Source organism: Pinus tabuliformis, chromosome 1_2, assembly GCF_031772625.1.
Source record: "Pinus tabuliformis cultivar Carrire ecotype Pingquan chromosome 1_2, CPIR1, whole genome shotgun sequence".
Classification (NCBI taxonomy): domain Eukaryota; kingdom Viridiplantae; phylum Streptophyta; class Pinopsida; order Pinales; family Pinaceae; genus Pinus; species Pinus tabuliformis.
Genome location: NC_142298.1, coordinates 717,513,135 through 717,657,313, shown reverse-complemented (window position 1 = coordinate 717,657,313; position 144,179 = coordinate 717,513,135). Strand labels below are relative to the sequence as shown.

Below are 144,179 nucleotides of genomic sequence, written 5' to 3'. Positions count from 1 at the left end.
TGTTGGCTTCTTCTTCTTCTCCTTCCCTTTCTTCTTCCTCTTAGTTACTTGGTTTTTAGTGTTACCAGTTTCACCAAGCAAAGAGGAAGAAGGAGAGGGAGAAACAAACGAATTGGAATGTGGGAGAACAACTCCAGTATTATCTGGTTGTTGATTTGATTGCTCAGGAATTACGGTGTTTTGAACGATAGAGGTCGAGAATATCCATACTGGCAGGCAAATTGTAAGTCGTGTAAGAGACAATGTAGCCATATCCAGAGCACCAACATCTCCCCAAGAAGAGAAAGGACTAGGATTCGCCCCAAGGGGAAATCCTTTATTGGTGGACTCCATTTTCTCAACCTAAGAACAACGAGGGAATAGTGATTTTATTCTGATTAAAATAAATTTTATGACGCTTTGACACAACTTGCTTTTTCAATTTTTAAGAGTCAATAAAAAATCTAAATATGACTCTAGTTGCCTTTGATTTTTAATGAGCCTGAAGTGACAAGTGCTTAGATGGACCTTTTCTCTTAAGGAGTCTGAAGAGTAACGAAAGTGACTACTCTGGAAATCTAGACAGAGGTATTACCAAACCAATCACAAAACTGTGATATACTTTTATGTACAGTAGTAAATCTTCCTGAATGTTGTGTTTAGTGCATTGCTATCGATAGGGTGGCAGACACGGCTTCCTAAGGATAAAGGATATAGCCTATTGTCGTCTCCCAATATATACTCGATGGTAAGTGGGAGCACAAGTCCATACTGGCACTTGTCGTATCAAAGAGGAGGAATCACCCAACCTATGATGAAAATGATAGTTACCAGGCTTTACAATGTCCGAATACATCTCTAGCTTAGACTTCTAGATGTTGTGCGTTAGGTTCCAAAGCGTTTTTATGTTCATTGAGGCTTATTTTACAGTTGATATTTCTTAAGACGTTTTCCTTTAAGGTTCAGCATGTGATGTAGATATACAATTCCTAAGTATGCAATCTAAGATGATAAACAGTCATTTACTTTCTTTTAGCAATGAAAATCCTAGCTGTTAAGGAAAGAAGAGTAAAATTCTTTCAACATAGAGTAGAGAGCACACACTAGATGCACTTTTCCTAAATCAATTTCCACATGCAGTCTAAATGCAAATGCACATGCATGTATTTGTTTTTCAGTTTCCTTAATGTGAGAATGACAAAAAGAAAACTAAGTACATATCTTAACTATCTTTCCTCAAAATGACACTTTAGCAATTTCTGTTCAAAAACGAAAGGAAGACTAAGATGAAACTTTCAATTTCGACTTGAAAACTACTTTCGAAACTTCAATGAATTGATGATTCAAATCAAATACAATAACAAAAGTGTAATCGAATATATAAAAGAGGAATACTTTACGACACTCTTTTTTTTTTACTGAAAACGACAGTTGCGACACTTTCAAATCAAAAGACGACAGTTCGATTAAGCTACTTTTTGAAAAGGAGAACTGTAAATGATAAAAAATACATAAAAACATTCGAAATTCTTTATCAATGGAGGTTGAATAATGTAAAGGAAGAAGGTTTCAACAGTGATATACTGATCATAGACAACAAAACTACTGAATAGAGCTGAAAATAATGAAGAAAAACCAAAATCTAGAGGCAGAAACAGTCTCACTCAATCATCGCACCTGTCCTTAAGGGAAACATGGATGCATCTCACCTACAGCACATGGAAGGTGCGACGCATCCATACTGCCAATGAGAGACAGTTTGATGGTCCAGGGATGAGATTGAGCTTGGTTTTCACTCACAGTTTGCAGCTAAGTTCAGGGATTTAAGTTGAGCTTATGATAGGTAGTAAACAAAAAGTATAGGGGTTGATCTATGATGTAATTTGAGCTACCACCAGAGCACTTAGGATGTTTGCAAGTCAGATGTTCAGTTCATAAACAAACCCAAAGATTAACTGAAGTAGCGTTGATCTACCTTGCACTTTCATAGCAAGTGCAGTTTGAAGGCTAGTTGGCTTAACTTCAGGCTCCGTCTGTAGTTTATAAAGCAAACAACAGTAACTAACAATCAAACTATTCGCTCCCCAGCGGAGTTGCCATTTTGTTTATGGGAAAACTAGTGTCCAATAAGAGCTGCTAGTCCCACTAAGATGGGTAGCTATCTTAGAAACAAATAGACCAAAGTTACTTTTGTTTTCCTTTATGAGAGATAGATGAGAGAGCAGCAAAGAGTACCAACCTCAGTCTTTCGCTTGGCTCCTTGCTTGTATCCTCCCTCCTTTGATAGTGCTTCACCAGTCCTTCCTCACTTGTCCTGCTTCAAAGCACACCTGTAGAGTCAAGGCAGCATAATACCATCAAAGCATAGAGATCTATAACCATAAACAATATAGGATCAAATGTACATTAACCATACAAATGCATACACCAATACAAGATTCCGAAATATACAAGTATATGGAGGAAAACTCAGATAGCTTTATTGATAGAAGTAGTAGAAGAGAGGATTACAACCCAGTGGTCTAATCTGGTGCCATCCTCCAAGCATGAAAGCCCTCTTCACCTCATGAAAAACTAGATCACCCAACACTACAATGTTTCACAGAGAAACCAATAGCACTTCCTTGCAAAATACAAAATTCCAGCCTCTGGATCTCTAGGACGAGGGATCCATATATAGATATTTGCAGGTGGGTGGGTTAGCTTCTAAGATTTTGATTAGTGTCATTTCACTGATAGTTCTTGGTTCCACTTGGAGATTTCATGATCTCTTACTCATCCCTAGGTGAATTCAGAGAGGCAAGTGTCAAATGAGTAGTTTCTAGAAGATTCTCTGGGTTTCCACCTAGAAAACTGCCTCTGCCATTTGCCTGCTCTCACTCATCACACCCTATAGAAGGGATTTTCAGTATGCATCACACCCCCCGTGTGCAATAGGTGAGATGAATTCCACCCTGACCATGGAGTAGGTGAGAAGGTCTAGTTTTGACCAATTCTGAGCAGTTTTTCAAGGAGAACTTCTGGGAAATGATGTAATCAGTTGACCTTGTTCCTTTAGGGTATGAAACAACACTTTTAGGGGTTTAGAAGCCCTTGGTTTATGGACATATGTGATTAGGGTTGTAGTGCCCAAATATGTCTATAACACCAGGTATGGGCATTATGAGTTAGTAGTGGTTCCTTTTGGTCTTACTAATGCTACAACTATTTTGATGTGTTTGATGAATAGTGTGTTGCATCCTTAGATGGATAAGTTTGTGATAGTGTTCATTAATGAAATATTGATATATTATAAGAATAAGGAAGAGCATGGAGAGCACCTGGTAGAAATGATAAGATTATTGAGAGAGAATTAGTTCTATGCCAAGCTTAGCAAGTGTAGTTTCTTTCATATATAAGTTCATTAATTAGGACATTTTGTTTCCAAGAAAGGTATACCAGTGAACCCAGAAAATATTAAAGATATCAAGGAGCATCCAACTCCTAGAAATGTGGATGATTTTAGATCATTCATGGGTTTATAAGGTTATTACAGAGGGTTCATCAGGAACTTCTAATGGATTACCTATCCTATTACATCCTTGGAGAGAAAAGGGAATAAGTTTGAATGGAATGAGGAGTGTGCTACTAGTTTTCAAGAGTTAAATAATTTTCTTACAAATTCTCCCGTCTTGAATATTGCAGATCCAAATAAAGAGATTTTGGTATGTACAATTGCTTGCAAGAGAAGACTTGGTGGATTACTCATGTAGGAAAGAAATGCGGTATGCTAAGTCAAGGAAGTTGAATGAGCATGAGAATAATTATTTGACTCGCGATCTTGAGATGGAAACTAACATTCATGCCTTGAAGATGTGGAGGCATTATCTTCTTGATAAGAGTTTCACCTTGATGAGTGATCATAGTGGGATGAGGTACTAGTTTGAATAACCCAATATGAATGCTAAGCAAGCTAGATGGTTGGATACCCTCAGTGAGTTTGACTTTGAGATCAGGTAGACTAAGGGAAATTAGAATAAGGTTGCAAATGATCTTAGTAGGAGAGTGAAGGTGAATCAGATTTTAGCTGTGAGTTCTTATGAGACAAACATGCAGGAGAAGATCTTGTATGAAGGAAAACATTATGGCAGGTATCAACAGTTGAGGCACAAGTTACAAAAACAAGGTGAAGATGATAGGGATGAGGAGTATCACCTAAGGAAATATGGTTTAGTTAGATTCAGGAATAAGATTTATGAACCAAATGACTGTTAGTGCCTAAATCTACCTCAGGCTGAGAAAGATAGGATCTAGGGTAACATCAAACCACGCTTAACCTGGTAGCTAGCCCTACCAAATCGGGAGAGGTCTCTCTCCTTGTCAATCTCAGCAAATTATGATCAATGAGGCTTGAGATGACTGACTGAAAGATTGATTTTAGGCTAGGTATGTGTTCATAAGAGTTTGATTGAATTTGATGATATTTTGTTGGCTCAAATGTGAAAGGCAGATTTTGGGTCCGTGGAATGGGCTCAGTTTTGCAGAGATCTCTATGGGGCGAGGTAGGCAAATGATTTGGTACTTCAAATTGTGTGAGATGGAGAGATTTTAGACTTGTGAGGAGTTGAAGAGGGCATGAAAGTCTCAGGGATCCTCTTCAATCAGCTAAAACCATAAATAACTAAAGAAACCCTAGGTAGAGCACTGCAAATCAATGAATTCTACCTTGATACTTGTTTGATTTAGTTAAGATGAAGCAAAGAGAGATGATGGCATACATGAAAAACATGTAAACTTACAATTACAGAAGGAAACACAATACCAAATCAAGATGCCACAAGAATCCCATAAAGTGTTGCAAACCCTAGTCTATTCCTTAGCCAAATTGTTGAAATGAGTATACAATGAAGCTCCAAGCTTTTTGAAAAGTCCAACCTTGCGAATGACTGAAAAATTACAAGATATAGGCAACCAACAACTCATACTAGCCTCTAGGGGTCGAGCTCATAAGTTTAGGAGTTGTTCCAACAAATTCTAAATTGAGAACTAAAAAGTAGGCAGTGGAACATCTTGCCTCTAAAAACTAGGGAACTGATTCATTCAGTTGCAAACTACCTTTTCATCGATGAATCTACCTCTATGAGTGAAAATTTAGCATAATTAAATCAAAATCCATCAATTCACATCAAATTACATCATGAGTTTGACTATTAGAAAGAGAAAAGTCAAACTATGAAGAAACTAGGTGAAAAACAAAGTTTTTTTTGGCCAAAATGAGCAAATTTCCTCCTATGCGTCGCACTGATTTCCCTATGTGTAGTGCATTTTTGCAGCTGATTTTGGAGGCCTTCCTGTGCACCAAATTTTCTCCAAGTGGGCGTGTTAGAAAGGTCTACCTATCCACTTGCCATAACAGGTAGAATTTATTAATTTAGCCTCCATTTACCCCTCCAAAACTGAGTTCTTCCAACACTGCTTCATGTGTGTCCAAAAGGGGCAGAAAGGTCATTTTTGAGGTGTTTTTGACCTTTTTGGAAGCTCAGAATCTATAAAAATTTCTTGGCCATTTGTGGGAATTCATATTTTTCCATTAAACATCCAAAACTATTGAGTTTTCCTCAAAAGGAGGTCCCCAGCAAAAGCGCGCCCCAGGTGGCACAGCGCATCAGGTAGAAAAACCTGTTTTTTAGGCCAAAAATTTCAAAATTGCAAAAAGTGTCCCAAATTTCTTGAAATTTGGGCTGAGTGTCCTTCATTAATTTCTTTGTTGGGCCAAGGAAGCCTTAGCCAAGATCTGGAGTCTATATTTCTCTCTTTGCTTCCTTGATGCTTTCTTCAACTTAGCCTTCAAAATCCTGATTCTTGCTTTGCACACCTTGTTTCACGCCAAGTAGTGGTAGGCCATGTGCCTCAACATCTTTTTCTCCCTATTGTCCTTCTCTAACATCTTTTCCAAGTGCACATTTTCCCTCTCAAGCCAAGATTCACGATCAGCATCAATTTCTTATTCAAGTGGTGTTAGTTTGATTTTCCTCCTCTTGGCAGCTTGCCGGTTTTCTCGTATGTTTTGTAACTCCATAATGGTTTTCTGATCCTCTAGCTCTTTGTTTCTTTGCTCCAGATATTTGATTATCCACTTGGCTTTTTCTAGTTTGAGAGACAAATCATGAATGTCCTCTTGCTGCTCTCGAATGATCTCTTTAAGCTTTGAGCTTTGTGAGCCAAAATCGGTGTCATCATCCTGAATAAGAATGAAATCTGTCTCTTGTCCTCCTGAAGGCCCCTCATCATGCAATGGCTACTTTCCCTTGTCTTGTACCTTCTCTACTAATGGAGGAAATGAGACCCCTTCCACCCCGAGTTGAGATAGTACTCGTTTTGTCGCTACAAACAACCTTCTAGTGCCCTTTTGGTAGGTGACAAACACTGGCACACTAGTGGTTTGTGTCTCATGAATTTCCTATTGATGTGAAGGCCCTCCTGTCTCATGAAAAACTGTTGGGGTTACTTTAGGACCTGTAAATACCTCATGTGAAATGAAATCCTCCCATGAGATAATCTATAAACCAAGCTGACACAAGACCACAATTTTGATTAGTACAAAATGGTATATGTTGTTATACTGCTACTGAGGAGGCTTCCTATGCACTAAGGTGGTCATCTTCTCAATGTTCCGGAAAATAAAATAGGCGAGATTCATCATTATCACCCTAGTGAAGTGCATCAACAATCTGATGTGATAGCCATATAGGCAAGAAAATCAGCCCTTGTAGTTGAAATATTTAATTATGAGTTTCATCAAGGTAGAATATGTGTCCTTCAGATACCAGAAGGGAAAAACTCTATTGACATGTCTCTAATAACCGGCCTTGATTTAAGGCTCATAATGCTCTCTATCAATCATCTGCCTTTTATTCCACTGCTCACCGACATTTGGAATACCAATTTCTTGAGAAATAGTCCCAGGTGTCAAGGTGAATGTCACACCTGCCAAAGTGACTTGACCATTATGAAGATGGAGCACAAACAATCTGGTTAGCTCATGGTGGTACCTGACTCTCTCTACCATCTCACAGAACTGATAACAAGATTGGTGTTGAAAGCATGTGACAGAAAGAGGACAGGCCAACAACTTGGCAAGTGAAGTAGGTTCCTCTCGTATGTTTTTACCACCCTTGTGAGGTCTCCTTGGTGCATGCATTTCTATAGAAGAATCACTGAGTGTCTCCTCATATGTGTCATAGGAAGAATCTGACTCCATGTTTGCCAATGTTTGAGCTTTCTTAGATGAGTATGAAGAGATTATACGGTGTCTTTAGGTTTTTGCTGCCAAAGATAAGAATGTATGAGGGACTTTGGAGGGAATATGTATGAGGGGTTTTGGGAATATTGTTGTTAGGTTTTTGGGGAATAGAAGGGTTTAGGGAATAGTATTTATGCTTTGGGACAACAATTAGGTTTTGGGAATATTTAACTAGGGTTTTGGATAGTGGGATTTAGGGATATGGGGATTAGGGAATGGGTTGATGAGAATGTAAAGAGAGGGAGAAAATGAATGAGGGAATGAAGGAGTAAGGTAGTGATAAATGGCTAGGAGTGGAATTAGCAGCAAAAAAAATACAATTTGTAAACCTTATGCAATTGCTTTTGACAAAAATGCAAGGAGGTAGGGTTTCAAGTTTTTCCCATTAAATCACCATAAGCACCAAGATAAACTCACTCATTGATCATGGAGGAATGTTAAACTTACTTGAACCAGTGAGGATTTAGCAAATTTTGCATTTTTGGGAGAGTTTGTGATTGAAATAGGCCTCCAAACCTTATGTGTCACGCCTCAAACCCAGTGCGCCATGCCCTTTCAATGTGTCACGCCCGTGTAAAATTTACACTGCAGAGTGTGGCCCAATGTGCCGCGCTTCAAACCCAATGTGCCACGCCACTGAAAATGCCAAAGTTGTTGTGATTTTTTCTCTTTGGCTTCAACACGAACTTTATATTACTCACTCTTTCTCCCTTGGATACAAATTAACTCTTTACACATGAAAAATGGTTTATGTACATATAGTTTTGATTTTTCATTTACAAAACCCATTCTTCTAATGTTTTCCTTTGACTTGCTTTTTAAAACTTCGTTTTTGGGTAGTTTTCTTTATCTTTTTGCCTTTGATGAACTAAATGCTTTGAATTTTTGTTTGCTTCGCAGGTGATGGAGTTGCAAAAGCTTGGCAAGGTTACCATGGTTTCCTCTGAAGTTATTACATATGGAAAAAATGAAATTACATCAAATTTGTACAAGAAAACATAAAAAACTCAGTTTTTCCTCAAAATAGGGTTTTGGGGAAAAATCAATCACTGAGCAAGTGATTATGGAAATTATTGTTGCTGAAACTTTATTTGACCTCCTCACATGCCTGCTGACCGTTATTGAGCATTTTGAAAACCTTATTGATGAAACCCTAGACCTAATGAGACCTAAAACCCTAAAAATGACTTTTGCAAATATAAAGACAAAAAATTACTACAGATGATCTAGATGAATGAAAATGGGCCAGCAGGTAAAGAACATGAGGAAAAATGCATAATGAGCCACTACCATCAGATGATCCATGACCCTAATGGAATGCAGCTAACCAAGTGTGACACTAACATGCAATACAACAAGAGAATTTGATCACTAATGGAGGGATAAAGATACCGATATTAACAACTGGTATTGAATTAGTTATTAGTAGGTCGACCCCCCTTGCTCACAATACTTCCTGCTCAACACTACTTGGCAGGTCGACTGCCTTGGCCCACACTAGCACTACTTCCTCCTCTTATCCGGTCACCCAAACTCTCATTCTCATCCTCTACCACTGCGAAATGTTTCTCTACAACTTCTCGAGTTTTCTAGTGTTTTTTGGTTTCTCTTTGCGGTTTATCAGGTAAGTGAATTTATGGTTTTTGTGTAACCTAGTGTAGATGCTTTTTTATTTTTCATATCCAAATTTTTGATATATGTGGATCAGAACATATTTTGACTCTATGCAGGCTCTGTTGTTCGAGATATGTTCTAAATACTTGATCAGTTCTTGCATGATGAAGGTTTTTGATTGCATAACTGTTTTGGAACTTTGGTTGCATAAAACCTAATGAAAGGCTCTCTTTGAGTCAGTGGAGAAATGGAAGTAGATTTGGGGTTGTATGGCTTAGATTCTTTGTTTTTGACTGCCACATTGAATCCAATTTCTAATATCTATATAGAATCAAAATGCGATGAATACATATTTCCTTTCCATGTGGGTTGTAAGCAGTGCATCTGGAAATTCCTGCAAAATATGTCTTTGGCCAATTCAAGACATTTGACACTGCAGTAGGGGAGGAATAATAATAGTAATACTACTACATTACATGCCTATTGAAAGAAATCAAGCTCAACATTTAGTTGTAATAACTTTTCAAGCCTAGCTAACAAATATTTCCATCTTATGGTAGAGTAATGAGATTATCCCTTGTTACGCAATTGAGAGAGATTAGCTCACAGTTATGGATCCTGGCTGCAATAATTTTCAAGTTTTTCTGCATATCTCCATTTCATGGTAGTGCTCAAACAAGATTGACACTAATTTGTCTCCTAGAGGCACAGGAAAAACATAAACAACTCGGAAGAGTTCAGTGAGAGATGGAAGAGGTCGGCCTTCAAGGGGATTTGGTTTCCTCCTTTGCATAGCACAAGATCTTGGAACCACTTACAGTTGTGTGGGTGTTTGGGATGGTTATCATGACAGATTGGATATCATTCCCAATGATCATGGAAATTGGGTTACTCCTTCCATGGTTGCCTTCACAGAAACTGCCACTGTATTTTCATGGAATTTTCATTGATAAGCCTCCATGGCCATGGATATGATACACTTTCCATCGTTACTTCTTCCACTGCATTGTATTTATGTTCTTACAATTGTAAATTTTTATTATTTGATGTATGAAGAGGATGGATTGGCTTGCATTATTGTTCTTTAGTATCCAATAATAGATAACATTTATTTCAAAGACCAATTTTTTTGGTCCATGGAATCACCATTTTTATGTCTATCCTTCATTATCTAAGCATAAATGGAAAATTTTTTAACTTTACACCATGAATTCACAATTGTTGTCACTGCTCAACACATTTAGTTCAGTATTTAATATCTTCTCTTATTTTTCAAACTTTGTAACTCTCAGGATGTTAAACTCAATTTGTTTTGATGTCTTAGTTGTTGCTATAGGGCAGCCATGAAAACACTTCAAGTGAGAATGGTTTTCCTGATCATCAAAGGAAATTAATACATGTCCCACGAATTGTGTTCATCCATTTAATGATTTTCTTACTAACTTGATAAATATTCAATCATTAAAAAGAAAAATCTTTTCTGACAAATTGTCCTCAATAAAATCCTAAGATTTTGCTTTTCTTATTACTACATTCGTGGAAGCAGATGAAATGAGTTGGTTTTTCATGCACATCGAGAAAGCATATAAATATATGAAAGATGTTCAGTAGTTTTTCAACATAGTAAAGTCCCAATTAATCCCTTCTTCTATTGACTTGGGTTCACCAACTATTAAGCAGATAGCACAGATAAAGGGTTTTGCATCAAGAGTTACAACTTTTGGTTTTGTCATTAAACACTTTTTTCCAAGCAGGGACAAACTTACAATTGTTTGCTTAATGTATTGAGTTATGATATGTTCATTTTTTTTTGTTCTTCCAAGAAGCTCCACGTATCACTACAATTAACTTTCCTAGATATAATGAAACTCTAGTGTCTCTTCTTAGAAATAGTTGTAATATTTTTATGAAAATACCAAGTGGTCACATGAAACATTATGTTGTCAAACTTAGCAAGTGGTAACATGAAACATTATGTTGTCAACAATCCAATGCAACTAGATGGACTTCATTTGAGCAAATAAATACACTTATAGCCTTAATCAATGTGAAAATCAGATAAGACGATAATATTGGTATAAAATCTATAAATCAATTCCAAAGACTAGGAGATGCCTCTGAAAATAAAAGGATATTGTGTAATTTTTGGCAGGATTTATGTTGCTGGAGTCTCTCTGAGGAGAGATGCTTGTAGGGAATCCATTGCTCATGCAAAGGAATATGTTCTTGAACTTGATTTATGGAGACCCATTGAAAATATGCCTAGAAAGAGATATGGATACCTGGGTACTGTTGTGGATGGGATTTTTTATGTATCCGGAGGGCTTAAGTTTGGTAAAAAGAATGGTTTCTCATTACAACCTTATGCTTATGCAGGCTCTATGGATTCCTATGACTCCAAGAATAATACTTGGCTTAAGACCAAGGCCCTGCCAATGGGGGATTGTGTGATAAAGAGCCCCCAAAGATCTCTTTGGCAAGGCTCTCTGGTTTCTAAGCCTTGCCCATAACCTATACCCTGTTGCTTAATCTAGCAAGTCTCTCTAGTTTTTAGTCCTGATCCAGGACATGTACCTTATCGATTAAACTGATTGTTTAGCATGAAATACCAATCAAAAGAGAAAAAATATAGACATTCAAAATAACCATTCCTTGATAAGAAGAACATGATTTCCTTGACAATGCTTTCTGGTTCTAAGTTGATCCATAATCTCTATCTTGTTTTGATTAAATTTGTTGGTTTGCATGAAACACTAGGACTGAGGAAAAAGAGAGCACTCCCAATACACTATATTTTTGGAAGCTCTTTATCATCAAAACTAGATATGATTCATGAACTAGTTAATGAGACAAGCTATTTGCCTAAGATGTTTTGCAGTTGGGATACTAAAATGTCCTATTATACAATATACTTACTAGATAAGGGAATGCAAATATCGAAGGATTGTCTCTAATCCATTGTTTATTTTGAAAGTTATGCTACATCATAACATCTCCTATTAGTGTAGATATGGAGACTCTCAGATTCTGGTCCTGCGGTGAGTTGTTACTAAATTGGACTGATATCTTGATGTATTTGTTGAAGACCTGGTGGTCCTATTCTTTGTATGAACCTAAATGATTCTATGCAAGGAACTCATGAAATGCTTCCATTGAGGTAGACACGTTTCTGGTTTGAACAAACCAATAGAATTAGTTATATCTCGTACAACTATACTACTCAAATGCTCCTCCAGTCTAGGGAGGGAAAGAGCATCGCTGACCAATACTTCTAATATTGGTGATATAATAAAGACAATGGTCACATGTCTAAAGCTAAATCATTGCCTTAGAAAGGATATATGCTGTTGTGTGCAGAAGAGAAATCATATGTAGAGTTGGATGTAAAAGCACTAGGATTCCTCTTGAGATGGGGAGACAAAGTGGCAGCTACCGCCTTCCTAGTTTCTTCATCTGGGCTGCAGAGAAGCATCATTTCCACAACTTCCCTCATGAAAGGCCTATTTATGGGCAGAGTGCTAGTGCATAGCAGAGCCACCCTTAACATCAACATCATTTCTTCTCTATGTGAGTTTGCTATGCGTGAATCCAGGACTCTGTTAATGTCAATGTTAATCTGATTCCAAACCCATCTAACAATACCCAAGTCATCTCCAAATTCGACATCATTGAGTTTTTTGCCAATCACAAGCTCTGGCAAGCCCATACCAAAGTTGTATATGTCACTCTTCTCATTCAATTTGAGGGTGTAAGCATACTCTGCACACATATCAATCAATTGAATCAATTCACTACAATTGTGTTTTTTCTATTGACACATTTGATTAATACAAACATATATGTCATAGCATTATCCGTTTAACTGGAAAGTCTTACCTAGGCAAATATAGCCATATGAGCCTGCAACTACTGACATGACATTCTCCTGACTCAGCTTCTCCACCATTTTAGCCAAACCAAAATCCCATTCAGAATCCAGAAATATATTATATGATTTAACATCCCTATGTACTATTAGAGGGGAACAATCATGATGCAAGTAGGACAGACCCTGAGCAGCACCAATAGCAATGTTATAACGAGTAGGCCAATCTAGGGTTTCCCCTTCATAATTATGAAGCCGTTCATTCAAGCAACCATTTGGCATGTATTCATACACTAACAGATTAGAATCTGAACTAGAGATGCAACAAAGCAACTTGACAATGTTGGCATGCCTAATCTTCCCTAAAGTGTCCACCTCTGCTTGAAATTCCTTGTCTTGGCCCAACAAAAGTTTCCTATTGTTCCAGATCTATTTCACAGCAATAATAGTGCCATCTCCCAGTGTCACCTTGTACACTTTTCCTGCACCTCCACTTCTGATAACATTATTTTCTGTCAATCTCTTCAAAATGTCTGATTCGTCGAATTCCAGCCTGTGAAAGGGTGTGAGTTTCCAAGAGAGTGTCTTTGATTTAGCTTGAGAAAAATTATTGTATGTCTTATACAGGATACCTATAAGAATCAAGCAGAGTATGACCACCACAGCAATAACCGCAATCAATACCCTGTATTGATGATTCTCAGATCCCTTTTTCTGTTGGAAGCATGAAGGAAGCTTTAATGGCCCACCTCCACACAGGCCAGGATTGCGAAGAAAACTTTCATCATATGCCAGATTATTGTAACCAATAGGGATAGAGCCAGACAAGAGGTTTCCAGACACATTAAGAAAACTCAACTTGAGATTGTCTAATTCAAGGGGTATTTCCCGTGAAAGAAAATTGTTTGAGAGGTCTAGATTGTTAATAACTAGCAGTAACCCAAGAGATGTAGGAATTGAAATTGTGAGGCTGTTGTTTGCAAGGTTAAGCTGAGAAAGCTCTTTCCATGATATTATTGTGATAGGGAGTACCCATTTGACATATTGTGGTCAAGTGAAAGATGTTGTAGTGACAATAATTTAATAGTTCCCCTAGAATAATACCTAATATACTATTGTGACTAGCTAAAAAGCTGCTGAGATTCCACAACTATGAAATGCTAGAGGGAATATTTCCACTGGCTTGATTTTATGATATCTCCAAAGCCCACATGTTGGCTTATTTTATGATTTGGGTAGGAATTTGGCCCTGGAAGGTATTGTTTGTCAACGATAATTGTCCAAGGAGTGGAGAACTCCATAGTCCCAGATGAACCTCATCACTTAGTTGGTCATTCTCTACTCGAACAAAGGTTAGGTTAGGATAATTTCCTAGAGACTGAGTCAGTCTTCCATCAAACTTATTAACATAACAATAGAAGCTACCAGTACTCCACCTGCACAGACATTCTGCAGAAGAGGACTTGACATCTCATTTGTTGGTACATCAAACTCAATAGGATTAGAAACCATCCCAATTCCTGGGGGCACTAGTCCTGTGAGGTTGTTGGTAAAAATATTGAGGTGGACTAAATTAGTAAGCTTATCAAGCCTAGAGGGCATAGATCCAGAGAGATGGTTGTTTTTTAATTGCAATGTCTCTAGTTTTCTCAAATCTCTAATCCCGATGGGGATGTTTCCATTGAGCTCATTGATAGACAAATCCAAATTCACAAGCCTCTTAATATTGTCGATATTGTCTAGAATTGGTCCAGATAAATTGTTATAATATAGAATCATATCTATCATGTTTGAAAGGGCCATCAATTTTCTTGGTATCCTACTAGTCAAATGATTCTCTGAGAGGTCAAAATGCACCATATTTGTTATATTTTCTATTGACTATGGAATCTCTCCTACTAGTTTACAATATTTCATCCACAACTGTCGCAGCCTTGACAAGTTCCCATGTTGAGGTGGGATTGCTCCTTCAGACAGAGGGTTATAGGTCAGTGTCAAGTCTTTTAACGAAGCGAGAACTCCAAGTTTTTTTAACTAGTTAATGATGTGTCTAGGATGCACTTTTTCTCTATTTTTCTTACATAGACAAAATGATATCTAATTTTACTACTTAGGGATGCTAAGAAATGAACTTGAGAGAAAATTATTTGTCTTTGTTAATTTTTTTTCCATATTCACAAATTGGATTATCACTCTGTGATCTACATGAACTAATTAGCGACCAATTTCTAGGTGTATGTGCTTGATATTGAACATCTTAGGAAAGATGTGAAGTGTCTCACAATGTATATTTTGTAATTGGACTTGAAATTTGTAGTTTACCTATGCAGGAGCAATGGAAGAGTATCAGTGGTGTAAGATGAATTTTCATGAGGAAAAGGCTTCGGTTTTACTCTTTTTTGCAAGCAATTACTTTTTGCCATCATTTTTTAGTAAAATGAGAAAATTGAAAGTCCTCATAGTATTCAATTACAGGTCCAAGAGAGCCACAGTGAAGGGTCTACCAATTCTATAATCACTCACTCAGCTCAAGACTATTTGTTTGGAGAGGTTGATTATGCTCCCACTTCAAGAGCACAGTAAAGTCTTATAGAACTTAGAGAAGTTATCTTTGAGCTTATGTGAAGGGTTTGGAAATATGTCTAGGTTCAATGGCATTGAGTCGAATCTAAAGCTTCCCATAATGCTAGATTTTAACATGGATCATTGCTGTGATTTGAAGGATTTTCCCCTTGGCATTTGTGACATGTCTTCAGTTCAAAAGTGGCCTATCTCTAACTGTTCCCTTCTTTGAAATTTACCTGATGATTTGGGGAGGCTTAGTTCTTTAAGAATGTTAATAATATCTGCATGTCTATGTCTGAAAGAGCTTCCAACATCTATTGGAAAAATTGGGAAGCTGGAATATATAGACATTTCTCTATGTGAGTGCTTGAAAGAACTTCCCGAGGAAATAAGGCAGCTAAAGAAACTCGAGGAGCTTGACATGAGAGAGTGTTATCGGTTGATGAAGCTACCAAAAATAGTTGGAGGGCTTAAATCTCTATAGCATGTTATATGTGATGAGAATATTGGGCAACAATGGAATCGTCTGAAGAGTTGTTCTGCTACCATGGATCTTAGAGTTGAAATTGTAGAAGCACACTTCAACTTGGATTGGCTAAATGGTTAAGATCTCTCTTAAACATGATGGAAAGTGAAAATATACTGGTAAGGTATCAAGATATAAACTTCAAGTTTCCTATTGATAAAGTTTCCTTTTTTAACATTTGATTCTCATATGGGTGTCTATTCAACGTTAGAAGATCCTCATATGGGTGACTCTTCAATGTTAGCAGTTCATATTTTTTTACATCGAAGTCTATCTTTTAATAAAGTTTCCTTTTAATAATGTTTGATTCTCATATGGGTGTATGTTCAATGTTATCAGATCCTCATATGGGTGACTCTTCAATGTTAGTAGTGCATATTTGTTTACATCGAATTGAATTTTTTTAACAAATTTTCAGTTTATGATTTGCGGTCATCATGGAAAGGTTTTTGTTGTGTAGGATCAAGACGAGTGCACACTGCAAACATGTTATCCATGTTCCACTGGCATTATTTTCCCTTAAGAAATTAGTTATCCAAAGTTCACGTGTAGTGTGTCTAGTCCTGTAGGTATATCTAAATAAATATTCGTAAAGAATATAATTGTGTATGTAGAGTCCTCATCGTGGTAAAAGTAGGGTGTCTAGTTGCGATTGTAACATTAAGGACCTTTCAAATAATGTATCAAGAGTAAATAACCTTAAATATTTTGTTTTGAAACTCTAAATATTTTGTTTTAAGATTAAAAGTTCACTTCAACTTGTGTACATAAGTGAGTAAGGACAAATTTTTAATGGAATGGTGATGTGTGTAAAAAAATTCAAAATTTGGTTTGTAGTTTTGATGTGTTATGATAATGTTCTATTTATATTAGATTAGAAGTTTTCTTTTAATGGGACTCTAGTTATCATCATGATCATTAGACCACCATCAATGCTATGTATTCATTTTTTTCCCTGTTTTTGTGAATAGAAAAACATTTTGAGATTTGTGAACATTATGATTTTTATAATTGTGATTTGAAAAATCATTCACTGCAAAGTATACATTACATTCATCTTCCATCAACCAAACATTGTGATTGCACTTTAAAGCATATTAGTTCATGCTTCAACAAAAAAATATGTATTTTATTGGTTTTTCTACCTAGAGAAGTTGCACTTATGGTTATAGTTGAATACATGATAGTACAAACATAATGTAAAGGTATGCCACTTGCTCTGAAGGTGACAGGAAGCTCTTTGCATGGTGAGCCTTGTCTGATGTGGGGGAGTGCTAAGAAGAAACTATTAAATGGTGAATCAATATCATATTATCACAAAGAAGGGCTTTTCAAAAGCCTAGAGGTTAGTATTGATGTCCTGGATGAGAAGGGCTTTTCAAATGCCTAGAAGTCAGTATTGATGTCCTGTATGAGGAAGCACGAGAGTGCTTCATAGACCTATGCTCATTTCCACATGATAGAAAAATCTTCATGGATGAATTATTGTATATTTGGGTTTATGTGTAAAAGATGGACTGGCATGATACTTTTGTCATCTTGCTAGCACTTGCAAGTATAAATATGTTATATTTAACAAGTAATCTCAGGTAAGTTTATTTTTTTCTTGTTGTTGTGTTCAAGCTCTTTGACATCTGCCTCCTCTATTTTATACACTGTTGTTTTGATAATTGGTCCTATAGGAGTTAATCAATCAATTATGGAAGTGCCTTTGTGTTGTACTTTTCCTAGCACGATGTCATGCAAACCTTGGCTATAGATATGGCATCTTGAGATAGGATAGTTTGCAAGAAAAGGTTGTGTATGCCTTAAAAGGAGGAGATTTTACCAAGGAAATGGGAGATGTTCAAGGATCAATTTCTTGATGCTAAAATAGCTTCCATTCACACAGGTGGGTGATGTTAGCAATTTGATTGGAGTGTGATTTGAAAAAGCCATTAATGCCAAGTTTGTTGAAGGTTAGAGGTTTTACTGGACAGTGTTTGAAGTCATTTGGAGGTGGTGTAGTTATGTAGAAACTTATAAATCCAGGTCACCAATTTTAATGCAAAGTTTGCGTAAGTGGGCTATTCGACTTTTGTGCATTAGCTAAATTCTGCTACGCTGCTAGGATATGAATGAATTGGATACAATAACTCATGAAATCTTTGCAAATACACGCTCTTTTATCATTCTATCTGTTTCTTTGTAGATCCCCACATGTTGTAGAATTGTAAGGTCCTTGATGCCTGAGAGGAAAGTAGACATATATGTAGATGCCATCTTAAGTGTTTGAATGTAGTGAGTTTCTAGTTTTTGTGTAAAATATATATAATTCAAATCATAATCCACATAATGTAATAAAGACAACCAAAAAAAATTGTATTTTGTTATTATATCTTATATCATCTAGAAACATGTAAATATCCTAATATCAACATCATGATCATTTGACAACCTAAATAGCTCAGATGCTTTATTAGCAAGGTCGAATATATTCATCATGTCAAAATAGTGGCAGCATCAACCGTATGAGGAAACACAAAAAATGTTAACCATACCTGCATCTTAGTTATACTTTCTCGTTACCATGTCACCATTGTCCTCAATTTATGTCTAATGATGTTTCCTTTGCAACATCTAGTGCAAATTCTACTTTATTCCCCACTCGTAAAAATATGTAGAAACATCTTTGTTCATCCTAATTTTCTTTATCCCTCTATATTATAAAATTATTTCTAAAATAAAATTATTTATTACGAGTAAAAATTTATGACTATTATATAGATATTTCCTAATTATCGAAAAGAAATGAAGAAGAAATCAACTCAAACATAATATATGTAACTAACGTAAATATCAAAATTAGATATTGATAAAAAAAAACATTAAATTATTAGGGTCCTTGAGTTATATGAGATAAAGAATATGGTTTTCCTATTTTTATATAGTATATATTTTTGATTATGTATATGTAAAAAAAAAATGTAATTTGCAAAAAAAAATTAGAATAGAAAGGGTTATAATGATTTTATATTTTTTATTAAAAAATAATTTTTAATTCATTATTTATGCTAAGGTGGATGATGATTTGTTGATTTTTTAAAATTTATTTAATTGAAGGTTTGGAGTGATTCTCAAGGGAATATGTTCAATATATGCTTAGTCTTAATTCTTATTAATGGTTGTAGTGTATTAAATAGTTTATTAGGTTGCATTGACTTTTAATAAATTAACAAAAACTAGATGTGTTCCACCACCAATTTCCTAGGGATTTGAGATTATTCCAATTTTAATAAGTTCCTCCATGATAAGTTCATCATTATTATCTATCACATTCATTTATAGTTCTTTTTTTTCTTAAGTTAAAGTTGACCCATAACTTTTTTATACATGGTTAATCAGGTTAATGTGTGCATTAGTAAGATATTCTTAATGTTTTAACAATTTTTTTAGTTATATTTATGAAGTCTTCGACTATATCAACCACATTAATATTTTTAATGTAGTTGTACTAATAAAAATAATATTTCAAACTAACCAAAAATAAAATGTTTGAATATTTACCTTACTTGAAATAATTCTATAATTATTTTATAAAAATAAAAATAGATTCTAAAAATTAATTTAAAGTCTCAAGGAAACTATCATTCCACAAGGATAATTATATATTTGTCTTATATGATAATAATGATAAGAAAATAGGCGAGTTAAAGACAATTTCACACTTATTGAATAAGTGGATAGTGATAAAGATAAAGATATAATGTACAACACTAAAAGATAAAAAAAGTCAGTAGATAACATTATCTACAACTAGACTCTAAAAATTACAATAAAGTTTTCCAAACTTAAGGATAATTCTATACTTCTGTAAAAGGAAAATAGTGGAAAGGATAAAGCATACGAGGCTAATTTCCAGAGATCGGAGAAACGGAAATGGATAAGAATAATATTAAAGAATATAATGCCATTTGGATAATCATAGGACATATTTTATTCTATAATCTATGGATATGGTTTCAATATTCATGCATGATGTTTAGATATTTGCGTAGTGATTTTTTAATTCAAAGATAAAATCTTTGAAACAGGTTAATTTTCAGCATAATTTAAACTAGTCTTTGCAAAAAAAAGGATAGAAATAAGATGTACATATGCATACTTATGAGGAGTCACTTCTCACCATTCTTTATGTTTTCTTCGTCACTTCTATAGGAGTAAACTTTTAAATGTGTAGACTTATTAGTGGTTACTATCCACCAAACTTTATGTAAGTCATTGTGCTTAAAGGACCAATTAATTTATGCACTTCACATATCAATTTATTAGCTATGGTAAATTAGATCTTAATTTATAGCTACAATTTGTATTTTACTTTTTAATGTTATGTGTATATTATTATTTTTGGTTATCTAAAATATTGTTCATAATTTTATTATTAAATCAAAATTACAATATAACAAATTTTATTATTTTGATTATTTTAAATGTTTATTATTAATTGAGCCGAAATGCTTACACATTTTATTAATAAAAACAAAATTACAATATAAAAAATTTTATTATTTTAATTATTTTAACTTTTTATTATTAATTGAGCCAACATTGAAATATTTGCACTCATTTGTGAACTCTAAAATATCTCTCATAAGCTTTATATTACTTCTAACTTTTTTATTTTAATTAAGTCAACCCTTAAATGTTAAATGTTTACAAACATTTACACTATTGCATCATCATCGCCATCATAGGTTGGTAAATTCATACTATAGCACTATGATTCCCTATCACTATCACATGTTATCCACATGGAACCACACTAGAAATAAACTTGCTAAAGATGCAGCACCATCATAGGTTGGTAAATTCATACTATAGTACTATGATTCCCTATCACTATCACATGTTATCCACATGGAATCACACTAGAAATAAACTTGCTAAAAACAAACATGTCGTAGATAGACTCAAAAACTGCATGGAACTCTAATTTCTAGAAATACAACTAAATTCTAAGATATGCATCTAGAATCTAAAAATTAACAACTAGCTACTTAAGAATAATTACATAGTTGTTTGAAAGAATTATAGTGATAATAACAAGGATACTGAATAAGTTGATTAGATACAACCAATAGATAAAGCCATTGTAATGTCCTATAATGCCATATTACTTCTCTATGTCATCAAAATGGGAGTGATTTTTAAAAATACACTCTAAAAATGCATGGAACTCTAGTTTCTATTAATACAACCACACTCTAAGAAATTGATTAATGTTCTATGGAGATCAGGTTTCAAAGAAAAAAACTAACTACTTAAAGAAAATTTCATGCTTGTGTTAAAAGAGGATAACTAAAAAAATAAAAATTCTTATAGATAATTATTGGTAGCATGGTGTTAGTATTGATGTCAACAAATCATTTAAGTTGCGATGAGAATCGATGTCAAATAGGATGTGAAAGCTTGTACTTGTGATGAGAATTGATGTCAAATAGGATGTGAAAGCTTGTACGTGATGGAGATGATTGACTCGTGCGTTCTACTATTGAAATGGTTAGCATGATGTTACGATTGTAATGAAGCAAGTGATGAACATATTTGTAGATATTGGTGAAGATATTTTAGTTTTCCCCCAATCAGGAGAGACACAGTTTAAGTATAGCCATTCTGGATTTGCAGCATTGGAAAACCAGAGTCTGCAACAGAGTGTAAAACGAGAGTCTGCAACCACGTCGACATACACGCACTCGGTAAATAAAAAGCATGGGCTTTCCCATGTAAAAAGAGAGTCTGCAACCACGTCGACATACTCGCACTCGGCAAATAAAAAGCATGGGCTTTCAAATAATTAGAGATTATTTGAATTAGTCATGCTTATCTATGCTTGATTTGGTAAAAAACAGTACACCAAGTGTAATGTAATTATGGTGCATTGATGGGGTTCGATTTATTGTTGGGCATACTAGTTTTTAAATTGCTATGACATGTATTGATCTTAGGTTAGAGCATATGTATACTCCTGTGGTGGCTTGCAAGCAAGATTAGATACTACCGTTGAGCATTAGAATGAAAGAGTGTTAGAAGGCCAAGGTAAGTATCTGACCTCACACCTATATATGGAGTGACTATGGAAAATGATCCAATGCATGTCCAAGGTGCATTATGAGCTTGAATATATCATCCTATAGTGTAATATCAATTGGTGTGGATTTCTATCTATGGTGTAAAACCTTTGATCAAGTTACCTGTGTAATTGATAGTGCGATGGTATCTTGATGTCATGAGATATTTGGTAGTGGGTGTGATCTGGTCTACGGTAGGATGAATTCCCTAGTGTAGCCTATGTACGGTGAGAATGCAGTAACAACACAAGAAAAAGGATGTTGGTGCTTATGGATTAGAAACATATGCATCTGAAGGGCGTAATAAGAATGACGTGTGCATATATATAAGTATTGTTGTAGCTGTGGATTTACTCCAAAGTGTTGTGATCAGATTTTGTATGCCATTGTTATTTTGTGTGCCTACCTACGTATAGGAAAAAGAGTGTAAGATGCTCACCTGATTGCATGTATGTTGGGTATTTTTTGGAAGTAATTGTAACACCAGTATGGGTAGAGATAATATATAGGGTAATAATAGAGGAATATCATTGTAGCTCCCTTTATATCAGTTTCTAGGGTATGGTTGAGTTTGTTGTAGAGATTTTATATAGTTACCATGCATTTTCATAAGCCTTGTAATGTCCATGATTAGCTGATGTATTGTCATAGTTGTAGTGTTGATATTTGAGTGGATGTTTTTTCTAGAATGTTGACTTACTTGTCATGTATTTAGGAATGTTGAATTTGATAGTAATGTATGGTTGAGCGAGATGGGATTTATATGTTTTTGCTACATATTGAATGGCGTGAGAGTATTGCTTCTATGGTTGAGGGTATGGATGTATAATCCTTGTTACATATTGTATATTGGTGAGAGTATTATTTATATGTTGAGGGTATGGATGTATAAGCCTTGTTGAGTCTAGTATGTTGCTAGGGTTTTACAACTTGATGATAATTTTCTAACTAGTGTTAGTGTTTGAGATAGAATTTGCATTGGAAAATTGGCTTTGATGTTTTTTTGTTGAAGGCATGGATATAGTATGAAAATGTATGAAATGAGATTCATAAAGGTTTGAAGGTTGGTTCCTTTAAGGAAAGTGATGGCTTGTTAATGATGGAGTAGTTGTTTCTTTCATGTGGTGGCTTGAGAAACTACTTTAGGGTTGGTGTTTATAGCAAATTGGTTACCCCCTTCCATAAAATCACTCACCTTCCAAGTTCCCCGACATCCCCTAACCTCAAAAATCCATCCCTTGTCAAGGCTTCCTCACATCGGAAGGTCAAAAACTAAGGCATATACCTACCTCAAAACCATCATATCGGTCGTAACATGCTCATGGAAATCAATGAACAAACTTGGGTACCAGTGTCACACAATGCTCGTGCTCCTAAAGTGCTTTACTATCATATTTCTACATGTTCCAATTTCTTTCAGCCCATATAATGCTCTCTTGAGTCAACACACATGCGACTCATGGTTGAAGGTCTCAAAACCTTCAGGTTGCTTTATGTACACCTCTTCCTAAATCATGGCACTAAGGAAGGTTGTCTTTACATCCACCTCATGTATCTTCCAACCCATCAATGCTGATAGTGCCAATACGGATTTGATCGATGATTACCTTGAAATAAGAGGAAAGTTTTCATCATAGTCAATCCCTTCAACTTGTGAAAATCCACGGGCCGCAAACTTGGCCTTATGCTTGTACACACTAGCATTTGAAACTTTCTTTACCTTGTAATGCCATTAGGAGCTCACCACTGAATTGTCTTCCAGTCTCAGGACCACATCCCAAACATTCTTACGAACTATGGAATCATACTCCTTCACCATGGAATCAACCCAAACTGGTTGTTGCACTGCCTCCTGAAAGGTAGATGGCTCCATCTCAACACATCCACTCATAAGAGCCATGTTTCCAGTGTACCTCTCAGGTGACCTCCTTTTCTTGTGCTAAGATGTGGGTGCTCCCACATTCTCTCGTACATTATGTAATAACCTGTCAACCTCTTTGGTGTGCTTTCTCCCATATCTGGAAGACTCTACTTGAGTGGATGTATACATTCCCAGATCCTCTGCATGTGGTTGTTCCACATCAATTTGAGGCTTCTCAACCTTAGGAGCTAAAAGATCCTAAACCACATGTATCTAACTCTCCCTCTATAGGGAACACTACATGGCCTTCTCCTCATCGAATCTGACATCCTTGTGAATCACTATAATAATGTCAGTCAGAAAGTACACCTAGTAGTTGTGAGGCGTATCAACGTAACCCATAAATATCCCCAACTCTATTGTCAGCTCAAGCTTCTTCTGTGCATCTTTGGTCACATGGCACTCTACCATCACCCAAAAATCCTAAAGTGACCAACATCTAGTCTCTTACTAGAGAAAGCCTCCTCTAGTGTATTCACCCCAAGTATCTAATGCAGGCTTTCATTATGTAAATAAACAACAGTGTTGGATGCCTTAGCCAACAAGTGTTGTGGTAGGCTTTGATCATTCAACATTGCCCATGCTACCCCTACAATGCTTCTCTTCTTCCTTTCGGCCACCCCATTTTGTTGTGGTTTATGGGGTGCCATCAACTCCCATTTAATCCCTTCTACCACAAAGAAGTTTTGAAACTCATTTGAGACATACTCATTGTCATTATCACTCATCAAAGCTTTAACCTTCTTACTAGACTCTTTCTCTACCAATGCTTTAAATTCACAAAACTTTGTGAAAGTTTGATCCTTCCTTTGCATGAAAAAGATCCAACATTTACGAGAAGAATTGTTAACAAATATAACATAATACCTATCTTTGCGTGGATGTTTTTGAGAATGGTCCATACACATCTAAACGGAATCGCTCTAGAATCACCTCTGCCCAACTGTCTCTATCGTGAAAGGAAGCCTTGGTGTATTTTCCCAAAGTACACCCCTGCATGTATCAACTTCCTCTATCATACCCTTGGGAAGATGAGTAGAAATGTACTGCATGGTTTTCAAAGCTTCGTGATGCAAGTGACCCAATCACCTATGCCACAACTCACCAACGTCTCGGCTCTGCACTGTTAGGGTCAGTAAGTCTATATTTGTTGAGTGTCTACAAACTAATTTAAATGGTTAGTTTAAATAAATTCGAACTTAATGTCATAGATGTTGTCATAAGTTCGAGTGTCACTATCCATAATATCGCCATGGGTGTGGTCAAAGTCTGAGATAACCAAGTCATGAGTGTAAATAGTGGGTTTGTCATAAGATTTACATGAGATAGTTGAAAATATCACTATTCCAAAGCAAGATAGTTGTTGAACTTCCACCTCCCATTTCTCCCTTATGTTGGGTAAGTTTTGAAGGTAATTGTAACACCAAAATGGGTAGAGATAATATGTAGGGGATAATGTTTTCAACCTGTATCATTATATTGTAGAAGGATAGAGATTGAAAGGTTGGTCTAAGGCATATCGGGATGAATTTTTATTGAGAGTAGAGTTGATGGCTTTGATTGTATAATAATAGAGGAATATCATTGCAAACTTGTTTGAAAGGGGGATAGTGATTTCTTGAAATACAACTAGACTCTAAAAATTAGCTTGTACTTTCAAGGAGATTGGATGTCGAAAAATAAGATTGACTATGCGAGAATAATTGGAAACTTGTCTAAAATGGGGATGGTGAGAAGGATAAGGGTAATGGATAAGGATAATAGATAAGACTAGAGTAATGGATCGGGATGATAGATAAGACTAGCTTTAGCGTGTGCAAATAATAGATAGGATTAGCTTTATAGTGTGCTATGTGATGAGGATAGAGAGTGTGAATATATGTCAAAAATAAGTATTACTTGTTTTTGATTAAATTTACTTTAAAAAAATGTTATAAAATCAAATTATTTTGATTTTGAAATGAGTTATGGTTTTTGGGCATCTATTGACAAGTCATGGTATTAGCCTATGGTATATCCAAGGTTAATGGTGTTATTATATTGTAAGTATTACTTTTTTACGTGCTTATTAATTAAATTTAAATATTGTTACAAAATCATTATTATTATTTGCTTCAGCAATCCACTTACCCATTGGTCATTATTAGTTTAGCATTGACCAATGCAACTTGAAGACCTTATTGTAGGTTTATTGTGGCTTTGATTGTGTAATAATAGAAGAATATCATTGCAAACTTTTTTGAAAGGGGGATAGTGATTTCTTGAAATACAACTAGACTCTAAAAATTAGCTTCTAGTTTCAAGGAGATTGGATGTCGAAAAGTAGGACTTACTATGCCAAGATAATTGGAAATTTGTCTAAAAGGGGGATAGTGGTAAGGATAAGGGTAATGGATAAGGATAATAGATAAGACCATAGTAATGGATAAGGATAGTAGATAAAACCAGATTTCGAGTGTGCAAATAATAGATAAGCTAGCTTTATAGTGTGTTATGTGATGAGGATAGAGAGTGTAAATATATCTCAAAATTAATTATTATTTGTTTTAGATTAAATTTACTTTAAAAAAGTGTTATAAAATCAAATTATTTTAATTTTGAAATGAGTTATGGTTTTTGGGCATATATTGATAAGTCATGATATTGGCGTATGGTATACCCAAAGTTAATGGTGTTATTATATTGTAAGTATTACTTTTTTACGTTATTATTAATTAAATTTAAATATTGTTACAAAATCGTTATTGGTATTTGCTTCAACAATCCACTTACCCATTGGTCATTAGTAGTTTAGCATTGACCAATGCAACTTGAAGACCTTATTGTAGGTTTCACATAATATAATGTCATGTGGATAACAATATGACATATTTTATTCCATAATTTATGGACATGGTTCCAATAGTCATGCATGTTGTTTAGATATTTGTGTAGTGATGTTTTAATCCAAAACTAAAATCTTTGAAAATAGGTTAATTTTGAGTCTTTGCATAAAAAAAGGATAGAGATAAGATGTACATAAACATACTTATGAGGAGTCACTTCTCACCATTCTTTATGTTTTCCTCCGCACTTCTATAGGAGAAATTGTAAATGTGTAGACCTACTAGTGGTTACTATCCACCAAACTTTATGCAAGTAATTGTGCTTCAAGGACCAATTAATTTATGCACTTCGCATATCAATTTATTAGATATGGTAAAACAGATCTTAATTTATAGCTAAAATTTTTATGCTATAGTTTTTAATGTTATATGTATATTATGATTTTCGTTTATCTAAAATATTGTTCATAATTTTATTAATAAAATTAAAATTACAATATAACAAATTTTATTACTTTGATTATTTTAACCTTTTATTATTAATTGAGCTGAAATGTTTACACATTTTATTAATAAAAACAAAATTACAATATACCAAATTTTATTATTTACAAACACTGTAATATCTCTCATAAGCTCTATATTACTTTTAACCTTTTTCTTTTAATTAAGTCAACATGTAAATGCTAAATGTTTACAAACATTTACAGTACTACATTTACACAAGCTAGATACCATGATTACTGGCTAATGGGTTAATAAAGCAATAAGACTATATGTTTCTAGTTAGTAACAAGTTAAACACCAAGTTCATATAGTTCAAACCTCAAGCTGTTGATGCCACAGTTCAAACTTCTAGCTGTTGAGTTGATGTTGTTCAAACTGCATTTCAGGCTCTAAAGCCCTCAGCTTCAACTTCAACCTTCAGTCAATCAACATACAGATTTCCTGAACTCCAGCCTGATAGGTGCAAAAAAAAGTTGGATATTGTTTTCTATCATGTTGTATCTCGAGTTTGGCTTGCACGCAGGAAACTAATGGGGATTTTGAAAGCCCAAAAATTTCATGAATACTAGTGAAAATCCAGTTGTTTCTATTCTAATCCATACAAAAATATGGTTCAAGGAATAACAAGGAGAATTTGTAGCTAGTCTATCCCTTTAGACAATAATCCCCAACTTTTTAAAAACTTTTAGAAGAAACAAAACAAAAACTGTGTCACAATTTGTTCAATCTATTCAAAACTAAAGATGTATACGTTCAAAAAATATAGCTTAAATAAAACCAGCAAATTTATTGAGCTAGAATGCAAAAAAATTTCCAAAAACATAAACCTCAAGTTTGCAAAAGCATATTGCAAGAGAACTGTAATCTAGCTACAAATGACCCATTTTTATATTCAGAATTAATTTGGCAAATTGTAAACTTTTTCTAAATGGAAAAAGTATAAGGAAGAAAAGCTTTTCTATTAAAAAAAAATATAAACAAGTCAAGTTGCAACCAATGAAGTTTGAGTGTTAAGAGTCACTCTTAAATGGAATACAAGGCATACACAAGCTGAGAAGGATACACAGGTTGGTTTTCTTTGCTCCAGTAGAAACATTTTTGGAATTTATTGTAAATATTTTCAATATGATTGTAATGCTTAAAACATCTTCAGAAATAAGTTATATGAGATTGATTGGTTATATGCTTGTGCTTTCATTGTGCATTGGAGAAATATTTAAGATAAGAGTAAGGGTTTCTCGGCCCCCCTTAGTGCCTTCAGATAAAATTCAATTAAAAATGGGTATTGAAGAATGCTTTGTGCATTGGAAGACTACTCTGTGTTGTGGCTTATCAAGAAATCCTTGTGTATGGAAAATATATTTCCTTTCATCAAAGTTGCTTGAACAATTATATCCTAAGGGCTGCCCCACAAAGAGTAGACTTCCTTCTGCCTATGTGCTAGGTCTGAGGGATATCTATTCTGCCAACATAGACTTGGACTTGCAACAGATCTCATCCCTTTGAAACTCATGCCATGTTGCAGGAATGGGAGTTTGGTGGGAAGCTTGACACTCCATTGACTTCGCCAGCTAACCAAACCCCCATTGTTATAAAAGAAAAATAGATTCTTAACACTCGCTCCTGAATGCCCTAAAAATAAGTTTTGAACATGAATATTTTAAACTGAGTTCTTGCTTTGTCAAACTTAAATGGAATTGTTGCTAGTGAAGGTGTGATTGATATTAATAAATACCCAATTTTCCAATGTTTTTACTTTCTAATGGCCTATGTGTCTAGTTTGGTGTATTATAATTAACTGTAACTTTAAACTATTTATATTGATTATAGGAACTCACACATCATAGAACTCAGACACCAAGAGTGTTTTTGTGTCAAATGTAGAACATATCTTGATGTTTCTATCTGATATATCTCATACAAACTTTCAGTAAAAATTGCATGTGCCACCTCCAAGGCTCACAAATTTGTCAGCTTTCAAGGATTCAAATACCTGTTAGGATATTCCGACACATAGGATATAGTTAAGTTCAACTTGGTCTAGTATAGAGTTAGGTTAGAGTTAGGTAAAGTGTGTTTATTTACCGTTGTACATTTTGTAACTTACAATCCGACGGTCACGATATGTAGTGATCCGACGGTTCACTCTCACCTCAGTATTACCGACACTTGATCCGTGGCTTGACACCCGATTGGTCCATGAGTTCTATTTAAAGCGCATGGAGGGTCATTGTTCGGGTAATCCGTGCATGAGAGAAGCTTATGTAAATTTTCATTCTTTGATTAATAAATTGCCTGTAGTACCCACGTTGGGACAGGCCGTGGACTATTTCCCTCCTTGCACTTTGAGGGTTTTAACCACGTCAAAAATACTGGAGTATTGATTTGAGATCTGGTTGTGAGCGGTGTCCTTTTGGTATTCTTTCTGTGGAACTTACCCTGTAAATTCCTACATGGTATCAGAGCTATTTGAGGGCCGCGTCCGTTGGTGATCCAAATCTGAAGCCGGTAGAACTGCATGCGGCTGTCGTTTCCTAGATCTACTATTTCTGACTGCTTTCGGGCTGAGAGGACTGCTCTGTTGCGTTCGGAGCATCTGTTCCAGTGAGGAACCCCTTTCGTTTCACGCGAAAAGGTTTCCGGTAGCCCTAGCTGCGTCATTTTTCAGATCGGGAGGTATACAGTGTTTTTTTTGCAGTTTACTGTTATTTTCTCTCTGCTTATTTCGGTCTCAGTTTATTTAGCCTTTTTTTTTAACCGGATCTATACCTTTCATTTCTGCGTATGCTCTTTGCCCTGCGACTCTGTGCAATCTGGGCAAATCAGAAACAGAAAGGAAGGATTTTTCTCATGCGTATGCTCTTTTCCCTGCACCTTAGTGTGATTTCGGAAAATCAGAAACATTGAGAAAAATATTTAGTTTTTCGGCTAAAGCTAACTTTGAGTTTTTTTTTTTAAATTTCTAGTTTTTTGGCTAAAGCTAACTTCGAGCCGCAAGGTTCATTTTTCTTTGCATATTCGTGTTGGGTTTTGTGTTTTGTGTTTTGTAGGGAAAAAGAGTTTTCTCAAGGCAAGCACGCAAACCAAGCCCCCCCCCCCCCTCCCTCCCTCCCTCCCTCCCTCCCTCCCTCTCTCTCTCTCTCTCTCTCTCTCTCTCTCTCTCTCAAATTTTTTGTATAGATCAATTGGTTCAAAGCTATTTTAAGAGAGTAGAGGTCTTGGGTTCAAGTCTCCATTTTGTGGGGGCGGATTTTTTTCATTTCCGCACATTCGCGCACTTTGCCGGCAACGTCAACAAGTTTTTTTAAAAAGCCATAACTTCTTCATCCGGAAGCCTTTTTCAGAGCCGTTTTTTTTTAAACCGCCTATTGTTTCGAGATCTATCCATTGGAACACTTACTTTCAGCATCTTCAGCTTCAGTGTTTTTTTAAAAATGGAAAGTCGATGCCAAGTCATTCTTGACAGCACTAACTACTTCCAATGGGTAGCCTACATGGAAGATTTACTTAGAAGTAAAGGTCTCTTCAGAATAGCCACAGACCAAGAGAAGAAACCAAAAGATGAAGACAAGGTGGCAAAATGGGAAAATAGACAAGATCAAGCACGTGGTTTGATAGGGATGTCTATTTCTCCTGATCTTAGATTCCACATTGCAGGACTTGAGACTCCTCATGAAGCATTAGAAAAACTTGCTAAAGTTTTTGGGATTAAAAATGAAATTAGAGCCCATCAACTTGAAAATGAGCTGCTTACTTTGGATCCTAATAATTTTTCTTGCATTGAAGATTTCTTGTCCAAATTCAAGACCCTTAGATATCTCTTGGAAGGTGTTAAAGTTAAGAAAGAAGATGGTAACCTTATTTATTCCATCCTTACTAAGTTGGGACCAGCCTACTCTGTATTTTTTTCCACTTTCCATTCTACAAGGAAAGCTTTCATTTGTCAAGGACAAGACTACAAGGCCCCTTCCTTTGACTCCTTTTGTGATTCCTTAATAAGAGAACAAGAAAAACTCTTACACCTTGGTCTTCTTAATCTTGGAAACTCTTCCACGAAAGCGTTAGCCGCCCAGCAGCAACCAAATTCAAAGAATCCTAAGAAGTCATATCCTCAAAAGAATGGTCCTAAACCATCTCAGCCTCAAAATGAAAGATCATTTCAGAAAAATGATAAGACCAATAAAAACAAATGGAAGAAGACTGATAGACATTGTAACTTTTGTAATCGAGATGGCCACTTAGAATCTAAATGCTTTAAGAAGATGGAAGCCTTGGAAGCCGCAATGAAGAAACATAACATCCATGTGGAGCCTACTTCAACTTCAACTTCCGGAATGGCACTTTCTGCATGTCATTGTCAATCATCTCAGTCTGGTTATGCATTAAATGTATCTTCTTCTTCTTCTCATTCTCATGAGTGGCTCATTGATTCTGGAGCCTCTTGTCACATGGCCAAAAACCAAGCCATGTTTTCTTCTTTAAATGATTGTAACACCAAAAATATATATATTGGTGATGATAGATCTCTTAATGTTGTAGGGACTGGAACTGTTCATCTAGACAATGGTCAGTTTAATAATGTATTATGTGTTCCAACCTTATCCTGCAACCTTCTATCTGTCTATCATATAACTCATTCAGGTGAAGGTAAAATTGTTGAATTTTCACCTCATGATGTTGTAATCAAGGATCTAAAAGATCCTAAACAGATTCTAGCTACTGGTCTTGCTGATGATTCCAAAAGGTTGTATAAGTTTCACAACTTTGGGTCATCAAATCTTCCCTCAGTATTTGTTGCTCATAATGATGAAGTGAGCAAACTTTGGCATGAGCGATTTGGTCACTTAAACTATCTCTCCCTTCAGCATCTATGTAAAGAAAATATGGTGACAGGTCTTCCTATGGTATCTTGCAGAGATGGTGTTTGTTCCGGATGTGTACTCAGAAAACATCATCGAGACAGTTTTGACAAACGTGCCTCTTGGCACGCCTCAGCCCATTTACAGCTTGTGCACAGTGATTTATGTGGTCCTCTTCCTGTTGCTTCATTCTCTGGCTGCAAGTACTTCTTAACTTTCATTGATGATTTCTCCAGACGCACTTGGGTATACTTCTTAAAACTCAAGAGCGAAGTATTTAACACTTTTTTGGCCTTCAAAGCCTTTGTTGAAAAACAATCTGGACATCAAATTCTTAAGCTAAGAACTGATAATGGTGGAGAATATGTTAAAAACACATTCATCAACTTTTGCACCGAAAATGGAATTCAAATGCAACATACTGTTCCATACACTCCACAACAAAATGGTGTAGCTGAAAGGAAAAATCGCACCTTAAAGGAAATGGCTAATTGTATGCTGCAATCTAAAGGACTCAGTCTTAGTTTTTGGGCCGAAGCAATTAATTGTGAAAATTATATAATCAATCGCACTCCTACTAAGGTTCTAGAGAATATCACTCCAGAAGAAGCTTGGAGTTCCATTAAACCAGATGTAAGTCACTTTCATGTGTTTGGAAGTGAAGCATGGGCCCATATTCCAGATGAAAAGCATAAAGCTTTAGAACCTAAGAGTGAGAAATGTACTTTTGTTGGATATTCTGAAGATGTAAAAGTTTATAGAGTTATTTCATTTAAGTCCAAAAATGTTATCATTCGAAGAGATGTAAAATTTGATGAAAATAAATCGGCCTGCGAGCCTAGTCCGGCGGATGTGCCACCTCTTCCTATCTCTTCTACTTTTGAAAACATTTCTTCTTCAGATGATGAAAGTGAGGATGATAATCCTCCCCCACCTTCTCAGGATCCTCAACTTCCAAGATGGGTCCGTGCTACTCGGGATGCAGCAGGTGATCTTGCCGGTGATCCTACAGATCAGCGACGTACACGTTCTCAGTTTGAAAGAACCTCTTCTTTACTGGCTCAAGCTCTAGTAAATCATGATCTTGACACTTTTGCAGAAGCTTCAGGCCATCCACATTGGGAAGCAGCTATGAATGAAGAATATCATTCATTGATGACAAATGATACATGGGATCTTGTTCCTCTACCAAAGGGACGCAAACTTGTTAGATGTAAATGGGTTTACAGAACCAAGTATGGACCAGATGGGAAAGTTGATAAACATAAAGCTCGTCTCGTTGCTAAGGGCTTTTCACAGGTCGAAGGCATTGACTACACTGAAACCTTCTCCCCTGTTGCCAAAATGAACTCTATCCGCCTTGTTCTTTCCCTTGCTGCCTCTTTAAAATGGGAAGTCCATCAGATGGATGTTAAATCTGCCTTCTTGCATGGGGACTTGCAGGAAGAAATCTATATGGAACAACCCATTGGCTTCATACAAACAGACTCCAGCCTTGTTTGTCGACTTAAGAAATCCCTTTATGGCCTCAAGCAAGCTCCTCGGGCTTGGTATGCCAAAATGGATAGCTTTCTTTTAGAATCTGGCTTTTCTAGGTGTCATTCTGACAATACTGTCTACACCAAGAAAGTGGGCAACTCTCTTATCATCCTTGTTATTTATGTTGATGATCTTATTCTTACTGGTAGTGATCCCAACCTTATAAACCATGTGAAGTCCAGCCTTAAAAAGAAATTTGAAATGACAGACTTAGGACACTTACACTATTTTCTCGGTCTTCAAGTCTTGCAATCCCAAGAGGGTATTTTCCTTTCCCAATCCAAGTATGCTTGTGATATTCTTCGTCATTTTCACATGGAAGACTGTAAGCCAACCCCTTCTCCCTTTCAGTCTGGAGTCAAACTTTCAGTCTCTTTTACTTCTCCTGAAGTTGATGCTACCTTATACCGTCAACTTGTCGGAAAACTCTTGTATCTAACCCATACTCGTCCTGATCTTTCCATTGTTGTTGGCCTTGTTGCTCGTTTTATGCAAAACCCCCGTGAAAGTCATTGGAAAGCAGCTAAAAGAATACTTCGTTATGTTCGAGGTACAGTACAGTTTGGGATTCATTACAGTGCCAAAGCAGCTCCTCTGTTAGTTGGTTTCACTGATTCTGATTGGGCTGGTGACCCTGATGATCGGAAGTCTACTGCCGGTTATGTCATCACTCTTGGTTCAGGACCTATTACATGGGCTTGTAAGAAACAGGCTGCCATTTCTCTTTCGTCAGCAGAAGCAGAGTATCGTGGTGCCGTGGAAGCTAGTAAGGAAGCCTTGTGGCTTCGTCAGATCCTATCAGAGTTTGGCTTTGAGCAGCAACATCCAACCACACTTTGGTGTGATAATCAAAGTGCCATTCAGCTATGCAAAGATCCAGTCCAGCATCAGCGCAGCAAACACATTGAACTACACATGCACTTCATCAGAAAGCTCATTCATGACCATGTTCTTGAAGTGCAATATTGTCCAACAGATGATCAGGTTGCAGACATCTTCACAAAGGCTCTCACAGAGGCGAAGTTCACTAAACTTCGATATATGCTTGGAGTTCAGGAAGTTGTCACTAAGGGGGGATAGGCTCTAGTGCCTCCTTCCTTCTCCTATTGTGTCATATTTGTAAATCCTTCAATCCTATCCCAAGTTGTTCTTAAGGGGGGATGTTAGGATATTCCGACACATAGGATATAGTTAAGTTGAACTTGGTCTAGTATAGAGTTAGGTTAAAGTTAGGTAAAGTGTGTTTCTTTACCGTTGTACATTTTGTAACTTACAATCCGACGGTCACGATATGTAGTGATCTGACGGTTCACTCTCACCTCGGTATTACCGACACTTGATCCGTGGCTTGACACCCGATTGGTCCATGAGTTCTATTAAAGCGCATGGAGGGTTATTGTTCGGGTAATCCGTGCATGAGATAATCTTATGTAAATTTTCATTCTTTGATTAATAAATTGCCTGTAGTACCCACGTTGGGACAGGTCGTGGACTGTTTCCCTCCCTGTACTTTGAGGGTTTTAACCACGTCAAAAATACTGGTGTATTGATTTGAGATCTGGTTGTGAGCGGTGTCCTTTTGGTATTCTTTCTGTGGAACTTACCCTGTAAATTCCTACAATACCTTCATTTCTATAGCAATGGTTTGCTTGATAGTGAAATTTCTAGTTATATTTATGCTTCCAAAAAACAAGTTGAGCATGATTTCAACATCTATCCAATCTATATTCCGAAATGATTCATCAAACTTGTATATTACAACCTTGCAACCCTTTGCATCATATAAATCCAGAAATATGGTCTGTTCATCAAAAGCTACCAAATCAAAACCCTTTTTAAATGAGTGAAGAAGATTTCTCCCATGTAGAAATTGTCCAATTTTGGGGGACATGTACAAGTCCAGCCTATTATGTTCTTTGTCGTGAAGAAAAACAAGCAACTCACCAGATTTCAGATATGCAACCTTTTTCAGATTTTCTATCTCAGGATCACAATAAACAAATTGAAAAGGGTTTGACCAAGAGGGTATAATGCAATGCATTGGATTTAAATTTAACTCGTCTATGTCCTTTTTGTTTGGTGGCAACTCTACAATCATCCATTGTATATTGGGCTTCTCTTCTTCCTCGCTGGAGATTTCTAACGTATAATTTTCTCTTGAAATAGAGCAGCTTGTAATATACATACGTTTTCCATTGTCTCTTCTTTGGGATAGTTTTTTCTTTGTTTCAGTCAGAAAGTTTTCCTCTTTAGTTTTCAATTGCTGCTCCTGAAGTGTCTCCTTTGCTTTTTTTTGGGATTCAAGTTTGCTCATAAGCAGGGGCTGGATATCCTTCCTAATCATTGATAGGATGTTTCCTCTGAATTCTTCGTTTGCATTTTTGTATGTAGATGAACAAAGATTTTTCCATTTTTCATTGGCAAAAACAGCACCTACCAAATTCTCATCAAGTTTAAAACCATTCCACTTTCTTTTCCACTGCACACAAGACTCTTGCAACTCCGGTGACCAGTCCGCTTTCCCATTTTCTATTTCAGCCAAAATATTATCAAGGCTACCTGAAGTCAGAAACTGTTCCATGTTACTGAAATTCTTTACTTGGTCTAACTTGGCGTTGCTAGTGAGGAAGGCCAAGAGAAGCCGTTTCTCAATTGTGAAATCTCTCTACCATTGTTGCTTTTGTAGTCTGTTTATAATATTTGATCAAAGCTCTTCATCTACTCCGAAATTCCATAGATAACAAGGAAGCTCAAGAAAACAATGTTCTGTGCGAGGAGTAATCTTTTAGGAACAAAATATTTTATCCATTCATTGATTTCACCCTCTAAAACTTCGAGAATCCCTTTTAACGTTCTTTCAATTTCAACTTCCAAAATAAGTTGCTCACCTAGCACTATAGGGTGTTTCTCTGTAGCTCCAGATTTTCTAAATCTCGCTTTTTCTATCTTGCGGCCACCTTTATATTCCAACATAATCTCTTCTTCCAACAAAATTGGGTCTCAAAAAATTCAATATATTCTAATGATGAATGTTGATTCCCTTGATTCCACCCTATTTGCTGAATGAAACTTAATCTCTGAGCCATAAAAAATCTCTTTCTGCCTACCCAACTAGTAATTTTGTTGACTATTATTTTTGGATAAAAATAGGTACCAAGAGATAAAAGTTTCATCCCTGAACCCAATGTAACATAGGAGACAATGCAAAAAGTAGAGCAAAGAGTAGTTAAGCAAACTGCAGCATTGAAGAAATTTGTAGCCTTGGAAGTTGGAACCTTAAAAGAAAAGGAAATAGGAGAGGACATGATGATGTTATTGCAGTATCAAGGTTTGGTGATGTTGCTTGGGGAAGTGAGGATAGGTGTAGAGGAGGCACAAATAAGTGCAAAGGTATTGGAGAAGGAAAAAGTATTGAGTAAATTTGGATGTGAATCTATGTTTCTCTATGATATTGCTAATGGTAGTTGAGTTGGAGATCTATCTACCTTGTTCCATGAGGCATGTTTCAACGAACAAGAGCTCTATTATGAGCCCAAAGAAGACAAAGAGAAGTAGAGTGCAAGACAAAGAGTTTTTCAAGGTGTAAAGGAACAGTAACAAGAAAAATTAGCACAAGTTATTGTTGTGTACATGCTAGGATAACATGAGCATAGAGGGAGCAACAAGGAGGTTTGGTGACGGCATGCAATTTTGGCACAAGGTCATGCTTTTAAAATTTAACTAGGTAATATGATATAGGATCATCTCCTGAAAAGGAATAGCTATATGTAAATCATGAAAAGCAAAAGCTTAAAAATAATCCTTAAAAGAAAAATCTATGTGCAACATTTCTGAGGGATAAGCATGCGAAGGGATCACAACCGCAACCTATAAAATCTTAAAAGGTGTATTAAATATAACAATTATATATAAAACTAGAGTATAAATCAATTATTGTTTTTTTTATTATTTAATGGGTATAAAACTAGTGTATAAATCCCCTAACTATATGGATGCTACTCATATTTTCTCTAGCTACTTTAGCTAGAAACCAATTTAAGTGGAGTCCTTTATGCTCTCGGAGTTTGCATATAATTTCTTAATATTTCTTGATCTTGCAGGTGGAGGAGAAAGGAAAGTTATCTACTAATGAGTTTCAATGCCATTAAATTGATAAGAATCTATGCATTACATGCCATTAAGGAATCTAACATTGATTCACATGCAATAACTACTACTTATGCCAACTTTCCTACATGTGGGATGCCATTCTTCAAAGTTAACTCTTTCATTCCATGAAACACACATGAAATTACATTTATGAAAAAAATGGGCAAACGACATAGATATTTACTTGCATGTAATAACTAAATTAGTTCCACATGCAATCAGGATATCTTCACATCCAAGACAAAATATTTCACGCCCTGTGGAATTTACTTATGAACATGTTGACCATTCTCCTTAAACTTACCTTTTAAAGCATATTGATTAAATATATAGATAGATAGATAATCTTCTAAATATAAATTTTACAGAAAACCCCAAATACCGAGGGTAGGTAGCTCAACACATTTTTGGTGCCTAACATCGCAGGGACGTTGAGTAAGACCTACTTAGGTAAGGAAGCCAGTCTAAAATCTTTACCTTGAGACCTCTTGCATGTTATTTGCAACTTTGTAACTTTGAACCAATTGATGTACCCCACTAACCTATCATCTTACTAATATGTAATGATTTCCTATATTTTATTCTATAATCAAAGGAGTTATCCTTTTATAATGACACTTGTTAGAGAGGACACTCAAGTTACTAACAACATTTAGAAACACCCATAATTTACTCTAATATGTAATTATGCATTTTTCATATATTTTCATCCTAGCCTATCAATTTTGAAATCTTTGTAGATCATGTTAAGAGTTTCAATGGTATACAAGGGCCTTTCTATGTGGGTACAAGGTCGACTCTATGATTATGGCCTTGTTCTTAGTGAGAAATATCTTGAACCAACATGTTTTATGATATGTTGTTGGGGATTCAAAAGAAGAATAGAAAGGAAAACAAAAGGTATCATCGCGATAAACAAGAGAAATTGATTCCTACCTCACCGCCTCACTTGAAGAGAATAGATCCCACCCTTTGATCTCTATTTCTTTGATTTCTTATAACTAGTGGTAGTAATACATGTTTCTTTTGGTAGTTAATGTTGGGTTTGTATCTATTTAATTAAGGAGTGGTTTAGAAAATAAAAAGTAAAATACAAGGTCTCTTTTAGGAGCACTTAGCAGGTCTAGGAAATGGGGCATGCCTGTAAAAGGGAAAGCTTAATTATAAAGTGGATCACTTTTAACTAGCTAATATTCTACGCTGGGCCATATTACTTGTAACACTCTAAGGATATGGAGAAATTGATTTTCTAAGATAAGGATCCTTAGAGACAATTAGCTTATAAGATAAGAATAATGGCTAGTATTAACTCATAAGAATCTAATTCTAACGTCTTTATACTTATCATTCTTCCTCTAAGACTATTTTGTATCTACAAGTCCTTTATTTATCACACGGAGATAATAATGATATATCTAATACTTATACTTGACATGAAATAAGAATGAACACGTTCCTTAACTTTCCTCAACCTCACGAGGTTTAGTTGAGCCCTTATGTTCCTCTGCTTTTTGTTTATAAGACACATGGGAGGAGCAAGCTATCTATGAATGTCAACTACAGCTCATGACTTCAATTCATTTGAATGTCTCCATCACACCTTGGCAAGCTATTTATGAACTTTAACTAAGGCTCATGACTTTAATACACTTGAATATCTCCATTGAACCCTTGCATTATGCCCTCGTCATTCATTATACCATGACCACTTCTAACAAGATTGGTTGTGAATCCTTCAATCAAGGTGAATTTATTTTTGAAGTGAAAGGATTAAAGCTATGAGATTTGAATGATTACGATTGAGTTGAGAGGTGAAATGAAGATAGTAAGAAAAGATAAGGATGAGGCCAAATATTCAACATGTGAATGTTTTTGTGTGTCCTTGGGTGCTCTAATTCATATATGCATCACACTTGCACACCCTGCATACACAAGCATATACCTAATGAGAAGCAAATATAATTCAAAGGTTAAGGTGTTAAATAATCAAAAGAATGGTAAGACAAAAACACTCAGTAAATGAAAGGAAACCTCAATACCAATGCCAAACACTTCCCATGAAACCTCAATATCAATGCCTTTAGCTATGCAAGGAAGATACCTCTGGAAAATACAAGGAAAATACATGAAATTGCAAGGAAAATGCCTCTGGAAAATCAACCGTTTGTTGTGTTCCTTGAAACTTCTAGCTCAGCTTGTAGTGCCTTTGAAAAATCAAAATGAAATCCCCAACATATAAAAACTAAAACAATTTTGTACCAAAATGATTTTCGGCCTCTGCACAAAAAAAAAATTCAATGCTTTTAGTCGGCTTGTTTCCATTTTCAGTTGGCCTGTTTCCATTTTCATCTGGCCTAACCCACTATTTCCTGTTGTTTCCCGCTCAACCGACGCCCCTCTCTCCCACTTTTCCTATGAATTAGGGTCTCTTAATATCTATCTCTCGCCACCCACCAATAAAGGATTATGTGCTCTGCCTATTAAATTTACCATAAAATCTAATGCTAAGAGATTTTCGACTACGTGGTTTCTCACTAAGAGTTAACTCCCCGTAAGATGCAACATGAGAGAGGGAACCACATCATGGCTGAAGAGTCCTTTCTTATCCTCGTAAGGGGTATAACTATTGGGCCTGATGCCCTAAATGCTCGCCAGAGAAACCCTTGTCTCATGTCTTTGAAACCCTAAGCGGCAATGAATCTGTATCAAACCCCTAGATGGGTATGTTGAATAGGTGTAAAGAGGCTCTCCACCGTAATTTTTACCCTTCTTCCCTTCCCTCTCTGCTCCTCATCATTGCTATTACTATTGGTGTTGTTTTAATCGTTCCCATATGGGAAGAAAGTAGCAAGGAATTACATCATTTGGGTTATGCCATGATCAAAAACAGGAGTTGTAGAACGACACCCAGGAGGACTTGGTCCAACTTGCTAGGTTGGGATTGCAATTCCCCTTTCTCCTTCCCATTCCCTCCCCATGTGTATATGAGTGGCACCAAAAATTGTTGTTGGCCTCTCCATTTTCTCGACAAACCCTCCATTGGTGCAAACGAGGCCCTCCTTTTGCACATACATTCTGATACTCCTGTAACATTGACATTGGAATCCTTGTTGGGTGTAGTTGTGGGCATAACTATTCTCCCTATTTCCTAAATTCATGTGTAGGACATTCGAAAGATTTTACTCGGAATTTATGCTATCAAAGTGGAAGGCTCCACACATAAATTTCCCAGGATTAGGATCCTTTGATAACTTCAAATCCCTCATCACATTTATCATATTTCTATTGGGAAACCTCTCCATGGTTCCAAAAACCATTGTGATAATTGGCAGTGAAGACTAGCATGGTGGGCGACAGATATACAGAGTACTCTGATCTGCTCTGCAATGGATGTGTGAAGAAAATATAATGTGATCCTCAATTTAACAAACCAGGAAAACTTACCACATTAGTTGTGGGTTTGGGGATAGGAAATGGATTTTCAATCTTGCCATTTTTATTTCATTCTTAAGAAGAAACAAAGCACAAATACAATGTAGGTGAAAAGTTGGGTTGGGGATAGGAAGGGATTTTGAATTCCGGCATATTTATTTCATTCTCTAGAATTAACGATGCACAAATATAATGTAGGTGAAAAAAGCATAATGTAAATAACCAAGAAAATAATGAAATTTTGTTTAGATTATGATAAAATTTGGCAGAAATTTTGAAAATTTGGATTACAGTTGTCAAATTTTAAGATTTTTGGTTGCTAAAAAAAAAACATTATTCAAACACCAACATTCTAATTTAAAAAGAAAAAACTTATGAGATTCTCGCAAGAACTTTGTCCTTCTCTTTTGGATGACATCTTTATCTCTATCCCACCCAATTCCCCCCTTCCTCTTCCCCTTTCTCTTAGAGCATGTGATCCAATAACATCTTCGAGCCCATGACACCTTGCTCTTAGAGCATGTGATCCAATAGCATCTTCCTACTCATTACCCAATAACATCTTCCACTACAAATGGACCCAGTGCACCTTGATACTTCGAATCTCAAGTCTGATTGTATTTGTTCCCATGTGATATGCTTGTTAAGAAGCACAACCATTGCTTGGCTTTCTACCTCAACACATCACTGTTGGACATGAACGAGCTTCATAGGGCTAGAGCATCTAGGTGCTTCTCCTTGCATATGTTTAAAAACTCTCCCACCCAATACCTCCCTTACTCCTCCCCTTGCTCTTAGAGCATGTGATCCAATAGCATCTTCCTTCTCTTGACTCTAGCAAAATGATACCCATTCAAATTCTTTATGTAGTCCACTACAAATGGAACCAATGCACCTTGATACCTTGAATCTCAAGTTTGATTTTATTTGTTCCTGCATAGTATGCTTGTTAAGAAGCACAACCATTGCTTGGCTTTCCACCTCAACACATCACTATTGGACATGAATGAGCTTCATAGGGCCAGTGAATATAGGTGTTTCTCCTTGCATATGTTTAACAACCCTCTACTCATTGTTCATGCTCATGAGGTACATTATTAGGGATCAATATCACAGAAGGGTTTTCTATAAACTCTCTTTTAGGCTTAAATATCTATTAAATTCTGTAAAAGTTGGGTTCATAGTGTAAGCCCTAAAAGTTGTTTGGGTCTTATTTTTTTCTCGGCATAAAATGGGACTTAAAATAACATTTAGTTTTTAATACATATCAAATCAACTAAAATATATTTATATTTAAAAGTGAGAAATAAAATAAAGCAATCCACTCTCATATTCGTATGGTACATCTTTTTCAATCTTTATGATGATTTATTAAAGCATACTTTCGCAAAGCTAACTTTTCATTTATAATATAATTACATTTTTTTAAGAATTTAAATAATATTTAACTTTTAATATATTATCTTATGATAATATATTTTCGATGATATTTTCAATGATAGTATATGATGAAATTGGATTAACCTTAAGGTATTTTTGTAGAAATAAATATTGATTTTGTAAAATTTGTATAAATTTTACTTTCAAATATTAATGGTGTTTTTTTTTAACTATGTAAGTCAATAGGTAGTTTATAAATTGAAGTATTTAAAACAAATGCACATTTTTTAAATAATTTGTGTAAAATCTTTTTAACATAAAGGATGTGTTTTTAGTATTTTTTAACAAAAAAAATCATGATATTATTTTTTATTATATTTATTTTTGATATTTTCGAGTTTGTTTGAAAATTTTTAAAGAGTTGTATAATGCTTGTGGATGATTGTTATTTCTCATATTTTTACATATTTGTTTTCTCTTATTCCATTATTCCTACCGTGCTAGATCAATAATTTGTTGGAGTAATTTGGACCAAGTGGTGGGCCCCAGTATTGTAGCAATAATGCTACAAATCCTGGAGCTCCCTTCTTTAGTTTTATCAACCCGGTAGTTCGTAACAAACTTGGAAGCGGCGATGCTATATGCACAAGTACTAGCTCTTGCCGCAGCTGTCACTTGGTCAGCTGGCACAAGTCCACTAGGGGCTCAAGCCAACTTCTATGAGCTCTTAGAAGAAGCTTTATACTTGATGGATGGAAGCTAACTCAAAGGAAGCTGATCTACTTGCAGAAAGAAACTGGAAGTCAAATAGTACCATAACCCTAGCAAACCCTAATTCTACCAGCTAGTCCTACTGATGCAAAGGAAAGGAGGCAAACTATTGAAGAAGATGCCATTACTTCTATGAAGGTAAAATACATGTATCTAGACTATATCTATTTGAAGAAAACATCTTTTTTTATTTTTGACTGAGTTATTAGAATTATCATGCATGTGCTTTTAATTGGCTTTTCACTGTGCAGGGGTGGATCAAGGAGGAGAAATGCTTGGGAAAGGTTGGGATGGTACAGAGAGGTCCTAAGAAGCCCCTAACACTCTTCCAGAGGGTTTCACCAAGTTTGGTTGCGAAAAGACCTTGTTTGTGAGCTTCTACAGGAAGTCTGCAAGGGTTCTACAGGATGTTTCAGGAATTTCTATAGGATGTTCAGAAATTTCTACAGGATTTTTTATAATTGGATTTTGGAGGATGGGTGAGTGAAAGAGGATGCATGAATGGATAGGGAGGTAGGCTAGGGGTTTGAGGTGACCCAATGACTAGTGGATGAAGTGATGAGAGGGTGTGGAGAGCTAACTTGTCTTAAGGAAGACCAAGGCAATGGAAGAGCAGGAAGGTAGGGTTACGTGGACAGAAGAGGAGTGGTGAGACGAGGAAGCTGATTAGGAGATGGAGCAACTGGCCTGGAAAAAGCTTAGGTGGATGAGAGAAAGATGGATAATTCCTGCACGGTGTGTACTTAACTGAGTCAACCAAGTCTTGCATACAACCGAAATCTTAGCTAATTTATCAGAACTGTCAATGAAACGCATGAACAACAACTTTATTCCCAAAGAAAACCATGTACAACACTTAATCAAAGGAACATCTAAAAAGGTCTATACGCATGACTAATTTCCACAAGTGAAAAAACGTTACACTAATGATTGCATGGCCAAGCAACCTAGTGTTTTTGTTGAGCAGCACTGGCTCCACAATTTCAGCCCCTGATCCAATAAGGGAGAGGTGAAAGTGAGAGTGCAGGAAACCCTTTTATGGAGATTTTATCAATCTTTGTCTTATCAATCTATTCTATACATCCAAAGTAATTCTATTCATCATCAGTATCCTACTTAACCAACACAACTAAATCCTAGCTCAACAAACTTCGTTCAGATGCATCAAAGGAAAATCACAGTGCTGAAAGGAAAGATAACAATACAAATAAGGAAGCCCTAGGCTCTCAGGTTGGGCCCAACCCCGAGAGCTATGGCTCCTATAAAAATATAAAAGCTGATATCAAATCCGACTGCTTCCCATTATCAAAAAATAATCATAAGTCAAGAGTTATGCCAATAATGGCTACAAAAGAATGAAACAAAGCTAGCAGCACATAGTGCAGAATGTGAAAAAGTTTTTCAAAAGTCCTTTTCGGAGGCTGGAGCCTTATCATTTATACACTACGAGGCCCTGGCTGGCCTCCTAAGTTTATGGGACTTGGCTGCCCAAACTGTGAGTGAACAGCTCCTTCCAAGAAATCAGCTTGGCTACCTTCTAGATCCGGTTTTGGTGGCCTTTGGAGGTCGGAGTTGGGGGTGAAGATCCCGAGGGAGGTTATTTAATGCCATAGAAAAACCCCCTACGAATCCTCAACCCAAGCTTGGCTGTCTCCTAGCCCATGTTTGCTCGGTTTTGCTTCCACATGTGTCAAAAATCCGGAAATGAGCACGTGTTAACCACCTAGGAATAATGACTACCCTTATTCGTACAAATGACATAAACATACTAGAAAATAATGCATAAGTTATGAAAAATGAAGGGGTGAACAAGGGTAGTTAGGCCAAATGATCCCAAAATGTTACCAAATTTGGGGCTCATCACCAGGTCTATGGTCAAACCGACGACTACTACTATAAAAACAAGAGTATATCCAACAACAAATAAACTAGATATACCAAGAATTTATCTGACAAGCATGAGCAAGTCTTCCAATAGTCCTGATTGTGGAAAGGACATCTATGAGATCCTCGAAGTACTTTGGCTCTTCTTTTTTATTTCTTTTCTCGGTATGATTCTGTCTTTCTTTATGACCCATGATTGTCGTCTTTCTTTTTTCTTTTGTCTTCTTTCCTTATTGTGTCAATATTCTAAAAATGAATGTTGCATACACTTGATTATCCTTAAAACTAAACATTTTAACCTTCACTATAATGGTGGCTCCCAACAACTATGAGAAACTTTGCCAATCTCTTCTACATAAGTTCTTATGAAGGCTCACGGCTACAATGTCATATCCCTAATTAAAATTTTGACATGGAAAATCCCAATTTTTCAATTTGGCAATCGAAGGCACAGTGTAGGGACAACATGCATCCATCTTAGTAGACAGTGGGGAAACCCAAAATTTTATTGATGCATAGTTGGTGGAGTGTAGAGGCATTCAGAGATTGATATCTATCCTGAACAACGTGGGCGAGAGAGCATGCACATGCTTCACCTCAGTTGTCTTCTTGATTGATGGTTTTATATGTTGAGGATATGATTGATGGTTCGATATTAAAGTCAAAATCCTTCCTTAACCCTTTAACCAAAGAGGTGTCTCCTCAAGTATCTCTAATAATATCCTATGAAGAGTCATAACATTTAACTTAGAATTATGGTCCACCATGATCATTGAATAATTAATTGAAATAGAAGTAGACCTCAATTTAGGGATTGGGTGGATCATATGGTGGGACTATGCTGGTGGGAACCCTAAATAAATTACTTGAAAACTCCTTGATTTTCTAGCTTGATGGCATTCATCTCCCAAATTTCTTGTTGGATACGCAAGTCCTAGAAAACATGACAAGGAAGATGAGAGGGAGTTGACAAGGACGTTAGGTTGTCCTAGAACATCATAAAGTGCATCCACATGGATGAACATGGAATGGGAAATAAGGTCATAAATTAGACTAGAGTGGTAGAGAAATAGGGTGCATCAAAATATTTTTATTGTGTCCCAAAGGGAAATATACAATTCTTGCCTTCTCTAAAATACAACATGCATTTATTATGGTGATAATAATCACAAGATTCTTAGAACTAGTGGTATAGTCTTTGGTCATGCAGGAATATGTTGCAAAATAATCTAAAGCTTTCAACTCACTGGCATAAAATAGATGTTATGAAACCATCTCACAAATTAACAATTCTTGAATGATACAAATGACAAAACCTCCTTTCTATATATAGGAGACTAAGAAATCACAATATAACCAAATCCGACCTAACAATAATAATATAAGGGCACAAAAATAACAATAGTGGGCTTCTACGAGGCACAATAATAACAATATGGGGACAACAAGGGCACAACAATAACAATAAGGGATACAATGACAATAGTAATGGGGGAATCACTAGTATTATAGGGGCCTAACATGCCCCTATTCTTCAAAAAAGTGTTTTCCTCAACGCTTGAGTAGTTTTGGATGCTTCTGTACAAAATTATCACCCTCCCATGTGGAACCTTCAACAGGTAAGTTCTTCCACTTGATGAGATACTCTGAAATTGATTGATTTCATAGCTATCAAGTTATTATTTCTTTGACTTCTTCAAGTTCCAATATGATTTTTCCTTCCTCATCAAGTTCTGGAAATATTATTTGAACTGGGAGCTTGTCACCTATAACCTTCTTTAAGCATGACACATGGAAAACTGGGTGCACTTGGGAAGTTGCAGGAAGCTCCAATTTGTATGCCCTAGTACCTATCTTTTGCAACACCTTGTATGGACCATAATGCTTTGGTGATAATTTATTATCCTTCTTAGCTTGCTTGAGGGACATTTGTTGATATGGTCTTAGCCATAGGAATACCCAATCACCTACATCAAAACTTCTTTTTTTCAATGTTGATATGTATGTTGTTTCATTCTATTATATGCCAAGGTGAGGTTATCCTTTAAGAGTTGGAGAACTTGTTGTTGATGATCGATGTGATCTTCCACTGTTTGAACCTTAGAATTTTCTCTTAAATATGATGTCATGGATGGTGGATGATATCCATAAAGTGCCATAAATAGGGTCATTTTTGTTGTAGTATGGAAGGAAGTGTTATAGCACCATTCAGCCAAAGGCAGCCATTTGACCCACTGTGTCTGTTTATTAGATACAAAGCAATGAAGATATCCTTCCAAACATTTTTTTACAATCTTAGTTTGCCCATTAGATTGAGGATGATAAGATGAGCTATGAGCTAACTGAGTACCAAGACAAGAAAATAATTATGTCCAAAAAATCCAGTGACAATGGGATCTCTATCGCTTACAATAATCTTTGGGTTTCCATAAATGCAGTAGAAACTATACTAGATTTAAATGGATGAGATAATGCACAAAAGTGTGCATACTTGATAAGTTTGTCCACTACCACCATGATAACACTCTTTCCTTGGGACTTGGTTAAACCTGTTATAAAATCCATTGAAGCCTCCTCCCAATGCTAACTTCGAATGGATAAAGGTTGTAATAGACTTTGGGTCTTAATTGTTTCAACTTTATTTTGTTGGAAAACCAAACACTCAACCACAAACTTTTGAATATCTGAGTTAAGGCTATCCCAAAAAACTTCATTCTTAACCCTGTGGTAAGTTTTTAGAAATCCATAATGCCCTCCTAAGGGAGAGTTGTGCAATCCCCTAAGAATATTTTGTTTGAGTTGGGAATTCTTACATAGGTATAACCGATCTTTGTACCATAACGAATCATTTTTCCAGCTAAATGTATCAGATTTACTGAGATATTGTTGTAACTTTTGAATGAGTGCCCACACTTCTTCATCATTCTTCCATTCATCCCTTGCCTCATTTATCCAATCTAGTTGGATAATAGAAATGGCACAAAGAAATGCTTCCACATCCTCATCCTTTCTTGAGAGTGCATCTGCCACAAAATTTTGCTTCGCTTTTTTGTAGATGATTTCAAAGTCATAACCCAACATCTTTGTGGCCCAGTTTTTCTTCTCTTCTAAAGATAATCTTTGTTCTAAAAATCATTTAAGACTATCATCATCTATTTTTACCTTGAAGTGTCTTCCCGTTAGGTACGATCACCATTTCTTAAGTGATTGTAGTATTGCCAACATTTCCTTCTCATAAATAGCTTTGTGTAAATACTTTCCTTCGATTGGATGACTTTCAAAATTAATGGGCCTTTCTTCTTGCATTATAACAACACTAATTCCATTTCCCGAGGCATCAAATTCCACAATAAAGGTTTTTTTGGCGTCTGTTGTAGCTAAGGCTGGGGCTTGGCATATTGCCTCTTTAAGATGCTCAAAGGCCTTCGTTGCTTCTGGAGTCCATGAAAATGCACCTTTCTTCAATAATGCTGTTAGAGGTGCTGCTATTCTCCCATAATTCTTAACAAACTTGCAATAACACCCTATCAACCTGAGAAATCCTCGTTGATGCTTTATGGATTTGGAGATTTTCCATTACTTAATGGTTTTAATTTTTCTAGGGTTTACCTTAACACCTCCTGATATACAATATGACCTAGATATTCCACCTCTTGTACTCCAAAGAAACATTTGGAGCTTTTTTCACATAATTGTTTCTCCTCCAATAGTTTGAGCATCCTGTCAACATGTTGAACATGATCCTTCCAAGACTTGGTGTAGATTAGTATATCATCAAAAATTACTAACACAAATTTTCTAAGGAAGGGTTTGAAAATGGAATTCATCAAACCTTGAAATGTAGATGGTGCATTATTAAGGCCAAAAGACATGACCAAAAGTTTATAATGACCCTCGTGAGTTCTAAATGTTGTTTCTAAAATGTCTTGAGTCTTCATTTTGATTTGATGATATCCTGAATGAAGATCCAACTTGGTGAAGTCAATTGATCGATGCAACTCATCCAATAATTCATCAATGATAGGAATGGAAAATTTATCTTTAATAGTGAGATTGTTGAGCTCCCTATAATCTAGACACATGCACCATGATCCATCCTTTTTGTGAACCAATATCTACTGGAGCAGAGAAAGAACTTTTAATAGGTTAAATTATACCAACCTCTAGCATTTCTACAACCATACATTCAATTTCACTCTTTTGGGCATAGGGATATCTGTAAGGCCTAATGTTTAGAGGAACACTTCTTGGAATAAAATGAATAGCATGATCATGATCACAAATAGGTGGGAGACCTTTGGGAGTCTCAAATACCTTGGAATGATTGTCCAAAACTTTTTGAAGATCTAGAGAAATAGATGATTTCAATGTGGGAACCTCTAGTGAACATAATCATGAAATTATGCCTTGGTGTTCTTTATTTAGAAGCATTTTCATTTTTTTAGAGATGATTATCCTTCTCGGTTTCCCTGCGAGACCCCTTAATTCAAATTCCTTTCCTTCTGAAGAAAATTTCATGAAAAATTCTTGAAAATTAAAAGCTATTGTACCCAAGGATTGTAGCAATTGTACTCCTAGTACAACATCAACACCACCCATTGGAATGGAAAGCATTGGGCTATTCAATACATATTCTCCCATGGATAGCTTGATATTATGGTACTTTCCTAAGAAATTTATGTTCCTCCACTTGAAACCATCACTTGACACTCTGGTGCTAGATATAGGAAGCAATTCAATTCCATGGATATCTTACAATGAATAAAATGATGGGTACTGCTCGAATCAATCAACAGTATTACCTTTTTCTTCTTGATATGCCCTTCTATATTGATAGTGTGAGGAGTGGTAATTCCAACCAATGCATTACAAGATATGTTCGGATTCATTTCTTCCTTCTCTAGGGTTTGTTCTTGGTGTATATCCTCTTCTTTTGACATTTCTTGTTCCTTTTCTTCCTCCTCTTCACAATCTATGTAAAATAATTTCTTCTCAGCACACTTATGACCTTTGGTGTATTTTCTATCACAATTGTAACAAATCCCTTTTGCTCTTTTTTCTTCCAATTTTCGTGGTGTCAACCTTGTAGGTTATGGATGGCTAGGGGCAACAACACTTCCATATTTATAATTGTGAGTGGCAGGCTTCCTTGTTGCCATAATTTTTCTTTCCATTTTTCTTGCCAACCTGAATTCCTTCTCCATTGAATCAGGTTCCCAAAGGTGGACCTCATCTTGGATGTTATCCTTTAAAGTCCCTATTAACACATCAATCCTATGCTCCTCTGGAATATCTTTTACCCCTATATTCAATTTTTGGAAGTCCTAAATTTGCCCCATCATTGAACCCTTTTGTTTGAGATTTATCAATTGGCTAAAAAAAGCGTTGCTCTTTTTATCCTCATAATGGGCTATCATTTCATCTATAAAAATAGCCCAAGAGACAATTTGTTTATGAGAGTAAAGCCATTAATACCATACAAACTGAATTGGTTCAAATATAAAGTTTCAATGCGTACCTTTTGTGTGTTTTGGACATTATGGAGATCGAAAAACTGCTCCATCTGTAGTATGCATGTTGCAGGATCCTTACCATCAAACTTCCTCATATCAATATTTGGAACATGGTGGTTCTTTGATCCAACGTTAGAGTCTGAAATCATGATTAACATTTATTTTTTTCTCATCATGAGTTTCCTTTACTACGCTTTCGCCATTAGTAGATATTTCTTGTAGATTTTTTGTCAAATGTTCATTCTTAGCTTCCACACCTTTCTTTAAATCATCCATCTTAGCTTCCATGACATCTATCTTAGCTTTGACACCATCCATCTTATCTTCCACATCATTCATCTTAGCTTATACGCCTTTCTTTAAACCATCTATCTTAGCTTCCACACCACACATCTTAGATTCTACGTCTTTCTTTAAACCATCCATCTTAGCTTCTGTCACATTTTGTGCGAGTGAATTTTTTTGCACTTGTTTTCATAATTTTAATATATCATGTTGCATTTCTTCCTCTTCTTCATGAATCATGCTAGAACTTTTAGGTTTCTTACTAGGTGTTTCCATTTTCTTTCTTTGGGGCATCAATTACTGATAATAGGGCTTCACTATGCCCTTTGAATTCCTTCAAACTAATTTTCAAACCAAACTTATTCAAAAATTTAAAAAAAACTACACACCTTTTTTCACTTTGTAGGAGATTGATATTAAATGACTGTAACCCTATAATTTCGAATCTCCAAGGTCTGAAATTGTGACCTACAGTATCCCTTTGTACCTTATTTCTAATAGCACTAGTCTGATTGGAATTGGATTCTCCAAGAAAGAGGTTATGCCCCACCTCCCAAGATGACCTACTTATATACTTGTTCAGTAGAGAAAACTTGTACGAAGTGCCACGTGTAACTGTTTCACCCTTCGGACCTAAAAACAATACACAAAAAAGTAAAATTCGTCCCATTTCTATATCTTTTGACAAAATTTCAATATGATGCTTAGAGAAAAATTTATGATGATTTTCCCGAGGTCACCTGTTTAGAATTTAATTCGGGAGTCTGCAAAAACCCTAACTTCCTCATATTATATCTCTAAAAATACAATGACACAAGATCTGGAATTTGGACTCAAGCTTCACCAAGATTTTGGCTCAAATGGGTTTACATTTCAAAACTTGAAACTTCGTACAACAAAAATTACAGAAAAACTTCCACGATGACGTGTTTGAGATGAAATTATGGAGCTTGCGAAAACCCTAAATTCCCCAAATCATATCTCTGTAAATAGAGCGAGAAAATATCTAAAATTCGAACTCGAGGTTCAGATCGATTTCTTCTCAAATGTTTTTTTTCTTAGCTTCTGAAACATCGTAGCAAAAATGTTATAGAGACAATTCCACGATGACCTATTTGGAGTAGCAAAACCCTAGAATCCAAAGCTCTGATACCAAATGTTATGAAATCAACTCACAAAAAGATAGAAAAGAGAGATAAACGCCTTAGAATTCAGCCTCTTCGAGGGGAAACCTCCTTTACATTACACAAATGAACAATTCTTGGATGATACAAATGAAAAAAACTCCTTTGTATATAGAGGAGTCTAAGGAGTCACAATATAACCAAAGCCAACCTAACAATAATAATATAAGGGCACAAAAATAACAATAGTGGGCTTCTATGGGGCACAATAATAACAATATGGGGACAACATGGGCACAACAATAAAAATAAGTGATACATTGACAATAGTAATGGGGGAACTACAGGTATGTTGCCAAACTAGATGAAATCCACCATCACCTGTGCTCGCACTTCTGTACAGGAGACTCGGACTGCCCTACAGGCTTTTCCTTATTCGGTGCACTCACTGGATAGTGGCCTTAAATACCTGGGATTCAATCTGAAGCCTACCTGCCAAAGGATTGTTGATTGGGTCTGGTTGGTTGCCAAACTGGAAAAGAGGCTTTTGGGTTGGAGCCACAGATACCTATCTAGGGCTGGCAGACTGGTGCTCATCAAATCTGTGCTAGAAGCTACTCCGGTCTTCTGGATGGCACTAGCATGGATACCAAGGAACATCCTGGGGAGGATGCAGCAGCTTTGCAACCGCTATCTATGGAATGGGAGTCAGGAGAAAATAATATTTTCTTGGATTAGCTGGAAGAAAATCTCACTACCTAAGAAATGGGGAGGATGGGGTCTAAAAGACCTCCCAGATTTTGCCAAAGCATTAGCAGCCAAGATGGGATGGACCCTGCTCACTAGGCAAAATCTGTGGACACATGTTACTTATCACAAATACATTTGGCCGCAAAATATTATGGATTGGGCCCGACTTCCATCCTGGTCTTCGAAAGGAGGCTCATCTGTCTGGAAGGCCTTGATTGATTCCCTTCCCCTCATTCGGGACAACCTGGCTTGGCGAATAAATGATGGTATGACAGGCAGGATTGGCATGGACCCTTGGAGTAATAGTGGGGGCAGACATATATTAAATCAGGAGATTATCAATTATCTACAAGGCCGGGGGATACGGCATTTTGCACAAATTGCTGATCCGCTTCACACAGACATCTTTTCTCAAGCGTGGAAATCTGCCCAAACTTTGGACCTCCCTATACATTGGCACCAGGAATGGGATCAATATATCATGGCATAATCTGAATCCCACATCCGCATCAAGCAAGGGCCCGATGAACTTATTTGGTGCCCAGCAGACCATGGTATATATGTTCCAAAGCATGGTTACAGTGCTCTTATTACACACAGATCTCCGGAACAGGTCCACCCATGGTGGCATACCATATGGAATATAAAAGCCTCTCCCCGATCCAAACTATTTTTCTGGTGTGCGCTCCATGGTATCGTTCCCACGGGAGAACAGCTGACCCGCAGAGCCATTCACGGCCCCTCATGGTGCACCTTCTGTAAAAATGCGTCTGAATTCACAGATCACATATTCCTGCTTTGTCCGACCATCCAAAACATATGGAGGAATATTTGTCAGCAACTGGGAATTTCGGGACTTTGGAGCGGTTCTGACTTACAGGACGCATGGAGTAGCTGGTCTCGTACTCACCCGGAATCCAAACTAATCAATCTCCCTCCTGTGGCCACTTGGTATATATGGCTAGCTCGGAATAGGGCCATATTTGAGGATAAACCAATTTCGGGATGCCGGATAGAAATCGTTGTTATTGCAGCATATCAGGAGCTACCAGACCCGATTCCTTCCAGACCCAGAGCCATTCAGCCCATGCCTAAGATTGACAGATCCATCCCATGGGCTTTTTTCAATGGAGCAGCGAATCAAGCCGGGTGTGGTGGAGGATTTGTCCTTCACATTAACGACCAACATAGATATCTTGCTAAAATGGGTTTCGGAAATGGATCTAACAATTTTGCTGAGCTCTCTGCATTACATAATCTTCTACATTTTGCTTTATCTCATCAGCTCTCACAGATCAATATATTTGGGGACTCAATGGTGGTTGTAAATTGGATCAATAATGTGACTAATTGCCATGTACACACTCTCAGTAATTTATTACACAATACTCTCACTCTCAAAGCAGCTTTTGATCATTTCACTTGTATGCATATTTACAGAGAACACAATAGCGAGGCTGACAAACTATCCAAAGAGGCCTCGACACTTCCTCGAGGTAATGGACAAACAGTGGAGCAGAACGGGTCAGATGAACATCAGTTTTACCACCGACCATATATAGATCAGAGGCAACAGAGGGACAATAGTCCCAACAGCTGACAGAGAATGAAGACCATTATGACAAACTGCTGATATATTTATAAATAGAATCTTTTTGTACTAGCGAATAGGCTGTAAAGCCAGAACAATGGGATGTAACTAGCACCTATTTTGTTTATGCCACTGAAAAACACCTGAAAAGGTGAATTTTGTATGAACAATGACAGTAATGCCATGGCATTTGCTTATGTAATTTTCAATACTAATGAAAGTTACTGATTTTCCCAGGAGAAAAAAGTAATGGGGGAATCACTAGTATTATAGGGACCTCATAATAGATCATGGGGTTTTATCAAAATTTCAAGGGACATGTCAAGGATCTTTGGTAAAATGGTGTTAGCAACCAAAGGCTACCTTCCAAATAATTTAAGGAGAGTAGGGGATATTTAGAGGAGGAAAACTCAACAAACCATAAGCAAGAAAATGGGGAAAGTATCTAATAAATATGGTTAGAGTATGCATCTGAATCATCGTCCTTGAATGAAATGGTGGTTTACATAGGGCTTATGAGAGAATATGCGATGGAGGGTATATTGGCATGGTCAGAAAATCAAAGAATGGTTTTATCTACTAAAGGAATATGGGATGGAGGTTATGTCTGAGTTCATGGAGGCTTTTAGCTTGTTTGACAAGCATGGAGGTGGATGTATCACACAAAGAAGCTTGGGATAGTAATGCATTCTTTGGGTTAAAACCCCAATGTATATTGGAAGTGATCCAAATTTTTTATATTCAATAATCTAGTCCTAAATGCAATCAACCACAAAAGAGTAGTTCTAATTTGCCTATAAATGAAACATATTAAAAACACCATTCCAAATTTATTTTGCTAAGGATAATCAAAGAAATAGATGAGTCTGGTAATCCATCGCCTCCATGCAAAGTAAACAACAACCATGCCCACTGTGTCCTTTACGACAAAAATTGTCCCATGCCAAGATGAAGTTGGAAAGATACATTTAATGATATTCTTAGGCAGAGAAAAAATATGAAGCCAATATACAAAGATTCTCTGAAGTACTGCTCGAACTAGATTCAACTTGCCTCCTAAGGAGAACCACTTGTGTGCCCATGATAAAATTTTACAGTCGATTTTCTCTATAAGTTAGCTTCAATCCTTAATTCAATAAAAATTAGGTTGGAGCATAGATTTAAGATATTTAAAATATGCATCCAATGCAGTGCAGATAACACCAAAAATATGATAAATCTCCAGTACCAATGTATCATCTGGGCAAGCGGGAATCATATGAGACTTAATATTATTCATAATGAGTCCAGAGACCGATCAAAAGAGGTCAATCTACCAAATAGTAACACATCATTGAAAAAAATTAAAGGAGTGACTGTGACTTGTCTACCTACACGCCTGCAGCCAAAATTACATTTAATCCATCTACCTCCACACCTACAACCAAAATCACTGCCCTTGTGAATTTTGTGACTAATTCTTCCACAATAGAATATTTTTTTCTCAACGTCTACTTCTCGCAAAATTTCTTGTAGATATTTCTAAGTAGGCATATTGTTTACTAACATATAAGACACTAATAAGAAATTTACCTTCTATCGAAATGTGATGAGGTTTACATCCACTTCAGTTACAGTGAAGCTCAAACTGGCGAGATAACTATTGATATTGGTGTGCCAAGCATGAGGTGCTTGTTTGAGATCGTACAATGCTCACATGAGTCTGTGTACATGAGACTCTTGATCAAATGTCTCAGAACCTTTTTGTTACTCTATGTACACCTCCTCCTTAGTAACTCAATTGAGAAATGTTGTTTTTACACCCATCTAGTGGATATTCCACCCCATTTGCTTAGCCAGACCAAGAATTGATCTAATGGATGATTACCTTGCTACAAGAGAAAAGGTCTCCTCACAGTCAATTCCCTCAAATTTAAAGTACCCCTTGGACACAAATATGGCCTTATACTTCTTTATGCTCTTGTTTGTTGTCTGCTTCACCTTGAAGATCCATCTCAACCACACTATTGATTTATATGATGGTCTTGGGACCTTTTACCAAACACTTTTCTTTGCAATGGATTCGTATTCCTCCACCATTGCATCAACCCATATAGGTCTCTCTATTTCTTCCTCAAAATAGGATGGCTCAATCTCTATAGGCTCAGTCATAAGAGCCATGTAGCCAGTGTACCTCTTAGATGACCTCCTTTGCTTATGCAAATTTGAAGGATATCCCACATTCTCCCTCACATCCTGCACAAGTATATCAAATTCCTTAGTTCTTTTCTATCTTCTTTGGAGGTTTTTCTTTAGTGAATGTATCCACTCTCTGCTTCACAATTTGTGGTTTCTCTACAACTTCTCGAGGTTCCTCTTTTGGAGTTGAAATCTCATATTTTGGGGGGATCTAAAGCTCCCTCTCAAAAGAGCACCACATAGATTTCTCCACATCAAAATTTACATCCTTTCACACAACTATCATTATGAATTATGACAAGTAAACATTTTAGTTGTGGGGAGTTTCTGTGTAACCAACAAATACCCCCAATTCTACGGTAAACTAAATATTATTCCTTGATTCTTTAGAGAAATGGAAGTAAACAGACGCTCCAAAAATATTGAAGTGCAACACATCCGACTTTCTTCCTGAGAAAGCCTCTTCCAGTGTAATGATCCCAAGAATCTGATGAGGACTTCAGTTCTACAAATAGATTATTATATTGCATGCCTCAACCCACAAATGCAGAGGTAGGCCTTAGTCGTCCAACATCAACCTCATTGCTCCCAAAATGCTATGGTTCTTTCTCTCAACGACCCCATTCTGATGTGGGTTATGGGGTGTTATCAACTCTCATTGAATTCCTTTTTTCACACATAAATTTTTAAATTCATTCAACACATACTCACCTCCATTATTGCTCCTAAGAGCCTTCACCTTCTTGCTGGTTTCTTTCTCATCCAATGCCTTGAATTCTACAAACTTGGAGAATGTCTCATATTTCTTCCACATGAAGAGATCCAAAACTTATGTGAGAAGTCATCAATAAAAAGGACAAAGTATTTGTGTATGACAGTGGAGGCTATCGAGAAAGGTCCACAGACATCAGAGATAATCCTTTCTTGTACTGCATGCGCTTTGTTGTCCCAATCATGGAATGCAGATTTTATGTACTTCCCCAAGGTACATCCTTTACATACATCCTATTGCTCAAGTGCTCCTTCAGGGAAGCTATTGGCTATTGGTTTTATAATATTGAAGGTGCTACGATGAAAATGTCCAAGTCTTATGTGCTAAAGTTCACCTACATTATGGCCCTACACTTTCTCTTCCTTAGTTCTTAGTGCAATACAATCTTCCAAATCTAACTTATATAGATTATTCACACAAACCTCAATCTTCATCACCTGTCCCATGTCTATGTTTCTCAAGAATGTTTTTCCTTTGTTCAAGATCACATCATAACCTCGGTCTTCCAAAACTACAACAGAGATGAGATTTTTCTTTAGGCCTAGAACAAACATGACATCCCTGAGCCTGACAGGGGAGCCTAACTCCATCTGAAAGGTGATTGTACCAATACCGGTCATGTTGTACCTTCCATTATCCCCTAGCTCGATGTGCATCTGGAGATCTTTCTCCTCCAAGTCACTGAAAAATCTCTACTCCCTTTCATGTGCAACAATGCACCTAAGTCCAAGTACCACACACTCCCCATCACTACGTTGGACATGCATGCGATAAGGGTAAACCCAAGGTCAAACTGTGAAGCCAAGGGTTCGCCTATTTCTCCTCCTAAGGTATTCTTTCTTTCCTTTCTTTGTGGGAACTTCGTGGCATATTGCACATATTCATGACAATGGAAGCATTTAATTTTTGAAAAATATCTATCTTTTCCACCTTGGGTTGATTCTAGTTTGCTTTGAGATTTCTTCCCTTTTCCCTTCTTTCCCTTTCCAACTAATGCAAATTTTTCTTCATCCTTTCCCTTGGATGAGGTCCCATCTCTGGTATTTTGCATTATTTCCTCCTATACTAAATAGTACCATAAGTGTTCCTAATCCAGTAGTTTCTCCCTCCCGTTCACTTAATCTTGATAGCTATGCCAACTCTTAGGAAGGCCCAAAAGGGCTATGCTTACCAACTCATCCTTTGAAACAGTAACACCAACTCCTACAAGCTCATTATGAACTTGTGTGAACTTCCTTAGATATTACAGGTTAAAGTCATTCTTCTACATCTTTATGTTTCAAAATTTATCCTTGAGCACCAAATTTTTATGGGAACTACTAGTTTTGAACATATTTTTCAGTGCCTACCACATTGCATAAGGATTTTCTTACCCATGGAGACTATTGACAATGTGGTCCCGTACTCCCTCCAATATTATTCTACACACCTTGGCAACAACTTTTTTCCACTGAGAAAGGTTTTGTGCCTCAAATTCTGCTAGTTTTGTGACATCTCTCTTGATGTATTCTAGCAACCCATTGTCGTCGAATACCTCCTCCATGCGATCCTTCCATTCAATGAAATTAGAGTTTCCTTCCAAGTCATAGTATAGCCTCAGCCCGTTGAAGGTCACATTCTCATATCTTAAGAGATCTTGCTACATTGAACTGAAAATTCGAACCTCCTAAGAAACAAATTCAAAATTCCTGCTCTAATGTGAATCCTGCAATGATATGATTTAGAAATTATGGTGTAGATTTGCAACTGTTCATGAAGTTTTCTCAAAATCATAAGACACAAACCAACTCTACTACTCTACAGAAGTTAATTCACAATTTAGAATAAAAAATTTAAACATGTAATAAGAAATAAAACACATGCACACAATAGTTTTCTAGGGAAAGCAATCTGCTAAAAACTCCAATGCCTTCTTGCTTCAATCTCATGAATATAGATGTATTAAAATTTCTTTACTCAACTGTGCACAACATGTAAGTGAATAACCTATCTCTTTCCTCACTAAGAAGCCCAAACCCAAACTTCGTCAATTTTTGGCTCTACTTGAGCCCCTATTTCCTTGCGAAATTCCTTCAGAAGTTAGGACCCTCTTATTTAACATTTTTCCAAAACGTATTGCGCAATTCCTAAAGTTGATCATGTGACTGCATGCAACACCTATACGCTCAATACTAGTCTACAAGTAATGTTACACTGCCTTGGAATCTCGACCATAGCTAGGGAACTTGAATTCTTTTCATGCGCTAGCTATTTTTGGCTAATTGATCAGTTAAGTAGATGATCACTCCATTTGGTTGATGTCCCACTACACAACTAGCCTTCCACTAGTTCCTTTAATAATCAGAACTAGTTTAACTAAAAACAACTTGAGATAATTGACTTTCATTGCTACAATTTAGCAATCACACATGCTTAACTAAACTATAACTCCTCCAACTCGAATTTACTAAGTAAAATGGGTGACACAAACCATGTCATACAAGTTAATTGCATCCAAGTTGTCTATTGATGTGGAAATTCAAATTTTCTCAAGCTAATCAAGGCAAAATCAAATTGATAATTTCTTGTTTCATTTTCCAACAATCCTTCAGGTGAATCTAATCCATGTTGCCAATCTAGCACAACAGTGTGCTAATAACAACAACCAACATACATAAATAGCATTCAAAATAAAAAATCACATATTAAATCATAATTGATGGAGACCTCAAAAAGTACTCCAACTATGTTACCACCTATCCACGTTCATTGAAGTGCCTCCATTTCTACTCTCATGATGCACACCTCTATTGTTGGCCTCTAATGCCCTAAATCCCATTAGTTGTTGTCACCCTCCATTGTTGTAGTTCCTAAAGAACACGCCAATAGTGAAAAGACGAACCCCTAATCCTTTACCTTTCCTACTAACGCCTCATATTGAAAATTTTAAGACAAAAGATGTATTGTGTCTTAAAATTCCCCTCTGTGTAGTAGTGTCGAATGCAATGACATACAAGTTGTCTCTAATCCTATCAACAAACATTGAAGGGATAAAAGTCTAATTAATGTCTGCGAAATCTTGCTATGGAAAGTTTTCATGTTCTTTAGAGTCAGTTACCCCCACAAATCGAAAAGCCCAACAAGTTGTTGTCTTTATATAAGATAATGTGAATGGAAAATGAAATGGGAGTGTTGGTATAGGTGCGATATAATAGTAGCCTTCAAGCTGGCAGAGTTAGGGTGCACTCTCAGAGTTAATTTTGTACTTGTTAGATAATATTTTCTTAAATTGATATGTTTTTGTCTTAATTGTTAGTTTTCTTAAATGAGTTTTGCTTTAAGCGGCCATTGTCTTAAGTATAAAGTTGTCTTAAAATATTTTTGTCCAAAACTATTTTTGTCTTAAATATAAAGTTTTGTCTTAAAATAATTTTGTCTTAAACTAATTTTGTCTTAAAATAAGGTTTTGTCTTAAAATATTTTTGTCTCAAACTGTTTTTGCCTTGAAATATTTTTATCTCAAACAATTTTTTTCTTAAATATAAAGTTTTGTCTTAAAATATTTTTGTCTTAAACTGTTTTTGTCTTAAATTTCAAATTTTGTCTTAAAATATATTGGTCTTAAGTATTTTTTGTCTTAAATATAAATTTTTGCCTTCAAATATTTTTGTCTCATATTGCTTTTGTCTTAAACTTTTCAATTGATATTAAATGTTAATGTTAAATAACTAAAATAAAAAGTGACTTTTTAAGACAAAATATTTATTTTTGTCTTTAAAAAATGCCTTGAAAGTGCCCTTGTTATAGTACTGATTAGATACTATCACGAAGCACTAGAATGATGGAGTGTTAGAAGGCCAAGTAAGTATCTAATAGCATACCTACATATCAAGTCACTATGGAAAATGATCTAATGCATGTCCGAGATGCAATGTGAGTTTGAATATATCATTTTAGAGTTTAATATCAATTGGTGTGTTTTTCTATCTATGGTGTAATACATTCGATCAAGTTACCTGTGTAGTTGATAGTGTGATGGTATCTTGATGTCATGAGCTATTTAGTAGTGGGCGTGATTTGGTATACGATGCGATGAATGACCTAATGTAGCCTATGTATGGTGAGAATGCAGTAAGAGCACAAGACAAAGGATATTGGTGTGTATGGATTAGATACCTATGAATCTGAAGGGCGTAATGAGAATGACATGTGCATATTTATAAGTATTGTGTAGCTATGGATTTCCTCCAATGTGTTGTGATCAGATTTTGTATGCCCATGATATTTTGTGTGGCTATCTACGTATAGGAAAAAGAGTGTAAGATGCTCACTTGATTGCATGTGTGTCAGGTAAGTTTTGAAAGTAATTATAACACTAGTATGGGTAGAGATAACATGTAGGGGATAACGTTTTGGAGATATATCATTATATTGTAGAAGAGGATAAAGATTGAAAGGCTAATCTAAGACATATCGAGATGAATTTTAACAAAGAGTAGAGTTGATGGCTTTGATTGTGTAATAATATAGGAATATCATTGTAGCTCGCTTTCTATCTTGTATTGCAACTGAGTCTTTAGAGTATGGTTAAGTTTGTTTTAGAGAGTTTATATAGTTACCACGCAGTTTGATAAGCCTTGTAATGTCTATGATTAGCTAATGTATTGTCATAGTTGTAGTATTGATATTTGAGTGGTTACTTTTGCTAGAATGTTGACGTAGTCGTCATGTATTTAGGATTGTTGAAGTTGATAGTAATGTATGGTTGAGCGAGATGGCATTTTCATAAGCCTTGTAATGTCCATGATTACCTGAGGTATTTTCATAGTTGTAGTATTGATATTTGAGTACTTTTTTTCCTAGAATGTTGATGTAGTTGTCATGCATTTAGGTTTGTTGAAGTTGACAGTAATTTATGGTTGAGTGAGATGGGTTTCATATGTTTCTGCTACGTATTGAATGGTGAGAGCGTTGCTTCTATGGTTGAGGATATGGATGTATAAGCCTTTTTATGTACTATATGGTGAGAGTATTGTTTCTATGGTTGAGAGTATGGATGTATAAGCCGTGTTAGGTTAGAGTATGCTGCTAGGGTTTGGAAACTCGATGATAATTGTTTGACTAGTGTTAGTTGTTGAGATAGGGTTTGAGTTGTGAGAATGGTTTCATGTTTTTATGTTGATGGTATGTAGGCATGGATACAGTATGAAAATGTATGAAATGAGATCCATAAAGATTTGAAGGTTTGTGCCTTAAAGGAAAGTGGTGGCTTGCTAATGATGGAGTAGTGGCTTCCTTCAAGTGGTGGCTTGAGAGACTATTTTGGGGTTGGTGCTTCTATCAAATTGGAATCTACATATAGTTTTTAGAAGTGGGCACTTCCATCAATTCTTGGTCTAGAGTGAGTGGGTGCTCGCATATCTTGCAAGTAGGTGCTTGCATACTAGTGGGTGCCAATTTATGATGTAAGAGAAGATTGAACTAAGAAGAATAAGACAATCATTCGACAGATTTTCTTCCATAAGTGTTTCCACCTAATATCTAGCCTCCTTATGTGGTTTTATGTTTTATGTGTTTCTCAAGAATATTGCTAATATATAGTTTCCTAATGTGGTCTGATGTTTTATGTATTTCTCATTAATATTGCTACTCTCATGTTTTGGTTATCCATCTCTTAATTAATATATCATGTTTTTGGTCAATTAATAGATGATTCAATTAATTATAAGGGTAAAAGGTGACTAATGGTGATCCATATGGTGCGATATTGATTCAACCCCCATCTTGGTATTCTCAACCTATCGATAATTGGTATCCGAACAAGTACCTTCGAGTGTAATTTGACCCCTGGAATACATATCTACTAACTTCTTTCTCATTGATCATCAAAGTGTGTGTTTAATTAGTGATGTAATCTATCAAGTATGCAGAGAAAAGGTAGATACAAAGTTAGCATCCTATGGATCAGATGTCTGGGGGTTGGTGTGTCTTATTGGCCACATCCTCTAGAATCAACCTCCCACTCCCATACCCATTGATGAGCTCATGAAAGGATCTGAGAGTAATCATTGAGCTGAATTATGCCCTATTGAACCAAGTCTATACCATTTCAATATTGTAGAGTTTGTCCCATCCAAAGCCTTAAATATCAACCCTTCTCTCTCAACCAAATACGAAGAACAATTGTACAAAGCGATGAGGCAACACCTAGATGATTTTTCTTGGGACTAAAAGGAAATGAAAGGTGTGCATCCATCTATCTCTACCCACGATATTCACATCAAGGAGGGATGCAAGCCTGTGTGCCAACCCTAGAGGAGGTTGAACCTAGTCCTTAATAATATTGTGAAGGAAGAACTACTAAAATTGTTGGATGCAGGGTTCATATACCCTATTTCATATAGTGAGTGGGTGTCACCTCTTGTGTTAGTTCTAAAGAACGGGAAGTGGAGGATTTGTGTGGATTATAGGGAGCTCAACAAGGCCGCAAAGAAGAACCTTTTTTCCTTATCCTTCATTGACCAAGTCCTAGATGGCCTTGCAAAGAATAAATTATTCTCCTTAATGGATGGATTTAGTAAATACAAAAAAATCGAGAATAGCCCAAAAGACTAAGATAAAACCATATCCGCATGTCCTTGGGGTACCTTTTCTTACAGTGTCCTTCCATTTCATTTGTGCAATGCCCCTGCTACTTTCTAGATGAAATTTTTGAGTATTTTTGTTGAATTGGCTCATGATTCTATGGAAATATACATGGATGTTTTCTCTCCTTATGGATGTGATTTCCATGAAGCTCTCTCCTATTTGTGCAAGGTTTTGAAAAAATTCATTGAAATGAATCTCTCTTTAAGCCCTGCGAAATGTGATTTATTGATGAATGAGGGGATTTTCCTTGGCCATTCCATCTACAAGGAAGGGATACAGGTGGACCAAAATAAAATTTCTATCATCAAAAGGGTCCCCACCCCTCAGACGAAAATGGATGTCAGGAGCTTGTTAGGAATAGAAGGGTATTATAGGATATTCGTCCATGACTTTAGTAAAGTCTCTTCATATTTGTTTGGTTTACTGGACAAAGATGTAGATTTCTGTTGGACTAGTAGTTGTCAAGAGGTCCCAACTGGGAATTGTCTATCCATATCCATATTGGTGCATTAGAAAAAGCTATGGGGGAGCCTTGGGACAAGTAGAATATGAGTTTCCTTATGATATTTACTTCATTAGTAAGAATTTTTCTGAATATGAGCTGAATTACACTATCAATGGAAAAGAGCTCTTAGTTGTAGTACATTCTTTAAACAAATTTAGGCACTAGATCACTGGGTATGAAAATTTTGTTCATATTGATCATGCAACTATTAAATATTTGATGAACAAGCCTAATGTTAATGCTAGGATAGTTTGGTGGTTTTTATTGATACAACAATTTTATTTGACTATCATTGACAAACCAGGAAAATAAAATGTGGTTGCAGATTTTTTGTCCAGATTAACCTTGCCTATAGGTAATGAATAGATCATGGATGATCAACTAACAGATGAGGACCTCTTTTCTATTTTAATGCTTTCTCCCTGGTTTGGTAACATATAAAACTGCTTGGTTGCTAAGTAGATCCCTCCTAATATATCACCTAGGGAGAAAAGAAAGATTGTAAGGAAAAGATCTCCTTTCACTTGGATTTGGGGCGATCTCTTTATATTGGAACAATATCAAATCTTGAGGAGATGCATAAGAGAGGAGGAGGTATTTGAAATCCTCTTATCATTTCATGATGGTCCTTGTGGGGGTCATTTTACTACAAAAAGGAAATCCTTTAAAGTTTTACAGGCTGGTTACTATTGGCCCACTTTACATCAAGATGTAAGGAGATATACCATTAGATGTGATCAATGGCAAAGAATGGGGGACTCACACCCAAGGATGAAATTCCCCTACAACCTCAAGTGGCCTTAGATCCGTTTGAAAAGTGGGGCATGGATTTAATTGGGCGAATCGATCCACCATAAAGGAAGAAAAATTACATCATTATGTTCACTGATTACTTGAAAAAATGGGTTGAGACAAAGGGATTCAAAGCAGCAACTCAGCATAAAGTGGAAATTTTTTTAAGAGAGAACAACTTCTATAAGTTTGGGTATCCAAGGAAGGTTTTCATTGATCAATAAGCACAGTTCACATCTAATTTGATTGATGATCTGATGAGGAAGCACTGTATCAAGCACAAGACATCCACTCTCTATCATCCTCAAGAAAATGGGCAAGTACAGGTCACAAACATAGCACTAGAGTGTATCCTCACCAAAGTTGTTAGAAAAAATAGGAAATATTGAGCAAAGAGACTAGTAGAGTCCACGTAGGCCTATAATACCACTTGGAAAACCACCATTGAATTCACTCCATATGATTTTTTTATGGGAAGAAATCTTTCCTTTCTATTGAGTTTGAATATAACACTTTGAGAATGGTAGCTTAGTTGTACTTAGATGTCACAACAACACAGCAAGAAAGGCTACTCTAACTAAATGGCTTAGATGAGTTCATAATGCAATCTCTCTTACACACTGAAGTCCTATAGTTGCAAAGGAAGATCTGGCATGACAAGAATATCAAGGAAAAGACTTTTCGAGAAGGGGATTGGGCCTTGTTATATAATTATAGGTTCAAATATTTTAAAGGGAATCTAATGACAAGATTGTTGGGCCCATACCTAGTCAAATAGTGTCATGAAAATGGATATTTTCATATCAGATTCATTGATGAGGAAGGCATCCCCATACTTATAAATGGTTATAGGTTTAAGTTATATAAAATGCCTCTTTCCAAGGAGGAAATTATCAGTTCAGTCAGCAAGGAATTGAATGTGATTGGGAGTTCCATAGCTTCTAGTCCACAATATTGTTAGAAATTAAAAGAAAAAAAGGAAAATAAAAATAAGATGCATGGATGAAAACTTCTATGAGGCATCTGAGGCAAAATCCTGAGTGAAAACCTCTCTCAGGAAGCACAAGATTAAAAAAAAAGTAAAAAAGAGAGAAAAAATAATAAATATCCCTAAGTGAAAACCTGTATAGAGGAACCTAGGGTAGGCATGCAGGTTAAAAACATCCTTTGAGGTAGCATGTGTGTCTCAAGAAAAAGGAAAAAGAAAAAAAAAAGAGAGAGAAAAGAAAAGAGAAAAAGGAAGGATCTTATATCCTATTTTATTACCTTTCTTTGTTTTGCAGAGTTGTACACAATGGCAGATTTCATGATTACAGGCCAATACCTACATGCTTCCATACACTCCTCTATCCATACACCCTATATCCATCCTCTCCATTCACAATATTATCTCTCTCTGCATCCCATCATCAAGAAATCTCAAATTCACCTCATCTTTGTATTGCTATGAGAAGGACTTGTGTTGCTACATAAAGGTCTTATAATACTATAGGAGGAGTCTGTGGAGCTACAGGAGGGATATCCGAGGATAAGAATGATCCAAAATACCATCCTAACTCTAAGAAATGGTAGAGAGGTCCCTCCTATGAATTTTCCATCACTCATCCATTTCACCAAATTTTTTCTCAAACATCTCGACTCTGTCCTACCTTAAAAAAAAAAACACAAAAGCTATTATTTTCTATCTCTACAGTGCCTACACTACTCCTGATTCTAACCCTATCCCAATAACTCATCATCATCTCCCTCATCTCCCTCATGCCAACTAAAGGCTTAAAGGGGAGAAAAAGAGACTCCTACAGAAAGAAACTCCTCCTTTAGCAACATTTACATGCACACAATAAACACTGATATTATTTTTGTTTTTCACCACTATAAGGGATGATGAATATTCGTTTGAAGCCATGAAGAGACACAACATTCTCAGGGAGGATTTACAGCAGTAGCAACATGTTTGATATTAGAAGAATCCCCTGCAAACACACAACAATGACAACATTCAAGGCATCATAAAAAATGAATACATGCATATGAAATAAGTCAAAGAGGTAAACTCCATTAGTCATAATGATGTGTGGTCCAACTCCAACACACAAGTATCTGTAGCAAATCGATCCATGGATAGGCTCAGGTATGGCAATGCTAAGCTCCTCCCTCTACATAAAAATGATAGAATTGTGTTTTAAGTGAGAAAAGGTGTCTTAATAGGTTAGAGATGGCCAATGAACTTGGGCACCCTTGACTAGTCAACTCAAGTGTGAGTTAAGTTACCCTTGCAATGTGGAAATGTCAACTCAAAACAAGCTGGTGTCCTTAGATAGTGGGGTGATAATCACGAGGAGGGAGAGATGATGATAGTTAGTGGGGACAATGGTCCAAAAGAAGAAATTTGTGTTAATGCCAAGTCACCACAGCAACCCAAGATTTTAACAAAAAAGGGATATTATGTGTTGGCTCCACTCCATTTACACCATCACTCATTCGAAAAACCAGTGAAGAAAGGATAAGCTAGTGCATTGAGCAGCTAGCCTACCACCGAGAAGTTTCAAACCCTACCTGCACAATGCTATAAGAGAAAGCTAAAAGCAAGCTTGGAATTGCTACAGGAGGGTCGAGAGGAGCCACAGGAGGAATTGAGAGGAGAAAAAGAAGTCACAGTGTGATGACCACTAGTATTGTAGCAATAATGTTGCAACTCCTAAGTTGCCTACTTTATTCTTATCAACCTGGTAGTTCGTAACAAACTTGGAAGCGACGGTGTTGTATGCACAAGTACTAGTTCTTACTGCAGGTTGTCACTTGGTCAACTGGCACAAGATCACTAGGAGCTTAAGCCAACTTCTATGGATTCCAAAAGGAGCTCTATATGTGATGAAATGAGAGAATGATTATTCTATAGATGCTACTCTAACTGCAGAAAGCAGAAAGACTGAAATGTAAAGCAAACCAAGTAAATCCTAATTAACGAACTAATCCTAGTTTTGCAGAAAGCACTATGAAAACCATGAAAAGAATGCCATCACCTACTCAAGGAAGTAAACAACATCTAACTAAGCTATTTCTGGAAGTAAATGAGCAAAAACCATCTTTTTGGATTTTTATGTTAATTTGTCATGCATGTAATTTATTTGTTTCTGAATGTGGCAACGAATAGGTGGTGATGGAGGGAAGTTTTGGGACTTGAGAGGATGTAGGATGGTGTGTTTGGGTCCTAGGAGGTCTCAGGTGGCCTTCTGGAGGCTTTTCCTAAACTTGGCCTTCAAAAGAAAGCCTACAGGAAATTCTACAGGAGGACACAGGAAATCTACAAGAGGAAAAACAATGTTCTACAGGAGGCCTACAGGAGGATGCCGAGAGCAGTTTTCACTATTTTGAAGGTGTGAGACTGGGTGGAAAAGGTGGATTAAGGTTGAGATGAAGTGCTATGGCACCTAGGGTATACCAAGAATCATCAGGAGAGAGGAATATGATTGGGTTTGCTCAAGAAGAGAGGAAGAATTTCTATGGAAAATGCAAGAAACTAAGGTAGAATTGAGGGGAGACTTGGGTTACCTATAGGGCATGGATCAGATGGAGGATGGAATGGGTGATAGGCTGGCCTGCTACTAGAAGATATCTACTACATAAACAACTGACATTCAAACAATAGGACCAAGCAAGCAATGAAATACGTGCATCTAAAAAATAGAGTTTCCGCATCAAAGTAAACTATGATTTATGAAAGGAAATGTTGATAACCATTGTAGGAAAGGAAAGAATGAAAAAAAACTATTGTAAATAAGGAAACGAGCATGATGAAGAAGTTATAAAGCAAAGAAAAACTACACTATTAACCAACTAAAAAGCTACAAACACTAGAAGTCTTATGAATGAGGAAAATCTTTTTTTTTGGGGAAACAAGATGGTCTTTGCCTCAAATCATTGTCCCAAAGGGAGAAAGAGAGGCCAAGGAACTGTTGCTAGCCTTTCAGATCTTTTCTTTCAAAACTTAACCTACTATAGAAAGCACAAATGGAAGCAAACTACTAGATCATCAAAAGAAACCTATTCTTAACCATAAAAGAAATGCATCTAACAGCGACCTAATCTACAAACTGAAATGAAACATACAAATACAAGTAAAGAGAAGCTTGCTTGCTTGTATTGGGCCCTGACCCAAGAGCTTTAGCCCTCTAAGGTAACTCAATGCTAACTCAAAAAAGAATTCCATATTTATTCTGAAAACCATAACAAGATTACATGAACTGTCAAGATATTAAGCTCAAAGTTGAGCAGAGTTTACATAAGCAAAACTGTAGCAAAAATCCAACAAAATTCTGAACCTAGTGAGGCCCTAGGCCTCTCTACTTATACAAATGAAGCTACCAACAACTTCCTTAAAATCAGGGAGGCTTGGCTCCCAAAACTCAAGATAATCATTACTCATCCTCCACTTGCTCGGCTACCTGCTAATGCATGACTTGGCTACTTGTACTCCGAGATGAATGAAGGGGAATTCGAAGTGAGGAGTAATAAATGAGGGGGATTCCCTCCTATAAGTCCTCTCCTTTGTCCAATTCGAGTTATTTTTGCCACTTTTCCACTGAATCCTTGAATTTGACCACAAAACTCATCAATAATATGCATTAAACACATATTAGACCACATGGCATCATAACTTACTCAACTCACTCTATAAGCATAAATATAATCAGAAAATCATACAATAAGCGAAGAGAATGGTTGATTTGACTAGGTTAGGAGGTAAAATGAGCCCATATAATTACCCATTTATGAGGCTCATCATCACCCCCCTACTGAAACTATTGCTCATCCTCTGAGCAACTTAGTCCATCTCCTCATTTTTTATGGCCCTAGTGGCCTCCATAGCATCTCATGCTTCTGATGTGGTCTCCTCTTCTTTTTCATAGAATCCTGCCTTCCTGTCTATCTCTTCCCACTATTGTTGCTCTTCTTCTTCTTTTCTGCCTTCTAGCATGCCTAGCAGTAGTGGGGGACTCAATTTGAAGCCAATCCAATTGACCTTCAACCTTCGGATGGAGCTCTTATACATTGGAACTCTTCTTAATGCCTCTTTCATCCTCAATTGGGAACGATATTCCCTGATCTACAAACTGTGTGGTAAGGTGCTCAAGCTCCTCATACATGCATGCATACATTCATCCCCAAGTAACCTTTCCATATCCTCAAAATGTGAAATGGCTTGTGCTTGATCACTTATATATCTAGGGGCAATCTGAGGATTGTTTACAAGTAGGTTATGTGTGCTGATGAGTTCCATGGGGTCTGATAGCTCATCTTTAATCATTAATGGCTCATTCTGCTCCTTTATAATCAACCTTCTTATTTCTGTTGCCCTTAACTCTTCACGGTTCATCCATGAGGCCATGGCCATTAGTTGCGGGTCTCCTAGCCTAGCATTAGGGTCCCACACATTCATGGATGTGAGGGCCATCTTATGCAGGTAGAATTTTGCCATCTTTGCCTTATATTCTGAGGTACTTTGGTCACAAAGGTCCATAAACTTCCTGTAATATTGAAAAGGCATTGTACCTCTTTGTGCCAAAGTCTTTATCTGAAATTGGAACCATTGGTCCTTGAGATATAGGCCATAGGATTTTGCTGGTGTCATATGTTGCAATGCTTCAATGGACCAGTTGGCCATGCATGCTAGTTGGGTCTCTTTCTCTTGCAGTTGTCTTCTTAGCAATTCATTTTCAGTTTCAAGGTGACTTCTTGTGATTTCTTCCATGTGTCTGACATCACTTAAATCTCTGCCCATTTCTCTAAGTTTGTTCTCCATATGGCCAATATCCTCTACTCCTTTGGATTTGGCTATTTGCATCGACCTATGAGTCCCTATTCTTTCTTTCTCTAATTTCAAGAATAGTGGAATTGCAAATTTTTGTGGAATGATTCTTCCCCCCTCAAGAAGATTGTAGTATGAGCCAAGACTAGGCTAGGGATCATGTTCTTGTGCCTCTGTCGCTTCCTCCTTTCCCTGTGGCTGTCCTTCTACCCTTTTTTCAAGATTTTGGGTCTCTTGTAGTTTTGACAAGGTCTCTTGTAGAACAGTCTATGCCTCCTGCAAGATTGTTTTTGAGTCTTGTAGTTCTACTTTTTCTTTCCATGTGGGAGATATAGGAGTCCCCCCTTTCATATGTGAGAGATGCCTTGGAAGGGGATTATTTTCCTTGGGTAGAGGGCGAATCTTCAATAATAATTGGCACTTTTGAAGAAGGTTAGGGCTTCCCTGTTTTGATTCTTGTGCTCTTCCTGACCCTGAAACACATTGAGGTCTCCCTCTTCCTCTTTTGTTTTGGCTTAATTGATGTTTTGAGGGTAGTGAGAGTAGCTGTTGCCTCTTTTTCTAGGGTCTCAGTGGACACTTCTGTCTTTTCTACCCCTTTTTCTCCTCCTTCTATCTCTTTCTCTGTCTCTTCTTCTCCCTGCTCTGTTTCTTCAACTTTCTCCTCCTCTATCTCGATTTCTTCCTTCTTCCCTTCCTTTTCTTCTAAATCCCCATTTGATTCACCTTTTCCCCCTTGCTGCTCTTCCTCGTCACTACTAGTAGGGCTAATATCATAGGTCAAGGTCTTTATGTCATGTTTCGAAGGATTTCCCATGCTATAGGGAGTGTAAATGTATGGAGGGCTTCTTCAACCAAAATTTTCATTAAACCATGGTGAGCTATCTTCTCTGGATTTCCTATTTTTACTTTAGTACTGGAGTTAATGAGGGACTGTAGGAGGAAGTAGGGGTTGCTGAGCTTCTGAGGAGCTGGAGTGTCCATGCCATACCTTAATTCATGAAGGAGTCTAAAGTGGTAACCATAGACAATGTTGTACCTCCCCTCACAAGAAATACACTTGATTATTTGATAGCTAACCTCATCCTAAGGATATGGTATGCTAGTCCTTCTTATGCCATTTTTATCTTCTACAGGGGTTTCATTGTGTTGGAAGAAGGTTTTCTTGGTAGCATGGCCAACTCGTTTTTCATCCTTACTCCAAGGCAACCCAAGAGGAAGGGTAGTGACCCTACTGATAAATTCAGGGGTTATCTCTATGGAAAGGCCTCTAAAGGTGACTGTGGCATGTGTTCTAGTGTGAGGGACCAAAGAGTGGGCAAATTCTTGAGAAATTTCCTCATCAAACCCTGGGAATTTCTCAAAAAAGTTCATGCAATTTTCTCTTCTGAATATGTCCACCACTTGGAGATGTGCATAGACCCTGGAGGAGTTGGTGGGCTCCTTCCTCATAAAACCTCCTGTCATTTTTTTTATGCTTCATTGGGAAACCAAATGTGGAGATGAAGATAACAATTTTTGAAGAAAAATAGAGAAATAGAGAGACTGTGTTTTTTATTTTTAGAAATACGCAGAAACTATTTTATGTATTTCCTCCACCTAAAGGCTTTATTTCCTCCTCAAAATTAAACCACTACTTGCATATTTTGATATTGAATGGGGGTATGCATAGAAACTACCTCCTCAACCTGAGAATTGTGCTACAACTTGTGTTTTATCCTTCCAAAACAACTCACTGGCCCTCCTGTAGAAGACTATTGTCCCTCCTGTAGAATTCTTGTAGGTTCTCCTGTAGAACCTGTAATTGCTCCTGTAGAAAACGCTGAGAGTAGGGATATGGGAGAGATCAGTGGAGAATGATGGTTACAAGGTTGTGGGGGCACGAGAAGGTAGCATGAGCGAAGTTTCGAGAAGAGAATGAAGGAAAATGTGGTGAGAGTGCTTGGAGAGGAGTACTTATTACTTTTTATGGATATTTTCAATGATGGAGGGTGAGCTGGCCAAGTGTATGTTGGCCATATTCAGACCATTGGTCCCCACCTATCTTGTCATCATGGCTCTTTCCTCGTACTCATCCCTCATGATTGCATCGGAGTTCACCCTGACTCCAATACCTGTCCTTGACATCTCTCTTGAGTTGACTGTGCGCACATGTGGGTGACATCCTCGGATGAGTGGAGTCAACTAGATGAAGGTGGCCAAGTTAACTGGCCACCTTTCCCTTGTTCAATCTCAACCATCTTGTTGTTGTTGCATGCCTTCTAATTACACAAATGCAATTAAAGGAGCAGTTTAGTTACTTACCTGAGATCTAAATGCATTTGCTCTGAGGTGTTGTGGCTCTCTCTCTCTGTTGCATGCCTTTATTTCTTTTGATGTATGCTATCTTCTTGCTGATGTGTGGCTTTGCTTTATGTAGGTTCCTCTTTTGGCTAGATCTGATCTTCAGGTGTCTACTTCAACCTTCATATTTGCACCCTCTTGTTGTTGATGCTAGATTTTAATGGGATCAGCTACTACAGGAATTCCTACAGGAGCTCCTGTAGTTGCTTCTCCCTTTGAAACTTCAACTTCTTTCTGTGCATGGAGCTTTAAGGATGATGTCAGAGATCTAGATAGAGATGGAGAGGTAATAGGTAGGGGTCAAGTGGATGGTGTTGTTTCCTTTCTCATTTTTTTTTTTTTTATTATTCCTAAAACTGTTTTTTCTGTGTTTTTCTTGGGTAGGAAGAAGAATGATGCTTGGGGTGTGATGCAGGCTTGGAAATGATGGAAAGGAGGTTTGAATATTGCAGGAGGATTTATATATTTTTTATGAAGCTTCCCTGTCCCTCAAACTACCTTTTATATCCATTTTTGGCTCTCTGTAATTCCTATAAGAGCCTCCTGTAGAAAACATAGTTTTCGAAAAAGAAGCACAGTGAGGTGAAAAAAATGCCAAAAATGATGGAGAAAGGTGTGGGAAGGTAGGATACCTGTTGGTATTGGTTTCAGGCCTCCCTTGCCACCTTTTTTTGCTTCCTGTTGTCCTCCTGCAAACCTGCAATGGAATTGGAAATTCATTTTTTTTCTTTTTTTTTGAAAACAACCAGGGCGCCTCTAGGAGGTTTACACCCTAATTGCCTGCCTTGGGCACCTCCAAGGGAGGTTTTCACCCAGGGATCTTATTTTCTTTCTTCCATTTTTTGACATCATTGGGCCACCTCAGAAGAGGTTTTCAACCCAATGATGGGACTCAAGTGCCTCATGGAGGTTTTCACTTGAGTCCTTATTTTTTAATTGTTTTTTTATTTTTTTCAGTGAGTGGGTGAAGTGGAGACTAAGACATGCTCCACTACCATCACTATTTTATTAAAATATTTAATGAACTCTCACTTGGAGAGGGGTTTCTTGGAGACTTTCAACCGGTGTCCACTTACAAGCATGGTGATGGCTTCATCATCAATGGTTCTGATCAGAACTGAACCATTGTCATTGTGTTTCTCCACAGTGTAGGGTCCCAGCCATCCTGTCCTCAAATTTCCCTTGATCTTTGTATCTTGAATCATAGAGTAGTGCCCAATATACCTCTTGGAATTGCTTCTCCTTGACGTTTATGTCATGACATATCTTTCTAAGAAGTTGAACTACCTCTATATGGAGAAGGGCTTGCATTCTGTGTTCATCCAATCCATTGAGCCAGAGTAATCTTTCTTTCTGTGCATGGCTGAGGTCTAGGTATAGCTAAGCTTCCATCATCAAGTTATTGAATTCAAATTATATTGATAGCAAAGCCTTCTTCCCATAGACCAGCTCATAGGATGTGAACCTTGTAGTGGTCTTTCGTGTTGTGTTGTAGGCCCAAGTGGCCTCAACCAATCTGTCTGCCTAGTCTTTTCTGCTGCTACTCACTACCTTTGTCAGGATCCCTTCCAATGCTCTATTAGTGACCTCCACCTGCCTATTGGCTTGTGGATGGTAAGGGGTGGAAGTCCTGTGCTTGATTCTATGATGTGTGAGCAAGTCTTCAATCAAATTGGAAGTGAACTGGCTGCCTTGATCTGTGACCAACTCTCTTGGATACCCGAACTTGTAGAGTATGTTCTCTCTCAAAGATTCAGCTACTTCTTCCTCTGTCACTTCTTTTATTGCATTTGTCTCTACCCACTTTTTTAGGTAATCGGTGCACAAAATAATGTATTGCTTCTACCTTGAAGAAGGGCTGATAGGCCCCAAAAAGTCCATGCCCAATTTGTCAAATGGCTCAAAGGTCACTTGAGGTTACATGGGCATTTCATCCTTTGGAGTAGGTTTCCCCATCCTTTGACACTAATCACACTAGCTGGTATATCTCCTCACATCATGATGAAGAGTGGGCCAATAGTAGCCTACTTGCAGTATCTTGAAGGTAGTTCTTTTTGCTGCAAAATAACCTCCACAAGGCCCGTCATGATAGGTCAAGAGGATGTCAAAGACCTCATCCTCCCTAACACATCTTCTCAAGATCTGATCTAGGACAAGTTTGAAGAGATTGCCCCCAATCCAGGTGAAAGGGGCACTTTTCATTACTATATTGCTCTTCTCTTTTGAGGATAGGTGTGATGGGAACTGTGTTGAAACCAAGTAGTTTGCTATATCAGCAAACCATGGAGAGAGTTTTGAAATTGCAAACATGTGTTCATCTGGAATTTTATCGTCCACCATTCCTTCTTCACTTGCAGGCAAATTTACTCTAGACAAAAAGTCAGCGATGACATTTTCTTTACCAGGCTTATCAACAACAGTCAAATCAAATTGTTGCAGTAAAAGCAACCATCTATTAATGTAAGCATTTACATTCGATTTGTTCATTAAATATCTAATTGTAGCATGATCATTGTGCACAAAGGTTTGATAGCCTATGATATAATTTCAAAATTAGTTTAAGGAATGCACTACAACTAGGAGTTCCTTTTCGATGACTGTATAGTTTAGCTCCGCCTTTGACAGGTTTTTTCATATGGCATAAGGCAAATTTTCATCAATTTGTCCCAAGGCTTCTCCTATTGCTTTGTTCGAGGCATCTATGTGAATGTGGAAAGGTAGGGCCCAGTTTTGGCCTCTCAAGATTGGGGCAGTCACGAGTTTTCTCTTTAAGGTATCTAGGGCTTCTTGAAAGTTTTCCGACCATATAAACTAGACATCCTTACCGAAAAGGCCAAACAACGGAGAGGCTAGCTTGCTGAAATCTTTAATGAATCTCCTAATACCTAACTAAACCTAGGAAACTTCTGACATCTCTCACTTTTTGAGGAGGTGGGACCCTTTCGATGATGGCGATTTTGTTGGGGTCCACCTACAGTCCTTGTTGAGATATTGCATGTCCTAGCATGGTCCCTTCAGTCATCAAAAATTCACATTTTTCTAGACTGAGGGATAGGTTCATCTCAATACATTTGTCTATAACTTTTCCTAGATTAGATAAGGCTTCTTGAAAGTCAAAGCCATAAGGAGTAAATTCATCCATATATATCTCTACTGCATCATGAACTAATTCTGAAAATATACTCAGTACCGCTCTTTGGAAAATGGCTTGAGCATTACACAAACCAAAAGGAAGGACCCGGTATGCAAAGGTACCCCAAGGACAAGTGAAAGTGGTATTATCTTGGTCTTTTAGGCTAATCCGAATCTGATTGTACTCGCTAAACCCATCTAGGAAAGAGAAAAACTTTTTCCCTGCCAGACCATCTAATACTTGATCTATGAAAGGTAAAGCAAAATGGTCCTTTTTAGTGGCTTTGTTCAATTCTCGATAGTCGACACAGATCCTCCACTCACCATTTTTCTTTGGCACTAGCACCAAAGGAGAGACCCATTCATTATTAGAGATGGGATAGATGAACCCTAAATCAAGAAATTTTTGCAGTTCTTCCTTGACAATATCTTTAAGTGCTGGATTCATCCTCTGTTGAGGTTGCCTGACTGGCTTGCAACCCTCCTTGATGTATATATGATGAGTACATATTGAAGGGTGAACTCCCTTCATCTCCTTATAACTCCAAGAGAAGGCATCTAAGTGCTTTCTTAGTAGGCTACACAATTCCTTCTCCTGGGAAGTGGATAGGAATGGATTTATTTTCAAGGTTCTTTCTGGACCGAAATCTATATTCTTAACACGGAGAGAAGTGGAGTCGGCCACACAGAGATCAGTTGAGGGGTTATTTTGGGTTTCTCTTACTATGTCCTCTTAGGGCGATACACTGGGAGGTGGATTTTGGATAGTATTTTCAATCATATCATCCTCATCTTGTTGTTCCCCCCCATGGCAATTCCTAATGTACAAAGCGATGCAAAATAAACTTCATCCTCATCTTCCTCCTCCAACCAGAGAGGTAGATCATGTTCTAACAAGGGTTGGGAAAGAGGATATAGGATTAACTGCTTGGACATATGCTCATTCTTATGGTCACGTTCCCAGCCCAATAGCTAATGTAGGCATCGGTGGTAACCAACCAGGGTCTTCCTAGAATGAGAGGATACCCCATGAGCTTTGCCTTTGGCTAGAGAACTAAGAAATCAGCAAGGTACTCCTAAGAATCAATGGAGAACATCACATCTCCCGCAATCCCCTCAGGGGTCATGGTGGAGAGGTCTGCTAACAGTAGCACGGTTGTGGTCTTCCTTAAGGAATCCTGAAGGTTGAGTTTGAGCATTGTGTCCTTTCTCATCACATTAATGGCAGGTCCCAGATCAATCAAAGTGAGTGGGTCATGGTGCCATTGATGTGGACATCGACTACTGAGCTTCCAGGGTCCAGATATTTTGGACATATTACTTGCCCCAACATCAGGTTGGACAGTTTCCCTATGAAACTGATGGTTGGGGCATCTCTCTTGTGGCTTCCTAGATGCCTAAATCACTTCTCTTTGATCAACCTATTGCAGCTAGGCACATCCTTGATGGTTTGGAGAAGTCGTATCTTCACACATAGATGTTTCAAGTCCCCCAGGAGTTCAGTTTATTCAGGGGTAGGTTGAACTATCATAGATAGTCTTTCAGGAAAGGGGTGAAATGTCTTTAGGTTTTATTTCCTCTTTATCTTCGTCAAACTCCCTGGGTAGAGGCTGACTATCTGGGAGAACTTTCCCAAATCGTAAGTTAATTTCATGAATCTACATAGCATAAGTTGGGCATGATGGTTCCCCACTATACACTTGTTGAGCCTGTCTGTTGTTCGGGTTCGGATTCAGCTGGGCCGGAATTTGAGGTTTCTTTGGAGGAGCAGGAGGTAACGGTTGTGGTTGGACAGGTGGTGGAGGCAAAAGAGCAGGAAGAGAGTTGTATTGGGGCCTCCACCCTTGATGAGGTGCATTCCACTGATGTGGTGGCTGAGCATAGGATTGAAATGAATGGTTGGTTGGTTGGGCATGACATTGAGATGTGAAGGACCAAGGAGGAGGTATGGACCAGGAAGGATGATCAGGGGGACCCAAAGAAGGTATGGAAGTGACTTGCTTGGGGTTGTAGTATGCCTGGGATGTCCCTTGCATCCCCTGCTACTATGGTCTAGGTCCATGCGGTCTTCTTTGGTTTATGTAATAGAGTTGTTCAGTGACTCCCTCAGCCCCTTGATATATAGCTTTAAGTCTGGGCAAGGAAGGTGTTATAGACAATTTTGTGCCTTACAGCAACAAGCATGAATTGTCAATAATCCAAGGGATCCAAAGTTCCCTAAACATGATGTTCCTACCCCTACAGGAACAAGGTCAGCAAACCAACAGCTCTCAGATCAGTTCTCCACCTGAAAACACTCAAAAACAAGCAATCCTGAAATCAAAGCAGGTGCTCCACTAGGGTTCTGCACTGAAGCTCAGTTGCTCCATGGTGTACCTGCGTTGCAAAGCAAGTGGAACAAAGGCCACCTGCACTGAGCGAGAAAGGACAAGTGGCATAGTGAGTCATTGCTTTGGAATCTTCCAAAAATGACACTTGGGTCAGGTATTTCGCCTTGTGATGAGTCAGAGGCTTTGTTTCTCCAAGTGGAAGCAAGGTTCACCAAGTGGACTCAAGAACTGAAGATCAACTGAAGATTAACTGAAGAGAGAGAGGACACAAGGCAGCTACACATCAGTTGCAAGCTGACTCATCCTTTCTCAATTCATCTATATATTGAGCTCTCTCCTATGAGCTCAGGAGGCTGGAATTTTGTGCAAAGTAATGATATGCTGTTGGTTTCATCATTAAGTTATTGGGTGATTGTTTGAGAGAGGTGAAGAAGAGCAATTCTTTCTGTTGGGAGGTGTTGCTGGGTTGGAGCCTGCAATGGTTGTAATACTCTCAGAACCTTTATTTCTTCATTAATAAAAGCTATTGAGGTTCTTCTATGTGCTCTTGTTTCAATTATATATTGTGATGATTGCATGTTTGGTTTACACTAATCCATGAACCAGTTATGATTGCATGCCTCTTGTAGTTTCCTTCTTTGTTATTGTGCAGGATCTCATTGTAGCTGGGCGAGCAGAACAACAAAGAGCTAGGAGCAAGCGGCCAAAGAGAAGAGTTTGGATTCGACATTAAGCGCAAGGCAACGGTTAGTGCTTTCTCCATTCTCTTTTGCTTTCATAAAGAAGTAAACCTTAAGTAGTTTGTTTTACAGTTGTTGCTAAGGAACTGTCACCCTTAGAGTGGGATAGGGTCATCCGAGTCGGATACTTTTCCCTACAACAAACTGGCGACTCCACTGGGGATCGTATCCGTTTGATTGTGTTTGTAGTATTTTGCTATTCATTTCCTGAATGAAAGAGTACCAAATCGAAAAGCTTTTGACTATATCAAAAGCGAAGTAGAAGGCAGCTACTCTTGCTCATTTTCTGAGCAAATTCATGATTTGAAGAGCTGATCTACAAGGATCCTTGTAAGCTCTTAGTGATAGCTTTGCACCTTCTAAATCATCCCTTTGAGTGTGCTTGACTGATTGCTTCTGATTTGAGCAAAAACCGTGCATTTTTTAGAAAATTATGACCCGGAAACTGTGAAAACGCAATTCTCGTTTTCCAAAGCAGGTAGTACACAGGCTACCTGCTTTGCAACGCAGGTCCCGAAGGGGCTACCTGTGCTGAGAGCTAGTTTGGCTGTGCAGAGCCTGCGTTGGCCCAAATTTCCTTAGTGCAGTTGGGGTTTCCTCCTTTCTCTTGCCTGTTTTCACTTAGTTTTGCTGTTAGGTGTCAGTCTTGTGCCTGTTTTGAAACCAATATTACTTGCCATCATTCTGCCTCTGTTATATAACGAAATTGTACTTGTTCTTTGTATTTCTTACTCATTTACAATTTCCCATAACGAAAAGTAAACTAGTCATGCTTTTGGCCTCTTAGATCTGAACCTGTGTTAGGCATTTTGCTGGTCTAGAGAGTTAGCTTGTTTGCTATCCATAGCTGATTAGTCATTTTACTTTCGTTAGTATGGTTTGATTTCATGTATTTCCAGTGATTAAGCAAGTTAATCTTAAGGTGTCTTTTGATTTTGGACAAGCTTGTTTACTTTCGCTTTAAATCGAAATCAAAGTTATATAACCACTTTCTTTTTGTATCCATCCACATTAAGAAAGGGAAAAGAAAATACATGCATTGTGCATTTTGCATTTGAAAAAGTTTGCATGATGATTTAGGAGAAAGTGCATTAGTTTGTGCTGTATAAACTGTGTGAAAAGAATTTGCCTTTCTTCTCCCTCAGTAGCTAAGATTTTCATCAGTCAAAAAGATTTGAAAAAGCTTGCTTCTCATCTTAGGCTGCATTTAGGAATTTGTCATATACATCTCGTGGTGAACCTTGAAAGGAAAACTTTAAAAAGATCAACTTAAAATATACTGAATGAACCTAACAACGCATTTGAAACATAACGCAAACATCTAGAGGTCTAGGTAGAGACGTGTTCCGGCGTCGTTAAACATAGTGACTGTCGATCTCTACGAAGGTGGGTGATTCCTCCTGAGAGTCGGTGGCACTAATACGGACTTGTGCTCCCACGTATCGTCGAGTATATATTGGGAGACCCCTATAGGCAATTATCCTTTATCCATAGGAAGCTGTGTCGGCTGCCCTACTAATCGCGATGAAGTGAACACAGCATTCACGAAGATCGACCACCCGTACCGTAAAACGTATTCTGTGGTTTCGCGAAAGGTTTGGCACATCCTCTGCCTAGATCTCCAGAGCAGTTTCTTTTGGCCCTTTTCAAACTCTATAACTGAAAAGGTCCAACCGAGCATTTGTCACTTCGGGCTCGTTAATACATCGAAGGAGACTAGAGTCATCTTTAGCTTTTTCTCGACTCTTAAAACATGAAAAAAAAAGTTATGTCTAAAAGCGTCTAATAAAATTCATTCAAATCGGAAACACAAATTTTCCCCTTTATATTTTAGTTGATCGAGTAATCCGCAATCGTGGAAGAAAGTCAATTGAATATCCGTCGTTCTCGGAGGCTTGCGAGTCAACCGTCTTTGTCTCCGGAATCGAAAACAATCCGGACAAAGCGAGCTCGTCGAACCAGTTCAAAATCTCCTTTAAAAGTTAGAACAAGCGTTCCAACAACATCTGAGATTTTGGTCACTCCAAACATTTCCGGAAACCTTGCCTCTATAGAAGAAGTTCAATCGCCACAGAGGGACAGTAATACTGATCCTAGTCTGGGGGCAAATACTTGTATGACTGAACCAGTTCCATCTGTAACCGGTCCAGAGAGTTTTGTTCCTCAAACATCCGTCGCGGTCGATACAAACCCTTCTTCGGCACCGGAAATATTTTACGGACCTGACGGTCTTCCTCTTCCACCTGGTCTGATTGCGATAGAGGAAATTATAGAAGAACCGCAAGTATCCACTCCAATTCAATTTGGAGTAGGGGTCGCTCTATTTCCTGCTACAACAGAAGTTTGTCCATCACCAGTGGAAGTTCCTGTAGAATCACTAGGTGATCAATTGGATAGACTAAAAATGACTGAACAACCGTCGACATCTAGGACTGTGTCGAATGACACGGCGACGGCAGAATTACCTGTTGCAAATCCAACAATGTTCGCCGGCATACCATCTGTCCCAACTAACTCTCAGTCGCTAGAAGGAGTCCACCAAGAGACTATCTCGACAGTATGGTCTGTTCCTGTTTGTTCCGGAGTAATGTCTGGTAACTCTCATGGTGAGGCTCATCAAATTGACCCTTTTGGAAATCTAATTAGGCCATCCAGTCCTCCAGGACAGTCAATTACCTTGAGTTCTGGGTTGCTACCGTATGGGGGGCAGTACCCATACGGGAGTTCTCAACCTTATTCAAGTTATGGCGGAATTGCAACGAGTAGTTGGGTACCTATGCTATCCCAGCCACTGAGAGTTGTATATTCTATGCAACAGTGTGTACCTGTGACAAACATCCCAACTACACCGGCTATTGTGACCGTGTCGCAAGTTCAAACAATGCCTGTTGTATGTCAACCTCAGATTGCTCAGGTTCTCATGCAACAGCCCCTTGACCCTGCGACCCAACCACAATCACCTACTGGTGGGACAACACAAGTACAGTTGGGTACAACTACCCCACATCTTGGTCCAATGGTTAGTGTAGTGCAACAACCCATGGTGTCGCAACCGTGGATAATGCAATACCAACAGCCGCAATTCCAACAAGTGTACCAAGGTTCTGAACAGCAAATATTTGTGAATACTGGACAACCATATATTCAAAATGGTCAAAATAAACCACTTTATAGTGGTCAAGTCCATCAACCGTATTCATCATACCAACATCAACTCCATTATGCTGGTATGCAAAGACCGACTGTTCAGGCGATTCCATCGTATCCTGGTTACGCTTCACCTAACTTGAACCAGCAGTTACCATTCGTGGCGACTTTAGAGTTGCCTGATTTACATCAGTTAACAAACGATCCAATTGCTTACGCCCCTTGGTGGCCAGCGATTCCGCACAAACTTCCATCCGACATTCCTAAATTCAATGGAAATCCAGGTGAAGACCCGTCGAATCATGTGATGACATTTCATCTATGGTGTTCGTCGAACACTTTGAATGACGATTCGATAAGGCTTCGCCTCTTTCAGAGGACATTGACAGGTCCAGCGGCAAAATGGTATATAGAATTGCCTAGAGCTTCGTTCGACAATTTTGGCTCCCTTGCCACGACATTCTTGACCCACTTTCAATTACCAATAAGGTATGAAACGGGAACAGAGATATTGACTAACTTCAAACAGACAACCGCAACTCATATATCAGATCATATACATGAGTGGCGACGTCGACGAAGAATGGTTAAAACATACGTTCCTGATCAGCTTTTAGCTGAGTGGTTTATAAAGTCGTTACTTCCGGCCATAACGGAAGATGTGGCAAAGGGAGGAGTCGTAACAGAAGAGCAAGTTATTGCTCGTGCACAATACTTGGATTTAGTATATACTCAGTCCGGCACGCTCTATGACAAAATACCAGATGCCCCTAGACCAGAGTTTTCAATCCCTCCTCCTCCTAAATCAAACAGTGACTCTCATGCCGGTGATGGCGTGATTGGCATGGCAAACACGAATCCGAAAAAGACCCAACAAAAGAAGGCCCGTAAGGATTCGAATCAAAATGCGCATAAAGAAGTTCTTGCTTCGGAAGTAAATGCCGTATCGACAGATAAGGGCAAAGAAACCAATCAACCAGGAAGCAAGAAGAATCAAAACAAAGGGAAGAAGAAGAAACAAGGAGAGTCATCTCCTCAAAAAACTTCTTCAAGCCCTCCTCGAGATAGGAAACCACCTTATGGGTGTCAGATATGTGATGAGGATCACTGGACGAGAGAATGTCCATACAAAGCTGATCTAAAAAGATTCTTAAAGAGTTCGCAAACTCCAGCTGTGTTAACTGATCCGTTTCCCGATCGAGGAAAAAATCTGGTTGGTAGTGGAAATGCTTCACCGTCGCAAGTGCTTATGTTATCGATATCGAAGCAACAGAATGATGCTTTGATTTCGACAAGGAACAAAGATTACGGGAATCCACAGGTGTCGAACGATAAAGGTAAAGATCAACCTAGCAGTTCGACAACAACTTCGGCAGAAGTTGTACCCCCCATCACGCATGAATTAACGATAAAACCGCCAAAGGGAGTAGTACACAAGTCGACCTTTAATCCTCGTGCCAGAGCGGCACAGCATTATAACATAGTGGAATATTTGGTGCAATCGCCGTCTGCTATGTCGACTCTTGAGGTACTACAACATTGCCCATCCCAAAGGCATGCATTGTTATCAGCAATTGGTGGGGTGGATCCTAAAGATTCCAATCTGGTATCCTTTGATCACAAAGGGTATGATCCTCAGTTACCAGCTCAACTAGCTTTCCTCGTCCAAGTGAAAGCCCTCAACAAAACAGTTCATAGAACGATTATTGATGAGGGGGCATCGACATGTATTATGTCGATGGGTTGCTGGAAAACTTTAGGATCTCCAACCTTGTCGCGATCATCGACAACATTAAAAGCATTTGACGGAAGGACATATACCCCTTACGGTATCCTTAGTAACTTAAAGGTTGAACTAGGGGGAAAAACAGTAGAAATAGATGTTGAAGTCATCGATGGCAATCTTGACTATAACATCCTACTGGGAAGACCATGGATTTATGCCATGGAAGCTGTTGTGTCGACCTATTTTAGAAAAATCGCATTCCCCTTTCAAGGAGGGATTACGATCATTGACCAACAAAATTTCCTCCCTAATGGTTCACAAGTTACAGGAAGCGTTCCTCTGATCCATGGAAGCGACCATTCGTTTCAAAATATCGGAGTAGGCCTACTAAAAGATCCTACATTAATGGGAACTTTCACCCTTCCGCCAACATTCATTGTGGGAGAAGTGGCGACAGTAGGAACCTGCAATATGATATCTTCCACACAAAAGATGTCAGAAAACGATATCAGCATGGATCATGCAAAGGTTTTGTCCCCAAGCCCAATGGAAGTATTGTAGCAACCAATTTTCTTGGCCTGGGGGGCAACCCCAAATCAACGCTCATCAAGCGTTTGGACAAATAGGTCTAGAGAATATGGCACCCCTTTAAGTCCTTGGTCGCGAGTGCATGGAACCGACAAAGGAATAGTCCAATCAATGGTAATTGACGGGGCACCATGGAATGATTCCCACCATCGTTCCCTTCTCCCGGGTTGTGGGGAAGATACTCAAAATAACCTTTATCATCCTTCAGTTTTCGATTTTCTATCGAGTACTGTAAACACAGTGGGCAATGAGGATAGTTCTTTTACTATGTCAACCTCATTTAAAAATGAAACGATCCCCTTTCCAGATCTCAATGGTAAATCTTCATTCCAACCAACAAAGTTGAATGCAATGAAGCTTAGGGGGCATGCACCTCGATTTGCGTTATTATGTTGGGGGCATGCAAACATATCATCGAGCAGTTTTAGCAATGTTCATGCTCGTTAAAAAATAAACGCAAGAATCGAGCAGTTTTGTACAGAGTTCATGCTCGTTAAAAAATAAACACAAGTTGTGAGCAATCTTTCCCTACAGTTCAAGCTCATCCAGAAAAAATGAACCGGTAAACAACCTCGAGAAATGTAACCTTTGAAAGCCATATTAAAAGCCCTTGGTCGTGTTTATATGCCGTCACCTCCATCCGTTCATTTGGCCAATCGTTCACCTCCATATGTTTGTTTACCCATTTTGAGGAACAGCTGCGAAGAGTGATTTCACTTAGCCATCCTTGTGACACTCCCGTGATTGGAGAATTCCAACCTGTACCTGGAATCTGCTGCTATCCCTGTTCATCACTCGTTCCTCAAAAGACGAGTCTTCTTTGAGCTCTTTTCACTGACTCGTAAAATATGAAAAGTTTGCCGAGTTTTGGCCTTCCAGCTCGTTAAAGCGACCGGAAAGCTATCCCTCCTCTAGATTTTAATCTTTTTGGACCTGAGGGATTATTGCACAAAAAGATCGAGCGCTTGTTTTGTTCGGCTCGTTAAAGCAATCGAAAATTCATCCCTTCTGTATTGTTTTATACTTTTTCGGACTTAAGGGATTAGTGACGAAAAAGGAATTTTGGAGTTAACTTTTCGTACCTTTTCAGACTCTCTAAAAGTGAAAAGGGCCGAGTTTTCTTTGTCGTTAGACTCGTTAAAATGATTAAATAGCGACAAACTTGTCTTTAGACGAGAACGAGTTTCCCTATCACTAGGCTCGTTAAAACATAGCGATGGGCTTGCCCGAAGGGCAGGTTATAGAACAAGCATATGTTATCGTCCTCAAGCTTGACAAAAATAAAGAGGTACTGGTCAGCAATGACTTGGGAAAAATTGGGAGAACCTCACAGCATTAATGGTAGCAAGTCGCTCTTGAACATGACACTTTGTCCTCCGTAGCACATCGGGTTGGGTTGTTTCATTCACCGGTCTCATAACCATGGTCCTCGCCACACCATCCACAATTGGGGTAATGCTACCAATCCATCACATCAGTGTCGTTATATGTTCAAGAGATGTGGTTCTATAAGAGTCAACCGTGTTCCACCCACTACCATACATTATCCTTCATCCACTTCATGACCAACACCCTGAATCATACATCACAGTTTGTTTTCACCTCATCACAATCACTAGCTCCGTTCCGTGTCACTGATGTGGGATTCATTAAGGCCCTCCTTTGACGGATCGCTCCTTGTCGACATCAGCTCATTATCCAAGGAGTTGATCTAGGAACACCCCCCTCAGTACTTTGAAGCTTGCATGCCTCAATGGCAAGTTTCTCACTTCCGGCGACAGGTATACATCAATGACCTTCGACCAGAAGATTTTGCATGGTGGTCGACGCCAAGTCCTTTATTCCCACCATGTGGATTGTACTGCCGTACCTTGAGGGTCATCATCCTTATCGGTGACTCCTCTCGCGCTTGTTAACGGTTCACATCATTGACCGGTAATCAAGCGATGTCTTTCCATGTTCGACTTCAAGAAATTCTCACATGGATCGACTTGTACATCGAGTGAAGATCGGAAGAGATTGAAGACCCCGGATCTAGTTTCATCCATCCGGGCTGCGATATATATTCAGGACATAAAGACATTTGATATGTACATCATTACAGCAGATGATCATCCTTCTCAAAGGATGATAATATCGGCAGAGAATTATCAGTCTACCATCAGACGATCGTCTGTTCTATGTACCAAAATGTATTTATAAAGCTGAGCATGGGAATGCCCACCTCAGCTAGATCATGAAAAATGTGTGAAAAATAATGTATTTTATTGTATCTTATTACAGGACACTTCTCAGCAGATTGAATGAACTTCGGATCCTCTCAATAAAGCATTTCACCCGATAAACGACCTCATACTTTAGGGGGCATCTGTTATAGACAATTTTGTGCCTTACAGCAACAAGCATGAATTGTCAATAATCCAAGGGATCCAAAGTTCCCTAAACATGATGTTCCTACCCCTAGAGGAACAAGGTCAGCAAACCAATAGCTCTCAGATCAGTTCTCCACCTGAAAACACTCAAAAACAAGCAATCCTGAAATCAAAGCAGGTGCTCCACTAGGGTTCTGCGCTGAAACTCAGTTGCTCCATGGTGTACCTGTGTTGCAAAGCAAGTGGAACAAAGGCCACCTGCGCTGAGCGAGAAAGGACAAGTGGCACAGTGAGTCATTGCTTTGGAATCTTCCAAAAATGACACTTGGGTCAGGTATTTCGCCTTGTGATGAGTCAGAGGCTTTGTTTCTCTAAGTGGAAGCAAGGTTCACCAAGTGGACTCAAGAACTGAAGATCAACTGAAGATTAACTGAAGAGAGAGAGGACACAAGGCAGCTACACATCAGTTGCAAGCTGACTCATCCTTTCTCAATTCATTTATATATTGAGCTCTCTCCTATGAGCTCAGGAGGCTGGAGTTTTGTGCAAAGTAATGATATGCTGTTGGTTTCATCATTAAGTTATTGGGTGATTGTTTGAGAGAGGTGAAGAAGAGCAATTCTTTCTGCTGGGAGGTGTTGCTGGGTTGGAGCCTGCAATGGTTGTAATACTCTCAGAACCTTTATTTCTTCATTAATAAAAGCTATTGAGGTTCTTCTATGTGCTCTTGTTTCAATTATATATTGTGATGATTGCATGTTTGGTTTACACTAATCCATGAACCAGTTATGATTGCATGCCTCTTGTAGTTTCCTTCTTTGTTATTGTGCAGGATCTCATTGTAGCTGGGCGAGCAGAACAACAAAGAGCTAGGAGCAAGCGGCCAAAGAGAAGAGTTTGGATTCGACATTAAGCGCAAGGCAACGGTTAGTGCTTTCTCCATTCTCTTTTGCTTTCATAAAGAAGTAAACCTTAAGTAGTTTGTTTTACAGTTGTTGCTAAGGAACTGTCACCCTTAGAGTGGGATAGGGTCATCCGAGTCGGATACTTTTCCCTACAACAGAAGGGCACTTATCTGTAGAATGATTCTCCTCACAAACTGAAAAATCCTCTATAGAGTTCAATGGGCATTCATTCCTAGGATGCCTCCTAGTTCATCTAGGGCAAAATATGGCCAAGGCCTCTCTGCTTCCTATTGTTTCCTTTTGATATGCAAGGTATCCATTTGCATGGCAAGAGCCTACAACATCTCACTCTTGAAGTCTTCCAGCATGGTACCTATTTCTCCCTTAATGGATGAGTTAGAGGAAGAGGTACTAGCTATGGGTTGATTCTCCCTACCTTTCTTTCTAGCCACTCTAGAATGGTTTCTAAAAATAGTCTTTATGTCTTCATAGGGTAGTTGATAGATGTCTCCCCCGACCAGTAGATGGAGGGTGTCTAAAAGATCTTCCTGAATTCCCCTAAGCAGGACCATCTTCAGAGACTCAGGTCAAGTGTACACCTGACCCTTTTGTAACTGAGCTAGAACCTCTCATCATAGTCTTCCAGGGACTCATCACTTCCTATAGTCATTCGAAAAATTTCATTTTTAGTATCTTTTGACCTACAATAGTCTCAATACTTGTTGTTAAAGGCTTGTTGCATCTGATCCCAAGTTGTGATACTATTGCCATGTAATCCCATGAACCAACGTAATGCTGCATCCTTGAGAGTAGAAGGGAACAAGTTCAACTTTTTCTCATCTTCTGCATAGTCATAGGTTCAACAGATAACAACAAACTCAAACAACAAGGTGCCAGGATCTTCTGTAGTCAGACAATGGAAATGAGGTGGCGAAAGAGCTTAGATTCTTCATTTTGGTGTCCCCATTGGTCGCTTGAATGGAAAAGGTACCCTTTATTCTTTCTCCATTCCCCCTGGCATTTCTCTGTTTATCCATTAGCTCCAATAGAATGTTTTCTTCTTCTTCTTCCCCTATAGGTTCTTCAAATATGTTTCACTATTCACCTAAGGGTTCTTCTTGATCGCAGCTGTTAGAATCGGTATTGTCATCCCTCCATTAGAGATCAAATCCTCTTGTTGCATTTCATGTTAGGTGTCCCACCCAGTCATTTGCATTCCATTAGGCACATAGATCATCTGACGGCAGTGGAATTTCTCTAGTTTCCCTCATGTTATCTACCTGTTGGCTCATGTTTGTTCATTTAGAAACACACAGTCTTATTTTTATCCTGAAAATTGCAAAAGTTGTGTTTAGGGTTTCATGGTCGATTAGGTCTAGGGTTTCATTAGGGTTTCATCAAAAAATGTGTTAAAATGTCCAATAATTGCTAGCAGGCCATGAGGAGGTTGCAACATCAATAAATTTTATCACCAAGCATTTGAAAATGTATTTTTCCTCAAAACTCTGTTTTGAGGAAAAAATAGATTATTTAGTATTTATTATACAAAATCATGAAAGTTTTTGCTTTCCTCATTGTAAATCCATTCATCTGCATCTTGGTTTCTTTCCTTAGCCCCAGAAGCTCCATTTCCTGCAAACAAGCAAAGCTGAGGTCATTAAATTCATCACAAAGTGAAAAAGCAGTGAAAAAGTTCAAAAATAGAGTTTAAAGATAAAAACATTATAAAAATGAGTTTCATGAGCCAAAATTTCAAAAGCTCTTGGTTTATAAGCAATGCCTTCATTTGTAAAGTTCATTTGCAAAATACAAGTAAGACAATGTGATTTCATTGAGCAAGAGGAAAAAATTCGGTTAAAGTTGTTGCTGGTGATCGGCGCGGTGCACTGGGTAGGAGGCACAGCGCATTGGTGAGGCACGGTGCACTAGGCCTCAGAGCACAGTGTATTTTTGCACAAGTGCGGCACACTAGTGTATTGGGTGTGCTGCGTGGTGCATATAGCCAGGAAGTCCGAAAAACCTCCAAACTTGCTCCAATCACCGGAAATCACATGGAACGGTCTTGATTCAAGTAGGTAGCATCTTCAAAGCTGTATTTCATCTAAGTTTGACGATGGTTTGATGGTGTGTTTTTTATGGTGCTTGTGAGAAGCAATCAAACCCTACCTTTTAAAAAAATTGCTACCTAAGGTTTGAAAACCTATTTTGCTACCAAGTTCATCATCCCTCCATTACTCCCCTATCCCATTTATTCTTGAATTTCATTGTTCCCTAAGTTCCCCAACCCCCCTAAATTCACTAATCCCTTATCCTAGGTTCCCTTTCCCAAAATCCTAATTGTAAAATCCCAAACCCTAACCCTATACAAAACACCCATAATATCCCATTTTTCCCTAGATAACTCTATCCCAATAGTCCCTAAATTCCCATTATTTTTCCCTCTCATAATAGTCCCTTGTTTCACTATTTTCCCTTGGTAGCAGAGGTCAAACAATCATCAAAGGCGGTCCAACAGAGTTTCAGCACCTATTTCTCCAAGCCAATTTGTCTATCAGCAGTTATGGAATTTGATCCTTCATATTATTATGAAGAAGAGACCCAAGGTGATTCACCCATGGAGGGACATGCACCCAGGAGGCCTCATAGAGGTGGTAGACATATCATAGAAGAACCTACCACTCTTAGCGAGTTGCAAGCCTGCCCTCTTTCCCTCTTTTGTTTCCAGCATTAGTCATGTTATGAATTTTCCAAGAAGGTTGCTCATATTCAGTCTCATCATGAGTTGGCCCGCTCATTTGTGTTGCATTTGCATGGTGATCAAGCTACTCTTGCCGGTGTTACTTTCACATTAACACCAGAAACCATTTCATTGGCAACCGGCATACCAAACATTGGAGAATCATGGAACAAGAGACAGAAGATTGACCGGCAACACTATGAACCATACATCAAACCTGGTTTTCTGAGGCAGCTTAAGAGAGTGTTTCCTTTTCGGTTTCTCAAGGATGAGTATGCTCCTTTAATGAAACTCATCATGAAGTATTTCACCTGTCAGGGCCGGTTCTCCCGCTTGTATGCTTATCACATTAGGTTGCTCATGCATTTTACTCATGTGCAAATGATGAACGTTCCTTATTTCATATGCCGAAACATAGAAAGGATGATCACTCTTGCGCAGCACAAGACCCCTCAGCAGCAGTTTAACAGTCTTTATCATTTTTCTCTCTTCAAAATTGTGGTCATTCATCAGCTTGGTTTACAGGGCATCACTTGGGATGACTTCATCTCTCATGAGTATTTCAGAGCTTCACAAGGACCTTCAGGGGTTGGGCATGAGACAGGTGAACCTTCTTATCAGCAGGGCCATGAGACTGCTAGTATGCCAATGTTCATCTTGTATCAAAGGGGAACTAGACGGCTCGTGTTATCTCCACCTGGGGTGGAAGGGGGCTCATTTCCTCCATCGGCACAGCAGGTTCAGGACCGAGACAAGAGGCATCTACTAGAGGAAGGACCATCAGGTGAGCAAGAGACTGATTTCATCCTCATTGAGGGTGATGATACTGACATGGGCCCACAAAGTGCAAACCTTAGACAGATCATCAAGGAGTAGCAGGCAGACATTGATGCCTTGTCCACCAACTTGAATAGAGCCCAGTGGACTATACAGTATTTGGAGCAGAGGAAAAAGCAGCCTGAAGATCACCAGGTGGTGATGGAGTTACAGAACATTCGGCAAAACTGCCAAAGTGCCCGAAGGACAAGGATAGAGTTCACTTCATTCGAGCAAGAGATCAATGTTGATCGAAAGTCATGGCTTGAAAGAGTCAATACCCACTTGGAGAGGAAGCTAGAGAAGGCAATAAATGAGAAGAACATGCTTATAAATTTGTCATATGATTATTTGTCCCAGAACTTGGTGTGCCAAGCAAGAATCAGGAATTTGAAAGCAAAGCTAAAGAGAGCATCAAAAAGAAAAAAAGAGGACGAAGGACTTCAAATCTTGGTTGAGGCTTCCTTGGCCCATCAAATAACTTGATAAGAAGACTCAACCCAAATTTCAAGAAATTTGAAGCATTTTTTGCATTTTTGTAAATTTTGGCACAAAAAACAGAGTTTTCCTCCCTATGCGCTGAGCCACGTGGCGCTCGCTTTTGCTAGAGGGCTCTAAATCACAAAAACTTTGTATTTCTGGATTTTTCATGGAAATTTATGCTTGCCTACCTATGGCAAAGAAATTTGGGCAGGTTTTGAGCCCTCAAAAGGTCAAAAAACACTCAAAAAATGACCTCACTGCCCCTATTTTGACACACAGGAAGCATTGTTGGGAGAATGGACTTTTGGAGGGGCAAATGAGACCAAGCAAGCAATGAAATAAGTGCATCTAAAAAATAGAGTTTTTGCATCAAAGTAAACTATGATCTATGAAAGGAAATGATGATAACCATCACAGGAAAGGAAAGCATGAAAGAAGACTATTGTAAATAATGAAATTATCATGATGAAGAAGTTTTGAAGCAAAACAAAACTAGACTATTAACCAACTAAAAGGATGCAAACACTAGAAGTCCTATGCATGAGGAAGATCTATGTTTTTGGGGTAGCAAGAGGGTCTTTGCCTCAAATCATTGTCCCAAAGGGAGGAAGAGAGGACAAGGCACTATTGCTAGCCTTTTGGATCTTTTCTTTCACTACTTAACCTGCTATAGAAAGCACAAATGGAAGCGAACTACTGAATCATCAAAAGAAACTTATTCTTAACCATAAAAAAAAATGCATCTAACAACCTAATCTACAAACTGAAATTAAACATACAAATACAAGTAAAGAGGAGCATGGCTTCTTGGATTGGGCCCTAACCCAAGAGATTCAACCCTTTGAGGTAATGGAGTGCTAACTCAAAAATGATTCCATCATTATTCTCAAAACCATAACAAGATTACATGAACTGTCAAGATATTAAGCTTGAAGTTGAGCGGAGTTTACATATGAAAAACTGCAGCAAAAATCTAACAAAAATATGACCCTAGTGAGGCCCTAGGCCTCTCTACTTATACAAATGAAGCTACCAACAACTTCCTTAAAATCAGAGAGGCTTGGCTCCTAAAAAACGAGATAATCATTATTCATCCTCCACTTGCTTGGTTGCCTGCTAATGCATGACTTGGCTACTTGTACTCTGAGCTAAATGAAGGGGAATTCGAAGTGAGGAGTAACAAATGAGGGGAATTCCCTCCTCTAAGTCCTCTCCTTTGTCCACTTTGAGTTATTTCTACCACTTTTCCACTGGATCCTTGACTTTGACCACAAAATTCATCAAGAATCTGCATTAAACACATATTAGACCACATGGCATCATAACTAACTCAACTCACTCTCTAAGCATAAATATAATCAGAAAATCATACAGTAAACTAATAGAATGGTTGATCTGACTAGGTTAGGAGGTAAAATGAGCCCATATAATTACCCATTTATGAGGCTCATCACAGTGGCTTGATGTTATCTCGAAAACTTCATGAACACCTAGAATTGCGCTAATAAGAAGTAAGTGATACCCTCCTTATTTATTTCTACACCCAATTCCATGAACAAATTTCCTAAAATTAAGAGAAAATAACAATCAATTGATTAGTAGGGCATCCTTTTCGAAGTTGTTGTGGTTAATATAAAATAAATAGCTTGGTCAATACAACTTTGAGCACCCTTCTTCTTCACTATCACCAAGCACCTCTGTTTCACCATTGTTTATGCCACTGTTTCACCACTAAGACTACTTGAATTTTTGAAATTCCACACTTACATAGCATCAAGGAGTAAAAGAGAAGAAATGAGGGTGGTATTTAATAGAAAGGAATTCTCATACACCAAGATAATTCACTAACACCCTCCTGTAGTTGACATCTTCAAAAACCACCAGTGGTTGGGCTTCTTTGAGCTACTAAAGGGGTGTGATGATGACCTTGCCCATGAATTTTCCACAACATTACACTCTCGATGGGAAGACAATTCCACAATTGTTTTCAATGGGTTGGTCATTTCTCTCAGTCCAGAAATAATCATCAGAGTAACCACCTTACCTCTAGGAATGAGATGGAGCAAAGAAGACAAGCAAGCAGGTGTCACAGTTAGAAAAAACTTATTCCTTTCAAAAGTGAAGCCTGTAGAAGACAAGAATTGAGTGAGGAGAGAGATTTTTCCTTACCCTTGGGATGAGGTAGCCTACCATATCCTTAAATACATATCTTATGAAGCGATATTAAGTGTAGTTTATGCCTACCACTTCAAGGTACTCCAAGAACTAAGATTTAAGGAAGAGTTACCCCTTTCTCAAAGACTTACTGTCCCTCATTTTCCTAAGTAGACAACCATGGAGGGACTTTCCATGGTGGCAAGTTGTGTTTCTTTCTCCTGTAGCCTCTCTCTCAACCTCATATTTTCTTTTTGTATCTTCTCCTTCATTATAGACTCTCTCATTTTCAGCTCACTTAATTCTTTTCTCATTTAAATGACATTTTCTTTGATGCGGCCTACATCCCCTACCTTCTTAGATTTGACAGTTTGCATCCACCTATGTGTTCTACCTCTTTCTATCTCTATCTCATAAAGGAGTGGGACTAAAAAATCTCTAGGGATAATCCTCCCTCCTTCAATGAATTTATAGTAGAAGCTCAAGATAGGTTGTTGGCTAGGTTCTTGGAGCTCTTGCAGGTATTTTCCAATAGTTTTTGAGGTGGTGGCTACCACTTGCGAATATTTCTTCAGCTCCTATGGCTTCCCATATTATGCCTGTAGCAAATTCTTCCCCTCATCTAGCAAACCATTTCTATCCTGTAGCTTCTACTTTTCCCATTCCTCTAAGTTGGATTGAGTCATTGGCTTCTTGAAGGTGACATACCTAGTGGTAGGCCTACTCCTTGGTGCTATGGGTGGTTAGTTTTGGATTCTAGGAGGAGTGACCTCCTCAATTTTTCCCTCACTCGGTCCTATTTCTTATTTTTTGGCAAAGACTTACTGTCCCTCTTTCTCAAAGATGAGTGGCTGAAATTCCAAATGAAAACCTTGGCACAACATGGATCTATTCCTTTTTAGGATTACAAATAGTTCATTGAATTTTGTAACCAATCTAACATGGAAGACAAAGAAAAATTGGCTAAGTTTTACATGCACAAGCTCACTTTGACAAATATGAAATTTTGGGACCCCAATGCAAGATTGGGAGATATGCAACTGATGGAATTCTCATCCTAGATGACTCACAAGGAGACAAGATTTGAGGAAGTGAAAAGGGTAATGACAAAGGAAAAGAAGAACCATTGTATATTAGGGTAGAGCTAGTAAGCCCAAGGGATGCCATTATGAATCATGGCCTCATCGCTAATGATGTTGCTTTAGCACCTAAATACCTTGCTACCCAGGAGCAAGCCATTCTACACTTTGAAGAAACATTCAGGTTGTTAGGAACATAAATTATGCAATATTTTCGGAGGAGATGGCATTCCTTACCCCACAGTCTATAGATCAGAGAATATCACTCCCATGAAAGGCTAATGAATGTATTTGAGAGAACACCATTATACAAGAGGATCATGTAGTGGATGAAATTCAGGTGGATAGGACTCAAGCTCAACCCCCCTTGCTGCTAGACTTACAAGAAGGAGCAGATGAAGTAGGAGAGTAGAAGGAATGAAACAAAATAGAGAAGAATGCGGGTTTTTACCCCTAAGGGGGAAAACCATCTGGGGAGCCTTGGGATGTTAGGGAGGCCACGAGGGCCATTAAAGAGTTTCACATGGATGACTGAGTTGCTCAGAGGATGAGAAACATTTTAAGAAGGGGGGTGATGATGAGTCCCAACAATAAGTACATCTTGAAGATTAATATTCCATCCTCTAGCCTTAAAATTATCCTTCTCTTGCATTAATTCACATTTTTTGTTATATTATGCTTAGTAATAGGAGCTAATGTTCGTCATAGTATGCGGTTTAATTGCGGGAAAATGAAACATTTGTTAGGCTTTTACTATGCAGGGGCTTAATGGAGACAACTGGGAGACAATATAGGGGGTTTTTCCACCTCCTTAACTCCCTAAACTCGGATTTGGATCACCATATCCTCTCTCAACATTTCGAGTTCATTGTAAACTGAGCGACTCCTAGTCCAAGTGAAGATCAAGAAGGAAAAGATCCACCATTTTCGAGATTAAGGGGGGAACCATTCCTATTTTAAAGGGACCTGCTTTAGCTACCCTTTTTTATAAATAAACTAGAGGAAGAGCTCATTATGATTCAAAGTTTTTGTTCAGCTAGGTGTAGTTATTGAGCTCCAAGCATTGACATTGTTATTTTCAAATTTTATGTGATGTATTAGACCTGTACCTTTTGAGAATGAGAAAATGGATTTCAAATTTCATATGAGTTAGTTTTAGAGGGCTGAGACCCTTTGGTTTGGGCCCAACCCAGAGGCTTTGGTCACTCTTCTTATACTTATGTTTCTACTTGATTCCAAGAAATTCATATTTTCTTGCATGTCAGTAGAAGTTAAACTCTAAAATCCTATGGTTGTGGCCTCTACATTACCTCTCTTGTGTGAGAATGAGTGGAAGGTCTCACAACCACAACCCAAAATATTGTGTTTATGATTTATTGGAAATAGATTAGTGTCGGTTGTCATGTCTTACGTTTTCTTTCGGTAGCTTAGAAGTTAGTTCAGTGGTTTTCATTAATTAGATGTCATTTAAATTCAACTCATTTTTTCCATCATAAGTTATTTCATTTTGTAAATGATAAATGGACGCATGCATGCGATTAATTACAAGGTTGATTGATCTACATAGAAGGGCACCTTCATCACTTCCATCCTAACCTCTTTCAGCTTATCCTTCAACTTCCAAGCTCTGTCCCAAAAACCTTGTTTTATAATCTATTCTATCTACATCACCGAGAGAACTCATCCTAGTACGAGATAGACCTTCAAGAGGTCCTGAGCTTTGCTAGGGGCTCAAACTCACCTCCTTTCATTTTATTCAACTACTATTCACCTCTCCCTACCCTCAAGCCAGTGTTTTCATCTTCAAAAACCACTCGAATGTCATCTCGTAGCATTACAGACCTTCCTATAACATTAAAAGCTTCCTGTAGCAATCACCTATAGAAAACCTATAGCGGCTTCCATATTCATCAGTTTCGACCCATAGTGAAACTTTGAATTAATATAGACGCATAATGACCTCCATTTGTGATAATATGATCAGGAAAAGCTCTTAGACCACTCCAAATCCTCTTTGTCCTCACTCCAAAAATAGAGTAGATTTAGTTTCTTTGTCATAAAATTAGGTTATTGATTTATGAGAAAGTATGAACTAGGTAGATGGTACCTGTGATTCTGATTGGTAGTTTGATGAATTATGCAAGATAGAGCAGTTTCTTTTATGTAAGTAGATGAAGTAATTTGATGAATTTTGCAAGATAGCATAGCTTAATTTTTATAAGTAGGTTAGCCTTTATCTTTTCATGAATTAATTACTTATGGTTTTACAAGTTGTGTCAATGGCATTTCTATTTTCATACTTAGACGAAATTTCCAATTTGTTCTTTCACCAAGATTTCGTTATATTCAGTAGAAGGAATGGTCTTTGAGCACATTTTGATCTGATGTCATAACTAAGGGTGGCATGAGTGGAATCCTATTTTTTGTGCGTATAGTATTATCACCTCGAAGTTTGTACAAACACTGGGTTGATAATTTGAGTTGAAGATCCCCTAGGAGTTGCAGCATTATTGGTGTAATACTACAACTAACCTCACCATGATGAGGGGACTGAAGAAGAAAAGAATAAAACTAACAAATCGAAACAGAAACCTTCAAATGAGGATGATGCAAGGATAGGTTGTAAACCGAAGGGAAAGAAAACTTTTAAGTGTTTGGTATGCGAGGGTGATCATACAATCAATACTTGTCCTTCGAGAGCGAAGATTGTATTTGTCACATAGTCGGATGGAAAGAAGAAGGAAGAATCAATGGTTGGGTTGATGCAGATTTTGGGTGTTGTAGAAACTACGAAGGCTATCCCAAAGTGCAATCCTAAGAGAAATAAGTTCGAGTATGTTGAGATGAAGGTTGGGTAGGGCACAATACTCACCATGGTGGACAATGGTGAAACCCATAGCTTCATGAGAGAGGATGCAACAAGAAAAGTCAGTTTGAAGTTTTCTCCAACTTAAGCTCGTCTCAAGGAAGTGAACTCTCCACCAGACCAAGTTATTGATGTGGCAGAGGTTGTGGAGTTGAATATTGGTGAATGGAAAAGAAAAGTTGACTTTACGATCGTGCGAATGGATGATTATGAAGCAGTTTTGGGAATAGAGTTGATGAAGCAGTATGAGGCTATGATCATACCACATTTGAGGAAGTTGTATATTTATGATGGAAGGGAAGATGTACCATTGAGTGTCCCTCCCATGGCAGCTAGAATTAGTGAACATAAGATAACAATGATGGGTGTGGAGGAGACCAAGCGAAATAAAGAAGTCCGTGAGATTATTAGAGAATTGTGCGATATAATGTTCTAGATCTACAAGACAGACTAGAGGTAATGGAAGAAGGCAAGGATGTGAAATTAGAGACCTTATGACAAGAGGACAGAAAAGCATATATGAAAATACTAGAGGAGGAGGACGTGGACACTTGGATTGATATGTTGGCGCACGATGAGGATGGAGATGGAATGCCACCAAACTTCCCATCTCCACCATATTTCTAGACTTAACATAGACGATCAACTCATTGTCGTTTGCTCAGGGCAATGAGACCCCTTGACATGATGACTACGCTATGCGGGCGAGATCGATGTGATTGGAAACAAGGTACGATGACGGTCATGATGATGTGAGGTGCATGCATTCTTGTGGAGGAGATGCTATGGTTAGATTAGCTACCTGACTAGTCACTATCACAAGGGGATCCAACACGTGATATTCTTATAGAGTTACGGCAAGATATGGGCATGGAGTAAGTCATGGCTAGAGCTATTTGGTTTCCAACATGGAGATAATGCTCTTGGAAATGATGTTTTTTGCGATGGTGTCGTCGAGGGCGATAACATTTTTAGAGTGGGGGAGGACGTTACAACCTCAAGTTGATGAGCGCCCGAGACAACCCACGAACTTGGGGAGAGTTGAAAAACCAGACTCAAGCGATGGGGGCATTTATTTGAATGCATGTGGAGGGAAAGTTTGAGGGGCGCACGCAGATAAGAAAGGGGAAAGTCATAATGCGTGTTTAACTGGACAAATGTGTGACGAAGAGGCTAGAACGTCATAGTGGCGGCCGCCTCCCGAACTTGATGGGCGTAATGTGTACAGACAGGTGTGTGGTTGAGCATGCGACGGAAGTGCAGATGGGAGGCGACACAGACGTGCGGACATGTGAGTGACCGACGAGCGTGCAGATGGGAGGGTGCATGCTGACGAGCAAGGGCATCCACCCGAATGTTGGCAAAGGTTGGCCCACACCATGGAGATGAAAGGGTGTGTTCAAAATCATGTGTATAGGTTAGTTGGGGTGTGCAGACATGTAGGTAGACCCAAATATTGTGAACGCACATGGCCCTTGGTAAAACCACATGACAGGCAAGCGTATAAGTAAAAGGAGATAGTCATTCGACCAAGGCATCCAATAAACCTGACTAAGTTTATAGAGAACAAGGACGAGCTAAGGACAAACTGCAGGAACCAAATTCAAGGGAAGTCGAACAAAGGGCAGCATGGAGCTCGTTTAATCAAGCCATAGGACTGAACAGAAAAGGAGCTGAACAAAATCGAGGTTTCCATAGTGTGGACGGGTAAAGGCCTTTATAGGTTAATTTTTGTTGGGCACTAGGCTGCTATAGGTGACACGGTTGGGCGTGGGGCACTATAAACTACACGTGGGCACATGTTGAACACAGGTTTGGGCCATGATAGGCAACACTTGTTTAGAGATTTTTGCAGGGGTTGCACAACATTGTAAAATATTGTTAAAACCACTTTGCTCACGTGTGGATGGAAGTCACCGCTAGCGTTGGGTCATGACACCTACCATTTTTCTCTCTCTCTCTGTCATTTCCCTCTCCTAAATATGATCCCATTGTGTTGTGTTTAAGAAAGTATCTAACCATCTTTCTCTCTCTCTCTCTCTCTCAGTCATTTCCCTCTCTTAAATTTGATCCCATTGTGTTGTGTTTAAGAAAGTATATAAATTTAAAAAACTGATTTGGATATAAAATGTTAAACCTATATATTGGATCAATCCTGTCAAAAAAGACAATAATGAAAAACTTAAAAGAACCATGCACTATCTTTCCTCTATTATTGTTAGTCACTTTACTTGCTTTCATCACTTGGATCCTTAGTGAAGATGGATCGATGTTGGTTCTCAATAATATTATTTATATTATATAAATTTCACTTCATTATATATAAAAGTATTCTCATTTTTAATTTTATTAAAACCTTGATTTAATATCTATGAGAATATTTTTAGTAGTGAGGATAGATAGTTTGAATATATCTTAAAGGTAATTATAACATTTTTACTTTTAGATTTAGTTAAAAAATGTTATAAAATTAAATTAAAATAAAATATTTATAGAATATTTGGATTGTGAAATAAGTTATGGTTTTTGGGCATGTCGTATTGACAAGTTATGTTATTGTAACAAAGTCTATTTTCATGTTAATAATATCTATGGTAAAGTGGGGGTGAAAATTCGTGGTTAAGAATCTTGTCATATTGTTAATAAGTTATGATTTTATGGCATGTGGTATTGATAAGCCATGGTATTGGCCCATGCTACTGTAAAAAGGTCTATTCACGAGTTCATAATATCAATGGCAAAGCCGGGGTGAATATTATGGTTAGAAATCTTGTCATATCGTTATAAAATATTTCGATTGTAAAATAAGTAATGTTTTGTGCATGTGGTTTTGGCAAGCCATGGTATTAGCCCATGGTATTGTAATAAATCATGTTTACAAGTAAATATTATCTATGGTAAAGTGATGGTGAATATCATTCATTAAGAATCTCGTAATAATGTTATAAAATATTTTGATTGTGAAATAAGTTATGGCTTTTGGGTATGTGGTATTAATAACTCATTGTATCGGCACATGGTATTGTAACAAAGCCTATTCACAAATTAATAACAAAATGAAAATATAACAAACTTAATTTATTAGTGTAACATTTAAACCTTTACACTGGTTTGAACACTAAGGTTTACATTACTTTAAACTTTTTATTTATTACTTTTAACTCTTTTGTTTATTACCTTTAATTTTTTATTATTAATTAAGCCCACATTTAAATATTTACAATAATCAGTATTATCACTTTTAATTTTTTATTATTTTTTAATTGAGCCGACATTTAAAATGGTTTACAAACATATATTACACCTACACATCTACCTTTTTTGTAACTAAAAAAAACCCTTTTACATAATAAAAATAAATATTCAAAAAAAATTAAATCATTTATGACTAAAATTTATATTAAATTTGAACTCAACTTTTTTTTTTTCCGAAAAAGTGCTCTATCCAACATTATCCTCCTCTTAAATATTCAATCGAAAAAGCCCAATGGCGTCCGACGCAACTCTCATTGTAATTCACAAAGTTAATTGTATATATAACACTAGGTGTCACCCCGGAGACATTCACGCATTCTTTGTTCACATCACGGAAATTTTCTGTTGTGGATTGAAGTGCCTTTCGTGGACTTGAGAAATCTCAGGAAAATTCTTGACAATGGAAGTTGTTGGAGCAGACAGGCAGAGTGTTGCAACAGCAGAGAAATGGGGCAAGGCGTTAAGCAAGGCTTTTAAGGCCGTGGTGGTGTTAACAGTCACTGCCACTCGTGATTTCGATACTGAGAGCGCCTGTGTCTTTAAAGCTACCGGTTTCATCGTTGATAAGCAACGCGGACTCATGCTCACGAACCGCCATGTCGTCAGTCCTGGACCTGTTGTGGCCGACGCTACGTTTCTCAATAACGAGGAGATTCCAGTTTATCCTCTGTATCGTGACCCTGTTCATGATTTTGGATTTTTCAGTTTTGATCCCGCAGCAGTTCGGTTTATGGAAATTGAGGAAATCCCTCTTGCACCAGAAGCTGCGGCTATTGGATTGGAGATCCGGGTCGTGGGTAATGACAGTGGTGACAAGCTTTCGGTTTCTACAGGAACCCTAGCCCGACTGGATCGACCGGCCCCTGTCTACTCGCCGATTAAGTACAATGACTTCAATACATTTTATATGCAGGCAGCTTCAGGGACAAAAGGAGGCTCAAGCGGGTCGCCAGTAATAAACTGCGAGGCACAAGCAGTTGGATTAAATGCTGGCGGTAGACAACAAAGCTCTTCTGCATATTATCTTCCATTGGAGCGAGTGGTAAGGGCTTTGCAAATTTTGCAGAGGTGCAAGGATGATTCAGGCAGTCGATGGCATGCACTCCATATTCCTCGAGGAACGCTCCAGATGACTCTTCTTCACAAAGGATTCGATGAGGCACGTCGGTTAGGGCTTCAAGGCGAGACTGAAGAATTAGTGAGAAAGGCTTTTCCCGAAGAGACGGGAATTTTGGTTATAGATTCCGTGGTGCCAGGAGGCCCTGCTGATAGTTATTTAGAACCAGGGGATTTACTTGTCCGTGTGAATGATGAGATTGTCACTCATTTCTTGAAGTTGGAGACCATTCTGGATGATAATGTTGGAAAGGCAATAGATTTAGATTTTGAGAGGGGTGGTGTTCCTCTAAAGGTTACTTTGAAGGTTCAGGACTTGCATTCTATAACTCCAAACAAATTTTTGGAAGTAAGTGAGGCCGTAATTCATCCTTTATCCTACCAACAGGCTAGGAATTTCTCCTTCAACTGTGGTCTAGTGTATGTTGCACAACCAGGGTACATGTTGTCAAGGGCAGGTGTTCCTTCTCGTGCTATCATTAAAAAATTTGCAGGGAAGGAAACTACAAGGGTCGAAGAATTTATATCTATTTTGTCAGAATTACATAGAGGATCACGTGTTCCTCTAGAATTTGTGACACATGGAGATCGCCATCGAGCCATAGTTGTCCTTGTGACTATTGACAGGCATGATTGGTATGGAGTACCTCAACTCTACACTCGAAATGATGAGACTGGATTGTGGAAAAGGACGCCTGCAATCTTGCCAATCCCATTTTCAGCAGATGAACAAGCTGGCGCAACGGAAGTGGATTCAACAAAACTCATTGCCAGTCCAGGATTGAAAAGTATTGGCAGCAGTGTAAGCAGTGGTGGAGATCTGCAACATTCGCATTCTTTTGTTTCAAACTCTATCATTATTGACAGAGACAACATAAAGAGGAGACGGCTGAATGATCAAGATGAGCTTGGTAGAACACTGGAAATTCAAGCCCCATCTGTAGAGGAAGTCATAAAACCAAGCCTTGTAATGGTTGAAGTCAATATACCACAGTTATTTGTGCTTGATTATATGCAGAATAAACCTCTTCCTCAAACCGGGGTGGTGGTCTATCATTCTAAAACCATAGGAATAGTTGCGATTGACAGGAATACAGTTCACACATCTGTGGCAGATGTCATGTTATCATTTGCTGCATACCAAGCGGAAATCCCTGGGCAGGTTATTTTTTTGCACCCTGTACACAATTATGCATTAGTGGCATATGATCCTGTCGCACTAGGTCCATCCGGCGCTGCAGCTGTACATGCAGCTGTTCTTCTTCCTGAACCTGCTTTGCTTAAAGGTGATGTTGTGCATCTTGTTGGTTTGAGAAAGAACTTAGAACTTGTATCAAGAAAGTGCATTGTCACAAGCCCGCAAGTTTCATTGAATATTGCTGCAACTGCTACTCCCCGTTATAGAGCAATGAACATGGACGTAATCGAATTAGAGGAACATTTAGGGAATTTTTTTGCTGGTGTATTAGTCGATGATCAGGGAAGGCTTCGGGCATTATGGGCTGGCTTCTACAGTGCCATGAGATCTAATATTCCGTTTATGAGTGGAATTCCAATTTATGCTGTCAATCAGATTTTAGAGAGGATTATTCACGGATCTGCAGGTTTAACTTTGCTGGTTAACGGAATGAAAATCTCTATGCCCCTTGTCCGCATTTTAGAGGTTGAACTTTGTACAACCTTACTTTCAAAGGCGCGCAGCTTTGGGTTAAGTGACAAGTGGATTAGTGATTTAGCAAACAAAGATCCTCTCAGACAGCAGGTGTTGCAAGTCACGTGTTGTTTTGCCGGATCAAGAGCAGCAGGTACGCTGGAGGCCGGTGACATGCTGTTGGCCATAGATGGGAACCTGGTTACCAATTACCGGGATGTTGAGAATGCTTGCAGGCTGGTTGATGAGAACAAGGATGAGCAAGGTGATCTACGACTCACAATTTTCCGGTATGGTAAGGAGATTGAACTTCTTGTGGGCACAGATGTAAGAAGTGGGCTTCAAGTCACGCACATCGTAAGTTGGTGCGGCTATACTGTCCAGGAGACTCACTCAGCTGTCCGCTCGTTGGGATTTTGGCCTCCTGAAGGTAACGGTGTATACGTTTCGGGATATAATTGGGGATGCCCCGCTGATAGATATGAAGATGAGACTGAGGATTGGATTGTTCAAGTAAATGATAAACCGACGCCTGATTTGCAGACCTTTGTAAACGTAGTAAAAGAGTTGGAACACGGTGACTTTGTTCGTGTTAAGGTAATGGATTTACATGGAAAACGCCATGTGTTTTCTTTGAAGCAAGACTTGCATTACTGGCCGACGTGGGAACTTAAATTTGACAAAGAAAAGGCAACATGGATTCGAACAACCATTAGATCGGTCTCTAATAGCTAAGAGCATGAGCTTTTAAAGCATCTCATGGACCAAATAGAATAACCAAATTTTCGTACATGGAGATGCTAAGAGCATTATGAACTGGGTCACTGATTTTACTCTTTTCAGTCTTTCCTATATTTTTCAACTGGATGAGGTGTATTAAGTATCACTGCGCTGAATATAGGAAATCTGTTTTATAATTTTTGATAGGTTTTTTTTTTTTTAATGATATGACACACTTATGTATGCTGGATCTATCAATTCTTTGATGGTTTTATATGATTTTGTAAAACTGGAAGTGAGGATTATGAATATCTTTTTGACTCAGACATAAGATAGGTGATAGTAGAAAGATGCTAATTGTTAAATACTGTAAATTTGAAAACAGATGATATTTGTTTGGAAAATCTCAATGAATGTACTCTTTTATTATTAACGAAAATAATTTATTTTAGATTCAATTTTATTTTTTTTAATTATATGTTTGAGATTTCTATACCAAATTTTGTATCACAACTCTAATATTTACCTGGTCAACTATGTACTTTTGATTCCCACTTCTAAAATTATGCACTGAGGTCTTTATTTCCTTTGGTCAATTATGTATTTTTGGTTCCCCACTTTTGAAAGTATGCTGTTACGTCCTTGTTCAGCACTACTTTGCCTTTTTATATAGAAGAGATAGTATAATTGGTATTATATATATAGAAGAGATAGTATAATTGGTATGCATTTTTAGTCTGTCTTTTAAAAACAAGACAAAAGGCATTCTTTATTTTCTTTTCTTTATAATAGTATTGCCATATCTTCTATTTTATAGAGTTCCATAGTCTAAGATCTATTAGCCATAGTCCAATACCCAAAAAAAACCCAAAAGCCATCCCTTTTAAAATAATTTATGTTCCTTGCATTCACAAATAATACCCAACATTATGTCTTCTAGCTTTTTCAAAAGTTTATGCTGCCCGCATTTGTCATGGCTCCTTGCTCGTATACTCAAAAGAAAATCTTACCAGTGCCTTATCTATTTCTCTTTTGGATAATAAATCTGCAATCCACTTCTACTCCCTATATATGTGATTGAAATAGATGTGGTGTAATGTACTTACAAGCATCCAGTGCGCTTCATCCAATTGGTTAATATAGGAGGATTCAAACTATTATGTCTTTTGACCCACTCTATGATTCATTTTGCATCACCATAGATCTATATGTGCTCCAATCCCAACCATTTCACTGCGATCAATACTCCCCATATTGCGACAATCTATGGCAACTTTGTTATTTGTGCCTTGACCCCCTTCTTAAGTTTTGAACCACTTCCCAAAACAATGCCTCAATGATGGGAAATGTTGTAGTTGAATGATGCCGAAAGTGTCCATAACCCTTGTCAAAACTACTTTTACATAAGGGCACTACAAAAATAATTGAACATTATCTCCAACACTACTCTTGAAAAGGAGACAGATTTGCATAAGGGCACTACAAAAATAATTGAACATTATCTCCAACACTACTCTTGAAAAGGAGACAGATCCCTAGGTTTGTGTACCCTCTACTATGTAGGTTATTCTAGGTTAATAATCGACCCATGATAGCCAACCAACAGAAACATTTGATTTTGTTAGGAATGTTCCCTTGCCATATAATCTGAATCCATGCAGGAAACTTGTTCCCCTTCTATCCTTTCTATTTTGTTGTATATATATTTTACTATTGGGTGCCCCTTTTTGAGGCAACCCCCCCCCAAGTCATTTGGTCCTCCTAGTCATTAAGTGAGATACCTGCATTTCTCAGATTAGCAATATATGCATCCCATTCGTAAACATCCACCCAGGCAATTGAATATCCCGAGCACAAATCCATGATTCTCAGTCAATACAGAGTTCATCATGTAAGAAAATTTGTTTAAGAAAGATAATCTCTTATTATGTAGGAATTGAGGGATTGGGTAAGGTAATGAGTGGTTTCCCACTATACCTTTTATAGTGTCCAATCCAATCTTGATTTTGGAACCATCCCCTACCTCCCAATGAACAAATCCCCCCAGCCAGTGTATGTTTTTCATCATACTTTTCCATATATATGATGAAATTGTCTTCCTCTCTTCCCCTCCAGAAATCCATGTAGTGAAATATTGCCCATACATATACTTATCTTTAATGACCATTGACCATATTCCAGTGCCCGTAGCTGTCCTCCACATGTTCTTTATGATCAGTGTTGCGTTGAAGGAAAAATGATCAATGGTTCCCCACCCACCTTCTTCAATGGGCCTAGCAATGAGAGACCACTTAACCAAATGATACATCTCGTGAAGTAATGTTCTAGCCCAAATACAACGCCCCATGATGGATTGTAACTTTTTAATTACCTCCATTGGTAATAGAAAAAGGGTATCCAATATACCACTATATTTTGTACAAGTGCTTTTAACATGATTATTCTACCTCCCATAGTTGGCCATTGATGTTTCCAACAATATAGCTTCTTGTGGAACCTATCAACTAACCAATCACAACCTTCGTTGCAGTAGTTTTTAGGCTTCAGGTTGAAACCCACGTATGAAAAGCCTTCATCAATATGTCTGATACGAACTCGTAAGAGTAGAATGATGTCCTTAATCACTGTACTTGCAATTCCATTATGAATGAGAATTGACTTTGTTCTATTCATGCATAGACCCAATGCCCTTCCAAAGGATGAAATGATGTTATGAATAGTAGTCCATTCAAAAATGATAGCAAGTCCACTAAAAAGGAGGTCATCAACGAATATCAACTGGGTGATGTAAACAACAATGAGCAACAACATTGGAGATAGAGCACATCCTTGCCTCAAACCCCTTGTGCCGAGAAAAAATGGAAGGAAGACCATTTATGATGACAACAAAATTTGTGGTCTTTATGCAAGCCATAATTCAACCAATGTTAGGTGAGGATCAAAATTAGTTTAAGAAATTCCCAGCCAATATAGTCATATGCCTTGGTCAAATCCGCCTTGAGAAGGCTAGACTTCATATTCCTGGATTTAAGGAGTGCATATTTTCCTCATTAATACCAATTGCATCTTGAATTTGTCTACCATCTATAAACCCGAATTGTTCCAACTTCCTAGTAATATGCTAAGTCAGAATCAGATTCATCCTTCTGGATATCAGTTTTGATACCAATTTATACACGGTGATTGTAAATCGATTTTGAAGAAGATCGGGAGTTTAGGAGAAACTAGTGTTCTGTGATTTTCCATAATCACCCTAGCCAGGATGTCAACAATTTCGGTAGTTTTCTATAATCACCCTAATTAGTTTATTATTCTTCCGAATTTTGCCGTTTGCAAGTGATTTCGAATAACCCCATTGTATGTTGCAGACGAAATATTTTTATTATCAAGAGGGAAAATCCCTCTCAGTGCTGGAACGAAAAAAGTGATGGATCCAACCTAGCGGCTGCCAATGGAAATAGATGACGAGGGACATGTTCATTGTGAGGCACTGCGGTCACAGGTTCGGGCATTTGGCTTGCAACAAAACATAGCAACTGCAAGGTCCCTGGACTACTGATTTGATCCAGCTGTGTGGAGATTGGGAAAATATGTCAGGAATAGGATTGTCGAATCAAGGGTAAGCCAGTCATACCATCATTGCAAATAACAATTGAATTCTTACTTTCCTTTCAAGAGGAGATCGTGACTGTCAATATGGGATTATGCCACGGTGTGAATGTTGATTAGGAAGTGTGATTGTGGCGTTGAACAGAGATCCACATACAAACGAGGAATCCCACAACCAAGTCCAAATGCTTTATGTGAGGGGAAAGTATCAGGGTCAAAGAATCGATTTCATTTTGGAGCATAATTATTCATGTTCGAAAGCCTTTCGCACTAACTGAAATTTTTGAAGCTAGATTATTGCCAAACTCGGTAGGATCGAATCCTTGAAAGGCAGATATATTGATTTCAAATTTAATATGCATTAAGTAGTTATGTTATTTGCAATAGTGCACTGTGACCATCGTACAAGCATATAAAGTGCTGAGATTTTCTGTTTTAAATAAAATAGGCAAAAATCCGAGTGTGTAACAACAATAGGAATTTGTTGCTAGATTAGCTCCAGGTTTTTGGGAGAGAGTTAATGCATCTAAATTTGATGTGAGAGGCAGTTAGATTCTCCTTGCTATAAAATAGATATCCATACGGATGATTTCGTGTGGTTAGAGTTTGTGAGGATTTGATTAATTATGTAATCTCTTGTTTGGTGGACGTAGCCCAGAATGGTTGGGTGAACCACGTTAAACCTTGTGTCTCTTTTATGATGTGTATCTGCTATTGTTTGTCTTTGGTTTAGCTGTATGCCCCAACAATTGGTATCAGAGCATGTTGGAGGCATCATGTGCGCCTGCCTGGTGGTGCGTATCAGGTTGATTGATGCCACGAGAAGCTGTATACCTGTGTGTGAATGCGTGAGGGTGCTGGCGGTGCCTGTACATTGCTGCGTAGAGGTTTTCATGTTATGTGACATCACAAGGGCGCACTGCTGTTGGTGCGTTGAGCGTTAACCAAAACGTGCGTGGGATTACATTTTATTATCTTTTAAATTGTGCTGGCTGTATGTATATAAAGAACCACGTGGATATTAACCATGCGTATTGTAATAAAGACTGTTATATCTTTTTGGATTTGTGATGATATATATGACTGCGTGGCTGTGGAATACTCGGTGGTGCTGTAGAAGTTCCTTGGTGGTGCTGTAGAAGTTGCGGTGTGGTGGGAGTGGTGTTACGCATTGCTGCGTGGGATTTTGGCTGCCATCGGTGCATATATCCCATTGAATGTTGCGTATAAACCATTGAATTGCTGCCTGGAGGTGCTGCGCAGAGGAAACTCGGTCCCAAGTTTTAGCCTGCGTGCTGTGCAATGAACTTGCATTGCTGGTGTGTGGAGCGTTGGTGCCTGTAATGTGTGGAGTGCTGGTGCCTGTAATGCGTGGAGCGCTGGTGGTTTTCATTAAATTGCTGCACACTGAAATTTCAAACCTGCGTGCAGTTAGTTTGGCGGTAGTATATTTTTTTTATGTATGTTTTTTTGTGGTGCGGTGTTGAACACTGTGCGCTGAAAACCGAAAGGGTATTTCTCCATGAAACCATGCTATATTTTGATTAACACGCATATAAAATTGTGAGCAGCGTATTTTTTCTGTTTTGAATTTTGTTTTGGGATTGGCGCGGATTATTCCATAACAGTCGCGCCAACCAACTGAGATGGCACGGATCCTATTCAATTAAGTGCGCCAATGCGCTAAATTGCTGATCAGCGCGTATTTTCAAGGTATACTTGCGCCATTTTGTCAACACTTAGAGCGTTTTTTAAATGGCGCGGTTCTTGTGGTCATCAGCAAGCGCCAATTTTTTTTTTAAATTGAAATCTGAGATTCAAACAACAAAGGCAATTGTACAATAAGGCATAGGTAGTGTTTTATTTATTAACTTTTTTAAATTTGGAGATTCTTTGTTTTAAGATGAGATGGCGAAAACTCAGAGTGCCCGATTTGAAATCGAGAAATTTAACGGCAAAAATAATTTCGAGATCTGGAAGGTAAAGATGCATGATCTCCTGGTACAGCAGGGCGTGGCAAAGGCATTGTTGGGCAGATCCAAACTGCCTTACCCCGTGATAGATGATGAGTGGAATGAATTGGATGGAAGAGCCTTGAGCGGAATTCAATTGTGTCTGGCTGATGATGTTTTATTTAACATCGTGTCAGAGAAGACTACAGCTGGTTTGTGGACGAAGTTGGAGAAGCTGTATATGAAGAAATCCTTGACAAATCAGATTCTCCTGAAGCGGCAGCTATAAAGTCTGCGAATGAAGGAAGGTACTTCCATTACTGATCATTTGAATGTTTTTAATACTTTTATGGTGCAATTAGAAAGCATAGAAGTAAAAATTGAAGCCGAGGATAAAGCCATAACTTTATTGTGCTCATTGCCTGAGTCGTGGGATCATTTTGTGACGTCTATAAGCCTTAGTTCATCCAAAACCATTGAATTTGATGATCTCGTAGGAGCTTTGCTGTCCGAGGAGACCAGGAAGCGGTCGAATGCTGACACCTCTACATCAGAGGCAAGGATGGCTAGAGGTCGTTCTAGAGAAAGATGCTCTGGTAAGCGCAGCGATTCGCATTCAAAGTCCAAGGGGAAGAAGAGTAAAGTCAAGTGCTAGTTCTGCGGCAAATTAGGGCATTTGAAGAAGGATTGCTGGAAGCAACAACAAACTTCTAAAGAAGCTTCATCGATAGAAAATAAGGAAGTGAACACAACTGATACAGGTTCAACATCTGGTTCAGGTATGAGCGACGAAGTCTTATTAGTTAATTCATCAAATCATGATCAACATTGGTTGCTAGATTCCGGTGCATCAAACCACATGTGTATTCATAGAGACTGGTTTAAGACATATAGACCAGTGAATGATGGAGTCGTGTACATGGGTAATGATGTCACATCTAATATTGTGGGAATAGGGAGTATACAGCTGCAAATGTTTGATGGGACAACCAAAATGTTAACTGATGTACGACATGTACTAGATTTAAGGAAAAATCTAATTTCCCTGGGGGTACTTGATACAAATGGATACAAAATTGTCATTCAAGGTGGAGTAATGAAAATTTAGAAAGGTATTTTACTAGTAATGAAAGCTAAGAAAGTAGGAAATTTGTTTCAGTTAGAAGGAAGAACAGGGTCAGTTCATGTGTCTACCGTGTCTGAACATGACAGTAGATCCATTCGCCTATGGCATCAGAGGTTGGGCCATATGAGCGAAAGAGGGTTAAAGATTTTGGCTGATCGCAAGTTACTTCCTAATCTAAGATCTAGAAAGTTAGATTTCTGTAAACATTGTCTGTTTGGCAAACAAAGTAAACAAAAGTTTAAAACAGGCAAACATACTAGTAAAGGAATACTTGATTATATCCATTCAGATGTTTGGGTCCAGCACCTACAACCTCGTATGGTGGCTTGTCTTATTTTGTATCATTTATTGATGACTTTTCTAGGAAAATATGGGTCTACATGTTGAAAAGGAAGTCTGATGTGTTTTCAGTTTTCAAGCAGTTTAGAGCATTGGTAGAAAACAACACTGGTAGAACAATAAAATGTTTAAGAATTGATAATGGTGGTGAGTTTACTTCCAAGGAGTTTGACAGCTATTGCAAGGATGCAGGGATCGAGAGACATAAGACCATGGTTTATACTCAGCAAAATGGAGTTGCTGAACACATGAACATGACTCTTCTAGAGAGAGCAAGGAGTATGCTGAGTAACGCCGGGTTGCAAAAGGAGTTGTGGACAGAAGCGGTGGCAACAGCTTGTTATGTGATAAACCGATCTCCATCAATGGCGATAGGCTGCAAGATTCTGCAAGAGGTATGGAAAGGACACCCTTGTGATTATTCTAAACTCAGAGTGTTTGGTTGTGATGCATATGCTCTAGTGCCTAAACATCAACGAACTAAATTAGATCCGAAATCGAAAAGGTATGTCTTTGTTGGGTATGGTGATGGAACAAAGGGATTTAGATTGTGGGATCCTACTACCCGCAAAATCATCATCAACGGAGATGTAAAGTTTGATGAATCCTCTCTTGTACAGTTAGATGTAGATAATAAATTGAAACAAGATGATGTATCTGATATTCAACACATTCAGTTTGACAACACTTTTGATGATAGTCATGATGACCATAGTTCAGATTCTAGTAATGAACAGGTTTCAGAGTCAGATTATGAACAGGGTTCAGATGGAGGTCATGAACAGGTATCAGATGGCGATCATGAAGAAGTTCCTACAGATGGTAGACAACCAATTGTGGAAGCACCAGAAACATCCTTAAGGAGGTCTACAAGGATCAAATGTCCTCCGAGAAGGTATGATGATTATGTTACTTCAGTTGCTTTGACCGCTAACGATGATGAACCTTTGTGTTATCAAGAAGCTGTAGAAGGTTCAAAGAGTGACAAATGGAAAGCAGCCATGAAGGAAGAAATGATGGCCTTAGGTAAGAATGGCACATGGGATGTGGTTGAACTTCCCAAAGGCAGGAAAACTGTGGGATGTAAATGGGTTTTCAAGGTGAACAGTGTGTGAATGATTCAGAGGACAAATACAAAGCAAGGCTGGTTGCAAAAGGATTTTCTCAGAAAGCTGGCATAGACTTTCATGAGATATTTTCACCAGTTGTTAAAATTGTTTCAATTAGAATTGTGTTAGCGTTAGTTGCTTTGCTTGATTTAGAATTACAGCAACTAGATGTTAAGACTGTGTTTTTACATGGTGATTTAGATGAGGAAATTTATATGGAACAACCGGAAGGGTTTGTTCAGCATCGCAATAAGAAATTTGTCTGTAGGCTCAAGAAGTCATTGTATGGTCTGAAGCAGTCGCCTCGATAGTGGTACAAGAAATTTGATTCTTTCATGTTGAGTCAAAAATATATAAGAAGTGAATATGATCATTGTGTTTACTTTAAGCATTTAAGTAATGGCATGTTCATTATCTTAGTGTTGTATGTTGACGATATGCTTTTAGCAAGCAAAAGCATTGAAGAAATCAACAGGTTGAAGACTCATATGGCAAGGACATTTGATATGAAAGATCTAGGAGCAACAAGACAGATTTTGGGCATGGATATTTTCAGAGACAGGGGCAATGGTAAGCTGTGGCTATCACAACAAAAGTATATTGAGAAAATACTTGTAAGGTTTGGTATGAACAATGTGAAGCCTGTGTCTGTCCCTTTAGCTTCCCATTTTAAGCTTTCTTCCAATTTATGTCCTAATATAGATGAAGAAAACGATTATATGTCTCGAATTCCATATGCCAATGTAGTAGGATGTTTGATGTATGCGATGGTGTGTACGCGACCATATATTTCACATGCAGTTGGGGTTGTCAGCAGGTATATGGCAAATCCGGGTAAAGAACACTGGTCAGCAGTGAAATGGGTGCTTCAGTATTTGAGAGGCACACGTAGTTGTTGTATTACTTACAATAAGAGTAGTGAATCTGTTTGCAGATATGTTGATTCTGATTTGGCAGGTGATTTGGATAAGATAAGGTCAACTTCAGGGTATGTCTTTACTCTTGTAGGTGGAGCTATTAGCTGGATGTCAAAGCTACAAAACATTGTTGCTTTATCCACTACTGAAGCAGAATACATTGCTGCTTCACACGCTTGCAAAGAGGTGGTCTGGTTGAAAGGTTTGCTTGGTGAGTTTGGTAGGTTACAGGACAACATCAGGTTACTTTGTGATAGTCAAAGTGCAATACATTTGGCTAAGAATCCGGCCTATCATAGTAAATCAAAGCATATTCCAATTAAGTACCATTTTGTAAGACAGGTTATCCCTGAAAGGGGAGTCTCTCTTAAAAAGGTGCATACAAAGGAAAACTGTGCACACATGTTCACGAAACCAATTTTGTTGGAGAAGATATGCTGGTGTTTGGCTTCTCTTGGCTTGCAGAAAAGATAAAATAATAAACAAACAACGCATCAGGCTAATTGTTGTCAAGGTGGAGATTGTTGAGATTTTCTGTTTTAAATAAAATAGGTAAAAATCCCAGTGTGTGACAACAATAGGAATTTGTTGCTAGATTACCTCCAGGTTGTTGGGAGAGAGTTAATGCATCCTAAATTTGATGTGAGAGGCAGTTAGATTCTCCTTGCTATAAAATGGGTATCCATACGGATGATTTGGTGTGGTTAGAGTTTGTGAGGATTTGATTAATTATGTAATCTCTTGTTTGATTAATAAAGATTGTCGATGCCTATGTTTGGTGGACGTAGCCCAGAATGGTTGGGTGAACCACATTAAACCTTGTGTCTCTTTTATGATGTGTATCTGCTATTGTTTGTCTTTGGTTTAGCTGCATGCTCCAACATAAAGGTCGATAGGCTATACAATCCATTGCCAACAATTAGCATGTGAAATGACATGAGACCAGTTGCACCATGGCAAATCGCATAAGATGGTCAGGATGTTATACAGTGGTATCAAGAGTAGTGGTGACCATCAGTCGTGGGGAGTAAGCATAACGACTAGGTGAGGTCACACTACAAAACTTGGGTAGTGACCCGGGTAAGGGAAATTCACAGATGACCGCCAACACTAAGGGCTTGAGGAAATCTAGTAAAATTATGCGGAGAATGGGAAAATATGTCAAGAATGGAAATTTTGGATCAAGGGTAAGCCAATCATACCAGCATTGAAAATCACCATTGAATTATGAGTTTTCTTTCAATAGGATATCGTGACTGTCAGCATGGGATTGTGCCATGGTTTGAATGCTGATTAGAAAGTGTGATTGTGGCATTGAATATAGATCCACATCAACAAACAAGGAATCCCACAACCGAGTGCAACCTTTTTTTGTGAGGGGAAATTATCAGGGTTGAAGAATCGATTTCAGGTTGGACCAGAATTATTCAAGGTCGAAAGCCTTGTGCACTAACTGAAATTATTGAACTCGAATTATTGCAAAACTCAGGAGGATTGAATCCTTGAAAGGTAGATAGATTGATTTCAAATTTAATATTTGTTGGGAAATGAAGCTATTTTCTGTAGTGTAGTGGGGCCATCGTACACGCGTCTGAGGGTTGAGAGGCTATACAATCTGTTTCCAATTATTAGCACGTGAACTGGCTTGGGACTAGTTGCAGCATTGCATATCACATACATTGGTCGGAATGTTATACAGTGGTATCATGAGCAGTGGAAGCCATCAGTCATGGGAAATAATCATAACGACTAGGTGAGGTCTCGCTGCAACACTGGGGTAGTGACATAGGTAAGGGAAATTCACAGATCATCGCCAACACCAAGGGTCTGAGGAAATCTAGTAAAAGTGTACCGAATTTCTAATCCGCGGAGATTTGTGTACAATGATAATTATATTGCAGTGAGTATTTGCATGGTGAGCATGGAACGTGGTGCGATTTGAAGTTGTGTTTTTCTGAAAAATCCTAATAGAGTTTTACTCCTTGATTAGGAATACTGCAGTAGCCAAATTCCCAAAATGTCAATGCTGCCAAAAGTCCTACGAAAATCACGCCTCGGTATAGGAACCCCATACAACTACTGAGATCTGGTGGATCTGAGAGATCTGAATGGTTGATCGGATAACTCTGAGCGGAAGCACCAATTGCTGCTGTGGATCTGATGGATCGGAAAGGCTAGTCTGCTACTCGGAACTGCGGTAATGATGTCTGCTGCTGCTACAACCCCACTTGCGAGATCTGATCTGGCAGAGATTATGCGTGATCCCGAGATAGAAAAGGGAATTACAGTGTCGAGGAGTGTCAGGTGCTACAGATCGCAATATACATAAGGCTCTGACAGTAGTACTCAGCCCAATGTTTCAGGGCTATAACTAAGGAGGATCAACCGTACCCTTAGCCGTACAACCCGACTACCCTATCGTACGGGCGAGTAATCTCTCCGATGTTGTTCTCGGTGTACTGTAGTAGCAAGACGGATGACGCTTTATCTATGGCGAGGTTTCAAAGGAGCTAGGGGGCTTCCGATATACCCAAAGGGTACTTGGAAGATAGTCTGTGCGCGGTTTTGTCTAATGCGCTACTACTCGAAGGGGTACCCATAGGGGTTACAAGGGAGTCCAACAAGCATGACCACCTCTTCTATTTCGTGTGTGCATGCCTCCCCAAATTCACAGGTTTATGTGTTCAACGATAGATCTCGTGGTTTAAAGACGTCGGAACACATCTTTAGCCAAAAAAAAAAATTGCTAAGAAATGGAGATCCCACTGGCCCTAGAAAGAGCTCTGATACCACTTGTTATGCTCTTAATTTGCAAGACGATACCGGAATATAGAATATGCGAAGAAATATACCCAGAACATAGAATAGTGAGAAACAACAACAAGTATTTTATTATTCAGAAAGCAATGTTCACGTGCCTCTTCGAGGGGGAAACCTCCAATAGAGCAGAGCTCGATTACAAAATAAGACACGATGCTCCTCGCAGGGAGTCTCTATCCTTTAATATGACTCATACATGCAATACCATGGATCAATACCATGGTTCTTATTAATACCATTTATCTAATACCATGGCCCATTTGCAACTAACTGTGGTCCCGTTATTAATTCCGGGTTAACCACTTACAATTATTAATATGGGCTTTATTGACTCCTTATTTAACTATAACTATGACTTGATCCTACTACATGAATAAGGGGGTTAGGGTGGGACCCTAACAGATGCAGCAAGCCTCTTTAGTTTACTTCTAACAACTTTCTTGCTTTCATTAACATTTCATAACAGGATAAATTAAAAAGATTGTTTCTCTATTTCTGCACTTTGATAAACTCAGAAACATTCATCTTTGGTATGCAATTTGGCTTCATAACACTTGCAGTAATTAAGAATTGATTTCAAAAATTAAAAGTTAAAGTGTAAGGAGCTCTGATCGGGTACAAGAACCAGTTTCTTATTACTAGATCTGAGTGCTCTAGACTTGAGAAAGTTCAAGCCCTTGCACAAAGAAAAGAACTTTTAGCACAAACATCATTTTACACCTTCTGCATAAATTGTTGTTCCCGCACTAGTGCAAAATCGATTCTTGCGAGAAAGACATATTTACATAAGCAAGTTTGAAGGGCCCATATGTTGAAGATTGCTAAAGTGTCTTTGCTAAAGAAAACACACTCGCAATAGTTAATCAATAGTCAGTTAGAGTAATTGCCCCCTTTTATTTTTGAATCTCTTTTGCAAGTACATTTCTTTTTGTTCTAGCCTTAGATTATTTTGATGGTTCAAGTTGCATTTTTCTCTATAGTTTGATTCTACAATCTTTCCTTTAAAGAAATTAGAAATTGATATTAGAAATATTTGTACCAAGTCTGGCATTGCTTGTGATTCATCTCTAAGTTTATGAATCCCCCAGGTTGACAATTTAAGTGTTGAGGAGTTTACTTAAGAGTAGTTCCTGCACCCAACATTTTGGCGTCGTTGTCGGGGAGGTGATTTGATTTGGTAAGAATTTTTTGATTGTACAATAGAGGTAATTTTTTTGTATTTTTCATTATTGTTTAGAAAATATTTTTCTCTTGAAGGAATTTTATTGGTGTTAATCCATTTATGACAATAGTTTTTATTGGACATTACTTCTTGTTTTTTCTTCCTTTTTCTGAAATGAATGCCTAGGAAATTTAAGGGTTAAAAGCCCACCAAGGGCCAAAAGAATTTTGAAAAAAATTCTCGTATTGGGTCTCCTTCTGTGAGCAGGAAGCCCAATCCAATTCAAATCCATCACGCAAGAACAATCCACCTAGATTCTGGTGATAACAACTCAGGTGTGGTTCAGCGAGTGGAGAGTAAGAAAGAGGCAATGGAAGATCATGAAGATCATGTGGAAGGGTCTGGTGGAAACCAGGATCAGGTAAGTGAAGAACAATCCACTTTTGTGTTTCCACTTGTGGATCCTGATACTGTGGCACAGATGAAGAATATTCACCATTATCTCTCCCCCATTTCCATGGTAAAGTTCATGAAGACCCTGACTCTTTTCTATTAGAGATTGATATTCTGTGTAGAAGTTATGATTATTCAACTGACGGTCAGAAGTTAAGATTATTTCCTACTACTCTGAGGGACTCAGCCCTACGCTAGTTCATGGGGCTAAGAGGAAACTCTATAACCTCATGGGAATAGATGAAGAGAGTGTTTTTGTCTAAATATCAATAATATTGCAAAACTCAAGACATGTAGGATGAAACTTTTACGATCATACAGGATGATGATGAAACTCTTGAAGATTACTTACAAATATTTCTGTATATACTACAAAGTTCGAAACATAAGCTTGATTCCAGCACTATTAGAACCTTGTTCTTAAGAGGACCTACTTATTTTGTTGTATATATATTTTACCATTGGGTGCCCCTTTTTGAGGCCATTCCCCCCATGTCATTTGATCCTCCTGGTCATTAAGTGAGATACCTGCATTTCTCAGATTAGCAATATATGCATGCTATTCGCAAACATCCACCCCAGGAAACTAAATATCCCGAGCACAAATCCATGATTATCAGTCAATACAGAGTTCATCATGTAAGAAAATCTATTTAAGAAAGATAATCTCTTATTATGCAGGAATTGAGGGATTGGGTAAGGTAATGAGTGGTTTCCCACCATACCTTTTATGACGTCCAATCTAATCTTGATTTTGGAACCATCCCCTACCTCCCAATGAACAAATCCTCCCTACCAGTGTATGTTTTTCATCATACTTTTCGAATGAAAAGGAGGTCATCAATGAACATTAACTGGGAGATGTAAATATGCATAGATACTCTAACTCCAAAGATTGAGCCCTAAACTCTAGCATCGCGCACTTTTCTACTTAGGTTGTCAATAACCATGAACAACAACATTGGAGATAGAGCACATCCCTGCCTCAAACCCGTGTGTGCCGAGAAGAAATGGAAGGAAGTCCATTTATGATGACAACGTGGTCTTTATGCAAGCCATAATTCAACCAATGTTAGGTGAGGATCAAAATCAGTTTAAGAAATTCCCAGTAAATATAGTCATATGCCTTGGTCAAATCCACCTTGAGAAGGCAAGACTTCAGATTCCTGGATTTAATAGAGTGCATAATCTCCTCATAATACCAATTGCATCTTGAATTTGTCTACCGTTCCAACTTCCTAGTAATATGCTGAGTCAGAATCAGATTCATCCTTCTGGATATCAGTTTTGATACCAATTTATACACGGTGATTGTAGATCAATTTTGAAGAAGATCAGGAGTTTAGGAGAAACTAGTGTTCTGTGATTTTCCATAATCACCCTAGCCAGGATGTCAACAATTTCGGTAGTTTTCTATAATCACCCTAATTAGTTTATTATTCTTCCGAATTTTGTCGTTTGCAAGTGATTTTGAATAACCCCATTGTATGTCGCAGACAAAATATTTTTATTATCAAGAGGGAAAATCCCTCTGAGTGTTGGATCGAAAAAAGTGATGGATCCAACCTAGCGGCTGCCAATGGAAATAAATGACGAGGGACATGTTCATTGTGAGGCACTGCGGTCACAGGTTCGGGCATTTGACTTGCGGCAAAACATAGCAACTGCAAGGTCCCTGGAATACTGATTTGATACAACTGTGTGGAGATTGGGAAAATATGTCAGGAATGGGATTGTCGGATCAAGGGTAACTCAGTCATACCATCATTGCAAATAACAATTGAATTCTTACTTTTCTTTCAATAGGAGATCATGACTGTCAATATGGGATTATGCCACGGTGTGAATGTTGATTAGGAAGTGTGATTGTGGCGTTAAACAGAGATCCACATCAACAAACGAGGAATCCCACAACCAAGTTCAAATGCTTTATGTGAGGGGAAAGTATCAGGGTCAAAGAATCTATTTCATTTTGGAGCATAATTATTCATGTTCGAAAGCCTTTCGCACTAACTGAAATTTTTGAAGCTAGTTTATTGCCAAACTCGTAGGATCGAATCCTTGAAAGGCAGATATATTGATTTCAAATTTAATATGCATTAAGTAGTTATGTTATTTTCAATAGTGCACTGTGACCATCGTACAAGCATCTAAAGTTCGATAGGCTATACAATCCATTGCCAACAATTAGCATGTGAAATGACATGAGACTAGTTGCACCATGGCAAATCGCATAAGATGGTTAGACTGTTATACAGTGGTATCAGGAGTAGTGGTGACCATCAATCGTGGGGAGTAAGCATAATGACTAGGTGAGGTCACACTACAAAACTTGGGTAGTGACCCGGGTAAGGGAAATTCACAGATGACCGCCAACACTAAGGGTTTGAGGAAATCCAGTAAAATTATGTGGAGATTGGGAAAATATGTCAGGAATGGAAATTTCGGATCAAGGGTAAGCCAATCATACCAGCATTGCAAATCACCATTGAATTATGAGTTTTCTTTCAATAGGATATCGTGACTGTCATAATGGGATTATGCCATGGTTTGAATGCTGATTAGAAAGTGTGATTGTGGCGTTGAATACAGATCCACATCAACAAATAAAGAATCCCACAACCGAGTGTAACTTTTTTTGGTGAGGGGAAAGTATCAGGGTTGAAGAATCAATTTCAGGTTGGACCAGAATTATTCTAGGTCGAAAGCCTTGTGCACTAACTGAAATTATTGAACTCGGATTATTGCAAAACTCGGGAGGATTGAATCCGTGAAAGGTAGATAGACTGATTTCAAATCTAATATTTGTTGGGAAATGAGGCTATTTTCTGTAGTGTAGTGGGGCCATCGTACAAGCATCTGATGGTTGAGAGGCTATACAATCTGTTGCCAATTATTAGCACCTGAAATGGCTTGGGACTAGTTGCAGCATGGCATATCACATACATTGGTCAGAATGTCATACAGTGGGATCATGAGCAGTGGGAGCCATCAGTCATGGGCAATAATCATAACGACTAGGTGAGGTCACGCTGCAACACTTGGGTAGTGGCATAGGTAAGGGAAATTCACGGATCATTGCCAACACTAAGGGTCTGAGGAAATCTAGTAAAAGTGGACCGAATTTCTAATCTGCAGAGATTTGTGTACAATGATCACTATATTGCAGTGAGTATTTGCGTGGTGAGCATGGAACGTGGTGCGATTTGAAGTTGTGAGTATTTGCATGGTGAGCATGGAACGTGGTGCGATTTGAAGTTGTGTTTAACCTCTAGTGATGTTTGGATGTATTGGCCAAGTGACTAATACAGGTTTTGGGGAATCACCCAAGATTTAAAAAAAAAGTTGAAATGAATCTTGAGGGCCAATCCCCAAGATCTTAAAAAAAATTGAAATGAATTTCGGAAGTTGGCCCGCAAGATCTCAAAAATTGAATTTGCGAGAAGAAAAAGTGGATAACACCCAATAAAAACAACCACATGGGTTGGTTGATTCATTAAAAGACATAAGCCATGTATATCTTTGTATTAAGCCTTCACACATATACAACGCACATAAATATATATATGAACTTGTGGAGACCGAGTAGTTCAAGGACCTACAGTTTAATCAACTTTGGCATAGTAATGAAAGAAGATAAGGAGATAAAATAACTCACCATATAGAGCTTGAAAAATCAATAATTCTATACTTCTCTGAGTTAAAGATATACATAATGGATGAAGAAGGATTGGGTACGATGATTCATGGAGCACAATTTAAGTATATAATCTCAAAGATCGTTACAGACATAAGCATTAATGAGTTAATATAAATGAAGCTATGAGAACTTATGAAACATTTCTGGCAGCTACAATAACATGAAATCAAAGAGAAAACATGAACATAATGGAATTTAAACAGAGAGGTAACATACTGTAACACTTGAACGAGGAATCACCACCATTTCATTAATATTCTAAAAGATGCATATATTAAAGTCGCATAGTCTCAAAAATAACATAGAGTTATTTTTTTATTCTAACCCTTTCCTAAATGTTTCTTCCTCCCTTTTATAAGGAGAGGAAGAGCTTGAAAATTAATTACAAAAATATCTCAGGCTTGAGCATCGAGCTCTCTACATGACTATTTGTCTCGGTGTGCATGCTCTATGTTAGGATATTCCGACACATAGGATATAGTTAAGTTCAACTTGGTCTAGTGTAGAGTTAGGTATAGAGTTAGGTAAAGTGTGTTTCTTTACCGTTGTACATTTTGTAACTTACAATCCGACGGTCACGATATGTAGTGATCCGACGGTTCATTCTCTCCTCGGTATTACCGACACTTGATCCGTGGCTTGACACCCGATTGGTCCATGAGTTCTATTTAAAGTGCATGGAGGGTCATTGTTCGGGTAATCCGTGAATGAGAGAAGCTTATGTAAATTTTCATTCTTTGATTAATAAATTGCCTGTAGTACCCACGTTGGGACAGGCCGTGGACTGTTTCCCTCTTTGAGGGTTTTAACCACGTCAAAAATACTGGTGTATTGATCTGTGATCTGGTTGTGAGTGGTGTCCTTTTGGTATTCTTTCTGAGGAACTTACCCTATAAATTCCTACATGGTATCAGAGCTATTTGAGGGCCGCATCCATTGGTGATCCAAATCTGAAGCCGGTAGAATTGCATGCGGCTGTTGTTTCCTAGATCTGTTGTTTCTGACTGCTTTCGGGCCGAGAGGACTGCTCTGTTGCATTCGGAGCATCTGTTCCAGTGAGGAACCCCTTTCGTTTCACGCGAAAAGGTTTCCGGTAGCCCTAGCTGCGTCATTTTTCAGATCGGGAGGTATACAGTGTTTTTTTGCAGTTTACTGTTATTTTCTCTCTGCTTATTTCGGTTTCGGTTTATTTAGCCTTTTTTTTTTAACCGGATCTATACCTTTCATTTCTGCGTATGCTCTTTGCCCTGCGACTCTGTGCGATCTTGGCAAATCAGAAACAGAAAGGAAGGATTTTTCTCATGCGTATGCTCTTTTCCCTGCACCTTAGTGTGATCTCGGAAAATGAGAAACATTGACAAAAATATTTAGTTTTTCGGCTAAAGCTAACTTTGAGATTTTTTTTTTAAATTTCTAGTTTTTGGCTAAAGCTAACTTCGAGCCGCAAGGTTCGTTTTTCTTTGCATATTCGTGTTGGGTTTTGTATTTTGTGTTTTGTAGGGAAAAAGAGCTTTCTCAAGGCAAGCACGCAAACCAAGGCCCCCCCCCCTCTCTCTCTCTCTCTCTCTCTCTCTCTCAAATTTTTTGTATAGATCAATTGGTTCAAAGCTATTTTAAGAGAGTAGAGGTCTTGGGTTCAAGTCTCCATTTTGTGGGGGCGGATTTTTTCATTCCCGCACATTCGCGCACTTTGCCGGCAACATCAACAATTTTTTTTCAAAAAGCCATAACTTCTTCATCCTGAAACCTTTTTCAGAGCCGTTTTTTTTTAAACCGCCTATTTTTTTGAGATCTATCCATTGGAACACTTAATTTCAGCATCTTCAGCTTCAGTTTTTAAAAAAAAAAATGGAAAGTCCATGCCAAGTCATTCTTGACAGCACTAACTACTTCCAATGGGTAGCCTACATGGAAGATTTACTTAGAAGTAAAGGTCTCTTCAGAATAGCCACAAACCAAGAGAAGAAACCAAAAGATGAAGACAAGGCTGGAAAATGGGAAAATAGACAAGATCAAGCACGTGGTTTGATAGGGATGTTTATTTCTCCTGATCTTAGATTCCACATTGCAGAACTTGAGACTCCTCATGAAGCATTAGAAAAACTCGCTAAAGTTTTTGGGATTAAAAATGAAATTAGAGCCCATCAACTTGAAAATGAGTTGCTTACTTTGGATCCTAATAATTTTTCTTGCATTGAAGATTTCTTGTCCAAATTCAAGACCCTTAGATATCTCTTGGAAGGTGTTAAAGTTAAGAAAGAAGATGGTAACCTTATTTATTCCATCCTTACCAAGTTGGGACCAGCCTACTCTGTATTTGTTTCCACTTTCCATTCTACAAGGGAAGCTTTCATTTGTCAAGGAAAAGACTACAAAGCCCCTTCCTTTGACTCCTTTTGTGATTCCTTAATAAGAGAACAAGAAAAACTCTTACACCTTGGTCTTCTTAATCTTGGAAACTCTTCCACGAAAGCGTTAGCCGCCCAGCAGCAACCAAATTCAAAGAATCCTAAGAAGTCATATCCTCAAAAGAATGGTCCTAAACCAACTCAGCCTCAAAATGAAAGATCATTTCAGCAAAATGATAAGACCAATAAAAACAAATGGAAGAAGACTGATAGACATTGTAACTTTTGTAATCGAGATGGCCACTTAGAATCTAAATGCTTTAAGAAGATGAAGCCTTGGAAGCCGCAATGAAGAAACATAACATCCATGTGGAGCCTACTTCAACTTCAACTTCCGGAATGGCACTTTCTGCATGTCGTTGTCAATCATCTCAGTCTGGTTATGCATTAAATGTATCTTCTTCTTCTTCTCATTCTCATGAGTGGCTCATTGATTCTGGAGCCTCTTATCACATGGCCAAAAACCAAGCCATGTTTTCTTCTTTAAATGATTGTAACACCAAAAATATATATGTTGGTGATGATAGATCTCTTAATGTTGTAGGGACTGGAACTGTTCATCTAGACAATGGTCAGTTTAATGATGTATTATGTGTTCCAACCTTATCCTGCAACCTTCTATCTGTCTATCAGATAACTCATTCAGGTGAAGGTAAAATTGTTGAATTTTCACCTCATGATGTTGTAATCAAGGATCTAAAAGATCCTAAACAGATTCTAGCTACTGGTCTTGCTGATGATTCCACAAGGTTGTATAAGTTTCACAACTTTGGGTCATCAAATCTTCCCTCAGTATTTGTTGCTCATAATGATGAAGTGAGCAAACTTTGGCATGAGCGATTTGGTCACTTAAACTATCGCTCCCTTCAGCATCTATGTAAAGAAAATATGGTGATAGGTCTTCCTATGGTATCTTGCAGAGATGGTGTTTGTTCCGGATGTGTACTCGGAAAACATCATCGGGACAGTTTTGACAAACGTGCCTCTTGGCACGCCTCAGCCCCTTTACAGCTTGTGCACAGTGATTTATGTGGTCCTCTTCTTGTTGCTTCATTCTCTGGCTGCAAGTACTTCTTAACTTTCATTGATGATTTCTCCAGACGCACTTGGGTATACTTCTTAAAACTCAAGAGCGAAGTATTTAACACATTTTTGGCCTTCAAAGCCTTTGTTGAAAAACAATCTGGACAACAAATTCTTAAGCTAAGAACAGATAATGGTGGAGAATATGTTAAAAACACATTCATCAACTTTTTCACCAAAAATGGAATTCAAATGCAACATACTGTTCCATACACTCCACAACAAAATGGTGTAGCTGAAAGGAAAAATCACACCTTAAAGGAAATGGCTAATTGTATGCTGCAATCTAAAGGACTCAGTCTTAGTTTTTGGGCCGAAGCAATTAATTGTGCAAATTATATAATCAATCGCACTCCTACTAAGGTTCTAGAGAATATCACTCCAGAAGAAGCTTGGAGTTCCATTAAACCAGATGTAAGTCACTTTCGTGTGTTTGGAAGTGAAGCATGGGCCCATATTCCAGATGAAAAGCATAAAGCTTTAGAACCTAAGAGTGAGAAATGTACTTTTGTTGGATATTCTGAAGATGTAAAAGGTTATAGACTTATTCCATTTAAGTCCAAAAATGTTATCATTAGAAGAGATGTAAAATTTGATGAAAATAAATCGGCCTGCGAGCCTAGTCCGGCGGATGTGCCACCTCTTCCTATCTCTTCTACTTTTGAAAACATTTCTTCTTCAGATGATGAAAGCGAGGATGATAATCCTCCCCCACCTTCTCAGGATCCTCAACTTCCAAGATGGGTCCGTGCTACTCGGGATGCAGCAGGTGATCTTGTCGGTGATCCTACAGATCAACGACGTACACGTTCTCAGTTTGAAAGAGCCTCTTCTTTACTGGCTCAAGCTCCAGTAAATCATGATCCTGACACTTTTGCAGAAGCTTCAGGCCATCCACATTAGGAAGCAGCTATGAATGAAGAATATCATTCATTGATGACAAATGATACATGGGATCTTGTTCCTCTACCAAAGGGACGCAAACTTGTTAGATGTAAATGGGTTTACAGAACCAAGTATGGACCAGATGGGAAAGTTGATAAACATAAAGCTCGTCTCGTTGCTAAGGGCTTTTCACAGGTTGAAGGCATTGACTACACTGAAACCTTCTCCCCTGTTGCCAAAATGAACTCTATCTGCCTTGTTCTTTCCCTTGCTGCCTCTTTAAAATGGGAAGTCCATCAGATGGATGTTAAATCTGCCTTCTTGCATGGGGACTTGCAGGAAGAAATCTATATGGAACAACCCATTGGCTTCATACAAACAGACTCCAGCCTTGTTTGTCGACTTAAGAAATCCCTTTATGGCCTCAAGCAAGCTCCTCGGGCTTGGTATGCCAAAATGGATAGCTTTCTTTTAGAATCTGGCTTTTCTAGGTGTCATTCTGACAATACTGTCTACACCAAGAAAGTGGGCAACTCTCTTATCATTCTTGTTCTTTATGTTGATGATCTTATTCTTACTGGTAGTGATCCCAACCTTATAAACCATGTGAAGTCCAGCCTTAAAAAGAAATTTGAAATGACAGACTTAGGACACTTACACTATTTTCTCGGTCTTCAAGTCTTGCAATCCAAGGAGGGTATTTTCCTTTCCCAGTCCAAGTATGCTTGTGATATTCTTCGTCATTTTCACATGGAAGACTATAAGCCAGCCCCTTCTCCCTTTCAGTCTGGAGTCAAACTTTCAGTCTCTTGTACTTCTCCTGAAGTTGATGCTACCTTATACCGTCAACTTGTAGGAAAAATCTTGTATTTAACCCATACTCGTCCTGATCTTTCCTTTGCTGTTGGCCTTGTTGCTCGTTTTATGCAAAACCCCCGTGAAAGTCATTGGAAAGCAGCTAAAAGAATACTTCGTTATGTTCGAGGTACAGTACAGTTTGGGATTCATTACAGTGCCAAAGCAGCTCCTCTGTTAGTTGGTTTCACTGATTCTGATTGGGCTGGTGACCCTGATGATCGGAAGTCTACTGCCGGTTATGTCTTCACTCTTGGTTCAGGACCTATTACATGGGCTTGTAAGAAACAGGTTGCCATTTCTCTTTCGTCAGCAGAAGCAGAGTATCGTGGTGCCGTGGAAGCTAGTAAGGAAGCCTTGTGGCTTCGTCAGATCCTATCAGAGTTTGGATTTGAGCAGCAGCATCCAACCACACTTTGGTGTGATAATCAAAGTGCCATTCAGCTATGCAAAGATCCAGTCCAGCATCAGCGCAGCAAACACATTGAACTACACATGCACTTCATCAGACAGCTCATTCATGACCATGTTCTTGAAGTGCAATATTGTCCAACAGATGATCAGGTTGCAGACATCTTCACAAAGGCTCTCACAGAGGCTAAGTTCACTAAACTTCGATATATGCTTGGAGTTCAGGAAGTTGTCACTAAGGGGGGATAGGCTCTAGTGCCTCCTTCCTTCTCCTATTGTGTCATATTTGTAAATCCTTCAATCCTATCCCAAGTTGTTCTTAAGGGGGGATGTTAGGATATTCCGACACATAGGATATAGTTAAGTTCAACTTGGTCTAGTGTAGAGTTAGGTATAGAGTTAGGTAAAGTGTGTTTCTTTACCGTTGTACATTTTGTAACTTACAATCCGACGGTCACAATATGTAGTGATCCGACGGTTCATTCTCTCCTTGGTATTACCGACACTTGATCCGTGGCTTGACACCCGATTGGTCCATGAGTTCTATTTAAAGCGCATGGAGGGTCATTGTTCGGGTAATCCATGCATGAGAGAAGCTTATGTAAATTTTCATTCTTTGATTAATAAATTGCCTGTAGTACCCACGTTGGGATAGGCCATGGACTGTTTCCCTCTTTGAGGGTTTTAACCACATCAAAAATACTGGTGTATTGATCTGTGATCTGGTTGTGAGTGGTGTCCTTTTGGTATTCTTTCTGAGGAACTTACCCTGTAAATTCCTACACTCTATCACCTCTAACTATTACAACAAAAATATGCTTTTCTCTAAAACAAAATAACAATAGCAGTCAAAATCAACAGAACAAAATTACCGAGTGAAACTGAAATGATGGTCATGTAAAAATATCTCCACGCCACTCTCTTTGTTGGACTGTAGTCCAACCATGTTTCTACTACATTATGTTTAATGCTCTCTCAGCTAGTTCCGTGTCACTTTCAGTCTTAACAGTTTCAGTTCTTCATGTGTAGGGACTAGGAGCAATTATCGTGATGGCTTTTGTGGTACTCATGAATCAAAGTTGTTGACTCATCCACCCCTCCAGACTCCCTGTAAAACACTATGGGAGCCCTATATGCCTTTTAAAAAAACCATAGTGTAATATTGAGGATTTTCTAGCACCTGCACTTAACACTAAAAAACATTACAAAACCACTAATTTCGATCCCCTTTAGGCCCCTTGTTCTTTGATCCCTTTCTATTATTTATCGTCATATGAATATGGGGGCTATGACTAGGTGCTTAGCCCTATAGCATTAGAGCCTTTGGACTCCCTTCTGGGGGTCTTTTTCCTTTGTTACATTTTCCAAGGCATTCCTCGCACTTTAACACTAGAGTCTCGAATCTCGATGATTTTAATTTTATTGGCATTACCATCGGTTCTCAGCCCTACACCTTTCCTACTTTAATCGCTTTATAAGCATTGGTCATCCCCCTCATCGGAGCTCCTTCATCGATTAATTGCGATTGACAATTTTTTAAGTGAGCAACCGTGTCACAAATTGTCAATTTGCCTTCACTTGTGAATGTAATAGTCGATGTGACGTCATCCTATGCCACTGGCATTTCCTAATTGGTGACACATGTCACCCATATATGCCCCCATAGGCCCCTTCAAAATGTTGAATTTGCATGCCATGAGTCCTTTGTACTTCCAAGTCATGATGATGTCAAGCTCCATGTGGCTTTGTTGAGACAATAGCTTTCCACCCTATGGGGTTGTCTTAGAGGAGAGGAAAAAGGCTCACCTGCCCTTGGTTTCTCATTAATTTCCTTTGTAAATCCTTTTCGACCTTTCCTGGTGATTTACACTATTGGCATATTCTTCCCGCAATTTCTTAAGAGTGGTTAGTTGAATATCGTCGATTGTCGATTTGCGACATGTTTGTGATGTTGCAATCATCAATATGACATAGGTTATAAAGTGTGATCGCGATATGTGACATGCCCCAAAACTGCCAACTTAACACTATTGATGTTCAACGATTGGAAATTTGTTGTTGTTGACGCTTTGAAAACGTTGATCACCAATTGTTGACCTGGTTACGACCTCTCATGTGTGAGCCCGCCGATGTGCCATGCAGGTACTCCAATTATACAATATACTTACTAGTTAAGAGAATGAAAATCTCGAAGTATTGTCTCTAATCCATTGTTTATTTTGAAATTTATGCTACATCATAACATCTCCTATTAGTGTAGATATGGAGACTCTCAGATTCTGGTCCTGTGGTGAGTTGTTACCAAATTGGACTTATCCTGATGTATGTATTGAAGACCTAGTGGTCCTATTCTTCGTATGAACCCATATGCTTCTATGCAAGGAACTCATGAAATGCTTCCATTGGGGTAGACACGTTTCTAGTTTGGAACAAACCAATAGAACTAGTTATATCTCGTACAACTATATTAATCAAATGCTCATGCAGTCTTTTAGTGCCTAGATTTACCTCAGGCTCGAAAAGTAGGATCCAGGGCCAACATCAAACCACGCTCAGCATCGTAGCTAGCCCTACGAGGACAGGAGAGGGCTCTATCCAGGTCGATCTCAGCAAAAGATAATCGATGGGGCTTGAGATGACAAAAATAAAAACTGATTTTACGATAGGTATGAAGTACAAGGATTTGATGTGATTTTTTGGGGGTTTTGTTGGAATCAATGGAAAAGCATATTTTAGGGTGCGGGGATTGAGGCTCAGTTCTGCAGAGATCTCGATGGGGCAAGGTAGACAATAATTTTGGCACTTAAATTTTAGTGAGATGGAAGGAAAATATAGGTGAGCTATTGAAGAGGGCAAGGGCAATCAAGAATCCTCCCCAAATCTTTGAAAACATCAAACAACTAAAGCAAACTTCAAGTAGAGCATTGCACTTTCAATGAATTCTACTTACACTCTTGTTTGTTTAGTTCAAAAGAAATAAAATAGGTGATGGCATACATAAACAAAATTCACAATTATAAAGAGAAACACTGTACCAATACAAATTGCCACATGAATCCCAAAGAGTGTTGCAAATCCTGGTCAATCTTCTGTCTCTTATTCCATGGTTCTCCAATGTTTGGTATGCTGGTTGCCAACGAAATGGTTTCTGGTGTTAATGTGAAAGTAACACCAGCAAGAGTGGCTTGATCACCATGCAAATGCAACAAAAATAAGTGGGCCAATTCACGATGACACTGAATATGAGCAACCTTCTCGCAAAATTCATAGCATGACTGATGCTGGAAACAAAAGAGGGCAAGAGGGTAGGCCTGCAACTTGGTAAGAGTAGCAGATTCTTCTCTGATATGTCTGCCACCTCTATGAGGCCTCTTGGGTGCATGCCCCTCCATGGGTGAGTCATTTTGGGTCTCTTCTTCATGATCATATGAAGGATCTGATGCCATAACTGCTGGTAGAAAAATTGCTTTGAAGAAATAAGATCTGATATGTCAAACTATGGTGGACTGCCTTTGATGATTTTTTGACCTCTGCTACCAAGGGAAAATAGTGAAACAAGGAATTGTTAGGAGAGGGGAAAACTAATGGGAAATTTGGGACTGTTGGGATAGAATTAGTTAGGGAAATATGGGATATTATGGGAGTTCTTGTCTAGGATTTGGGTTTGGTGTTTACATATGGACATTTGGGAAAGGGATTTTGGGATAGGGATTTAATGAACTTAGGGGGGTATGGGAATTTAGAGAAAAATGAAATTCAGGGATAAATGGGATAGGGGAGTAATTGAGGGATGATGAACTTGGTAGTAAAATAGGTTTTCAAGCCCTAGGTAGCAAATTTTTTTAAAATAGTATGGTTTTATTGCTTTTCACAAGCACCATAAAAAACATACCATCCAACCATCATCAAACTTAGATGGAATACAAATTTGAAGAGTCTACCTACTTGTATCAAGATCGTTCCACATGATTTCGGGTGATTGGAGAAAGTTTGGAGGTTTCTTGGGCTTCCTGGTTGTATGCGCCGCGCAGCATGCCCAATGCGCCCCGCTGGCTGTATGCGCCGCGCCTCCTACCCAGTGCGCCACAAAAGTATTTTTACAGAGATTTTCACACAAGTTCTCACTTGCTCACCAACTTTGCTCTATATTGCTTCTCTTTTGCAAATGAGTTTATCACATGAAGGAATAGCTTATAAACAAAGAGATTTTGAAATTTTGGCTCATGAAACCCACTTTTGTAATGTTTTGGATTTGACTTTATCTTTAAACTCTGTTTTTGAACCTTTTCACTATTTTTTTCACTTTGTGATGAATTTAATGACTTGAGCTTGCTTGTTTTTTGCAGGTGTCAGAGCTTTTGGGCTAAGGAAAGAAACCAGGATGCAGATGAATGAATTTACAATGAGAATGACAAAACTTTCATGACTTTTCACAATTAAAGCTAAATACTTTGTGGTTGTTTTGAGGAAAAACACATTTTCGAACATTTGGCGATGCAATTTATTGATGTTGAAACTTCCTCATGGCCTGCTAGCAATTATTGGACAATTTAACACATTTTTTAATGAAACCCTAGACCTAACTGACCGCTAAAGATAATCTTTTACAATTTCAGGATAAAAAGGAGATTGTATAGGTTTTTAATGAGCGAATATGTGCCAGCAGGTAAATAACATGACGAAACTTGGAGGAATGCCACTGCCGTCAAATGATCTATGCTCTTAATGGAATGAAAATGACTGGGCGTGACACCTAACATGAAATGCAACAAGAGGATTTGATCTCTGATGGAGGGATGAAGATACCGACACTAACATTGGCTCCAATGGGGATGGTAGCTCCTTGGAGATGCTAAGAACTACAGATCTCTGGGAAAGCAGGCAGTGCCTTTTGTCCATTGGGCTATGGAGTCAATAACTTCAGAACACCCAAAAACCAATCACTGTGAAACTTTGACTCAAGACTGATAGTTGAACTGAATAATCCAAAACTAAAACAAGACTCTGAAAAGCTGAAACTGGACAGTCGGCTAAAAATATCTTTAAACTGACTGAAACAAAAAATGACTCAAGACTGACTTAACTGAAACAAGTACTTACAAATCTTTTAAATGGCAGCAGACCATCGAGATTTGAGAACTTCAAATCCTGATGACAACCACCTGCGTACTGATGAAATATGTACAATCATGTGTAGTGAGACTTCCAATGTAACCATTCTAATAGATGGCTACATACTGTAATTATGCTCTCACTTGTCCCGAGCAGGTAGAATGATGTAAATGTAGGAAACTCACAATAAGAACTGAAACCAAGGCTTATGTTAATGAACCAGGAAACATTTATCTTCTCTAATGCTTGCAAAAGAATGCCAAAGGGATCTTGATAATCCTGAAGCACTATTTTGTCTTGAGATCCAACAACAAAAATACAAGTACTCCCTTCATTATGATATGAAAGAACCACTAGTTGTTGAGTGATAGGAAGGCACAGAGAGGTATAAGCTTCTGCCATCTGAGTGTTAGCTGTAAATTCCTTGACCGTGAGAAATTCTGGCATATTGTCTCTCTCAAGCTCATATTCCTCAACTTCATGGTCTAGGTCATTCATAAACATAAAACAATCTTCAAGATCATCAACAATGACAGCCTTATCATCTTCATGAAATAAAATATTATCTGTTTGCTGATCTATAAAGCTAATTACAAGACTCTCATCATTTTCAAAAGAGGAAGAAGTTCCACCATCACCTTCTTGACCATGTGCACACTACAGATCTGCGTTAACTTGAGCTGTAACATGACCTTTCAAGAGTTGATCTATCTCATCTTCAGACAGAGGAGAAAAGACTTTTTGTTTCCTTTTGCTCAAACAGTGATTGTCTTCATTAATTTTAAGCAAAGGAGTATACAAATTTTCCTCATACTGCTAATACATTTCATGTGTTTCCTATTAGCTATCAAGATGCAAAATTCCTTCATCTTCAAGCAAAGAAAAACCTACTATATGCTGATTATGATATTGTGTAACAAAGTGACTGGTTTCAATGATTTCATTATCATCATGACCTAAATCTTCCTCATCATCATGATCTGAATCTAAATCTAAATTAACCAACTTGACTTTATCACATTCTGAGATTGAAACTTGAATTTCCTGCATACTATCTTCTTCTATGGACAGATCTAAAATAAAACCTTCTCTTTCATCATCTTCCACTGTACTGAGATCTTGATCCTGCTGCAAATTTTCCTGATCATCTCGATAAGTATCCTCTTTATGCTACTGAAATGGATTTTCATACAGGGCTTCCATGATCTCATCATCCATGAAGTCATCATCTTCATAAACTTTCTCAAGATTTTCAATAAAACTATAAGCATGTTGCAAAAGTTCTGAACTAGATTTAGTGATGGATAAGATTCTTTATACCTTTCAAAGAACATGGTATGGAAATCCTTTAAACAGTAAATACAAGTGGGCAACAAACTTTCATACCAAGATCGAGCTTCACCTTCCAGAGTGGCCATGAATATCTTCATCAAGCAATATTCAGGAAAATCAACCTTCAACTTGCGAATATGTATGTGAAATCTAACCATATGTAAGGCAGCATCATTCCTATTATCATATTTAAACATAGGAAAATTCTTTTGCCAATTTACCTTTGGAATTTTATTTGGAAAACCTGGAATGTGATCTCGGCTCATGGGAGCATACTGTCGAGCAAGAAAATCCATTTTGATAACAATAAATTGACCAAGAAATTCTTCAGGCTACTGGTTCTTGAAGAGTAGAGTCGCCATAAAAATTTGGAACCTTTAGATTCTTCGACATTGGAGTCACCAGGTGAATGATTTTAGCCTTGCTGTGTCTGATCATTGTCCACCATCAACAATTAGATCTGAAATTGATACATGCTACTGGGGCAATTTGCAAGTCAGATGTTCAGCTTATAAGACTAGACCGGAGATTGACTGAAGCAACTTTTATCTACTTTCGCTAATGCAAAGCAAGAGCGTTTCGAAGGCTACCTGGCTAACTTCAGGCTCCGTCTGTAGTTTATAAAGAAAGAACACTAACAAAAAAATAAGCTTTTCTTCCCCAGTATGGTCGCCACTATGTTAGTGCCTAGTTTTACCTTAGGCTGAAAAGGTAGAATCCAGGGCCAACATCAAACCACGCTAAGCCTCGTAGCTAGCCCTACGAGGATAGGATAGGGCTCTCTCCGGGTCAATCTCAGCAAAATATAATCGATGGGGCTTGAGATGACTAAAATAAAAACTTATTTTAGGCTAGGTATGAAGTACAAGGATTTGATGTGATTTTTTGGGGGTTTTGTTGGAATCAAGGGAAAAGCAGATTTTAGGGTGCGGGGATTGAGGCTCAGTTCTGCAGAGATCTTGATGGGGCAAGGTAAGCAATGATTTTGGCACTTAAATTTTAGTGAGATGGAGGGAAAATATAGGTGAGCTGTTGAAGAGGGCAAGGAAAATCAAGAATCCTCCCCAAACAGTTGAAAACATCGAACAACTAAATCAAACTTCAAGTAGAGCATTGCACTTTCAATGAATTCTACTTACACTCTTGTTTGTTTAGTTTAGAAGAAATAAGATAGATGATGGCATACATAAACAAAATTCACAATTACAAAGAGAAGCATTGTACCAATACAAATTGCCACATGAATCCCAAAGAGTGCTGCAAATCCTGGTCTCAATTTCTTAGCCAAAATACTGAAAGTGAATGTACAATGAAGCTCAAGGCTTTCTCAAGATTCCAACCATGCTAATGACTAAGAAACAACATAATATAGACAAAATTAGCTCCTCCTTGCCTTTAGGGGTCGAACTCATGATTCCAGGAGCTGATCCAACTGATTCTAAACTGAGAACTAGAAACTAGGCAAGATAACAACATGCCTCTAAAAACAAGGGAATTGATTCATTCAGTTTCAAACAACCTATAAACTGATGAATCTACTTATAAAAGTGAAAATAAAACATATTTACATCATAAATTTTCCATTAGTAAAGTGAAAAATTCAAACTAGGCGAAGCTGGGTGAAAAACAGAGCAAAACTTGGTCAAACTGGCAATTTTTCCTCTATGCGCCGCACCTGATTCTCTATGCGTAACACCTGTTTGGACCCACTTTTGGAGGCCTTGCTGATGTCCAAATGAGCTCTAGGTGTTCCTGCTAGAATGGTGTGCTTGTCTACTTTCCAACCCAACTGGAATTTTTCAATTTAGCCTCGCTTTTCCCCTCCAAAGGTCCATTCTCCTAACACTTCTTCCTGTGTGTCAAAATAGGGGCAGTGAGGTCATTTTTTGAGTGTTTTTTGAGCTTTTTAGGGCTCAAAACCTGCCCAAACTTCTTGGCCATATGTAGGCAAGCATAAATTTTCATGAAAAATGTAGAAATGCAAAGATTTTTTGATTTGGATCCCTCTAGCAAAAGCGAGCGCCACGTGGCGCGACGCATAGGGAGGAAAACTCTCTTTTTTGTGCCAAAAATTTACAAAAATGCAAAAATTGCTCCAAATTTCTTGAAATTTGGGCTAAGTCTTCTCTATCAATTGTTGTGATGTGCCAAGGAAGCCTCAGCCAAGATTTGAAGTCCTTCATCCTTTTTTTTTCCTCTTTGATGCTCTATTTAGCTTTGCTTTCAAATTCCTGATTCTCGCTTGGCACACCAAGTTTCAGGAAAAGTAATGATATGACAATTTTCTAAGCATATTCTTCTCATTATTTCCTTCTCCAGCTTCCTCTCCAAGTGGATATTGACTCTTTCAAGCCAGGACTCTCTGTTAGCATTGATCTCTTGCTCCAAGGAAGTGAACTCCACCCTCCTCCTTTGTGCACTTTGGCGGTTTTGCCGAATGTTCTGTAACTCCATCACCACCTGCTGATCCTCAAGCTGCTTGTTCCTCTGCTCCAAATACTATATAGTCCACTGGGCTCTATCCAAGTTGGTGGACGAGGCATCAATGTCCACCTATTACTCCTTGATGATCTGTCTAAGGTTTGCAATTTGTGGTCCCATGTCAGTATCATCATCCTCAATGAGGATGAAATTAGTCTCTCACTCACATGATGGTCCTTCCTCCTATAAAGGCATCTTGCCTCGATCCTAAACCTGTTGTGCTAATGAAGGAAGCGAGGCCTCTTCCACCGTGGGTGGAGATAACACTCGCTTCGGTGCTGCAAACAACTGTCTAGTGCCTCTCTGGTAAGAGATGAACACCGGCACACTAGCAGTCTCATGGCCTTGCTGATAAGAAGGTCCACCTATCTCAAGCCCAACCTCTGAAGGTCCCTATGAAACTCTGAAGAACTCATGAGAGATGAAGTCATCCCATGTGATGCCGTGTAAACCAAGCTGGTGAACGACCACAATTTTGATGAGAGCAAAATGATAAAGACTTTGTTTAGATTCTCTTCCGGATCCATCGCATAAGGATTCTTTTCCATCGACGTTTCGAACCAGCAATGATGGTTCATCTTTGAACTGCTGATGAAGGGTCTTGTGCTGGACAAGAGTGGTCATCTTCTCTATCTTCCGACATATGAAATAAGGAATGTTCATCATTCGTACACAAGTGAAATGCATCAGCAGCCTGATGTGATAAGCATACAAGCAGGAGAACTGGCCCTCACAGGTGAAATACTTCATGATGAGTTTCATTAAAGGAGCATACTCATCCTTAAGAAACCGAAAAGGAAACACTCCCTTAAGTTGCCTCAGAAAACTAGGTTTGATGTATGGTTCATAGTGTTTTTGGTCAATCTTCTGTCTCTTATTCCATGGTTCTCCAATGTTTGGTATGCCGGTTGCCAATGAAATGGTTTCTGGTGTTAATGTGAAAGTAACACCAGCAAGATTGGCTTGATCACCATTCAAATGCAACACAAATAAGCGGGCCAACTCACGATGACACTAAATATGAGCAAACTTCTTGCAAAATTAATAGCATGATTGATGCTGGAAACAGAAGAGGGCAAGAGGGCAGGCCTGCAACTCGGTAAGAGTGGTAGGTTCTTCTCTGATATGTCTCCCACCTCTATGAGGCCTCCTGGATGCATGCCCCTCCGTGGGTGAGTCACTTTGGGTCTCTTCTTCATGATCATATGAAGGATCTGATGCCATAACTGCTGGTAGACAAATTGCCTTGAAGAAATAAAAGCTAATATGTCAAACTATGGTGGATTGCCTTTGATGATTGTTTGACCTCTGCTACCAAGGGAAAATAGTGAAACAAGGAATTGTTAGGAGAGGGGAAAACTAATGGGAAATTTGGGACTGTTGGGATAGACTTAGTTAGGGAAATATGGGATATTATGGGATTTCTTGTATAGGATTAGGGTTTCGGGTTTACATATGAACATTTGGGAAAGGGATTTTGGGATAGGGATTTAATGAACTTAGGGGGGTAGGGGAATTAGAGAAAAATGAAATTCAGGGATAAATGGGATAGGGGAGTAATGGAGGGATGATGAACTTGGTAGAAAAATAGGTTTTCAAACCCTAGGTAGCAAGTTTTTTTAAAATAGTAGGGTTTGATTTCTTTTCACAAGCACCATAAAAAACATACCATCCAACCATCATGAAACTTAGATGGAATACAGATTTGAAGAGTCTACCTACTTGTATCATGATCGTTCCACGCGATTTCGGGTGATTGGAGCAAGTTTGGAGGTTTTTCGGGCTTCCTGACTGTATGTGCCGCACAACATGCTCAGTGCGCCACGCACCACCAATGCATTGTGCCCATGTTAAAATGCACTGAGTTCTAAGGCCCAGTGCACCACACCGACTGTATGCGCTACGCCTCCTGCCCAGTGCGTCGTGCCGGTATTTTTACAGAGATTTTCGGCCATGTTCTCACTTTGTCACCAACATTGCTCTATCTTGCTTCTCTTTTGCAAATGAGCTTATCACATGAAGGAATAGCTTATAAACAAAGAGCTTTTGAAATTTTGGCTCATGAAACCCACTTTTGTAATGTTTTGGATTTGACTTTATCTTTAAACTCTGCTTTTGAACCTTTTCAGTTTTTTTTTCACTTTGTGATGAAGTTAATGACTTGAGCTTGCTTGTTTTTTGCAGGTGTCGGAGCTTTTGAGCTAAGGAAAGAAACTAGGATGCAGATGAATGAATTTACAGTGAGAATAACAAAACTTTCATGACTTTTCACAATTAAAGCTAAATACTCTGTTTTTTCCTCAAAACAGAGTTTTGAGGAAAATCACATTTTCAAACATTTGGCGATGCAATTTATTGATGTTGAAACTTCCTCATGGCCTGCTGGCAATTATTGGACAATTTAACACATTTTTTATGAAACCCTTGACCTAACTGACCGCTAAATACAGTCTTTGTAATTTCAGGATAAAAAGGAGAATGTATAGGTTTTTAATGAGTGAATATGTGCCAGCAGGTAAATAACATGAGGGAACTTGGAGGAATGCCACTGCCATTAGATGATCTATGCACCTAATGGAATGCAAATGAATGGGCGGGACACCTAACATGAAATGCAACAAGAGGATTTGATCTCTGATGGAGGGAAGAAGATACCGACATTTACACAGTCTAGCCAGGGAAAGAGCATCGTTGAACAATGCTTGCGATATTGGTGATATAATAAAGAAAATGGTCACATGTCTGAATCCAAATCATTGCCTTGGAAAGGATATGTTTTGTTGTGTGTAGAAGAGAAAGCATATGTAGAGTTGGATGTAAAAGCACTATGATTACTCTTGAGATGGGAAGACAAAGTGGCAACTACGACCTTCCTAGCTTCTTCATCTAGTCTGCAGAGAAGCATCATTTCCACAGCTTCCTCATGAAGGGCATATTTATGGGCAGAGTTCTAGTGCATAGCAAATCCACCCTTAACATCTACATCATTTCTTGTCTATGTGAGTCTGCTATGCGTGAATCCAGGAGTCTATTAATGTCAATGTTAATTTGATTCCAAACCCATCTAACAATACCCAAGTCATATATAAATTCGACATCACTGACTTTCTTGCCAGTCACAAGCTCTAGCAAGACCACACCAAGGTTGTATATGTCACTCTTCTCATTCAATTTGAGGGTGTAAGCATACTCTACACACATATAAATTAGTTGAATCAATTGGATACAATTTTGTTTTTTTCTATTGACACATTTGGTTAATACAAACATATATGTCATAGCATTATCCGTTTAACTAGAAAGTCTTACCAAGGGCAATATAGTCATATGAGCATGCAACTACTAACATGACATTCTCCTGACTAAGCTTCTCTACATTTTTAGCCAAACCAAAATCCAATTCAGAATCCATAAATATATTATATGATTTAATGTCCCTATGCACTATTAGAGGGGAACAATCGTGATGCAAGTAGGACAAACCCTGAGCAGCACCAATAGTAACGTTATAACAAGTAGGTCAGTCTAGGGTTTCCCCTTCAGAATTATGAAGCCATTCACTCAAGAAACCATTTTTCATGTATTCATACACTAACAGATTAGAATATGAACTAGAGATGCAACAAAGTATCTTGAAAATGTTGGCATGCCTAATTCTTCCCTAAATTGTCCACCTTTGCTTGAAATTCCTTGTCTTGGCCCAACTGCAGTTTCCTATTGTTCGAGATCTATTTCACAGAAACAAAAGTGCCATCTCCCCATGTTAAATTGTACGCTTTTCCTACACCTCCACTTCCGATAACATTACTTTCTATCAATCTCTTCAAAATGTCTGATTCGTTGAATTCCAGCCTGTGAAAGGGTGTGAGTTTCCAAGAGAGTATCTTTGATTTAGCTTGAGATAAATTATTGTATGTCTTATACATGATAATTATTAGAATTAAGTAGAACATGACCACCATAGCAATACCCACAATCAATACCCTGTATTTATGATTCTCATATCCCTTTTTTTGTTGGAATCATGAAGGAAGATTTAATGGACCACCTCCACATAGGCTAGGATAGTGAAGAAAACTTTCATCATATCCCATACTATTGTAACTAACAGGGACAGAACCAAACAAGAGGTTTCTAGAGACATTAAGAAAAATCAACTTGATATTGTCTAATTCAAGCAATATTTCCCCTGAAAGAAAATTGTTTGAGAGGTTTAGGTTGTTAATAACTAGCAGCAACTGAAGAGATGCAAGAATTGAATATGTGAGGCTGTTGTTTGCAAGGTTAATCTGAGAAATCTATTTCCATGATATTATTGTCATACGGAGTACCCCATTTGACATATTGTGGTCAAGTGAAAGGCATTGTACTGACGATAATTTGATAGTTCCCCTAGAATAGTACCTGATATACTGTTGTGACTGGCTAAAAAGCTACCGAGATTCCACAAATATGAAATGCTAGAGGGAATACTTACATTGAATTGATTGTATGATATCTCCAAAGCCCACAGATTGGCTTGTTTTGTGATTTGGGCAGGAATTTGGCCCTGGAAGGTGTTGTTTGTCAAGGATAATTGTCCAAGGAGTGGAGAACTCCATAGTCCCAAATGAACCTCACCGCTTAGTTGGTTATTCTATACTCGAACAATGGTTAGGTTAGGACAATTTCCTAGAGACTGAGGGAGTCTTCCATTAAACTTATTAAAATATACAATAAAAGCTACCAGTACTCCACCTACACAGACATTCTGTGGAAGAGGACTTGACGTCTCATTTGTTGGTACATCAAACTCAACAGGATTAGAAACCATCCCAATTCCCGTGGGCACTAGTCATGTGAGATTGCTGGTAAACATATTGAGGTGGACTAAATTAGTAATCTTATCAAGCCCAGAGGGTATAGATCCAGAGAGATGGTTGTTGTTTAATTGCAGTGTCTCTAGGTTTCTCAAATCTCCAATCCTAATGGGGATGCTTCCATTGAGCTCATTGATAGACATATCCAAATTCACAAGTGTCTTAATAGTGTTGATAGTGTCTAAAATTGGTTTAGGTAAATTGTTATAATATAGAATCATAACTGTCATGTTTGAAAGGGCCATTAATTTTCTGTGGATCCTGCCTGTCAAATGATTCTCCGAGAGGTCCAAATGCACCTAATCTGTTATATTTCCGATTGACTATGGAATTTCTCCTACTAGTTTACAATATTTCAACGACAACTGATGCAACCTTGATAAGTTCCCATGTTGAGGTGGGATTACTCCTTCACACAAAGGGTTATAGTTCAGTGTCAAGTCTTTTAACGAAGAGAGATCTCCAAGTTTTTTAACTAGCTAATTATGTGTCTAGGATGCGTTTTTTCTCTATTTTTATTATATAGAAAAAATGATATCTAATTTTGCTACTTAGGGACGCTAAGCAATGAACTTGAGAGAAAATTATTTGTTTTTGTTAAATTTTTTTCCATATTCACAAATTGGATTATCACTCTGTGATTTGCATGAACTAATTAGCGACCAATCATTAGGTGTATGTGCTTGATATTGAACATCTTAGAAAAGATGTAAAGTGTCTCAACATGTATATTTTGTAATTGGACTTGGCATTTGTAGTTTACCTATGGAGCAGCAATGGAATAGTATCAGTGGCGTAAGATGAATTTTCATGAGGTAAAGGCTTTGTTTTTACTCTTTTCTACAAGAAATTACTTTCTGCCATCATTTTTGAATAAAATGAGAAAATTGAAAGTCCTCATAGTATTCAATTACAGGTCCAAGAGAGCCACAATGAAGGGTCTACCATTTCTATAATCACTCACTCAGCTCAAGACTACTCGATTGGAGAGGTTGATTATGTCCCCACTTCAAGAGCACAGTAAAGTCTTATAGAACTTAGAGAAGTTATCTTTGAGCTTATGTGAAGGGTAGAAATATGTCCAGGTTCAATGGCATCCAGTTGAATCTAAGCTTCCCATAATGCTAGATTTTAACATGGATCATTGTTGTGATTTGAAGGAGTTGCCCCTTGGCATTTGTGACATGTCGTCAGTTCAAAATTGGTCCCCTTCTTCAAAATTTACCTGATGATTTGGGGAGGTTTAGTTCTTTAAGAATGTTAATAGTATCTGCATGTCTAGGTCTAAAAGAGCTTCCAACATCTATTGGAAAAATTGTGAGGCTGGAATGTATAGACATTTCTCTATATGAGTGCTTAAAAGAACTTCTCGAGGAAATAAGGTAGCTAAAGAAACTCGAGGAGCTTAACATGAGAGAGTGTTCTCGGTTGATGAATATGCCAAAATTAGTTGGAGAGCTTAAATCTATAAAGCATGTTATATGTGATGAGAATATTGGGCAACAATGGAATCGTCTGAAGAGTTGTTCTACTACCATGGATCTTAGAGTTGAAATTGTAGAAGCACACTTCAACTTGGATTGGCTAGATGGTTAAGATCTCTCTTAAACATGATGGCAAGTGCAAGTATACTGGTAAAATATCTAGATATAAACTTAAAGTTTCCTATTAATAAATTTTCCTTTCAATAACATTTGATTCTCATATGGGTGTCTATTCAATGTTAGTAGATCATCATATGGGTGACTCTTCAATGTTAGTAGTGCATATTTTTTACATTGAAGTCTATCATTTAATAAATTTTCCTTTTAATAAAGTTTGATTCTGATATGGGTGTATGTTCAATGTTATCAAATCCTCATATGGGTGACTCTTGAATGTTAGTAGTGTATATTTTTTTACATCGAATTGTATTTTTTTTGATAAATTTTCAGTTTATGACTTGTGCTCATCATGGAAAGGTTTTTGTTGTGTAGCATAAGGATGTGTGCACACTGAAACATGTTATCCATGTTCCACTTGCATTATTGGCCCTTAAGAAATTAGTTATCCAAAGTTCATGTGTAGTGTGTCTAGTCTTGCTGGTATATCTAAATAAATAGTCGTAAAGAATATAAGTGTGTATGTAGAGTCCTCATCGTGGTAAAAGTAGGGTGTTTAGTTGTGATCGTAACATTAAGGACCTTTCAAATAATGTATTAAGGGTAGTCACTATTCTTAGGTGGCTAACACGTGCTCATTTCAGGATTTTTTGA

At 38.1% G+C, this 144,179-nt stretch overlaps 2 pseudogenes; one reads left to right on the top strand and one right to left on the bottom strand.

Moving 5' to 3' along the window:
- Nucleotides 1-12,203: 12,203 nt before the first annotated feature.
- Nucleotides 12,204-13,022, bottom strand: LOC149207757 (leucine-rich repeat receptor-like serine/threonine-protein kinase BAM2 pseudogene; annotated as a pseudogene).
- Nucleotides 13,023-36,790: 23,768 nt separating this feature from the next.
- On the top strand, nt 36,791-105,326 carry LOC149207756 (protease Do-like 7 pseudogene; annotated as a pseudogene).
- The last annotated feature ends 38,853 nt before the right edge of the window (nt 105,327-144,179 follow it).